This window comes from Perna viridis, chromosome 9 (genome assembly GCF_037379345.1).
Source record: "Perna viridis isolate PV_CMFRI_1.1 ecotype Kerala chromosome 9, ASM3737934v1, whole genome shotgun sequence".
Classification (NCBI taxonomy): domain Eukaryota; kingdom Metazoa; phylum Mollusca; class Bivalvia; order Mytilida; family Mytilidae; genus Perna; species Perna viridis.
The window spans coordinates 34,056,457-34,177,994 of record NC_142453.1 but is presented as its reverse complement, the minus strand read 5'-3'; the positions used below and the strand labels follow the sequence as shown (position 1 = coordinate 34,177,994).

At 31.8% G+C, this 121,538-nt stretch overlaps 3 protein-coding genes and 1 long non-coding RNA gene across 11 annotated transcripts; 3 read left to right on the top strand and 1 right to left on the bottom strand.

Annotated features, from left to right (window-relative positions):
* The first annotated feature begins 2,241 nt into the window (after positions 1–2,241).
* LOC148607931 (protein rolling stone-like) lies at positions 2,242–16,266 on the top strand. 2 transcript variants are annotated; one of them, XM_088546404.1, is made up of 4 exons: positions 2,242–2,532; positions 12,828–13,059; positions 13,595–13,723; positions 15,710–16,266. In XM_088546404.1, the coding sequence occupies exons 1-4, from the start codon at positions 2,476–2,478 to the stop codon at positions 16,063–16,065; spliced, it is 774 nt and encodes a 257-aa protein (XP_088402530.1). In that variant the 5' UTR covers positions 2,242–2,475; the 3' UTR covers positions 16,066–16,266. The 2 variants fall into 2 exon arrangements, with proteins under 2 accessions (XP_088402530.1, XP_088402529.1); XM_088546403.1 differs by lacking the exon at positions 2,242–2,532 and adding an exon at positions 7,568–7,785.
* A 19,550-nt stretch (positions 16,267–35,816) lies between these two features.
* Positions 35,817–48,546, top strand: LOC148607930 (uncharacterized). 3 transcript variants are annotated; one of them, XR_015915340.1, is made up of 4 exons: positions 35,817–36,092; positions 36,682–36,772; positions 41,979–42,009; positions 45,993–48,546. It is a non-coding gene; the product is annotated as an uncharacterized LOC148607930 (long non-coding RNA). The 3 variants fall into 3 exon arrangements; XR_015915341.1 differs by lacking the exons at positions 41,979–42,009; positions 45,993–48,546 and adding an exon at positions 37,905–39,935 and having other exon boundaries at positions 35,818–36,092; XR_015915339.1 differs by lacking the exon at positions 41,979–42,009 and having other exon boundaries at positions 35,825–36,092.
* A 9,503-nt stretch (positions 48,547–58,049) lies between these two features.
* On the bottom strand, positions 58,050–82,639 carry LOC148607929 (prolyl 4-hydroxylase subunit alpha-1-like). 2 transcript variants are annotated; one of them, XM_088545310.1, is made up of 13 exons: positions 82,184–82,639; positions 77,452–77,606; positions 76,511–76,681; positions 74,355–74,515; positions 73,729–73,780; positions 72,833–73,038; positions 72,046–72,219; positions 71,155–71,225; positions 70,148–70,247; positions 69,822–69,875; positions 69,263–69,331; positions 67,642–67,710; positions 58,050–58,322 (listed from the first exon to the last, which is right to left on the bottom strand). In XM_088545310.1, exons 1-13 carry the CDS (start codon positions 82,351–82,353, stop codon positions 58,155–58,157), a joined length of 1,620 nt encoding a protein of 539 aa, XP_088401436.1. In that variant the 5' UTR covers positions 82,354–82,639; the 3' UTR covers positions 58,050–58,154. The 2 variants fall into 2 exon arrangements, with proteins under 2 accessions (XP_088401436.1, XP_088401435.1); XM_088545309.1 differs by lacking the exon at positions 58,050–58,322 and adding an exon at positions 64,716–66,571.
* A 1,893-nt stretch (positions 82,640–84,532) lies between these two features.
* Positions 84,533–116,719, top strand: LOC148607928 (rab GTPase-binding effector protein 1-like). Of its 4 annotated transcripts, XM_088544268.1 has the most exons (23): positions 84,533–84,688; positions 86,157–86,294; positions 88,338–88,541; positions 89,512–89,638; positions 90,680–90,800; positions 92,061–92,150; positions 93,699–93,797; positions 95,934–96,069; positions 96,666–96,824; positions 98,773–98,868; positions 101,581–101,612; positions 103,540–103,834; positions 104,243–104,367; positions 105,626–105,847; positions 106,948–107,046; positions 107,983–108,021; positions 108,314–108,415; positions 110,382–110,571; positions 111,243–111,409; positions 112,173–112,289; positions 113,916–114,026; positions 114,417–114,431; positions 115,005–115,322. In XM_088544268.1, the coding sequence occupies exons 1-23, from the start codon at positions 84,637–84,639 to the stop codon at positions 115,170–115,172; spliced, it is 2,904 nt and encodes a 967-aa protein (XP_088400394.1). In that variant the 5' UTR covers positions 84,533–84,636; the 3' UTR covers positions 115,173–115,322. The 4 variants fall into 4 exon arrangements, with proteins under 4 accessions (XP_088400394.1, XP_088400396.1, XP_088400395.1 ...); XM_088544270.1 differs by lacking the exon at positions 98,773–98,868; XM_088544269.1 differs by lacking the exon at positions 114,417–114,431.
* The last annotated feature ends 4,819 nt before the right edge of the window (positions 116,720–121,538 follow it).

Here is a 121,538-nt window from a genome sequence, read left to right as displayed (position 1 = left end):
CTCAATTATATCACATTTTCTAAAACACAAGTTTTCCATGCGTTGTATGATTAAGCAGAAAAACAAAAAGGAAAAAGAGAAAGAAATACACTTATGACGATTGTTTATTTTCATCATTAAAGATCAATATCATACTACTTTCGTTTATTGATCGATAACAGTCAATTTTCTTGTTTTCTGGTCGCAGCACTGAAAAAATTATTGTAACATGATTTCAAACTTTGACAGAAAAGAGCACTATCTGGATAAAGTATCAACATCGAGAGAATTTTAAAACCTTATGATTCATCACGTGATTTCTTCTTCAGTAAATCGTTAAGAGACAAATACTTGTCTTACTGTTTGTTTATTTATTTTTGTTTTTTTTAATTTACTGTATTTCTATTTTTTTCACTTTATTGTGAGAAAAAAATATTGAGTGAAATGATGAAAGAGGTATAATTTGTTTCTGTCGTTCAATGATAATTGAAATGGTGCATATATGGTAGATCGTCAAATGTATCAGTCACAACTATGAATATTCATTGACCACTTCAGTTTTAAATCGAAACTATCCATAAATCAGTTTTAAATCGAAACTATTCATAAATCATTAATCCCTCTGACAAAGTAAATTTGTTTGTAGTTTACAAGGAAGCCCTTCTGATAAAGTGAAATGATAAATGAATTATAGCTCAATACCCAGGTCAATGAAGAGATGTTAGGAAATAATGTTGTCTCCGACCAATAGTTCTGAGGTTCAAAAATATTTCCACTACAATTGTAGTATTTTTTCTGGATATCGAAATTATGGGTTTACTGTTAAAATGGCTAACGTGTAAGATTCAATTATCAATGAGTTTTTGCTTTTGAATAAAGGTATAGTTAATTGCAGCATTTATTCACGTTCTCATACAATGTACTTGATACAGCAAAAAGCCAATGGTTTTTTATGATCTATTATTTTGTAATTGGTCAATGCATAAATCAATTCATAAAAGCAATTAATGATTTTCTTTCAGTAATTTATCCATAGAACAAAGCAATTCTTATACAAAAATACATGACCATAATTGAACAAATTACAGACCTTCCAAATTACATAATTTATTTTTAAAAAAGGACATTTTCTACTTCTGTCATGTTCTGTTGTCACTCTGTTTGTCTTTTTTTATTTTTTTTTATTTTTTGCTGGGAGTTTATATTGGTACTGCGTTAGCTTTTTTTTATTACGTCTTGTATTCTGAACTTCAGTTTGTATATGTAATCTACTTTACACGGTTCGTTAAATGTGTAAGCAGATCGTCTTTGTTTCCTGTTTTCATGTTCTGGCCATGTTTTGGGATTTGGACGTATTTGATTTATCCAATTTGTGCACGCTTCGGTATTTTAGTCGATATTCGCTACATTGAATATTCCATTCATTATAAGTACAATGTAAGATATTTGCATGTGACGTTGCAGCTGCACATAGTGAAAATACAAATTGATTTTGGACGAAAACCTGTACATTTGAAATCGGGAAAAAATCATACTTCCGCAACACCACATGCTTTATGAATATGCATTTTTGTTTATTTATTGATACTTTTTGGTCGTATGTTTATTCAATTTACACCAGCGATTTTAAATAGTTACTATTATTTGTTAGTTGACCCATATTCCTTGTATACATCATATATATATGCAGTTACTCCATTAAGGGTGATGAAATTAATGATGTTGCGGACAGGGCAAACTACACTTCTTGTAATACATACGATTACCCTACCAGTGCTCCTGGTCCATGCTCCCAGGTTTTGGTGGAGCCCGTATTCCTCATTTACCTTAGTATCTTTGAATATTTATTATGGATGTTCTTTGTTGTGTGTGTCTATATCTCTGGTAAGTCGTTATCTTCCGGTCATATTCTTATGATTACCACTCGATCCTTGCTCCTTTGATTTCCAATTAGAGCAGTATAGACCTCGTTTGTACGCGTTAAACTTACATCAAGTCATTTCAAATGCCACAAAGTTCTCAAGTCCTTTTTCGTGAAAAAATAATGAATTATTTCATTTCATGTTTTTTGGATGAGCACACTTATTAGATGCAGATTTACCTCTGATGGGGTTAACCGCAATTGTTAAATATGCTTTCTTAAATACTTACGATTATATTCTCGATTTGTATTTTTACACATGAATTATTCATAAATCTAAAGTAATTATGAAATATCCAATGTGGCATTGATGTTTAAAACCTTCGTCTGCAATCGAATCTATTTAAAGGTTTCACATAAAACATTGACGATTGAATAAAAATCGATTTCTGTCAAGCAATTCTAAAGGTTGCGATTTAGTAGGTAAAAATATGAAGTGGGACGTCCAAGGAATTTCAGTTATAGACGGCCATCTAAAAAAAATAAACGAGTAGTGGTTAAGATGATAATGTGATTGAGAAATCACTTTTGGATTAAACATTTGTTTGTTGTCTTCAATACGTAAATCCAAAGATATGAAGGAAGGATATTGTTTGAACTATTATTCGGCCAGAAACTTCGTGGTTGGAAAGGTAAATACATCTATCTCTCAGAATATTAACACTGACAATTTTTATTGGCAAAAAGAAAAAGTGGTTAGTCACAATGTCACAAAAAATGCTTCTTTTCATTTTGCAAATTAGGTTACTTTTGTATCCTATTTTGTATTATGGGGAAATAGTCTTCTTTTTTTTTTGTTTAGTTTTTTTTTATATTTAGTTTTGTTTTCCTATTCTATTTCGGATACAAGTACGCATACGTTTAATAAGGATTGTGAAATCTTGAGGAGGTTTTCAATTTGCCAAAGATGTAAGTGTAAATCTACAACTTAAGATAATACGTTGTGAATTCAACCTCATATCTTGACTTACACTTAGAGAGAAGAACAACGATTGACCAAATTCTTCGAGAAACGTGATGACTTTTCATACGGATCGTCAATTTCCTTCATTTGTGGCAACAGCCCTTCAGCACCTGCGTATGGACTTTTCATATCACAACCCATACGCTATGCCAGAGCTTGGCGTAACTATGCAGACTTTTTTGTGTCGCGCTAGTCTTCCTACAATTAGGCTTCTGGAACAATGTTATGTTGCTACAAGATTGAAGTCATCACTACAGATGTTTTAAGGTCGTCATCATGAACTTGTGGATCGTTTCGGTGTATCAATCTGCACCAATAAAACTGATTTATTCAACGTGTGATAGTTGTCCTTTCCTACTTCGTCTACCCCGGACTTGCTTTTTTATGAGCAACTCGGCGAGTGTTTCTAGAAAAGCAGATGACGCTTACCCTACCGTCACACCTGGTCCATGTTCCCAGTATTCAGTGGAGTCCGAGTTGCTCAAAAATGTTTTTGTTACTTTGTACGTATTATTTTTGTTACTTTATGTTTATGTTGTGTTTGTCTGAATTCCATGTCTGGACTTTTTTACCTGGATTACATTCTTTTGATTTCTGCTAGAATCTTTGTTCCCTTGATTACTCTTACAAAAATATATTGTTTCTTGTTGAAAACGTATACAAGTACAAAATATATATTAAACTTGATTACAGGCACAGGAACATAATTACATGACCCGATTTGAATATCCCGGTATTTTATTGTAACCAATGCAATCTCTGGTTGTAATGTCTCAGTTGCTTTTCCTAAAGCTATACCAAGATTGTGTGATTTGTTGCCATAATTAAAAGTCGAACAAAATATGAAAAATATGTTTTTTTACAAATATAATTTTCAGACTTTTGATAACGATGTTCTGTATTTTACAATATTTGTTTTTTTTTTTTTTTTTCAAAAAAATATATATTATATATTATAAAAGACTTATTTATTGTGTATGTTGCCTAGTGCAATCAGACGACTCATTTAAAATATGATATGCATGATGGTTTTTAATGATGGATAAGCATACATCTTTTTAAATAAAAAGTGAAATGAAATGAGAAAGTGAAAACTGGGTTTCTGTAACAAACTATTTCTTTTATTTACAAAAATGGTGATTGGGAAAAAAGAAGGGAGATGTCTCAATTATTATTCTGCTAGAGACTTTGTTATTGGGAAGGTAAAGAAATGTTTTTATTGTTATTTTTATTCATTATATTCGATACTGGAATCAACACATATTTGAAGTATTGTATGTTCGTCTCGTATAAATGAATGTCTTAAAAAACATAATAAAATGTTTTTTATTTATCATTTTTGATCAGATATATTCAGACTTAAACTTAAGCTTAAAGAAAGGGATAACAATGTTCTGAATATATTGGTTATACTAAACGGCATCGAATGAATTTGAAAAGGCAGTAAAATGAGACATGTGTTGCTGTTATTAATTTCCAAAGACCTATTAGATAATATTGATTGGTGATGGTGGAATTAACACCACTCAATCTGAAAAAGTAAGGAAAATAAGAAGGTACTTCATTTTGAATTATGAACATCCAATATATATTAAGAAGTTGAAGTGTTCATTTATGTTCTGATCAAAATCATTTTAGCCGCGTTTCATTAACATTGATCCTCATTATGATGATTTTGTTCTGTCATTTTACCGTCATCCTAAACGTAACTCTGTAAACAATTTTGATTTTATTTTTTAAATCACTACGATGACACAAACACAAGCTGGTTATAAATACAATTATCAACACAATATTTCTCTGTTTACGAATCAGGAACAACTTTGATAATTTTTTCTCAGCTCTGATTTGATATTTTATACTTATAACCTTCAAATATGGTAAATTTTGTAATGATATACATTTGCCCTAAAGCATTATTCTAATTTTCTATATGTACTGAATGTATTTAGGCAAAAATTACTAAATTGAAGAAAAAAATTTGTTCCACCCACTACCTCATTTTTAGACAGAATGTTTTTTTTAAATGTATATCATCAACTTTGAAAGTACTTTCTTACTTAACGTATGATGTAATAATCTTGTTATTATGTTGAAAAATGGCACAGTTAAACTTGCTTTAGATTATTTGAATATCTTAATCGTAATATTTAGTGCATCCTTGTATGGATACATAGTTTGGTGACGAAAATAAACAAAATGAAACGTCATTTAAAATAATTGCAAACCCTCTTCTGTGAATATATATTTCATCTCGAATGGTTTTATACATGAGCCATGTGAAACATTAAATTTAACCTCTAGGGAGGATACTTGTTCTTTTGATGCATGTCGGTCGACGGTGCTCAATTTCGATAATTATAAGTTAAATCATCTAAAAATCTCCGGCAATACACGAAATTGTCTATATGTATGCAACGAGATAACCTAAGACTTTCAATTACTTCGTACATATTTCAAGTTTAGGTCTCTTTTATGGGTGATTTAAATGAAATGTCTTTGTTCATATAATGGAAGTGTTGTATTTAAATACTTTAGTCGACAGGCGCGTAGATGCCTTTAGGCAAAAAAGCTTTTGCCTGCACTTAATTTTGCCAATTTTTTTTTTTTTTTTTTTTGGATAAAATACATCCTGGAGAGGCATAAATGATGCTCTAAAACGCTATCTCAGCGGAGCTTCGGGGAGATACTCTAAAACGCTATCTCCGCAGAGCTCCGCCCTGGACCTGCTTTGGGCCTTAAGCAGCCCCAACACCCCCTGCCGTAATTTTGCCTACACTTCATTTTGGCCTCAGCTACGCGCCTGGTCGACGTCACATTAATAGTGACGCAATGAACATGATTTGAAAATATCTCTACACATGCTGCAGTATGTTTAAGGGCCCTTTCTATAAAGTTCACGTAATGATTTCGCTCTGCTTTGAAAATTGTCAATTTTGATCATAATTTATTCTAAAATTACAACATTTACATATCAAAGTGGCAATTGTTTTTGTAACCAAGACAACCTCTGTTTTCATTGTCTTATTTGCATTTGTCTAAAGCCATACCAAGATTGTGTGATAAGTTACCAATTGTTAAGTCAAACAAAGCATTCGGAAAACAAACCATAAACTATAATTATTATCCTTTGAATAACAATGTTCTGTATTATACACAAACAACCTGTAGTGGAGGGTGTTACGCTATAGTATCACAAGAGGTAAATATATCACAAGAGACGGAAAACGAGGGTGATTTTACACAGTGCGATTCGATGGGTAACACTCTCTACTACAGGCAGTATGTGTTATGTAATACTAAATACGAGAGTGTAATTTATCGTGACGTCGAGGGTGGTATATCCTAGAGGAGGGTGATATATCGCTTTCGTCGGGGTGATATATCGATCCACCAATCACTGTTTGGTGGGGGCGGGGCAACTAAGGATGTGCAGGGAATAGACTAAATAAAGCATCACCCATTACCCAATCATAATTCAAGATGTTTTGTATGAAGTATAGTATTTTACAATATTTCATTTTTGTATAACAAACACGTGTAATGCTTAATTCATCTTATATTTCTAAAATATTTCCTATCATTTCGGTCTGGTTTGCTACAAACATTTAAACACACCAGGATATGTATGCGCATATTATATCATATTAGTAACCTATTGAAGCGCATACGACTATTATTACAAAGGAAAAGATGAAAACTAAAACGTTTATGAAATTCAAAACTCCAGACAACAAATCGATGAGTATTACACCGGCTGACCTTTACAAATCTGACCTCAACAACGCAAGTGTATGCAGTCAAATATTCATTACCTTTAAAACGTTTGATAAATCATCGGCGCACTTGGGGTATCATAAATTTTAACAAATGAAATTAAAATAATTTAATAATAAAGAGCAAGTGAACACCTAGTGTACTGTCAATTAAATCTGTCCTTTTATTGACGTGCTTTTTTATAAAGGGGTATATTTGTTTTAACCAGTTTCCGGCCCTGTTTTAGTGAAACTATTAGCTTGCTGATAGAATATTACCATTTCTTGTACTTTGAATTTTACAGAAAATTACGACCTGTTACAAAATTCACGTATGCAAATGACGTCGACAGTGTTTGATTTCGATAATTATAAATTTAGTCATCTGCGACCTCGGCCAACTTTGTCATTATACGAAATTAATTATATGTATGCAATTGTTAACGTAAAAAGTTCAATGCCTTCGCACATAATTCAAGTTTAGTTCTTCTTAATGGGTGATTTATATGAAATGTCTTTGTTTATATGATTTAGGTGTTGTGCATAGGTACTATAGTCGACGTCCCATTAATAGTGAAGCAATGAAAATGATTTAAAAATACATCAAAAAGTAAATGCTACCTACTCTTTTAAAGTATGTTTAAGTGCCCAGTATATAAAGTTCATAGAATTATTTCGCTTTGAAGTTACCAATAAAATCAAATTTTGGTCGTAATGTATTCTACAAATACAGCACTTACATGTCTAAGTGGCAATTGTTTCTGTAACCAATGCAATTTCTGGTTTTAATGTCTCAGTTGCATTTCCTAAAGCCATATCAAGATTGTGTGATTTGTTGCCATAATTAAAAGTCGATGCCAGTACATGCTTAGTCGTTGATTTTATAGAACATACATTATACTATAAAATTTACAATATATATTATAAAAGACTTATTTATTGTGTATGTTGCCTAGTGCAATCAGACGAATCATTTAAAAATGATATGCATGATGGTTTTTAACGATAGATAAGCATACATCTTTTTAAAATAAAAACTTGAAATGAGAAAGTGAAAACTGGGTTTCCATAACAAACTATTTCTTTTATATACAAAAATGGTGATTGGGAAAAAAGAAGGGAGATGTCTCAATTATTATTCTGCTAGAGACTTTGTTATTGGGAAGGTAAAGAAATATTTTTATTGTTATTCTTATTCATTATGTTTGATACAGGAATCAACACCTGTTATTGTTATATTTGAAGTATTGTATGTTCGTCTTATATGAATGAATGTCTTAAAAAACATAATAAAATGTTTTTTATTTATCAATTTTGTTCAGATATATTCAGGTTTAAACTTAAACTTAAACAAATGATGACAATGTTCTGATTACATTGGTTATACTAAATTTAAATCAAATGAATTTCTGTTGTATGAAAACTGATTTAATCAACGGGTCATAGTTTTCCTTTCATCGTTTGTCTACCCCTGGACTTGACTTTTTTATGAGCAACTCGGCGGGTGTTTCTGGAAAAGCAGAGGACGCTTACCCTACCTATGCACCTAGTCGATGCTCCCAGGTTTTAGTGGAGTCCGAGTTGCTCATTTGCCTTTGTTACTTTGTATGTTTGATTTTAGTTACTTTATGTTTTTTTGTTGTGTATGTCTGTTTTCCATGTCTGGTCTTTGTCCCTTGATTACGTTCTTTTGAATACCGCTATAACCTTGGTTTCCTTGATTACTCTTTGAGAAGGTAGTAACATGAGACATGCGTTGCTGCTATCAATTTCCACAGACCTATTAGACAATATTGGTTGGTGATGGTGGAATTAACACCACTCAATCTGAAAAAGTAAGGAAAATACAAAGGTACTTCATTTTGAATTATAAACATATATATATATATATATATATATTAAGAAGTTGAAGTGTTCATTTATGTTCAGTGTAAGGGGTGCATGTATATTATATATGTCCATTTCGAAATCATTTTAGCCGCGTTTCATTAACATTGATCCTCATTATGATGATTTTGTTCTTTCATTTTACTGTCATCCTAAACATTACTCTGTAAACTATTTTCATTTTATTTTTTACATCACTGCGACGACACAAACACACGCTGGTTATTAATACAATTTAAGTACTTCTCTGTTGAAGACTCAGGAAAGATATGTATAAGATGGGGCACATAAATAAAATAAACCCAGAGATTTTATTGCATTATCCTAGTATTTTTACCTCATAACCCCAAGAAATGACAATAAAAGTCTTTGTAACGTTTGCCTAATTAAGATATTGATTCAATAAGTTTAGTTGAAATGCACTGCGAACAAATTGCGGGAATTTTTTCCCGCACTTTTTCCCTATATATTCAGTCAAATAATTTCTCCGTTGAAGACGCTTTAGTAAAAATTTAAATAGCTGTACGTTCGGTTGTTTAATTTTCTATATGTACCGAATGTATTTTGGGCAAAAATGACTAAATTGAAAAAAGGTGTGCCACCCACTGCCTGATTTTAAGATGTTTTTTTTAATGTATATCATCAACTTTGAAAGTACTTTCTTATTAACGTATGATGTAATAATCTTGTTCTTATGTTGAAAAATGGCACAGTTAAACTCACTTAGGATGATTTGAATATCATAATCGTAATATCTAGTGCATCCTTGTATGGATACATAGTTTGGTGACAAAAAAAATGAAACGCCATTTAAAATAATTGCCAACCCGCTTCTGTGAATATATATATTTCATCTCGATTGGTTTTATACATGGGCCATGCGAAACCTTAAAGTTAGCCTCTAGGGAAGATACTTTTTTTATGCATGTCGGTTTGTATATTATTTCTTGAAACGCAATACATTCACATCATTGACAATTACATCTTAAGAGAAAATTTGTTTCATAGCCATCGTAAGAGTTTTCCCTTTCAAGGAGAAAGGGGTATGACATTGCTTACTCAAGAATGTAATTCAGACAGTGATCCTGGTGTACTTCACCTGTTTTCCAAATGATCGTTGTCGAGTTCAGATTGTTTATTTTCTTATGGATTTTACAAGAAACCGTAGTTATAAAATATATTTTTTTTATACCTCTTTTACTGCTGAATATTGAAAACTTACTAAAACGTTTAAGTAATACAAGAACATTTATTATTGAAATACTGGGTGAACTTAACATTTCTTTATATGTATGGTATTATTGTATTCACTCCATGGAGATCGACTTTTAATCAGCTGAACGTTAATGATATAAGGTCGTATTCTTTGTTCTGAAAGTTACAATTTCATCCTGATTTTTGTATATTTTTTAATACCAACTCAAGTACTTTTTCATTTCCATTTTTCAAATATAATCAAATAACTAAATATCCTACAAAAACAGCCATTGTGTGACATGCAGTCGGTACAATAGTTCGCATTCTGAACCGGATCTAGAATAATAATTTCAGTAACCGAAAGTGATATCTGGCATACAACGAGATACTATTAATAGTTCAATAACACTTTAAGCATTATGATTTCACGCCTAGTTACATTTAAGATGATGATTTGATTATGTAAATACTGTGAAACCTTTCTAAATGATAGAGGGATATTTAGAGCGATGTAAAACCTAGACTTAACCCACCATTTCGTTTGAAATGCCTGTACCAAATCAGGACCATTGCGGTTCATGTTGCTCCGGTGGTGTAATATCTATTTTGCCAGATTTATTTTGGACTTGACTTGATTATGTATCAGATCAATGTTCGGTTATTTTATTGTTACCCTTATTTAGGAGCTTATTTTACTAATTACTTAGAAGCATGCCTACACCATAAACGTGTCAATTTGTGTATTAATCATAAAACTGTATTGACGAAAGACATAAAAACACAAAACAAATGTGTCAATCCCTATATATAGCTGACAGATATCTTGTTAAGCGGAGTAGTAGTGTTTTTTTTTTTTTTTTTGTTCCTTTCATTAGACATGGAAGGTGAAAGAGTAATCAAGGGAACCAAGGTTATAGCGGTAATCAAAAGAATGTAATCCAGGTACAAAGACCTGACATGGAAAACAGACATACACAACAAAGAACATAAAGTAACTAAAATCATACATACAAAGTAACAAAAGAAAATGAGCAACTCGGACTCCACTAAAAACTAGGAGCATGGACCAGGTGTACCGGTGGGGTAAGCGTTCTCTGCTTTTCTAGAAGCACCCGCCGAGTTGCTCATAAATAGTCAAGTCCGGGGTAGACAAACGAGGAAAAAATGATAAAATCATGTTGGTAGTGAATCCTATTTTTATGTCAGCATTAAGTTGAAAAGAGTAAAAGGTGAATGAGGGCAAAATGACAACAAATCAATATAATACTATCATGCTTCGATGGATTTTGGAAACACATTTTGAGTTTGATAAGAATACATGCATTCGATTAATTTATCATATGCTATTTAATCAATCAGTAGAATGACTTATTGATTGATTAGTAAAGATGACGTCATGCCGTGAATTAAATGAATAAACACTTTGTCAGTCTGAAATGCTAATCTTTCCTGTTCTATTTTTAGGTCATGCGTACATATGCGCTTTTGATAGAACATTTATTTGCAAATTCATTTTCAGAATACCTTGATTGGAATATGAACTTTAAGATAAAATGGTTATTTAATTATTTCAAGGTCTGCCTTTCTTTCAAACTTATTTATACTTTCACAAAATATATCTCCGTATTATCTAATTGTAGGAAAAACTAATTTAATTCACAAAGACCAGCTGCTTCAATTCAATTCATTAACACTGAAAGTTATATTGTAAAACTATAATAAAACTTAGAATAAGAATCCTTACATTAGAGGAAGGTGTGGCCTACGATAAATACAACACATAAAAAACATCAATCTTACTCTTTATCTCCGATTCTAACCTATGCGAATATGAAGTCAATATGTCACATTTAACAAGCAAACCCTAATACATACCCTGTCCTGAAATTGGAACATTTCAATGTTAATACGAAAAATTCAATATTCAGTATTCAATAAACCGTTCGGTCATTTCAAATTCTTCATTGAATATCTAAAATGTCGTTGATGCAGAAACAGGTAAAAATGTTGTTAAACAACTTTTTAAATACTCATGTAAAGCGATTAAAAAAAGATTCACTTTATATTATTAAACATTTGCGTTTTTTATTTAATTTGCAGTTTTTTTATAACTTAGATAAGAAATATTCAGTGTATACCACATGATATGACACGCATATCTTTATCACCGCTCAATATTTTCTCCAAACTTAACATTTACATTGTGTGAGATACATCATAAACATAGGTGTCACCCCTTTAGGTTGAAAAGTTTATAAAGAGTCAAAATTTATCATACGCATTGTAATATCTGTACCCTTCCATAGCATGAAAAACAGACACCTACCATATGGAACATGACATCGCCTTAATGATATGCACACGGAAATATTCAGATCATTTAGATTTGCCTAAATTCAATACAACAAAAATTTGTCGTTGATCAAGTTTAAGAATTAGAACAATGTTGCTCCCTGTGTAATTTATGCATGTTTGTATAATATAATTTGTGTTGATCAGGTCCTTGACAACATGAAGTACTAATATACTAAAGTGCCAAAATATTTGTTTAATTTGTTCATACATTATATTGATTTTTTGCTTTATTTATTTTTTTTAATTTTTTTTTTTGTTTATTTTTTTTTTGTCGAATAAAGTTATTTAAAACTAAAAGATGACTGATAGAGCTATTTTTAGTAGATGTAATTGGCCACATTTGTTTTCAAAATCATACATTTATATTGCACATTTTTTGTATGATTTGTTTTGTTTTGTCTTTTTTTGTTTTTGTTTTGTTGTTGTTGTTGTTGTTTTTTTGTTTTGTTTTGTTTGTTTTTGTTTTTGTTTTTGTGTGTTTTTTGGGGGGTTATACTCCTTTCTATTGTACGGTTTATTTTGTTATGTGTTCACCTGTTGCGGTTCACACGTCCAGGTATTAAACCTCGATTGTACTTTTTGTTTTGCTAATTCTTCTATCCAAACAATGGGTATTAATGATAATAGTGCATGCTTGTTGACTGCTTTAATTATTAAAAAAATGGGTAAACACCATCACACCATTTGTTTCATTGTTTTCATTTCAGAGATAAACAAGAATTTATCTGGTAATTACGTTAAGCCTTGTTTTAATTGGGCCTTTTTTCAGTGTGGTGGTCCTGGAGGATTTTTGTTGTGGACTGCATTTTGGGCTTTGTGGCATATCACATGGTTCGTTATAGATTTATCTGTACTAACGGAAAAGTCAACAGCTTCATACTTCCGTTACCTGACTAATTGGGGATATATTTTACTGCTTATTACGTCATGGGTTGATTTTATTACTTCATTGTTAACCTACTGCTGCTGTAAAAATGAATATGAATTAGACAAGCCTACAGGTAACCATATGACTATAAATGAATAAAGTTAAGATATTTATTTATGTACAACTCCATATAAAATTCGGACACTGCGTAAATTAGAGGAGATTCATTGTGTAGAAAAAGCAACCAAACAAATGATTTTTTTTTGTCCACAATTATACAAATGGCGTGATAACACGTTTTAAAAGTAAACATCGTGGATGATTACAATGTTAATTCCTTTTACTCAGTATCTATGGGCGTACAAATCTTTTTGATTTATGGTTCGTAAATATTATTGATATTCAATCAACAGTTACACTCGTGCCCTCTTTCTGCTTTTGATACATCATATTTAAATGCCCACATCCTTTAATTTTACATTTTTAAAGTATGTAACTTTTATCATCGGATGATTTCCTTTCTCAACAGTACAATATTTACAATATTATTTAATTTTATGCTGATACTTCGGCGGGGTATGATATTTATCTGTACCTTTTTTTAAACTTTTTCCATTTCTATGAAATGCTGGGTATACATGTTACTTTTTTGTTTTTGTTTCCATTAGATGAAAAAACTTCGAAATACATTATACCCACATGGATCCTATTTGACACAGCGAAATGTACGGCCTTAGAAATTACCATAGGGTACTATGTATACCTTATATGGGATGGCAACGTAGAGGAAGAAAGTCGTGAGTACTTAAGTATCGTACATCAACTATACTCATTTTCAATTTGATCAACATTAGACCTATCAATTGGTTTACATGTATCACTGCACGTAAGATCTCCGTTCTCCTTTTTGTTCAGATGACATTTTCAAAATAAGCCGGCGTTTCCCTTGGAATAAAGTTTTTAAAATCATGACAGAAGAAATGGTTGGCTGGTGAGGAAAATAGAATGAGGTGTTGTTAGATCCTACATGTAGTGAGTAAATGAACAATAGTTAGGTCTGATTTTACTTAGATTGACTCATTTTCGAATAAGTATATACAATATTGAGAGTTCTTTTAACAAACAAATACACATACCCAACGACAGAATTTAGGGACATAATGATAATACAATAAACTGAATGGAAGAATAAAAAGACAATTCAAAACAAAAGGTTGGGGGTAGATCAAAATTAATTTCAACGAAAGAGAAATTAAGGAAATAAGGATTCGCAAATTATGATATACAGATCATGAATAAAACGTACATGAAAACAAAAATAAATGATATATTATTTATAATGTAAGCTTAAAGATAATTGATAAAAAAAAAATAAAAGCATTTGACATTTTCTATTTTGGTAGTGACTTTTATACTCTTAATTTATAACAATTTAATCTTTACGAGGAGTTAATACCAAGACAGCGAAACAAAATATGCTTAATTGTAAGCAATGTTTCTCATTTTTTTTAAATCAAAACACATATAAAAGGACTTTTATGGAATGTTTCGTTTTTAATTTTTGACCAGATTATGCGAAATAGCCAACTTTGGGGCTATTACTTCGTAATCCGTGATCCGCAAAGGGGTTTATGAACAAACGTAAACTGCCCCAAATATGATTTTGCGAGCATAACAAAATTAAGAACAATCATTGTGATTTAATTTTTAATCGATTTCAGTAAAAATTAAGCGTTGTTCCTTCATGACGGCTCTATTAAGATTCCACAATAAAAGATAGGTCACATCAGATAACTTAATGGCAATTCGTGGAAATAAAGCTATATTGAGACACTTAAACAAGCAAATCCAACAATTTTTCCCGTAAAATGTTTATATTTTTTTCAAAATCTTACATTATGGAGATCCATGAAAAAAGATATTATTTTCTATTTTTTTTTCATGAAAATCTGTAGCCATTTCAACATAATAAAACATATATATCAGTTCTCATAATAATTTTTGGGTGCCTCCCCAAATCAATTGTCAAAAAAGTGTTTTTTATGAAATATAAGGCACTTTAAAACAGAAAAAGTAGGCAGGCATGATATTATTGTAAAAATAAAAACCAATCAAAAGTGTACCTTTTTCTGCTCATTCGTTCATGATTTTAATTCTTAAAGTTCGTGCGAAATTACGCATTTTATTTTAAAAACAGCCAGTTGATGCAGGGAAGAAAATCCAATCCGGCGAGGACCTGAATCTTCGCGGATATATTAAAGCATGCGTTTTACACCCCTTTACCTTCACAAGTATTGTATCAATTAATGTACGAATGATCTGCTATTCACAAGTAATATTTCCACCAAGTTTCACCTTTTATTTTTAAGTTTTATAAAATTAGACTGGGTGCGTTTTGTGTATGAAACAGTGCACCTCAACCTTAGTCCAACCTAAGTTTGGAATTATTTGAATTGCGGATTGCAGACCAATCGACGCTAATGACGTCACAGTACCAAGTTACTGTGAAAGTACTTTTATTTGTGGGTACCAATTTTCTTAGTGTAAGGAAAAATGATAAGTTCGTGGATTCCTAAATTTGTGGATTTAAACTCTATCAGACAAACGAATGGAAAATTTCCTTTTCATTGGGAACCAAATTTTGTGTTTACCAAACCTACGAAAACCATGAAATTTGGTACCCTACGAACAATGATACGTTCACAGTAGTTTATAGAAAATGACTTGTCTTGCCTAGATGAGAAACAAATAATCAAGATTAAATTGTTTTATTTTATTTTCAGCTGCTGATTTGTCAAGTATTATATTCCATGCATTTAACACCATCTACATAATCTTGAATCTGTTTGTGACCTCGAAACCTGTAGGACTGTGTCATTGGGTCTTTTCTGTGGCTTTGGCTTTGGTGTACGTCATTGTATCAATCATACTGCAGTTTGCCTTTGACATCATTCCAGTGTATCCGGGACTGAATTGGAGAGAACCTTGGCCAAATGCAATCATTTTTGCATTTTTTGTAGTGTTAGCACCCATTGCCGTCCATTTTGCTATTTATTTCATAAAAAAATATCTTTGCCAGACAAGGGGTCGTGTAGAAGATGTAGAGCAAAATGAACCGACGAAAGAAGATTTGAATTGATTTTCTGTAACACAAAAATAGAATCGACAACAATCTTTTGAAATTACTGCATTTTCTTGTAAAATAAAAGGTGATGTTTGTGTTTTCCGTGTTCAAACAAAGTCATATTGTACAGCATGAATATTGTCATATTTTGTAAATTGTATTACTGGTAATACTATTATGAAAAGCAGACTGTGATAACTGTTGATATTTGAATAAAACTCATTAAAGAAATGCACATTTATTATTTATAAGTGGTTGGCTAATCTGCTACAGAAGAAAATATCATAAGATTTCTTCATTTAGTTATATGTGAAAGAGCGTTAATGGTTGTGTTATCACATTGGCTATATTAAAATGTCTAGAAAAGTCTCCGTTTTGCACCTCCATTCTTTAAAAAGATAACATAATTACAACTTTTTTTGTATACTGTCAGGGACAGTTAATTTTTATACCAGTAACGGAACATTCGTCAGCTATGATGATTAAATACAAATCGAATCGAATCATGGCCTTTCCAAGATGGGAATGGCAAAAGCATTCAACAAAATTATTGCATCTAAATATTAACGAAAATGATATTATCAGTCTTACCCATATTAGGATGATTTAAACCGAAATGAACGGAGATATGATTTTGTGTTTTAGGGAGCTTTTAATGTTTAACCTTCCTCGTGTCATAGTGAAAAAATGAAAGTATCAAGAGAGTTGATTGCAGTAAAATATCTACAGACATTTACAAGGTGCATACATTACTCACACATTTTTTGCAGCAAATATTTAACCTATCAAATGATGAAACAAAATGGTATAGTTATCAGTGATTAAAAAAAACTAAAATTCTAAAACATATGAAAAATGTCTGTTCTCTTTTTATCTTTACATTAATATAATACATGTATTTAAGTCCATAGCTAAGTAATGCATAATAATGCATAAGTAAAACACAAGGTTAAATACACTAAATGTATCAAGTTAAAATCAAAGACCACCACAACGGACGCATAAAGAAACTGTTTAGATTGTTATTGTGTTATAGTGTTATTGGTTCTTAACGTGCGGAACCTGAAATTTCAAAAATGCACTATACAAAGCCTATAACAGTTTGAACTCATGTGTTCTCGAAGATAATACGAAATAATAATAATAAAAATCTGAAAGGTAAAATGGAGATACGGGTAAATATAAACACAGAACAATGCACTTAGAAATATTTTCAGGCAATATACCAGTGTACATCTTGCAAATATAAGTATAAATAAAATGGAGTTAGTTATATCCATTTGAAATATATTTGTACTTTATCAAATCATACTATATCAATCTCAAGAAACTCTCGTAACAAAAAAAAATATAATTCACCAAAACCCTTTCAGTGAGTTTAAGACAGATATACAATGTGCTCAAACAAAAGACTTTCTAATAATAAGTATGATGCTACATATGCAAAATACAGTTGATTGAAAAAACTATCGCTTTGACAACGGATATAATTAAAATTTTGAAAACAAATGTTGCTTAAAAATAGGTAATCATTTAAGGTAGTTTTCTAATACGTCCACGTTCAATAGAATTATAAAATTTATCATCTTTTTGCTGGGTATATAAAAAAAATATGGAACGGCTTTTTTGGAATCATACAATCATAACGATTATTCAATTAGTTGTTAGCTTTCTTTTATTCTGATGACATTATGGAGCTCGCCTGTACACTTATTCTATTTTAGCAAGATTATTATGAAATGGTAGTTTTGTCTGCAAAACGTTTTACATCCAATGTTTATTATCAGAGGTAGACGTAGAAAATAATAGCAGTGATAAGACCTATACTGCAACCACCACTAGTAGGCCATATATTTACTGAAACGGCCAAAATGCACTGAACATACACTGAATTTACTGAACATAAAATCGTTCAGTATAATTCAGTTATTCAGTGCAAATTCAGTGCGTTTTGCCTGTGTCGTGTTCAGTGTGTTAAGTATACCGTTCAGTGCGTTCAGTGTATTAAGTATACCGTTCAGTGTGATCAGTACTCCGCTTCAAAGTAAATTCAGTATGTTCAGTAGCTGTTCAGTAACGTTCAGTGATTGAGTTCAGTACAAAACAAGAGCCTGTTCAGTGTGATTCAGTATAGGCTAAAAACCACTAATTCCACTCTCCATAGGCTTCTATGCTAATTTCACAATATTCAATGGCTTCTCTGGACTTTACCTTAACTTGAACCTGCAGAGGACTATATATCAGCATGATTCTACATATGTCAGCTCACAATCCTCAGAATGGCATGTGGGGTTAGCAGACTTGCAGTGTTTGTTTTTGTTTTTATTTTTGTATTATTATTATTATTATTATTATTATTATTATTAGTATTATTATTAATATTTTGTATTTTTAATTCTATCTAATTTTGTTTTTGTTTCAATTGTAATTTAATTGTAATGCCGAATAGTCTTTAAAATATTCCGCGTGCAGTCATTTAAGATATAAGTAATTTATGTTAATTACAATATCATGGTTTCGATTTTGAAAGAAAAAAAGCCGATTTATTTCAAACGTTAACTAGCCGTATTAAATCGCAACTGTACATGTACATGTACTGTTTTCGAAATGTCCGAATTGAATTATTTAATGTCAATTTAATTTGCGTACTGAATTTATGGCGTCACGTCGATTTTGTTTTTAACATGTGACTGTTGAACCGTGCAAAGATAAAAGAAGCCGCCAACTCCACCAATAATAAAGCCTTACAGGTCTTTTTAAAAAATATCACCACATTTGTAAAACAAAGGTTACAATATTATTAAGATTAATTAGTCATAATCTTGTGTTGGGCCCACTTTAATTTAAAATGATTGTTAATAACTTCTTTTTAATTTGAGTTTCTGTTTGCGGTTCTCCGAGGAACCTGCCATCTTGTACATTTATCAAATAGGAGAGTTCGCCAATCTCATTAGTGATGTCATATTCACTAATTTGCATGTCATTAAATGTCAAATTGGTTAGCAAATAAACAAATGAATAAACAATTGAAAAGTTCATAATTAGAATCCCAATTTTCAAAACTTTTTTATTTCATATCCAATTTTGGTTCTGTGAAATGTTTCATTTAAATAAAATAATTCATATTTTGTATGTGAATTTATATATCTTTTACCTGAAAAATAAATTTGTAAGATATTTATTTGATAACCTCTATTTTCATATAAGAGTAATCAAGGGAACCAAGGTTATAGCGGTAATCAAAAGAATATAATCCAGGGGAAAAGACCAGACATGGAAGACACACACTACAAAGAACATAAAGTAAACAAAACCATACATACAAAGCAACAAAAGCAAACGAGCAACCCGGACTCCACTAAAAACTGGGTGCATGGACCAGGTGCACCGGTAGGGTAAGCGTCCTCTGCTTTTCTAGAATTACCTGCCTTATAAATTTATAATTAAAACATCATGCACATAAAGTCTAATTACTGAATATTTATTCAAAAATTCCACGTATAAACAGAATTGTATTTGCCATTTTGGGAACCAAAAGAATTTTTCAATTATCTTACAGAATGAAAAAAGTTTTGATGATTTAAAGTTGATGCCCCATGCCACTCGATGGATTTTTTGCCAACCAAAACCAAACAGATAAGTGATGACATCACTCTGGTTCTATCAAGTATCTACTTAAGATAATAATTGTGATTATTGAATTCTGTTCAAATATGTACAAATTAATTAGAATGCACGATAGTAATAAATTTACCCCAACGCAATTAGCTATGCAAAATGATTAAATCCTTGGTGGGTGTATTGCACTATTCAATATCCCAAGATAATCGTCTATTAAGGACATATTTTCAAATACTACACATACATTTAAAATAACCTTTGTTATAGGTATCTTCATTTCAAGCATAAGGTCACATTATATAGACAGAGACATAAATATACAGGCGCGGATCCAAGGACGGGCGTGCCGGACGTACCCCCCTTTTAGAATTGAAAAAAAAACCCATTTTTTTCAATAAAATCTTGATTTTTCACAAATGTTAGCCACTAAATTTTCTTTAATTCTATTTAACCCCCTCAATAAACCTTACATCCCGTATCCGCCCCTGATATACATGTATATTTTAAGACTATATGGTATATTGTGAAATTTCCTATACTTAGGGACTTTACATTTCTTCGTCACCTAAAATTTGCTTCCCGGAGGTACATCACATGTATCGTTCACATGCATAATGAATTAACGCGCTGGGGTTTATATATAGTGCATGTTTTTATATGTACCGGAGTATGATTGCCGTAACATTACCGTTGACCTAATCCCAGACCCCACGTGTCGTACACTTCATCGGTCTGAGAGTAGGTCGACCGTTGATCGTGATTAGGATATACTTTCCCTACGTTTACATATAGCTAATCAACTTAGTCATGTAGCTAGTTTAGAAAGATGTGTATCTAAAGGCATGCTTTATTTCTATAATTGTGGCTGAAGTTTGAATGATTTGACAAATAGTTTCGATCCCGAGATCTTCATGTTGAATTTCGACTCTAAAATTCATAAATACGGAAAGGGCACCTAGTAGTTTGTAGTTCAATTGTGTAGTATGTTGAATGTGTTATGTGAATTCATATAGATGTTCCATGTAAACCATCATCAAACCTAAATATTTCGCGAACTGACGCACTGCTGCGATGCATCACGAATTTTCTTGTGTGTTCATTAAATGTCCTTCGTACATGTAATCAGAATTGTGAATTGTAAAATAACTCATAGAGTTCAGTATTAACCATTTACAACATAGGCTTGTGTTTAGTTAAACGTTTGGATTCGATTCCTGTACTTTCCTTTTTTTTCCCTGCTTTTATCCAATATTTTTACAATTGACGATTATTTGAGGCGTAAAAGTTCAAACGATCGATATAAATTGACACAGTACCTGAGTACTTTGATTATAATATGTTGACAAAATCTTTAAATGATCGCCTTAAATTTAGAAACAAAACATGCATGTAATATGATAAAGAATAATATATATATATAGAAACACAGTTTAATAAAAAATGTGCATCAGCTTTACGTTGACAATTCATTACACAGATACATGTATATACATGAAGTCCCTTTTAATTTATTAAAGGTCAATAACTATACTATGTAAGAAAAGATATCTTTAACCTCTATACTCCCGTGTTACTAACTCCTTAATGACACCAATAAACACAAAAGGCATGTTCACTTAAAATCTTAAAAATGAAAAGCTTATAAACCATAGAAGCAATCCGCTTACATTTCAGAGGATGATCGATTTTGCTGTTAACAAGTTCCAACATCGATTCAACATTTTCTTATTAGACAAAAGTGAGATATTTCACAAACCTTTAGTGTAGGCAGATGTCAAACATGTAACCACGGAGGCGTATTAGCGTCAACTACACAGTTCATTATTTTAAGTTTTACGTTATCATGTAAAGTTTTGCATCTAAAATCATCACACGTGAAATATCCGCTACAGATTTTGAATACGCGTCTCGTAAAACTTGTATGTTACATATCTTTACAAATATCTGGCCAGGCACATTGCTTTCGGTGCAAGCGAGAGCGTCAACTTCCTTGATTTTGACGTACGACTAGTTCAGAGCACGATCTGTTCGATTGGTAAAGTCGTTCTCCTTCTTTCTGCCAACCTAGCCAGGCACAGTATAGTTTTCGGTGCAAGCGAGATTGTCAACTTCCTTTATTTTGACTATACGACTAGTTCTGAGCAGGGTCTGTTCGATTGGTAAAGTCGTTTTCGTTCTTTCTGCTAAGGGAAGTTAAACCATATCAGTAAATGGTCAGATGTTTATAGATCATTTTTATACCCCAACTTGCAAAGTGGGGAAACACAGTGATGGGGTGTCCGTCCTTCCGTCTGTCCGTACTCCCTTTCTTCTGCTACGTTGGGGACTCATCTCTCATCCCTCATATTTTTTTTAAGGCCTGAATTATATTTTTGTTGCTCTACCGGAGTTGATAGTATTTATTAACTATAAACATATGATTATTCTGTATTGTAACCTACTCATTTTTTTTTTATACTTTATTATTATTTTAAAATGAATAAATAAAACACACACAACATAAAAAAAAACACAAAAATAAAAGAAAAGAAGAAAACTATCATTTTTTTAAAATTTATCTTTCATAGGAACACAATGTATCATCATAGATCTGTAACAAAGTTGAAGGTCAATGGTATAACATTGTCATTTTACATGTCACCATGTTAATCTCTTATTAATTAGAGTAATAGGTGTATTGTGATTTCGCGGATCGTAAGAACTCTGCCACGTACCGCAGCGGCTGTACGGTATATTGTCTAAATAACGTTAATACTCGTATATATTTTTCAAGTATAATGATGAACGTCACATACAGGTATCTAGTCAATTGATTGTTTTCATCTGGTTCTGTTTGTACCTCAGCGGTGTTTATATTCAGATTCTTTTTTAAAAATACCTTCCGGGCCGAAACGGGGGTATTTGAAAAAAAAAAAGGGTCTCAGAGGTTTCCATGGAAAGGAATTGATGCTATAATCAGCACATTTTGTCCGCAAATTATCACGAAATTAGAAGAGTCAAAGACAGCGCCCCACAACATAAATGTATTTAAATCTCCAATTATGATAAAATAATAATTGATTTAGTTCTATTTAATGGAAATATTTACATTTTGAGAACTTATTTTTGTTTAAAAAATGAAACACAACTTCTCACTCAGACTTGACTTGGGGAAAATGTATTAGGTTACTAAATGGATGCCTTCACACCTTTATTTTAAACCGATATTTAAGTAGACGAAAAACATGCGCAAGTAAACTAAACTTTATTACATTGTATATGTACTTAAAAAAATGTCTAGACATTTTTTTTTCTTCTTCATTTAGATAAAGGAAGGTGCTTCGATATATTTAATATCATCGTCAGACTAATTAACAGGGTTGTGATTTAATTAATGAAAACTTGACACGTTTGTTTATTTTACCGCCTGTCCCCTATACACGCAAATGTATCCCCAGGGCGTGTTAACTGAAATGATTAACACGGGGTGAATCGCGTTTCGTAATTAAGAACATCTAAATAAGACATTTCCCCTTACGTTACTATATATGACAAAGATGATGGTCTACGTTTGGCTGAGTTTCTCACACATTTTGTTTCACATTCATATAAGACCGAAGCAGATTTTTTAAGGACATATGGACATTTATTTTTCCTTAAATTTATATTTATGCTAGGAGGTCGAAAACAACCAATTAAATGTAACCTTATTATTCTATAATTTTTTATTATAACAATCCATTTCATACATATTTACATAATTAAAAAAAATGTCTGTTGTCTTTTTCAGCTCTCTCGTAAAAAACCAACTACTGAATTATTTATATAGATTTTATTATCATAGGCTTCCACAAGTCTATGGAGCTGTTGGCATTTTCAAATTGTTAATTTAGCTCAATTGGTTTTTTTTCCTCATTAATATTCTATATTTAACCTTGAATTACAATTTTTATTATTTTATTACTGATAAATAGTAATAAGTTTTTTCCCTCATTTATTAATTAATTTGCTAGTTTATTTATTTATTCATATTTATCTTACTGTGATAAAGAAAATAAGAAAAATAATTATGATTTAGAGCCCATCAAATTTAGCCGTCCTTACGAGACCCTTAGTAACTACACTTTAAATTTGCACTTTAGAATAAATGTAATTTAAGGGAGGTAACTCAATCTGATTAAATGTATAATTCTAGTATAAATATATTGTTAGCCTGTTGAAATTGTGTGCACTTAACAATACTAGACATATACTTGTTTCCCCCTGGACAGAAAATACTGAACATTCTTAACACACTCTTAACACTACTGAATCGATGTTGAGTGAAGCTACTGAATTTACTGAAATTGCTCTTGACAACTCTTAACGACAGATACTGAATTTGCACTGAATTTCCACTGAAATGGCACTGAAACTTTTAAAACTACTGAAATTAAATTTGTCAAGAGTTTTCAGTAGATGTTAAGTAGGAAATGGCCGATTCAGTAAAAATATCGGCTACTAGTGCACACTCTCCAAAGAAGAGATTGTAGAAAACCATAAATCTGTGCTATCCTCTTTTGGTCTTTCTACCAAGGACGGTCATTGTGATTTACCGTCTATATACTGGATTCCTAAACTCCACAAGAATCCAACGTTTCATAGCTGGATCTGCAAAAGGTACCACCAAATCTCTTTCAAAACCTTTAACTTCAATACTCACAACTGTCAAAGAGGGTCTGCGGTCCTACCACAACACTTGTTACTCCCGTAGTGGTATTAATTTAATGTGGAACCTGAAAAATTCGAAAGATCTTTTGGAGACAATCAGTTCAAGACAATTATTTGAATATAATAGCATTAAAACCTATGATTTTTTTTCAACACTGTATACTTCTATTCCACATACTAGTTAAAATCCCGACTTATAAACATTATACATCGTTGTTTTTCCAAAAAAGATGGTACACTTATATACAAATATATAGTTCTTGGTAGAGATTCCTCATACTTTGTAAGAAATAATTCCAAAATCATCTTCCAAATATACAGAGGAAGATGTCTACAAAATGCTGGAATTTTTAATCGACGTCATATTTGTCCAGTGTGGTGGGCGTGTTTTCAACAAACGGTTGGCATTCCAATGGGAACAAATTGTGTTCCTTCACGTGCTGACCTATTCCTTCACTCTCACGAGGCTGACTTTATAGCTGATCTGATCCGAAAGAAAGAATATCGTTTGGCTAGATCCTTTAATCTCAGTTTCCGCTATATAGATGACGTATTATCTTTAAACAATCCTAATTTCGGGGATTTGATACATCGCATCTACCTAAAAGAACTTGAGATAGAGGATACTAAAGACACTGTGAAGTCAGCCTCATATCTTGACCTACACTTAGAAATCGATGGTAAAGGAAAACTATTGACCACGCTTTACGACAAAATTGTCAACTTTCCTTTCATCTGGGCAACATCCCTTCAGCACCTGCGTATGGAGTGTTCACATCACAACTCATACGTTATGCCAGAGCTTGCCCGAAACTACGCCGACTTTTTGTGTCGCGCTAGAACTCTAACAAAAAAGCTTCTTGAACAGGGTTACGTTGCTACAAAAATTGAAGTCATCACTACAGAAGTTTTATGGTGGTCATCATGAACTCTTGGATCGTTATGGTGTATCCATCTGCACCATGAAAACTGATTTATTCAACGGGTCATAGTTTTCCTTCCCTCGTTTATCTACCCCGGACTTGACTTTTTATGAGCAACTCAACGGGTGTTTTTAGAAAGGCAGTGGATGCTTACCATACCGGTGCACATGGTCCACGCTCCCAGTTTTTAGTGGAGTCCGAGTTGCTCATTTGCCTTTGTTACTTTGTATGTATGATTTTAGTTACTTTATGTTCTTTTGTTGTGTATGTCTGTTTTCCATTTCAGGTTTGTGTCCCTGAATTACATTCTTTTTATTACCGCTATAACCTTGGTTCCCTTGATTACAATGTACTCTTTCACACAATATTTCCTGACAAAATGACAAGGTCAAATCAAATTCACTGTATACAACATTAAGCAATCATATGACAATGTCCATTACAAGTAGATAAAAATTATGTTGATCTATATTGAAAGGGGAGTAAATCAAAGGCTAACATGTTTAGGCTGTATCTCAGTATTTTGAGTGCGATATTGACGACGGCTATGAAAAATAAAACGGTCTTAAGTGAATGTGGAAAAAACATGATATCAAGTTAAAGTGATCATTAGTCGAACTGTCCAGTGGTACTAAATTGTGAAATTACTATGTGAAAAGATAGTACTGTGATTATATGTTTGCTTTGTTCGCAAAAATACTTTATTTTGTGAGTAGAAGTTTTCTTACAACACTGATGGCTTTGAATTAACGAATTTTTCTAAAGTCGTATACTGTTTCAAAACAACATATCATCGATGAAATCAATGAAAAAATAGATACGATCATTCGGACTGAGAATGCTTGAAGATTTACTTTATTCTGCACAATTGTTTAATATTTGCTTTCATTTACTTTTATCCTTATATTAAAAAATCAGTACCCTGTCATCCATTCAATAATATATGATATAATATTATATAGCTAATATAATAACAACATATTGCATCCGATATGAAATTGTATTTGTCAATTGTACATAGCAGTACAAACATTCAGTTGATTTATGTCCCCTACTGTAGTAGCAACCCAAAGAAACTGGAAGTTAATATCAGATTGTCACCAAAATGGTTTACAACATATGTCACATTTATTCAAAGTAACATGCTCTCCCTTGAAATCAATCCGTAACGTGAAAACTGAACCTGTTTTCACGATTCATAAAGTAAAATAATTGCAAAAAAAAATTAATAAAGCAGAAAATTCATATTAGACATTTACTTAAATCTACTACAACATATGCATTATCTATATTTAGCAAATATATTTATATTGCATCAAATGTGAAAGTCGCCTTTTGGTCTATGATTTATCAGCAATTGCTTAATATTTAAGTTTTTTTAAAAAAAGGGAGAGTTGAAAAAACATAACCACTGTGAAAGAATAATGATTTCTGAAAGGCTGCACAATAATAGGGTATAAGGGTAACAACAACATCATCGAACACTAGTCCGATCCATCATCAAGTCAAATCCAAACTAAATCTGAAAATGAATCGCTTGGATTTGAACAAAATTTAGATATTCTGTTCATATTACACATTTTTTTGTCATTTTCCAGTCATATATCTGACAATGAAATGATGTCAACCACCAATAAAATACTTCATGATCATATGTAGTGACATAGGTTATTATATATAAAAATACAAAAATGTTTTGTGAACGTGGACATTATTCCTAAGAAGAAAGAAAATTAACAATTCTTTTCGCAGCAAACGTAAAATTGTGACATAAATAAGTTTGAACAATACTTATATTATTAACAAAAAATTTATACTTTTGGGCTATAGTCGTGGTCTATTGCCCATTTACTTTTAAGTCGATGCACTTTAAGGTGATTGCAAAACTATTTGGAAACCTTACGGACAGTCAGTCACAATGTGATTTCAATATCCAATTTATTCTCTGTGTCGGGATATAAAATAGGGTTGTACAGTAAACTGCCATTAATTATAAAAAAAACCTCCAAAAGAAAGATTTGAACTGATATGTATGATAATTTATTGACTGATGACGAAACGTGTTTTTAAGAGGAAAAGGGAACAACTTGAGCCCTGCGTTTTTAAATCACTGAGAAATGGATGAATGAAAGCAGATTTTTGCTTTGATATCTAATATATTGTTTTGTAAATTATGGTGATTTGGATAAAAAGAAGGGAGTTTAAGCTATTGTTCAGCTAGAAACTTCGTTGTTGGGAAGGTAATAAACTACCTACCATTATTATCTACATACCATTTGAATTTCATTTTATTGTGCTTTATATAGTTTTACATTCTGAGTGTTTTATATTGAAGATCAGAATATTTTTTTGTTTTGATATGCATGCGATTGTTTTTTTTTTGTTTGTTTTATTTGTTTGATTCTTTGTTTGTACTATGTTTTAATTGGTTTTGATTTTGTTATGATTTTTCACAGCTTTTTTATTTGAAAATCTTGATTCGGTAGTTGATTATGACCTAACTAACATAACTATTGACGAAACTGTACGACAAACGTGATGACTTTTTATTCAAAATTGTCAACTTTCCCCTCCAGCACCTGCGTATAGAGTTTTCATATCAGAACTCATACATTATGCCAGAAATTTTGGTAACTTCTGGAACAGGATAATCTTGCTACAAGATTGAAGTCATCACAACAAAAGTTGTAGGGTTGTCATCATGAACACGTCAATCGTTACGGTGTATCCATCTGCACCAACAAAACTGATTCATTCAGCGTGTCATTGTTTTCCTTTGCTCTTTCGTCTACCCTGGACTTGCTTTTTTATGAGATAAAAAGGTGTTTCTTTAAAGGCAGATGACGCTTTCCTACCGGTGCACATAGTTCATGCCCCGAGTTTTTAGTGGAGTTGGTCATTTACTTTTGTTACTTTGTATGTATTACTTTGGTTATTGTATGTTCTTTGTTGTGTGTGTCTGTTTTTCATGTCTGGTATTTGTTCCTCGATTACATTGTTTTAATTTCTTGGTAATCTTGGTTCCCTTGATTATATTTCAATAGTAACCGATCGCATTTATTGTTTAATGATAAAATAACACCAAAAACCTTGGTTCAAAAGTATTTGTAGTGGTTGACCCCTTTTTATAAAACAGTAAAAGATTTGAAAATGTAAAGAATCTTATACTGAATAATTTTGATCTTATGAAATATTGTTCTTTGTTGTTAGGAATGATTTACGATTTTGTCATTATCTGTTTTGTGTCTCCCAATCAGGGTTGATAATGGCCACAAGGGATATTTCTAAGTCTACCATATAGTTCTATCAACCGTAAGTAATTTGCAACAAAAACACACACATGACTAAACTCTATGACAAACATGACGCTTTTTTCATCTTGTGTTGTTTATTTTCCTTTTATGTGTGAAAACGTTTCAAATATTAATCAAGGAAACCAAGGTTATAGCGGTAATCAAAAGAATGTAATCCAGTGACAAAGACCAGACATGGAAAACAGATATACACAACAAAGAACATAAAGTAACTAAAATCATACATACAAAGCAACAAAAGCAAATGAGCAATTCGGACTTCACTAAAAACTGGGAGCATAGACCAGGTGTATCGGTAGGGTAAGCGTCCTCTGTTTTTCTAGAAACACCCGCCGAGTTGCTCATAAAAAGTCAAGTCCGGGGTAGACAAACGAAGAAAGGAAAACTATGGCACGTTGAACAAATCAGTTTTCATTGCGCATGTGGATACACCATAACGATCCACGAGTTCATGGTGACGACCATAAAACTTTTGTAGTGATTATTTTAATCTTGTAGTAAGATAACCTTGTTCCAGAAGCCTATTTGTTAGAATTCTTGCGCGATAAAAAAAGTCTGCGTAGTTTTGGCAAGCTCTGGCATAACGTATGAGTTGTTATATGATCACTCCATACGTAGATGCTGATGGGATGTTGCCACAGATGGAAGGAAAGTTGACAATTCTGAATGAAAAGTCATCACGTTTGTCGTTAAGTTTGATCAATAGTTTTCCTTTACCATCGATTTCTAAGTGTAGGTCAAGATATGAGGCTGACTTCACAATGCCTGTAGTACCCTTTATCTCAAGTGATGTGGGGTAGGTGCGATGTATAATGTAATAGAGACATTTCCCAGACAACTACCAAATGTAATTCTCCTGTGTAATACCGGTATAGCGAAAATGGTTATGGTGTAAATGGCAAAGAGTCAACAACCCCATCGGGATGAAATATCGCCTAAGGCTAACTATCGATAAATGAATGACGAAGAAACCCTCCCACCACAGGGCAGGCCGCGACTGGCCTAAAAATAACATAACACACAGGTACCACGAAATAGTTGTCCCATGTTCTGTGAAACTAATTTATTTGTGAGAACCAAGTTTTGTGGTTTAAACAAAAAATGTCAGATCGTAGATCCTTGAATTCGTAGGTTTGAAAGTTTTATCATGCAAAGAAAAGGAAAATTTCCTTAGTATATCTGGAACAATAACACTTTTACAGTACTCCAGCAACATGAAAGTAGACTGAAAGTTAAAACGAAACTTTATGAACAGAGGCCTGAAATTCCTGACTTAGGACGGGCGCAAAATGCGGCGGGGTTAAAGTCCTTTGGCGTGATCACATATGTATATTTTATATCATGATTCGGGTTTGAATGAGAGCTTTCCAAGGTAATACTTACTTTATTGCCTCGCAACTATTATTGAAAAATACACCTGGATCAGGTATATATCTGAGTTTGCGGCTACCTTAATGAACTAATTCATCTTCACTTTAAACAAAAACCTATTTACATCTAGTTTATCATATTATCAATTAAGCAGAAAAAAGGTACGACTCTTTAAATGCAGCTGACGCATGCTTTCGATTTGCCATTAGAACCAATTAAAAAATATTGTATTTATTGTTTTATAAAAAATTTAAGGAAGTCATGTAAAGCGACTTAGTTTTTAAATCATTAGGTTAGATATACGATTAATAAAAATTCAAATAAATGTAGTTGATGATTAAGTTGTGGATGTAAATTTTAGAGGTTTAAACTTCCGTGTACGCTTGTTAAAATTGGAAATACTCCAATTTATAAATTAATAATATGTGAATATGAAACAAATATACAAAGTAACTTACAAGTCGAAAAAAAATGAATAAATAATTTGGATTCTACTAGAATGATGTGTACTTAGTTTTTTTTTCGCAAGGTATTGAAACATTGTTTTATTGTTGGCGCTACTAATTTGTCTGTTACCAAGTGAACAAGAATTAAAGTACTTACTTACCTCAACTCATCATAACACAAATAGTCTGTTATCTATATTCATTCATCCATGCTTTTAATGGGTTGCCATTTTCATGCTTGTATGTAGTGCTGACAAGGAAACTCCTTTTTTGAAACAGGGGAAAAAACGCTTGAATATTGACAACAAAATTAAGGACTGCAATTTATTAGAGAAATTTTCAAGACAACTACCAAATGTAAAAACTTTCATCTATATTTGTGGACAATAATTATTATTGTGTTCATCATTCATGTAATTAAATTTTATTGTAAAGCGTGGCATTTGTTTATTTATTTGTTTGTTTGTTTGATTTGTTGTTTTTTTATTTGTTTTTCTATAATTTTTGCTGGAGTAAACTACACAGATTATGCTATTTAGCATGTTTGTGTTCTTGGATACAGAAAAACACTATTTCAGACTATTGCACATTATTTGTGTCAAGGAAAATGATGCAAAAAATATTTCGCCATACTATGCTTAAGGGTCTGATGAAAGATGTTTTTTTTTTAACTTAAATGCAATTTTCTTTTTTAAAAAGTGCAAATTTTTCTTTTATTTCAGCTTGGGTTTTGTCAAGTATTGTGTGCCATGCTTTAAACTCCATCTACATTATCTTAAATCTACTTGTGACCTAGAAGCCAGTAGGACTGTGTCATTGGGTATTTCCGTAGCTTTAGCATAGGTGTATGTCGTTGTAACAATCACACTGCAGTTTGCTTTTGACATCATTCCAGTGTACCCGGGACTTAATTGGAGAGAACCGTAGCCTAACGCGCGAATTGCCATTCACTTTGTTTTCTACCTTATCATAAAATATCTGTGCAAGAGAAGTTGTCGTACAGAAGATGTAGAGCAGCATAAACGGACGAACGATCGGGTTTGATTTCCACTGAATATTTTGCTTTACTGTGGTAAAGCATTAATATTTTGGTGTTGAAATTAATTGTATTTCCAGACAAAACTGTAATTTAGAATCATTATTGGTCATTAAAACAAGGACAAATCATAGAACAACAGAATCTTAACGTGGTTAAGTATTAAAAACGAAAAACAAATCTACTTTTATTCAATAAATAACAAATGGGTTCTCGGTTGAAGACATTTACAATTTATTGCAAAATTCAAAGGAAATGTTCTTCAAATGTATCTGTATCCTGTGTAACTAAACATTGTATTGAACATTTAAATCAGTATTTATCAAAACTATTTAAAGCAGAAAAGAACGATTTTTAAACGTTATGAATCCTTAGAATTAGGAAATGGATGTGAAGGGAACCAGAATTCTAAAGTATAACGACATGACGGGGTAAATAGACAAGCACAACAAACAACATAAAAAACAAATTAACACGTGTAGAGAAATAAAAGTAATCGAGTAAGTGAAACTCTATTAAAACTGGGAACACAAACCAGGTAAGCGCCCTCTGCTTTTCTAGAAACACCTACCGAATTACTCTGAAAATGTCATGTTTTGGGAAGACAGAAGGGGACATGAAAACTATGACACGGTAATCATTCGGTTCCCATTGTGCAGATGAATACACCATAACGATGCTCTAGTTCATGATGACGAAAATGAAACTTAAATAGTGATGACTTTTATTTTGTAACAACATTACCCTGTTCCAGCCTGAATGTAAAACGTCTGGTGAAGTACAAAAGTCGGTGTAGTTTTTGCAAGTTCTAGCACGTATGAGATGTAAAATGAAAATCCCGTACTTAGGTGATGAAGGAATGTTTCCACAGATGAAAGGAAAGAAGTTTGTCAAAATGATGTTTCTCTTTCAATCGATCTCTAAGAATTAGTCAAGGTTTGAGACTGATTTGAATGTCTTTCGTGTCATTTACGTCAAATTATTTGGGATAGATGCGAAGTATAAAATTCCCGAATCAAGTATTGTTTAAAGATAACACTTAATCTATAAAGTGAAATCTGCTATTAAAGGATCTGGCTAAATGATGTTCCTTCTTTGGATAAGATCCGCTTTAAACTCAGCCTAATAAGTGTGAAAGAATAGTTCAGCAGAATATAATAGCGGAGTATAGTTTTTTCACCTTGGTACGCAGACCGTCTGTTCTTTAACACATCCACTAAACTGAACAAAAAAGCCAGCATTTTTATGATATCTTTTGTATATGTAGAAGTTGGTTTGAATAGTTTTTACAAAGTATGAGGAATCTCTAACGAGTATAACGATTTTTTTCTAGGTGTTCCATTTTGTTTAGAATAATAACGATGTATAATGTTTCAAAGTCATGAGCTTAAATAGTACTGAGCATTGCATGTTTATAGCCTGTATTCAATCACGGTAATTGGTATGTGGAAATAACAACAAGAAAACATGTACGGATATATTTATTGCGGTTTACTTTCCATTGAAATAGTGCACTGATGATTGCATTATTATGTCAATTGTTAGCATTAATTTCCATTAACCGCCTTACATATATGTTTTCAAAAATATCTCAAATATGTCGTTGAGGAACACGTAATGACAACATTTTACTGGTTCTTCATCAAGATTCGAACAGCGTCTAACTCGACATTTACTCTAGACGCTGCAACCAGGCCTCTCAGAAAATGCAAGAATGTGACGAAGTCGGGAAAACTGAATGCACCTGGTCTATGCTCCCAGTTTTTAGTTTTAGTGGAGTCCGAGTTGGTCATTTGCTTTTGTTACTTTGTAAGTATGATTTTAGTTACTTCATGTTCTTTGTTGTGTACGTCTGTTTTCCATGTCTGGTCTTTGTCCCTGGATTACATTTTTTTTTATGATCGCTGTGACCTTGGTTCTCTTGATTATTCATTTAAGCAACGTATCCGGTTGTCAAACGACGTATGATTTAAATTACGCCCGACAAATTCGAAAAGCCTGTCTGCAGCGATAAGTAAGAGAGGAAACGGACGTCGTCTGCGGCTTGGGTTTTCATATTAGCAAAATCAGAACAAAAACAAAGAATTGAAGTTCATGGTCTTACAAGTAGGAATTTCACGTGTTCTTGATTATTTAAAAAAATATATATCATTCAAACTTACGTGTCATTTGAGAGTGAAATTGTTATCTAATACTGTGTTGGCTATCATATAAAGTGTTTATTGTAAACATGATACATCCACAACACATGAAGAATGATATTAATGTCACTTATTCTTCAATATTTATATAGACTTGAAATAACCATCACAAATTAAAACACATCACGTTTGATAACAGATTTTAACAAGTTTTTTTTTTCTGACAGTGTAAAGAAATACTGAACCATCAACTACATTTTTGTATATAATTCATTATCTTTCATTTAACGAGGCTGTATATTTAGTAAAACAAGACTCGGCTGTCATTCATCCTCTGATGAATGTGTAGTTAGCAACAGTAGTTCGCTGTTCTGATTTAAGACAGTAAAGATGGAAGCACAAAGCACATTGTATGAAAATCTGTGGAACTGTAGTTACATAGACTTTTTATCCGGTTGGAATCGAAAAATATGTCTGAATTTATAGTACAATTTTCTCATCACACCATTCTATGAACATTACCTTTTAAAAAAATAAAGGTTGTTTCTTACTTGAATCCTACAAAAAAATCTATAATCTACTGAGTGCATTATCTTAATATTGAAAAACTGACAATTTTGTTTCCTTAAACATTCACGGATATATTGTTGGTATATCGAACAGATAAAAGACATATTGTCTTAAATCTAACCGCGATTCAGGGATTTCATTCACCGCATCTACCCTTAATAAACTGAGAAAAAGGATACTACAGAGATAATGGAGCCAGTCTCAAATTTAACTGCTCTTACAGATTAATAGAAAGGGAAAACTTGTGACTAAACTATACGACAAACAAAATAATTCTCGTGCCGTATTGACAACTTTCTTTCTGTCTATGGCAACAACGTATCTGGAACATGGGAATGCAGTTACAACATTCCAGTCATCTGTACAAAAGTTGCATGATCGTTCCATCCGCGGGACTCAAATTCGTACCGCGGTCTAGCACTGGACTTTGTGCAGGCGGTGTTGCCAAAGATGTCACAGCGGTACGAGGACGAGTTTCGAGTAACATCGTTGGGAATAATTATACCCGCCCAGCGAAAGCTATATTTTTATATAGCCTAGCTGGCCGAGTGGTCTAGGGCGCTGTATTTCGTGCAAGCGGTGTTGCCATAGATGTCACAACGGTACGAGTTCGAGTCCCGCGGAGAGAACGACCAATAATTTGCATCGCAAATTTGACAGGTCTAGCATCATTGGGAATTTTTCACCTTCATTATCTTCCCTGTATCACTTTGATCCGATGGAGCAGTGTAGCGAATAGAGTTGTCACACATATTGGTTTATGTATCATAGTATACTATATTTTGTCTTAAATAGATTATCTAGTGTGATACCTCAGATATGCAGTACATCAGTACTTTGAATTTTGGATTGTTATCTGAAGTATTGATTTTATTATGATTTGTGTACAGGTGATTAAATGTCAATAATAAGCCATGTGTATGCATTCCTTTCTTTTTTACAATTCTCTTATTGGTCTAGCTGGTCATATGCCGTCAGTTCTACCTGAAAGAGGGAAATTCGTTTGTCATGGGCATTCTTGAGCCAAAACTTGAACTGGACAGAGCTCCAAATATCCGCCATCTTGAATTTAAAAATAATTCTTTACATTCTTACAAACTTCAACACATTCTTACCATGAAGTCAACTGTATTTATTCAGAACACACGTTTTCTATATTTTTGTACTAACCATAGATTTAACATTGAATCCTGATAATAATGAGTAGGAATGATATGGAGTTTTGTATCAGAGATAAAACACCATTAACCATATTAAACCGTTTAATACAATATATAAAACACTGAATGTATCATGGAGTGAATGACACATCTATTTCAACAGTTTCAACTAAATGAAACATAAAAATATTTAAACTTATTCATATGTATGTAGATTAGTAAATTTGCATGTAGATCAGATATGGGAAATGCCAAATATGTATTTTCATAACTTTCAAATTATATTTTTAAGCAAAGTCTGTATTTTACCACAGGAGCACCACCGATGAGATTATATTTCAAAATTATGAACATTTGAAATTACTAGTATCATTGTCCGTATTGTTATAGTTTAAGTGCAATTTTAATGTAAATGCAAACTGAGTTATCTATCTTTGCACCGTGTTTATACCGTTTATTTTATTTTGAAGGGTTTTGTTATTCATATGCAAATGAATCCATGAAACTGAGATGAGATCGGTTATTATCTACCGGCCGTGATGCAAACTACCCGGCTATAATGGCGCCAAACGATGGACTTCGTTTGGAATTCCAATGTTCTGAACTTTTGCCGACACGCGCGGGACCAGACAGATTTATTGTGTGCGCACCTTCAGATCTGATGTTTACTTCCGGTTGTTTCCGTTGACGGAAAATTTGAGTACAGACGGCAGAACGTTGCTTATTATTCAGTTGTTATTATTATTATTTGGTGTTGTAACATAAATACTGGTATGATATGTATTTAATTATATCACTTAATGAATGTTCTAAACGACTGTTGAGTATTTATAAAGACTCTGGAGTATTTTTTTGTGTGAAAATTTTGTGATAGGACAGTGGTTAGACATTATTGATTAAAACTATTAGTTTTGAGAAAGGGAGGAATGTGTTAGGACACTATATGACTTTAGAGTTATTATTTCTCATGTTTATTACTAATTAAATTATATGTACTTAATGATATAAAACAACCAAAGAAGGAATCAAAAGAACATATTATTAAAATTCAGTTATCGATACAAAACAAAAATGTCCAGTCAAATGCACATGTATGTAAACAATTCCTTGGAGAAAGACAAATTATAAACAAGTCAAAGGAAGGAAATGTATTTATACCCGTAGGTCAAATGAATGTCAAATACTTGGGAATTGAATGGGTCAATTAATCGTGCCGCAATGCGGGTAAACTGGACACACTCATGTATATACTATGTTGTGATGTAATATTGTTTTGCATAATAGGTTAGTATATATATGAACATTTTGTGTATTTCTCAGATTCTCGCTTATTCTCTTTTCTCTTTTAACATCGTAAAAGAAGTTGCAGTCAACTTTGTACTTCTTTTGAAATATACTCCGTCCCGGATTCTACTACACATGGTTGGTGCCGTGGCAGTTCGTTCCTGAAAGTAAGTCGCTTTAATGTTGTGTTAGATTTTGTTTTCTGTCAAAATGATTGACTTTCAAAACATTGGCTCTGGTTGTATTATGATTTGCATTCTTTAGAAATAAATAGTTCATAATTACATTAGAGGACGACACGCGTATAGCTTCCGGTGCACCTGGTCCATGCTCCCAGTTTTTAGTGGAGTCCGAGTTGCTCATTTACTTTTGTTGCTTTGTATGTATGATTTTAGTTACTTTATGTTCTTTGTTGTGTATGTCTGTTTTCCATGTCTGGTCTTTGTCCCTGGATTACATTCTTTTGATTACCGCTATAACCTTGGTTCCCTTGATTACTCTTCCATGGTGCGATTGTCGGCCAGCACAGTTTTAAAACTTCAACAAGTTTATGTTTGTCAAGCTAGATTTAAAGCATAATCCAAGATTTAAAAATGCCAGTTTATTCAAATTGGAACCGCAGATGCGGGTTTTCTTGCTTCTCATCCGGGTATTATGCTAGAGAATAGTTTAGTACAAATGCGTCAGAGTTGACGTTTTCCATTTATGATTGCGAGCAATACAAATCAAACGGTACATCTGGGCGTGAGTGTGTTTTGGGTTATGCTCACCCATTCTCCGATGAAACTATCGGAAATGGGCATGCCAAATTGTGTATCACGAAGCAAGCCGGATACACGTATTGAACTCAATGCGGTTAGCAAATCTGAATTAGAGAATCATGTGAAGGTACCAGACGAATTTAGGGATGGGTCAATTAATCATGCCGCAATGCGGGTAAACTGAACTCTCACACATATACTATGTTGTGATCTAACATTGTTTGACATAATAGGTTAGTATATAAATGAAATTTTGTGTATTTCTCAGATCCTCGCTTATACTCTCTTTAATTAAAATTGCAGTCGATTTTTTTTCTTCTTTGGAAATACATTCGTCCCGGGTTCTACTACAATTCGTAACTGAAGATTTGTACAAACAGTGTTTTTGAGCATCCTATGCATAAGTTCAAGAGTTTTTTTAAAAACCGATTGTTGATAAAAGGTTTATGAATACCTGAAATAGTGTACAAGTAACACCGAGTTAATATTTTGATTACAAGTTATATTTATATTACTTTGTTTATATTTGACTTTGAAGTTCACACAACATTAAAAAAAGATGCCCCAACCCTCTTGGCCTCAAGATCAAAGGCGAACCGGACGTAAAGCCACACCCATTCCAAGATTAAATACACTAGAGTGACATAACGATTTTTCAATGGATATAAATGTAACCTAGTGGTTGTAGCACCATTTAGGGATATATAAAGTTCAAGGCGTTGATTCAAGATGTATATTGTTTTTCCAACCAATCATATCAACGGTAAAGTATAAATATATACAAGTAACCCTGCAAGTAAAATACATATAATCAGTACTAAGAAAGATAACTCTAGCACTCAAATAAGCAATTCTGCCAAAATCACATGTATGTCTCATAGTCAATAGAAAATAGTACTAGTTCTCTACTTTTTTCAATATTATCGAATATAAACTGCATAAAGTATTTGGTTTGCAAAAATAAACACATCTGTTAAAAAATAATGCACATCTTTTGAAAATACAAGTTATTAATAAAACGTATGTATAGACAAGACAAATAAGCTGTTAAAATGCACATAACAGCAAATCATGCTGAAAACACTACACTTAGCACAAAAATACATATAAATAACAACATGCAACACAACATACCATGTATATGGTACAAAGGTCTTCTCGTCAGAAAAAGTAGTTACAAATGTGGGATCTACATCATCAGCTCATCAATAAGTACAAGCTGTAACAAAAATAGCTATCATAAGTACTGGGTCTATTTGGAGTACTCTCTGATCATTTCAATTTTCAACATAAAACCATATACATTTACCTATTAGAACATATTATAGTCAAAAGTTAACGGGTTTATAATGAAAAATATTATTTATCTGTTATTTTAATCTTTTGATCTCTAAATTTAGCCTTTTTATGATTTTAAGTATTTTAAACAATATTTAAATGTTTTTATCAATAAAATTAATGATTTTTTATACTCTTATGTGGTTTATTATTTTATACAGCACTTTCACCCAGAAATCACACACTCTGGCCATTTATACAAATCTTACATAAAACTGTGGAATATGGAACTATAGTAACTAACCTTAAATACAGAAAAGATGACCACTAGAAATAAATGCAGAAAACCAAAGTAAATTAATAAAGTTGACTAGAAATTAATATGTCTGCCAATCAATCACAAATCTGGCTGTCAAGAGAAAGAAACAATAGAATTTCCCTCCAAATGTGACACATGACCAAAATGAACCAACAAAAGACAAACAATCAGAGTTTTCCCAAAGTAGAATGATAAAACCTACGAGTATAGGAATAGAGAGCACCTGCTATAAAGATGCACTCAACCATGAAATCAACATATAGTAAACTAGTAGTGCAATCACTGAGGCATAGAATGATCTCCGACCATTCATGACAATGAATGCAATACACATTATAGTACATGTATAGCAAGAATGAACACAATTTATATAATTAAGTAAATTCATTTATTTATCAGAAATACAAGGATAAAAATAATAACTGTAATATACAAAATATCCACTCCACTACATACTCCCCTCTGTTGGAAAAATGGACGTCCACGTCATTTATCTGTATGTGATGGCGTCTTTAAAATCTCCGAGATGGTACGTGCTGCTTCTGTCTTCATGTTGGTAATTAGGTCGGACTGGGCTAAGTTGGCAACACAGTTGACTTTCTCCTTCCACTCACTGGTAACGCTGACCGCTGACTTGGTGGTATCATACTCTCTAAAAGTATACCATGCTGGATGTTTCCTCGTGCAAGTTGAGCGTCGGACAGGAATATCATCAATCGTACTGGTTTCATCTAGCGAATCCTCTGTCTCAGGTGTATCTTCCTAGTGACTTTAACTACCATCATGACTGTGAGAGCTCTCATTTACAACAGGATCCTCCTCTTCAGCATCTGTAGCAGTATGGGCGTCCCCATGTTAGTCTGTTGTATCATCCACAGCTTCACTGATGTTTTCCTCTGGCTGTGCTTCATCAACATCAGGACCAGATGTCTCATCAATGACGGTTCTGTCACTGTACAGATGTCCTTAGTCGACGGCGTAGAATTCAGGTTCTGACTCCTCTTCAGTGTCACTATCTGAGATAGAATCTTCTTTCTGTCTTTCCTGTCTCTTCGGTGAGTGTCTTTGTTTAGCAGCTGGTTTGGTGGACACATCTCTGTCATACATAAATCCAATTGGCAGAAGTAAATTCCGATGGCGTGTTCTTTTCTTTCCGGCACCATCTTCACGTTGTACGGTGAATACTGGAATGTCGGAATTCGGTTGAGCAATGACAGTATATGGCTCCTCTTCCCATTTGTCGGAGAGTTTGTGCCTGCCGTCAAATACAACATTCCTGACTAGGACTTTGTCACCATCTGTAATTGCAGCTCCTCTAACCTTGGTGTCATAGGTTTTCTTCTGCTTTTCTCTGGCTTTCTTGGCTGTTTCATCTGCAAGTTGGTATGCATTGCTAAGACGGTCCCTTAGTTCTTGGATGTATTTCGTGCTGGGTTGAAGATTCTCATCTCTCATTCCGAAAACTACATCAACCGGCAATCTAGGGTTGTGTCCGAACATAAGCAGGTAAGGAGACTGGCCTGTTGATTAATGCCGCGTACAGTTGTAAGCATGGATTAGAGGTGCTATGTACTTCTTCCAGTTGGTCTTTTGGTGGTTCTCTAGTGATCCTAACATATCCAGGATGGTACGGTTAAATCGCTCTGTCATACCGTTGCCTTGTTGGTGATAACTGGTGGTCCTGGACTTTTTCATGCCAGTAAGCCTGCACAGCTCCTTAATAACCTAGAAACATAGAACAGGAAATAAACCAGTATAAAAAGTTCACACAATATGAATTTATTCATTTATAAGCAAGTATGATCGAATAAGCCTTAAATGTCTGAATAAACGCAAAACACGTTTAATCAGTCCAAAAATTTTTGATTAAACGCACAATGAGTTTAGCCAGTCCAATAACGTCTGATTAAACGCAAATCGGGTTTAGTCAGTCCAAAAAAGGTCTGATTAAACGCAAAATACGTTTAATCAGTCAAGATGTTTCTGAATAAACGCAAAATAAGTTTATACAGTTGAAAATGGACTTTTAACTAAAACAGTTACTACAAAAAACTGTACCAATATTATCAGTCTATCTCAGTCCTTTTGACAGTCATTATCAGTTATATATGGACTGAATCAGTTAAAATATGACGGACAGTCGGTTTTGTTTGTACAGCAGTGTTAGTACCTAATCTGAACTTTAATTATTATAGGTAAGTCTTAATTAACTTTTAAATATTTGCACGATTTTGTGTCATAAAATAAAATAAAGAATTCTGAAACACTAAAGTGTTACACTAAACCCGTATATTCAGTTATATGATCTTTATTTCACAGATGTGTCAGCTACTTCCTCTATATTGCCACCGTGCTATTACAAAGGTGGACAATCCCGTCAGTCACATCCTGTATATAAGTACCCAACGGATGGATATGCCTAATTACATAAACAAATTGATGACCAATCTAATATACAATTTTTTATATATTTAATCAAGAAGAACTTTAATTTTGAATTCCTATCATCATGGAAACTATGAAAAATAGTTATTATGATTTAAAAATAATGCCTAATGCCACATAATTTAAGAGGATTATTTGCCAAACAAATCACAGGTAAGTGATGACATCAGGAAGAACCGTGCATGCAAGGAAAACTTACGTAAGGTGCAGGCAATAATTACATACAGCTATCATTTTATTGTTAATCATTTTGGTTTTTTTTTAAACTGCTTTGTCAACGAATGTTTTATTCTGAGCAAGCCACGGCAGTATGCGCATTTTTAAAATGATACTAATCCAAAAATATAGTCGTAAATCACAGTTTCTGAAAGACAAAGAAAAGACTTTTCTGCTCTCACGTCTTGCTATTTGCAGAAAATATATTTGTAACTGTGACAAATTGCATTGTCTTAAAACATAGTTTCATTACTACGATCCCAAAGGGAGTGTTTATGGTTGTATTTTCAACTTGGTTCTGTATACTTATGGCAAGAAAAAGCATCAATATCCGGTTTGTACCTTGATTTTCAGGAGCTGAAAAACAGCATAATGGCAGTTTCAGGTGCGTATACTTGTATATATGCGATTGAGAGCCAAACCAGTCTCGGAAAATATTCGCTAATTTCGATAACTAAATACAAATCGAATCACAGCTTTTCCAAGAATGGATTGGCAATAATAATCTGCAGTATGGCGCCCAGATATTTACGAAAATTACGTAATCAATATAACCTATAATTCTCGGGTCATTGAAGTTATGAAAGGAAAACGAAACAAAACGAAACGAAAATAATTGATAAAAGAAATAATCAATACGAATCAATTTTTAAAAAAATGAATCAAATCGTAATAAAAACATAATTAAACGATACAAATCAAAACAGAATGAAGCGAAAATTAAAATTAAATCAAGGAAATCTTTTAAGACGTTTCACAAATTATGACAACCATAATGTTTACCAGTTCCGGACAATTCGACCTAAAGACATTTCGGATCATAACAACCAATCATTCCTTATGAATGCCGGATATTTCGGCCAATAGAAATATCAGACCTTGGCATATAGTATAATGCTTTATGATATATATCATTACACAATTTACTACATTTGAAGGTTCTTTGTCAAATCAGAGCCGACAAAAATATCTTTAATTAATGTTTCTTTGGGATCGTTTAAAGGTTTCACCTTCACCATATTACATATTTTCATAGACCTGCAATGTTGTCAATATTAAATGGTGCTTTCAATAAGTTGACTAATAGCATCATATTCGTTTTAGACATAAGTAAAAAGGAACTGTGTGTCACAGTGAATACATTTACCGACCGCATTGGTCTCACATTGTAAAATTTATATATCGGTCATTAGATATCAATACTTCCGGTTTGTGCTTGTGATGTCATCTTGTGAAGACAGAATCTTGAGAATGAAAACATTCAATCAATCCACTATGGTTTCTTGCATTGTAAAATAAATTTGCACGATTGTTATTGGTGTATTAATGAGTCGATATAGCTTAAACTTTAAGTATTGAAATTTGTTTACAATGAGTTCAAAAAATAAGTTGTGTTCTCTGCAAAAAGAAGTTTTTATTTAATTTGTGTTACTTGCAATACATACAGCAAATATAAAGTCAGTTTTGTTGTGTATGTCTGCTTCTTTTCCTCTTATCGTGGTTTTCCATTTTCCTTCGCAAAAGCATAAAAAATGTATCTACTGCATCAACAGCACAGCTCATACGTTATGCTAGAGCCTACCGAAACTAAGTGGATTTTTTGTACCGCGATAAAACTTTTACAAAAGTGCTTAAAGATTAAAGTCATCACTACAAACATTATCTGGTCTATATAATATTCCTCGTCTGGCGTAGACAGTTGGGGTTCTCCTCTTTTTTCACCTAGTGTCATTTGCCCATTTCGAAGGTCGTGAGGCTCAAAGATTGGGCTTCCTTTTGTTTTGTTTTTGTTCTTTTTTTTTTTACATGTTTTATCTGTATTTTAAGTGTATACACTTCTTGCTTCTTTTCAATTAATAATATGCCTTGAAAAGGACAGTGTTATTATACTTTAGTATATTTTGAGTATTTTCATGTCCTCATAAAATAAATAGTGTCATTTAAACTAATTTACTTTCAAAATACCTTGTTTGTTTTCTTTAAGTGGTCATCGCTTTTTCTACTGATAACAGTGCCAATGAGATATTGGCGATTGTTTTCGTTGCTAATTCACGATGTCATATTAATGCTCAATACAGTTAGATTTGATTAAGCGTAAATAAAAGATAATCAACAACCGGATGGTTCGATTCTTTCCAAATAAAGGTCTTATAATTGGAATTATAAAACAAATCCTACAAAAGGAATATCATCCTTTTAGTACATATTTTGTCAGTATTAATATTGAGACAACCAGTTATCACACTTTTCGAGAAATGGGGAAATCCAACATCTAAAATAGGACCTCGTGTAAGATCTTCTACTTATCATATAAGAACTAGGGCTATACCAAGGCAAATATGGAGAAACTGTAATAGCAAAGGCACATTGCTTTTGTTGCTTTGTATGTTTTATTTTGGTCCTTTTAGGTTCTTTTTTTTTTGTGTTTGTTATTCATGTCTGCCTTTGTCCCTTGTTACATTCTTTTGATTTCCGGTCCAATGCTTTTTACTATTACTGTCCCCAAATGTTGCCAAAGTTTCGTTATAGGTGTAATTTATAAAGACAGTCGCCTTTTTCACTGCTTTGACTTCAATGACTTCAAACGAAGAATTTTTTAGTGTTGTAATACTGCTTTTCTTTCATTCCCATATAATATTCTTCCTCGCTGGCTGTTCAATAGTGGTTCGGAACATGAAAATTGACCATGGAAACAACAGACGATTTCTTATTTGAATACTGGTACTAGATGAATGAATCAATTCATTATTTGCAATGATTTCAATGGTTCTTTATCTACTAAAGATTTCACCTTGGCGATGTGATATTCTTTCACCGTTCAAATGATCATGGTGCACGGATGCAAATTTAATATTAAATATTTTCGAGTCCAAAATTTTTCCAGGCTAAGATTTTGTACTCAGAAATAAACAGAAAGAATGATTTACCCACTTGTTGATTATACGTTATGACAAATTGTTGCACGGTCCGATTCAGTTTCCCTTCTTAATGTAAAAAATTGGAAATAACAGTCCCACGTACATCAATGGCTCCCTCTTCTCCTATTCCCTATTTCGGACGTATTAAATGACACATAACGTACCATTAGGGATTCAATAATGGTAATCGTACATGCCTGCAATAAGCCGTTATTTTATTTCTATATGAATTACCATATAATTTTTTTTCTCGGTTTTTTATTTTTTTCACAATCCGTCATGGCTTCTGGAACAGGGTTATGTTGCTACAAGATTGTACAGAAGTATTATGGTCGTCATCATGAACTCGTGGATCGTTATGGTGTATCGTATCCATCAGCACCATGAAAACTGATTTATTCAACAGGCCATAGTTTTCCTTTCCTGGTTTGTCTACCCCGGACATGACTTTTTATGAGCAACTCGGCGGGTGTTTCTAGAAAAGCAGAGGACGCTTACCCTACCGGTGCACCTGATCCATGCTCCTAGTTTTTAGTGGAGTCCGAGTTGCTCATTTACTTTTGTTACTTTGTATGTATAATTTTAGTTACTTTATGTTCTTTGTTGTGAATGTCTGTTTTCCATGTCTGGTCTGTGTCCCTGGATTACATTCTTTTGATTGCCGCTATAACCCCTTAAAGTACTTGTTTTCCTCTCAGTGTATTATATAAACATAAATTTTATCTTTCATGGTTTATTGATTGTGGGAAAAGAGAATAGAAATACTTAAAATGTTTACTTTTTTAATACACTACATTAGATTCGTGCAAAGTAAATCCAATGTGATAAAACACATATCACAACTTCTTCAAAAGGTTTTAAAAACCAATCTTATATGACATATGACAGTATATGGCAACTCATGTAAGGGATGTATGGGGTTCATAATAGGTATGAAGATGTTGAAAATACATATCAATCTGAAACCATGATAATTACCGAAGAGTAATCACTTTTAAGTGAAAAAAAATACACATAAAATATAAACATTATATGTTTATATACGAGTGAAGCCATTGTGAAGGAATAAAAAACGTCTATGTTAAAAGTCAAGCAGAGAATAACTAGGTTTTACAAGATTTAACACGCTATGTCGTGTTTAGAATACGCCTACTCAACCATATACGATAAAAACCAAGTATGTAAGCAATAAATCAGGGAATGGGAAAGACATGGTACAAGTACTTAATAGTATGCAATAGCAATTAACCAAATATCTAAGAATTCCTTCCAAAAAAAGTTAAAAAATATGTTCCGAAAATTTCCATTACCCATCACCTAAAAAATCACTAAATCGTGAGATACACAGGATATAAACCTAACTTGGGGAGGCATGGCACAAGCCATCATGCAAAAACAATTATCAAATATTTAAGCTTTAGCTCAAATAATAGCTGAAAATCTATTACAGAAACATCTATAATGCATCACCTAAATATTTACTAAGTCGTGCGGCAAGCGACAAACCTGGAAAGGGGACATGGTACAAGTCATCAAGCAATAGCAATATATAAGATATCTTAGCTTTCCCTAAGACAGAAACTGAGAAATCTGTTCCAGAAATGTATAACGATCGGATGGACAAGGCCATTCCAATATAGCCACACTGTAAAGAGCAGAGTAGTAGAGTAATGAGGATGAAGATGTAAAAAATATTATGAACCTGACACCATACGGATTGTCGAAAATAAGTGACTTATAAGAGAGAAAACAAGAGACATAAAATAAGAAAAACTATATTAGAAACAATAGATGACTAGATTATGGCTTTCAAACAGGGAAGAAGGAGAATGTGAACAAAGACATACAAGATTACTAGATATGTTAAAAGTTAATCAAAATATGTAACAAGTGGAGGCTATCTATTTTAGCGATTAATTATAATTGATACAAATTTGACTTAAGCAGAGGTGACAAAAATATACTATACAGAAAATAAATTGTAATACACATGAGTGGGACCACAGAAGATTTATTAATTTACATTACTTCACAATAAGGAGTTCTTTTTTGTTTCATTGCGTTTTTATTTTTAGATTTTCATGTATATAGAAAGAAATCCAATTTAATTTTTGTTCCTGTTTTTGGTATAACCTAGATTTTCTTTTTCAAGGAATTGTAATTCGGTGAATAAAACCTGAATTACAGTGCAGTCAATACACCCCATTAATAGGGTTTACCACCCTGTGATGACTAATGTTAAAAGGAAATTTATTACTGTGAAAATTTGAATTTTGATAATAAGAATGTACTTTACATTGAAATATGATGATGCAACAAAAATGTTAAGCTCTATTTTTGGTTGAAACCATTTACGGTGAAAACGGAATAAGGAAAAAATATACGTTTTAGCTAGAATTTGTTAACGTGACAAACATACATTTTTAGAAATATACTTCTCACACAATAAATTAACGAAGTCGTTAAATATGCTCATTCGTATGTGATATTAATCCGATATTGTTTTCAAATTGTTAAGATAGCATTTTTGGGTTATGTTTTTGTGTTAATTGTATGATTTTTGATGTACCTGGTTCTCAACCCCGCATAGGAAGAATGGGGATTGAATTTACATACGATGGGGGCATACATTTTTGTAGGTTTAAACTGTTCTGGAGTTTGCATGTCAGTTAACTGCTAATAGTTCATAGTTTATAGGTTTGTGAATTAAGAGGGAGGGTTGTGATCACGTCAAAGTACATTAACCCAGCCACATTTTGTTGCACCTTTCCCAATTCAGGAATGTATTGCCTATGTCCATCTTGTTTCGTTTTCGCCTTTGGTTTATTTTTATTTTACTTGAGTATAAAATGGCAACCCTGTACCTGTGAATAATGATGTTCACGGGCCAGTCGCAGCCTGCCTTGTGATATGAGGGTTCCTTCGAAGACCGATTGGGGACATGGGCTGACATGTTCATCCCAGTGGCGTCGTTGTCTCTTTGACATATACACCATACCTATTTTCGTTATATTTGTATTAGTAAAATGGTACAAGAAGGTAATTCAGTGAAGCAAAAATTAAAAACAATAATGTGAGTTCATTCTGGTTGTCCAGGTTTGTCTATGTGCATCTGAAATAAACATAACTGTGGTTATGTTCACGTTACTTGTATATTATTCATTGTTCCCCCACCGAATTATTATAACTTGTAAATAAGTATTTTATGTACTCCAAGAAACAGTAAATGCAATCAAAGTGCTTTAATTAATAAAATGAATTCAACATTGCCTTAATCATATATTTAGAAACACAGTATGTCACTGCACAATTGGCCCTCTTTTTCTTTTTTTCCTATACTTCTCTTCCTTATCAGATAAAATATTTTTCAGATCTATTTGTAGTAAGGACTTAGTTGAAGAGAGCCGTAACACTGCTTTCTTTGCAATTATAAAAGCACAGAGTTATCCTTATATTCTTATCCCATTAGTTCATTGCGTTTTTATTATGAGTTCGATCTTGGAAATCAGCGCAACGCTTCCAATTTCTACTTATTGTCAATATGCACGATACAAAAAGTATAGGTATTAATTTTGGCATAACGTACGACATTTGATATGAAAACTCCAAATCTGATATTAAATTGGATATGTGCTTATATTAGAACTCCACTCTAACGGAGTAAGAAAAAAAGGTAATGTTTCCAGACTGTAAATAACTTAGTACTTTTTGTAATTGTAAAATATTACTTTTTAAGTTAATTGTCATTAAAATTATTTAAATCGTATCTTTTTTCTTGTTTGTAGAAGCGTTTGTTTGAATTATTAACCAAGGATTTGCGCTTCATAACTGCTTCCTATCATTATAAGGTTTTACACTCATGTATTTGTCATATGTTATAAATATAATATGCAGAAAAAAAACTAATAGAAACAACATACGAACTGCTGGTTGCCAACAAGTGTTGATTTGATGGTGTATATGATATGCGTTCATTTAGTTTAATATTGACACACACTGAGTAAATCTAAGAACAAGGTTAAATGCATCGACCTTTTCAGTATATGCATGTTTTAAAGTCAGCAACTTTGGTACGTGTTTGTACAGAATTGGAATTGTTATATCTATTCATTGGTTCATATAAAGAAAATTAAAGTTATGATTTACTATAAACTAAAGCCTTGTATCCTTTTATGCATGTGGATTATAGTACTGCGTTCATTTCAAGTGTTTAGAATATTGATTTTCGACGGATCGACGGATTTTTTTTTTAAGTTTTGATGAAATTATGTTTCTATTAGAGAACCAAGTATAATCAACTTATTTCCATTAAAAATAGTTTAGTACTACTTAACATTTAAATATATTCTTGTGTAGTACATCAGTTTATGTGTATGCAAGAGGGATAGTGTTTTCTCAAGATTTTAACTCTTTTTAGCTGAGTAGGCGTACCATTTTTTTTTTCACCTAAATGGCCTTGCAAATTTTCAATTATTCATCACTTAGGCTTATTAGAAAGCTAAGATATTATATAAATATTTTACGGATGTTTAAAAGCACAGTTTGCAAAAAATAATGTCAATTACAGGTGAAACGAAAGATAATCTAAAATTAATAAAATTTCCCATTTTTAGATAAGGTCATAATTGTCATCTTTTAGCTGAGCTTTCAGCTTCTTGAATGAGCTGATATATTGGATATATCGATATGTAAAACATAAGTGCCCGCAAAGTGTTTTTACAGTGTCAATACGCTTACAGTTATCATTTTAGTTCATAAAAAGGTCTTTTCTTTCAGGGGTCGGGGTGGCAATTTTTCAACTAAATGGAAGTGAAATGGTTCATTTAATTTTACTTGTGCTCATTCAGACACTGCGAAGTGAGTCTAATATCCTGACATACACTTGTTGAAACCTGTTGACCAAAGTATACGATATGACCTTTCATTCTGCATTGTCAACTTTCCTTTCATCTGTGGCAACATCCCTTCAACACCTGCGTATGGAGATCATATAACAACTTTTACGTTATGCAAAAGTTTGCCGTTACTAGGCAGACCTTTTGTATCGCGCTGACTTCATACAATTAGGCTTCTGGAACAGGGTTACAAGATTGAAGTCATCAATTCAGAACTTGTATGGTCATCATCATGAACTCGTGGATCGTCACGGTGTATCTATCTACACCATGAAAACTTATCTGTTCAACTTGTCATTTTGCTTTCCTCTTTTGTCTTCCCTGGACTATACTTTTTATGAGCAACTCGGTGGATGTTCCAAGCAAAGCAGAGGGCGTTTATCCTACCGGTACATGTGGTCCATGCTCCCAGTTTTAGTGGAGTCCGAGTTTCTCATTTACTTGTGTTACTTTGTATGTGCTACTTTGGTAATTTGTTGTTTATTGTGTGTGTCTGTTTTCATAGTCTGGTCTTTGTCCCGGGGCTACTTTTGACTATCATTAGAGTATTGTATGCTTTTGTTACTTTAACATATATACAATGTGCTAATACAATTTTTTTCAGAGGAATCTGCGATTTCCAAGTAGATTATTCTCGTACCACGTTCAATAGATTTATGAGATGATGCAGTTCTATACAAATTACAAAACTGATTCTTTCGAACACGTTTATTGATCAATAATTCCATAGTGGTAATCATACATACTTGTAATAAGCCAATATTTTATTTCTATATGAATTTCAATATATTTTTTTTCTCTTTTTCTTTTCATAATTCAGCATTACCACTTAAAATACTTGTTTTTCTTTCTGTATCATATAAACATATTTTTAATGAATGGTTTTATGTTGGAAAAGAGATTAAATGTACTTAAAATTCGTTTATTATTTAAATACACCACATTAGATTCGTGCAAAATTAACACAATGTAATAAAAACACATATCACCAATTCTTCTAATAATGGATAAAACAATCATTCCGATCATTCACTTATTGCTAATTTTTGTATGCATAGTATAATTGTTCGTCTTTCTTACTCTTAGCGTTTCCTGAAATACCAAATGAGGAAGCAGGAGTCGACAAAATGCATGACAAAATGAGCACATGAAAATTCTTGTAAGAAATGTATGAGTTTCTAAACAAGTATGAAAATGTGAGAATAAATATGAACATGATTTTAGAAGAGAAATCACTTTTAAATGTAAAAACATCTTAGCTTTCCCTCCCACAGAAACTAAGAACTACGTTACAGAAATGTGTAACGTTCGGTGAAAGATATGAACCTGACACCACAAGGGTTGTCAAGATAAGCAACGTATAAAAGAGAAAATAATAGATATAATACATAAAAGACTATACAAGAAGCCCTTGATAAATAAAACGAAAAATAAAACGAGAAGACAAAAGAAAGTTTAATCAAAGCCAGAAGGAAAATGTTAATAAAGAAAAATATGCAAGATTACTTAAGATATTAAAAGTTGGTAAAGTGTTAAAAACATAACTCGGATATTCTTTTCGGTAAAAGTGAATCAACATCTATAAAAAGTGGAGACTGTTTGTTATACTGATTAACTAAATTTGATACAGCCTTGATTTAAGCAGAGGTAAAAAAAGCATACAGAACAGAAATGGTAATACCCATAAGTGGGATCACAAATGGCTTATTTATCTATATCATGTCCTTATTAGGAGTTATTTTCTGTTTCATTGCTATTGATAAAAATAAATTAAATGTACGTGACATTGATTTAAATATGATTTGAATAGCATGATATATTACTTAGAAAATTTGCATTTCGATCAAAAGAATGTACTTTACACTGAAATATGATTATGTAACAGACATGTATTTTGATAAAGCCATATACGGTAAAACAAAATAACGAAGAAACACAGTAAATTTGTTTACGTGACCAACATGCATTATTTTGAAATATATTTAGTATTAGTAAAATTTTACAAGAAGATATTTCGGTGAAGTAAAAATTAAACAACAATACAGTGAATACACTTAACTAGTCAGAGTTTATCTATTTGAATCTAAGATAAACATAACTGTGGTAATTTTTACATTACTTGTATATTGTTCGATATTCCTCCGATAATTATAATCTCTAAATAAGTATTGTATGTACTATAAGAAATTATAAATGAAGTTAAAGTGTTTTAATTGATAAAATGAATTAAACATTGTTTAAAACATATTTAGAAACACAACATACCATTGCACAATCGGCTTCCTTCCCTTTTTTATATTTTTTTTCCGTTTTAGAGAAAATATTTTACAAGCATATATATCAAGGACTAAGTTTCCAATAATAAAAGCCCAAAAAATTAGATAAGGTCATAATTGTCATCTTTTAGCTGAGCTTTCAGCTTCTTGAATGAGCTGATATATTGGATATATCGATATGTAAAACATAAGTGCCCGCAAAGTGTTTTTACAGTGTCAATACGCTTACAGTTATCATTTTAGTTCATAAAAAGGTCTTTTCTTTCAGGGGTCGGGGTGGCAATTTTTCAACTAAATGGAAGTGAAATGGTTCATTTAATTTTACTTGTGCTCATTCAGACACTGCGAAGTGAGTCTAATATCCTGACATACACTTGTTGAAACCTGTTGACCAAAGTATACGATATGACCTTTCATTCTGCATTGTCAACTTTCCTTTCATCTGTGGCAACATCCCTTCAACACCTGCGTATGGAGATCATATAACAACTTTTACGTTATGCAAAAGTTTGCCGTTACTAGGCAGACCTTTTGTATCGCGCTGACTTCATACAATTAGGCTTCTGGAACAGGGTTACAAGATTGAAGTCATCAATTCAGAACTTGTATGGTCATCATCATGAACTCGTGGATCGTCACGGTGTATCTATCTACACCATGAAAACTTATCTGTTCAACTTGTCATTTTGCTTTCCTCTTTTGTCTTCCCTGGACTATACTTTTTATGAGCAACTCGGTGGATGTTCCAAGCAAAGCAGAGGGCGTTTATCCTACCGGTACATGTGGTCCATGCTCCCAGTTTTAGTGGAGTCCGAGTTTCTCATTTACTTGTGTTACTTTGTATGTGCTACTTTGGTAATTTGTTGTTTATTGTGTGTGTCTGTTTTCATAGTCTGGTCTTTGTCCCGGGGCTACTTTTGACTATCATTAGAGTATTGTATGCTTTTGTTACTTTAACATATATACAATGTGCTAATACAATTTTTTTCAGAGGAATCTGCGATTTCCAAGTAGATTATTCTCGTACCACGTTCAATAGATTTATGAGATGATGCAGTTCTATACAAATTACAAAACTGATTCTTTCGAACACGTTTATTGATCAATAATTCCATAGTGGTAATCATACATACTTGTAATAAGCCAATATTTTATTTCTATATGAATTTCAATATATTTTTTTTCTCTTTTTCTTTTCATAATTCAGCATTACCACTTAAAATACTTGTTTTTCTTTCTGTATCATATAAACATATTTTTAATGAATGGTTTTATGTTGGAAAAGAGATTAAATGTACTTAAAATTCGTTTATTATTTAAATACACCACATTAGATTCGTGCAAAATTAACACAATGTAATAAAAACACATATCACCAATTCTTCTAATAATGGATAAAACAATCATTCCGATCATTCACTTATTGCTAATTTTTGTATGCATAGTATAATTGTTCGTCTTTCTTACTCTTAGCGTTTCCTGAAATACCAAATGAGGAAGCAGGAGTCGACAAAATGCATGACAAAATGAGCACATGAAAATTCTTGTAAGAAATGTATGAGTTTCTAAACAAGTATGAAAATGTGAGAATAAATATGAACATGATTTTAGAAGAGAAATCACTTTTAAATGTAAAAACATCTTAGCTTTCCCTCCCACAGAAACTAAGAACTACGTTACAGAAATGTGTAACGTTCGGTGAAAGATATGAACCTGACACCACAAGGGTTGTCAAGATAAGCAACGTATAAAAGAGAAAATAATAGATATAATACATAAAAGACTATACAAGAAGCCCTTGATAAATAAAACGAAAAATAAAACGAGAAGACAAAAGAAAGTTTAATCAAAGCCAGAAGGAAAATGTTAATAAAGAAAAATATGCAAGATTACTTAAGATATTAAAAGTTGGTAAAGTGTTAAAAACATAACTCGGATATTCTTTTCGGTAAAAGTGAATCAACATCTATAAAAAGTGGAGACTGTTTGTTATACTGATTAACTAAATTTGATACAGCCTTGATTTAAGCAGAGGTAAAAAAAGCATACAGAACAGAAATGGTAATACCCATAAGTGGGATCACAAATGGCTTATTTATCTATATCATGTCCTTATTAGGAGTTATTTTCTGTTTCATTGCTATTGATAAAAATAAATTAAATGTACGTGACATTGATTTAAATATGATTTGAATAGCATGATATATTACTTAGAAAATTTGCATTTCGATCAAAAGAATGTACTTTACACTGAAATATGATTATGTAACAGACATGTATTTTGATAAAGCCATATACGGTAAAACAAAATAACGAAGAAACACAGTAAATTTGTTTACGTGACCAACATGCATTATTTTGAAATATATTTAGTATTAGTAAAATTTTACAAGAAGATATTTCGGTGAAGTAAAAATTAAACAACAATACAGTGAATACACTTAACTAGTCAGAGTTTATCTATTTGAATCTAAGATAAACATAACTGTGGTAATTTTTACATTACTTGTATATTGTTCGATATTCCTCCGATAATTATAATCTCTAAATAAGTATTGTATGTACTATAAGAAATTATAAATGAAGTTAAAGTGTTTTAATTGATAAAATGAATTAAACATTGTTTAAAACATATTTAGAAACACAACATACCATTGCACAATCGGCTTCCTTCCCTTTTTTATATTTTTTTTTCCGTTTTAGAGAAAATATTTTACAAGCATATATATCAAGGACTAAGTTTCCAATAATAAAAGCCCAAAGTTGATATTTAATTGTCCCATAGCCTCACCCCATCGAACCTTTATAGTACTTTTTTTCAACAGGAATGTCTGTTTATTTAATAAATTGCATGGTTTACCAGAGAGAAAAAAGAATAATAGAAATATTGGTTTCAAAATTTGAGTTACTCCCCTTTACAGCCTGTTGTTAATGTAGTATACGAAGAAAAGCTAATTATGAAAACAATGTCATATCTATTTTTTTTTCTATTCTAATTTACTTTGTGTATGAATCATTTTATAAATAAAGCAGTATTTAGACACCAATCTATGACACAAAGGACACCAATTGTAAACTGATACCCGATTACATTCACTCAATTTACAACATATCCTTATCACAGTAGTTTATTGCGTGTTGTTGTTGAGCTCGATCTTAGAAATCAGCAAATCGGACACCAGAAATACTGGGAGCATGGACACGTTGTACCGGTTGGGTAAGCGTCCTCTGCTTTGCTTGAAACACCTGCCGAGCCGCTAATATAAAGTCAGGTCCATGGTAGACGAAAGAGAAAAGGAAAACTATGACCCTTTGAACAAAGTGGTTCTCATAGTGCAGATGGATACAACGTAATGATCCGAAAGTTCGTGATGACGACCATAAAACTTTTGTAGTGATGAATTCAATCTTGAAACATAACCATTTTGCCCAACTGTAATACGTATAGAGCGGTGCAAAACAGTCTGCATAGTAACGGCAAGCTCTGGCATGACGTATGAGGTGTGATATGAAAACTCCATGCGCAGATGCTGAAGGGATGTTACCACAGATGAAAGGAAAATTGACAATAAGGAATGAAAATTCATCGCGTTTAACGTATAGCTTGGTCACTATTACTCTCAATCATCCGTCGAAAATCTTATATTTCCACAGGTTCCAGTTTTGATGAATTTGATTTAAAATTAGTCAATCCGATATTACATTGAATATGTGCTATACTTGAACTCTACTCTAAACTTGACGTCGGAATGAGACAAATTTGCAACGTTTCCGGACTGTAATGACCTTAGTACATGTTTTAATTGTAAAATATTACATTCGTTGATTACTTGTCATAAACATTATTTAAATCGAACTTTGTTTCTCTTAACTTGTTTGTAGAATCATTTGTTTGAATTAGTAACAAGGGTTTGGTGCTTCATTACTGCTTCTTATCATTGTAACGTTTTACACACAAGTAATCGTTCTACATTTTGAAAATATAATGTATAAAAAAACTAAATTACAGAACATTCAAACTTCTGGTTGCCACCAAGTGTTGTTTTGATGATGTATATGATATGCCATCATTTAGTGAAATCTAAGAACAAAGGTTAAATATGCATTGCCCTTTTCAGTAAATGTACAAGTTTCAAAATTAAAGTGAGCAACATTAGTACGTTTATGTACAGAACAAATGTTTTTACATCCATTCATTTTTTTTTCATATACAGAAAAATAGTCATAATTCACTATACGCTAAAGCCTTATATCTTTTTATTCAAGTAGATTAAAACATGTTGATATATACATAACTAGTGTTTAGGCTATTGATTAGCAAAACTCATCGACGGATATATTCTTTAAGGTTTGATGAAATTATGTCTCTACCACATAATCAATCATATAACTGTTGTTGGCAATTATAATCTGAAAATTAAATGTACGAAGCCTGTTTGAAGCAGTTTTTGAAAGGAAAATCCCAATTACAGGTGAAATGAAAGATAATCTGAACGTCCAATTATCCCCCTTTTTAGATAAGGTCATTATTGTCTCCATAAAACTGATCTTTAAGCGCCTAGACAGAACTGATTTACTGAATAAAGCGATATATAAAACATAAGTGCCCAGAATGTTTTTACAGTATTATTTTGTAAGGGTAGAGGTAGTAATTATTCACTTTTGTGAAATTGAATTGTTCAAATATTCATTAATTGTGCTCAACTGGAAGCTGAGGCACTGAATAAAGTTACTGTATCAAAAAGCTTGTTTGAACTACTGTATATTTTTATATGAAAATAAGGTGAAATAAAAGAAAATCTGGAATTATGAAAAATCCCCCCTTAACAATTAGATAATTGTTGTAACCCATAAAAGAAAAGCAAGAGGCTGCCAGGAGCCGAATCGCTCACCAGGTTGAGGTTTGCCTTTCAAAAGCAACAACTATAACAAGAAGTTTCCCAACAAGTCTGACTCAAGAAGACTGGTAGGACTTATGATAAGGTATTGTCAGCAATCGGAAGTTTTTTTTCTAACGATTACAGTTTTCAAGACACCGACTGAAAACAGTAAAAAAAAACCTCCGTTCTAAAACGTCATTTTAGCCCTTTCCAGGTCAGTAACTCGAACAGAGAGTCATCTACTAACTTTTATCCCTGAAGTATTTTGTATTTCTAATGATAAGGATCATTTCAGCTACTGAGAGAAATTGGCTAAACCGAACGATTTTGGAGACATGTGTGAAAAACTACTGACTGACCCCTATGTTCTGTTTTTAGTAACGACCGCCATGTTTTTCGATGAATGGAGGGATCACCTAAGGAACATTCGTACCAAGTCTGGTTTCAATTGGTCAAATAGTGTCAAAGGAGAAGATTTTTTGAAGAAATATCATTAAAAATAGCAAAAATCGTCAAAATGGGCAAAAATTATAACATGGCTTAATGGAATAAAATGACAATTTGACCGTAGGTAGATCTCAATATGTTGAACAGCTTTATTTTTATGTCAAAATTTAGCTAATCCTAACGGTTTTGGAGATATGTTGCGAAAAACCACTGACTGACCCCTTATGTTTTATTTTAGTAACGACGGCCATATTTATCGATGGATCAAAATCCCAACATCAGTTCTATGCAGGATTACCTAAGGAACATCCATACCAAAGTTTGGTTTCAACTGGTCAAATAGTGTCAGAGGAGAAGAGTTTTGAAATTTTGTTAACGACTACGGACTATTGGAGTTGATCAGTGAGTTATCTCAGCCCACATAATTAATGGTTCGTTGTTAATAATGTCATGCAATAATCTTAACAAGGATTGTAGACGCGAATTTAAAATGATGGGAAAAATTACAATTGTGACTACTTAACCTTTCTAATACAGAGTTGTACCGGTATAATATATCTTAAGCTAGATCTGTTGGTTATTTATTTTCGACAAAATCTACCTCCATACAACTCAATAAAAACAAACCCTTTCCTATTTTGAAATCTCTCATTTTCTTTGATCAGATTGTCGATTACCCCTAAAAGACATTATCATTAAGATTATTAAAGACATTTATACATGAAGGAATCTTTAAATTTTGAGTTCTACAAAATTCGAGAAAAAATGCTTTAAGCTGTTCGTTACTGTGCGAACGTTTTATTTCCCTGTTGTTGTTTTCCGTTTGCTGTCTTTTTGTTTTCCTGGTTCTGTTTTGTTGATGGAGTAGTTCATCAATACTTGTACATGTTATGTGTACATTCTTTATTTTTTGGGATTTCCGACCCTAGCAAGAAAAAATGTACGTATTACTAACTTGAATCATAGAAATCAGTAAATTCAGAAACATCTGAAAAAAAGTACCCGAAAACGTATTTTAGCCTTTTATTCTCTTTGCCGTTGCTTGTTTTGTTGTCTCGAGTTTCAACGCAATCTTGATTATCCCAATCCTTCCCATACCATCCTTTGCATGTATTTACTCGTGCACTGAAAGTCCACACGGACGTCTAAACTCCTGTCCTCTGGTTCTAATCCACTTGTTTGATACCCACTTAACTCCTTTCAGAACTGGACATGCTGCGTGTTTAGTTGTCATTATTCCTTTCCCACTTCGTCGAAGGTTATACCAGAATACTGCAGTACCCTACAAAATATGAAAATGAGATTTACACCATTGTTTTGCAACCTATTCGACTATTAGATAGGGTTAATAACAATATTACCAAACACTATCCAATCCATAATCAAGTCAAGTCCAAAACAAATCTAGCAAAATAGATACCGGTATTACATCATCTTGTATCGCAATGGTCCTGACTTGGTACAAGCAAAAATTCTAAATAAGATTCTAAACTCATATCTGCAAGATGTTATTGCTGTCTTTTATTTGTCAATTTACATATTCAGGAGAATTCACTGACATGCATTTGTTTTGAAAAGTTCAATTATTATCATTTGTCAACAATGCAAAAAAACATAAAATAAAGATAAAAGTGGCGGCATTTAAATATGGCTGATTAGTTTGACAACTGAACCTCAGAAATGAACTAAAATAAATAATATTAAGTGTCATTAAACTGATAAACACAAAAGATAAATACAAAACAAATGACAACAAAAATAAGTTTGACATTAGGATAGAACTCTTCAGAGAATTGCAGTTATAGTTAATAACAAGATGATCCCACGCTGACTTGAGTAAACATCGGATACGCAGTTCTCAGTTCACATATAAAAGTGAGTAACACAACAGGATACACTTTAATTAAAACACTAAAATATTCCAATGATATTAAAGTTCCAAACATTACTAAATAGTATAAGTCTTTTTACTTTTATCTGTCGGACTTGGTTTGTCAATATTATCAGGACAATATTTGATACTCCAATGCATGGCATCAAGCTTAAACAGCTATTATTTGATGGTTTCAGGATCATCAACATCAATTCACGTATTATAAGGCACATCTATCGGATCTTGGTTTAGGAATGCAAGCATCCAGTTCTTAATCTTTTCACAACATCTAAATGGAATAAAATTTTACGGAAGTTGATACATTTACATGTCCAACACATTTGCGTTACGCCCATCGGGTGTTTTACAACAATTTCCATATCACTGATTTTACTGCCAATTTCATATGTCCTGCAATATATGGCTTGTATTTAAATTTTGTCTAAACCTTTACGTTACAAACATATCTTGGGTATATGAAGTCCTTGTGTTCCGAAGAGTTTTTTTCTGCTTACAGATTTCTGCATTATTTTCTGACTGATAAAAATGTCAATAAATATACCACATATGCACTATCTGATCGAGTCTTGTCCTATTCATTTGACCAAAGCATTAGTGTTGTGATATGTCTAATGCTTACTAGTTTGTGACAAAGAAACCATCACTCGATATTTCTTTTGAAACGCCTAATTCTTAAATATAACGATGTCTTAACACAATATGGGCAAAGAAAAACTTACGTGTCAATAATGGGACAAGTAAGACTCATCAGAATCCAAGTACTTAGTATATAGCCTAATTGAAAAGAAAAAATACGATCCACATACACTGCAACGAACGGAGCAAATGGACTACACATAAAAATCGAAGACAAGATGTAGCACAAAGCACTAACAATATGAACTCCCACGAATATCGGGGCTGGATTGTGGTGTAGTATGTCCTGATCTTCCAGCGGCATCCGAAATATTGCAATTGAGTATAATCCGAAAATAGTCTAGCAATAATAATTTCACAATGGGCCAGCATAACCCCTCCCCTTATAGGGATTATGACTATCTATATAGGACTGATTATTGATGTATTTGAATCGCATTTCTGCATCTCCTCAGCAAAGGGTTCTATCAACGAAGCTACTCACGTTTGGGTGAAATCATTCAATTCAGTAAAGTATCATAATGTAAATACAGTAAATAATGTGGAAACTGGACAAATTGACGGAAATATAAAAATAAAATTAGGATTTTCCATAAGACAACACCAACTATGAATATAAAAACGCATTAAGATTTGATCTTAAACTGAATAATACATACCAATAAATCATGCAAAAAAACATACAGCGTGTCAAGAATTCACTAAAGATTTATAAAGAAATGACATACATCTCTTTGACATTTCAATGGCCTCCCATAAAAGTACTGTGATAAAAAAAAAATACTGTAGTTCATTTGACTTAGGTACTTTGACCTGATCTTATATATAATATATTAAAGGAGTTTCACAATTGCAGCTAGTGTCACGATCGGTAGGTTGTCAATTCAGTAAGACCAGGAATCTAACAGAAGATATCTTGTCTCATTTGTTAAAAATAATCTTCATATCGGACAATCCAATATAAATGGCGACCTTACAACTTCTATAGAAGTAGTATGTCCAAAGACTGAACGTTTCCCTGTTTCAGATGTTTATTTAACAGTATCGATACCTTACAAAAAGCATACATATGACAGCTTCCACAATAACGGGTTAATTGTAAAATGATTACTCCATAGGCTAGATATGTTGGCATATTGTCAATAAGAAAGGGAAGTTTACAATTTAAAAGTGAAAATCATCACGTTCGTCATATCATAGTGCAAGTTAAAGCTTAGTATGGGATAGAAGGTTTATAAGTTGTCTCTTTAAAATCAAGTTCCTAAACTCAGTCTATATAGTGTCCCTATGTTGATAAGAGCTTAATCTGATGGAACAAATGTGTCATAATATAAAGAGCCGACAAACTCCTCTTTGCCTGTTGCCCTGAAAAAAGATCAGTCATTTTTTTTTAAATTTTGCTTAAATCTTTCGGTTTTTTTACCTTTTTGATCAAAGCTTTTACAAAATAAAAGAACTTAGTATGGGTCCTTAAAACAAAATCGAGAAGCAAACCTTTTTAGAATAGCAGACCGACCCTTGTACATTTCTATAAAATTTGACGGTGTACATAGCGTAATTATCGGACAATGTAATAAAATGTTAGGTTTAAATTTCTATGACAGGAGTTTCACGGAAAAGAATCAAATTGTTCTTTGTTATACACATATCTGGAAGTAGTATCGTCTTTTGTTTATCTACGTCGTATCTTTTAAGCAAATATTATTTTCACAACACCATTGTTTTCGCGCGCACAATATCTTTGCCCTTGACGGGAATTTTTTTCCAAAATTGCCTGTGATAATTTAGTTACTGTCGTCTTATCAACATCTACTACAGGTGTTGACTGTCCAATATTTAAACCGGTAGATTAAGTAATTAATTTCTCTTTAATGTTTTCATATTTCCTCTAATATTATTGCATGGTTTGTATATTCTAATCATGTCTTTATAAATGAAAAGAGCTTACACAATTTTAAGGAAAACAATTAACGAAAATTTCCAGCCGGTCATTTAGATCATTTAACTAAACAAATAGTTAACGGAAGAAAAATCATCTTAAAAGCAAATCAAAGCGAGGCATTTCTATGTCTAGGAGAGACAATATGGATTAGTTATTCTTAAGTAGTAATCCATATAAGATTCAGTCAGTTCCTATGGTAAAGTGACTCATGGTGTAGAAAAACCCATGGATCAGACGATGCTTTTTTGGTGGACATATGCTAAATTTTATGTGACCCTAGTCCTTTTTGTATTTAGATCTGTACTTTTGAGAAAATTACACTTTAACATCCAACTTAAGTTAACCAAAATCAAACCAAATCAAGAACGATAATTCTTGCAAAGTGCTTATTTCGTGTACAATTCATATAAATTTTATCTCAAAAGCTCCACCCCAAAATGAAAAACTAAGACTGTTTATGTGATCAATACAAATACATGTACATTGTACATACATGTATAGAACAAAAACAATGAAACACAAAACATTGATAATGTAATATTGGTAAAAACAAAAATATGATATTAATGTTTTATAGTAGTACAATGAGGTATTGGGTTTTTTTGCCCCATCAAATGTCTTGAGAGAATACCAGATTACTTAATGACCTGATGCATTATTCAGAATACAATAAGGAGGAAAATCTATTGTTACTCATCGATTTTGAGAAGGCTTGATTCAACTGAATGGGATTTCATTAAAAAAGCACATCAAAATTGTAATTCTAGTTAATTTCTTTGCAACTGGGTCAATATTATATCAAGGGCCAAAACGTTGTGCGACAAATAATGGACACTTATCAAATTTCTTTGAATTAGAAAGAGTGACCCTCTCTCACCTTACTTGTTTATAATTTATTTCTAGATGGTAGAGTTTCATCTGTAAGAGAATCACTAAAATTATTTTAATTTGATATCAGTGCTAAGAATGAACACCTCGAAGACTAAAGTGCTATGGGTAGGTAGTAAAAAGTTTTCAAATTTGATCTTATGCCATGACATAAAACTTGATAGGTCATTTTCAAACTTTAGGTATCTTAGCATTGATTGTTCATTATATTTAAGCCCTATATTATTATTATATATGTAAGCTGACACTTCAGGTTAAAATCACTGTTGTGAGCCTTTTCTTTACAAAAGGTGAAGTTATTAGAAGTATCAAAGAATATTAACAATCTATTTTGGAAAGATGTGTTTTAATTTTGTTTTTTAAACATATTTTATTCAGAAATAGTTTGATGACAATAATTTACAAAATATAATAGTAATAAGACAAGGATTCGGAAACAAGCATAGCTTAAACAAAGTCCGTCTCCTTATAAAAATGACAATTTGGTAAGCACATAATTTATTGCACACTCACATGTTGAAGAACATAATACATGTATGTGGCGAGGAAAAAATAAAGCATTTAGGAAAAAAAGGGTGAAATGCATTAATAACTTGTTTTATGCTTTATTATTATCTAAACCAATAAAATAAAAAAATATGCAGTAGTACTTTAATATTTTGCATACAAGAGTGACTAATGGTTTTAGATCCTGACTTAGACTAGAGCTTAAAACCTTCTTTATACATGTACAAGCATCAAGAATGAATCTTGGATACATGTATGTCATGAATGAAGAGGTTACTTTGATGAATTTACACAGATAATTCATTACTCGACTTAATACTGACATATTTTAAAAATTAGAAAAAAAAACATTTTATGGCAACCATTTTGGCTTTAATTTCTGAAAATTGGCGACTAAAACTGGCAGCTGGTGATTTTTCTGGAGGCAGAATTTTGAAAGCCAGAGAAGCCCCTGATTGGTGGTCACCTCGTCTTCCTTACCACCATTTTTGTATATGAAACAAATGCCTGTGCTTAAAATTGCTCCCCCTGTCCTTGACTTGTATACTAAACATTTTTAACCTTCGTTCAGCGTGAACAAGATCCAACATAACTGTATTAGGTCGATCAGCTTTGAAACTCTCTGCCATACTTTGATTTGATTGTAATCTTCTACTTCTGACCAACATTGTAAACAATAACAACTGGAAACATCGCGCTTTAAACTTAATCTACCGTGCGCTTGTTTACCTTGTAAATGATAATCAGAATTACAAACACATTTCTGATCACGATTAAAGAGCGTATGTGGCACCCTCTTTATCAACACGTTATTAATTCAGCTATTTATTGATATCAATAAATGATTTAATAACATGTTAATAAATATTTATTAACATGTTAATAAATTGAACAATTTATTGATATCAATAATTAATTACCAACATGTTGATAAATATGTATTAACATGTTGATAAATCCTTTATTGATATTAGTATATACTTATTAACAGTTAATAAATATGTAAGATTTATTGATATCAATAATTCATTTATTTATATCAATAAATGAATTATTGATATCATTAAATAATTTACTGATATCAATAAATGGGGAATAAATTCCACAACGGCTTGCCATAGATCTATAACGGTTTCTGAACAAGTAATTGAACTGAATTCGGTGGGTTTTTGATATGCAAGAATCACCTCCTGTCTGATATCAAAAAGATTGCTACTTAAAGTGAAATAATTCTATCTGTATTTCGCTTTTTTTTTAGTTCATCCTTATTAAATTTTCAGGCATCAAGAATTTTAAAAATATTCAGCTTATGTAATTTAAAACACTGTAATATATTTCTATTAAAAACAGAGATTTTTTTCTCATTGTATACTCTGAATGATTAATATAGATGTAAAACGTCAAAATCCTTAAGAACATAATAAATAGTTGTCGCCTTTTTTATATTTTTTAATATTTTCTATGACATTTTTTAAGATGTTCATTAACATTTTAGATGCAATTAAGATATTTATTTTATTTTTTTTTTTATCTATTTTTTTTTTTGGGGGGGGGACGTTTGCAGTTTCTCTCTTTGAAGCTTTTTACCAAGATGTAGGATAACACAAAAGCTTTCAATTAGAGGTTTGGCTGACTCTGTCACTTAAGCATTTTAGATATATAATCAAGCACGGTCTTACCTCTTATATTGTTTTCACTGCTCCTTTATCATTATGACAACAATATTACATTTCATGTGAGAAAATTTCGTGTTACCATTTTTGCTTGAATTGATGTTATATAATTTCATCTATATACGGCTTCGTTCATATTGATAGGGCGATCAAGCTGTTGTCTAATACAACAATTAAATATTTTATATATGGTGCTAAGTCTCAATATCTGGCAAAAATAAAGGTGTTAAATCTTTAATGTGCTACTTAATGGTTTTAATATACGACTAAAAAAACATTAAACGCATTCCTTTTATTCATAGATATAATTTTTATTCACAATATGCATAAAAGTATTAAAACATACTAATATATATCAATGAGCAATTGTTTAACTAGTGATAATTTGGACCGAAAATACTTTGATTGAACACCATTTTGACAAATGAGAAATTCCAATATTGTCTTTAATCGAAAATGATAATAAGATTATTAATAACAGATTTTTCCAGGAAAAGTAAGTTTTTGATCTTTCAAAAAAAATATTTCCTTCCATATTACATCAAATATTTATATTTCGTAAGGTAATACCCATCTGCATTAAATGTGATGTTAGATTTAATCGCTTTTTTTTTCATTTGATCAACTAAGTAACAGAACCATTAAGTACTTAATGTGTATTCAAGAATAAAACAAATAACTTTAATAAAATACTTTTTTATAAATAAAATACATAACATATATAATTATATACACCCAATAAACATTGCAGGTACTTATCAAACCCCAATTAAATTGCAGTGATTGTGCGAAACCTAAAATATAGTGTTAGTATTATTTTTTTCGCATTTTGACGCGGAAAACCACTCAACTAACTTATTGTTTTCTCGAACAAATAAGTATTCGTTATACTTTAAAAAAAATAATAACAGTCAAAACAATACTCTTAAGTGAATATACAGACGAGATATAGATACTGGGGCAACAATGAATATCATGTTGAACCTTAAGAACCTGAAGATATTTGTGGTTTGGGCAATAGTCTATAAACAATGCGCTTTCAAAACAATATTGCCTTACATTTTGCATTAATTATTAAAATATTTTATCTTTGCAGTTAAAGGTATTACAATAACTTGTTCATATATAAATTATTTATAATCATAAACAATATTAATTAAACGATGTCGAATTTACCATGTTTGTCTTGCGTGGAGAATTCAGAAATAATTTAAGCTTTGAAATCAGATGATACTTATCGTTGTGTCAAGACAAGCATAAAGAACTGTCAGCAATTGGATTTCTTTAGTAAGATCTCCGTTAACGTATTTGTCGAAGAAGGAGATTGTTAATAAGCTAAGTATATGGAAACTTATTGCTCATATTGTATAATAGAATAATGAAAAACATGTTATCTTTAGATATACATCTAATTCTAACTTTTTCGTCTTTCATTAAGAGGGCAAATTATGAAACGTGCAAAAGTACAGTGTTTTTTGTTAACCATTGGGTTGTAATTAAAAATAATCTGGTCTGTTCTTCGCCTGAACTTTATTTTAAATACAAACGTTGGGTTATGATATCTGGCATATGTTGTTTGAAAGGAATGCTTAACCGTACGTTTAACAAGGATTATGCACATAATGATATGATGAATTGGTACAGTTCTTTTAACCGGGATGATAATGATTATTAACATTTCAATATACAATTTTAAAATTCCGGAAAAATTGCATTATTCGGAAATGTCAAAACAAATCTTAAGATTTTTTAAAACATCAATATTTCAGAAAAATCGTTAAACAGAACATTAAACAAAGATTGTCAATTATTGCATCTCCTGATTATTCATCAACTGTTAGTCCACAAGGTCGTCTGAACTCTTGTCCCCGAGTTCTAATCCATTTATTGGACACCCATTTTACTCCAGCCATAACAGGGCAAGCAGCGTGAACGGTTTCCATAATGCCTTTTCCACTACGTCTAAGATTGTACCAAAACACTGCAGTCCCCTTTAAATAGTTTCATTTCATTTCATGAGGTTAAGTATCAAACGCGCGCAAAATGTCGATCCAACGCCGCTACATTGACACTAGCAGGTGTTTTGTTGTGATTTATGAATATAATATCAAGTATTTATTCAAAGCATATGGTTAAACTGATATCGTCCCTTAGTGGAGCAAGATGTCAGCGCATACTTCGTAACCGTGAGATCATGAGTAGGGGAAATCCAATTTCGGCTGTAGTAACCTATCTTAAACTTCTATCAAATAAGGGATATCCATACATAGTCTTCTTTGACACGTGTGTGAGCAGTAAGATGACAATACCAAACCCTTTATGCAATGTTGGTATTGTGGCTTGCATAGGAAAGTAGCATGTACTTCCCTGCTGTGTTTGACGTGCTTGCTCAATGGATCTCCTATAGGTCACCTTTTCCAAACAAAACCCAAAGGGTTAAATATATATTTTTCCCTCAGGATAGTAGTGTGCTTACGAATGAAAGTCTTGTCTTCTCTCTTAAATGCGTAATGATATAATGTACTTCTACAAGAACCACGCTTTATTGCATAATCTAGGTATTCTGCGTGTTGCGCTTCGACAACAGTTAAGCTTTATTGCATAATCGAAATATTCTTTGTGTTGTGCTGCGACAAGAATAAAGCTATTGCATAATCGAAGTAAAATATCTGTTGCGCTGCGACAACAATCATAATCAAAATTGCTCGAATAATCAATATGTTTATGGCATGTGTTTAAGGTGTATCATAAAAATCATTCTACCATTAGGAACATGTGTACCATATTTTGAAATTAAGTCTCCCAACCCAGATTTAACCATTCTATCATTAAGAACATTTGTATCATTTTGGGAAATTAAGTCTCCAAACCTAGATTCATCATAATTGCAAAACGTAATCCCCTGTAAGTTTATAGTAATGCGCAGGTCATCTTTGCTTTTACGAAGTGCCAATTACAAATATCTGTCACTGTGGAAATTACTCCTTTTTCCATTACATCGGTAAAAGACAGAAAAGCATTTTTGTCATATCCCTTGAAACAAAACTTTTATTTTAATTACCTTCTTTGGGGAAACTCGAACGTTTATTTTAGGAAACACAGTGGCACCACCTGCATCAACGTCTGTCATCTTAAAGAAAAAAAAACAGCGCTATCTTCGATTTAATTGTGTACAAATACTGATTATTAGTACTTTTCTTTTGTTTACACAATTTTCAGGGGCGTAGCTGCCTATACGCAAATACGCAGTTGTGTACTTTCGGAAATAGTAACAAAAATAAAAACACACATTTTAAAGATGAAATAAAGGTTATTTATCACATATGCATACCATGAACATAGTATAGGCTCTGAAAATCTGGCTCCAAAATCGTTAAAATTCAGGCGTTTCCTTCAGGGCTTTGCCTTGCCGGACTCACTGGGGGCCTTGAGCGACCCCCGCCCCCCAAGACCCCTCGTCGTAATTTTGTGTACAACTAAAACAGGCCTAGCTACGCCCCTGATTTTAGATGTATTCTAATATAACTTTCTATAAATTTGTTAAGAAACGAAAGTAGAAACGACAAATGTGCCTACATACCAATTAAAAAATACAATGGCTATCTATTAACATGCAGTTATCCGTGACAAAAATCATCATACTAGGAGACTGCTTTAGTCCCCCTGAGACGACAAATATACCGTTGAAGGGAAATTGGCATCACACTTCACCATCAACAAATAGAAAAAATGACATTAGATAGCAAATCTAGCAATAGATGTTGTAGAATTGAATACTTTTATGGGTCTTAACACTGCCAGTATTTTAGTTAGTTGTTTTATGATTTTAAATCGAAAAGATATTCAGTCACAGAACATACCCATTGCGGATTTATAAGAACAAAAAGAGAAAACGATACTTGAATGTCACCGTCCAAGACGAAAAAAATGAACTTAATTTCTAAGTCAAAGGGAGATAAATCAGTTAATTTAAAAATAAGCATTGAAACCTTGAAAAGTAACTTATCACTGAAATAATATTCAGACATGCACAGTATAAGAATTAGGTTACATAGAAGAATTATCATTTGATATTATTTTTCTTCAACAAAAAATAAAAACTTGTTTGTAATTTTGTAAATCAAGGGAGGATAAAAAAATGACTTTTGTTTCGTTTTGTTCAAAGATATATTTTTATCAAGTACTATTACTAACCAAAAATAGTTGGCATTTAACTATCCGAAATTAGCCTACAAAAACTTATGTTCATTTAGTAGTCATAGCTATGTCAAAAATACACAACAATGTCTTATTTTATTTCAAAAGGGATTTCATATCAAATAAATTCATTGCCAAAATATATTCAACGTTGAATTGTCAATTCATACCAAAATCTTACAGACTTCAAAAAATTTTGAAATACAAAAATAGCCGAATAATCATATCTTAATTTATTGAACAGATAATTGTATATGTTGTGTCTTAGTTTCCACGTCGATTCAGATTTGATAGCGATAATAGTGAATCAATCACTATGCATTTCTTTTTTGCTGTCAGAGATGTTTTATGAACTGTGATACATATGCAACATTTTTTTGGTAATATGACAACAAATAATCTTTTTTTTGTGTGTTGGGACATTGGCACATCATTTTCCCAATTTTATTATCTTAGGCGTAGGAATGAATTTCAGATCCTCTTACGTATAATAAAAATGTAGCTATACGGTTGCCATCTCTTTGTTCCAATTCTGATTTGTCTTCGTCGTCCCTCTAAAAAACATGAATCTACATATACTCCTTTGTAACTTAAATACACCCTATTTTCCATTTTTCAATCTACAACAAAGCTTCCTTGGCATTACTTATAACCACGTTAACCTTATCAATGCTGTGTGAATGTGAAATTTTATATCAGCTAGGTATAAGACAACTACTTGTAGATCAATTTGTTAAGCTCATGTTTAAACTGTTGTCTATTATCGTGTTTCCTTGGAAGAGGACTTAAAGCATCATATATGTCATTATGCTGATATAAACTTTCTACGAAAAAATACGATAACAGAGATGTTCAATTAAACGAAAGCAGCGTAAGAACAACCAAAACCAGTTGGAAAGACTTTGAAATACAAACAAAATGTGTATTTTATGCAAAATTTATATAGCTCCAAATTATTATGCTTCTTTATGTTCTACAGACAATCCATTTAAACAATAGGGTGAATTCATTTACAATAAGAGACTAATTGGTTAGTAAACATACCGTCGAGAAATCATAATGTGTATCGTAGTGACCACCAACTCCATAATTTGCTACCTGAAAAGTGAACACAATCGAATAAACATTTAATGTTCTGTACATTGAGAGGGGTTTACAGAGATTGAATCCTACTTTGGTTGAAATATTTTGTTAAGTTGTGGTTAAAATGCGTGAAGCATAGACTACAGTCGCACTATTATTAATTTCTGGAACGAAAGTCCCCTTTTATAAATTTTCAGATTTGCCATTATTATTAATACATTATCTGCAAACGAAAACAATCTAAATACTAGTTTTTTGTGATAAGAAACTGGATAATTGCATAAAACCTGTAAATCATCAGCTGAATCTAGATCTAGTCCTGTAACAGCATTAATTCTGTTCTGTAGCTTTTCTACCACCTTGTCCTCTGATGATTTCAGCCAAGCTCTATATATAAACAAAATGTTTTGATAGAGCGTTTAGATTATGTCAACAATTACCGATAAGATAAGGGTAGAATGCCAAAAAGGAATTTTTTTGTATTAAAACTAAATATTAGATTCCTTTTAATATATATTTTAATATATATGTTCAGGAAAATTCAAGAGTAATGTATTTAAACCCAGAAACATGCGATTCCCTGACCGAAAATAAAACAAAGAAGTTAATACTTTTATTACATTTTTCAATCCTTAAGTATGTTTTATCGGTACATTACTTGAACCATTGCAAATAAGGACACATAAATCATAAATAAAATACAGCACTCTATTTAGATTAACAAATGAATGACAGCGAACAGACAAATGTATTTTAAAGACATAAAATAAAAGTGCATTATACAAGATATACTGATAATTTTGTTTTGGGGTTACATTTTAGATATATATGTATTCAACGGGTCATAGTTTTCCTTTCCTCTTTCGTCTACCCCGACGACTATTTACGAGCAACTCGGTGGGTGTTTCTTGAAAGGCAGAGGACGCTTACTCTACCGGTGCACCTAGTCCATGCTCCTAGTTTTTAGTGGAGACCGAGTTGCTCATTTGCTTTTGTTACTTTGTATGTATGATTTTAGTTACTTTATATTCTTTGTTGTGTATGTCTGTTTTCCATGTCTGGTCTTTGCCCCTGGATTACATTCTTTTGATAACCGCTATAACCTTAGTTCCCTTGATTACGCTTTGTATCTTTTATCAGTTATGTATTATACATTTTATTTGATTATTGTCTTGTATCTTCACTTCTGTATATTTTAGATTAACATTTTTCTATTAAAGTTTTTTGTTATAATTCTATATATACTATATATTACGTAGTTTAAAGTGCAAACTGTATAAAGTCGTTTACTTACGTTTTTGTAATTCTATAAGTAGCGTACACCAATTTATGTGTTGCGGGGTCATGAACTGTAGCTCTGTTTAGCTAACAACATGAACATGAATAGTGATAAAATAGTACCATTTATTTTGTTTTTTTAACTTCAATACAGGTTTAAATCTTTTACCGTTTGATCTATCCTACAAGTACATGTAGTCATGCACTTCCGAGCGCATGAAATACAGTATTTATGTAAGTTGTTAGTGCGTTACATTGAAAACACATGTTCTCTTGTCAAATACGTCTATGTACTAAATGAACAAAGAAGAGCTCGTAAGTTTCACAATGGTTAATGATACAACACTACACTACAGAATACTCCTTAGAAGACGGATATACTTATATGTATTTGCAAATACAAATATCAGGTCATTATGAGAAAAAACAATATGGTTTGAGCTCCTTCCTCCCATTTGTCTTTGACATGGAGAAGTTTGTACCTTTGTACGACTAGACTACTTAAAAGTCTCATAGTTCTAGCTGGAAATGGAGTAATGGCCATAATTTATAGCAAACCTTTGTGAGGTGTATATTCCATATGGTGGAACACTTGAAAAACTAATACATATGAATATATATTGTGAAAATCAGTCACTACGCTTTTCATACAATTTACTTGAAAGGTTTACTCATCTGTCAAGTTGAAGATGATATTCAAGAATAGCGATAGATGTCTCCATGTCAATAGTGTCCTTAATTTCAAGCTCTTATGGGTGGAAAGGGATAGCTATCAAACATCATTTATTCAGGGGAAGATTGTACCAACCGTTCCGGTTGATGGAGTAAACATCTAATGTAGCCAGCCTCATAAGATTTTAAAAACATAAATATTGACTAGTATTAAAGTAAAACTGTTAGAACTTACTCTTGGTGTTGCTAAAGATTTGATAACCGCAATTTCTTCATCAGAGGCAATATCATGAAAAAGGACCATTGTTGCGTCTCTGTATACCTGCTCCTCTTTAATTGGTGATAGGATCAGAATAGGATGTTTGTTATCTCTGTACCTACAGACAAGCTGACTCACTTTTTCTTTTGGCTGCAAATTGGTGTGACGTTATATAACTTTTGTAAACATGAATGGTGTTTAAGAACTCGTATTACAAATAACATTAAATCTAATATATTTATTTAGATAAAACGTATTAATGTTTGCAGTGTGCAAATTTTCGCTATTTTCGCGGTGGATTGAAAAGCGCGAAAATAGTAAATGCAAAATTGATTTTTAAAATAATACAGCACAAGTCATTTTATTAAACCGCATATATTGATACCAGCAAACATGTTCACTTTTCAGATCCCCCCAAAAAATTGCAACCGCGAAAATTTATACGCTTACAGTAATCCACACATATATAAGTGCAGAGTCAAATTTAAGAATTTGATTGTTTTATTTGGTATACATTTTCTTATGCCACATGTTGGATTTATCGATTTTATTAAAAATCTACGATATATATTTACATCAGGAACAGTTCATATTTAAGTAGAAAATAAAAAACAAAAAACTCTTTCAAAGTATCGTCTACAAAACTTAAAAGTCGTACCAATTAGCAAATACGGTTCCTTTGCGTGAGTTTGTAGGTTCTATCTGGTGGGTATGTTTCATGATTTGATTGTTTGTTTACATACTATATATGACCTTTTCGTACCTTTATATTTATTCCTTTACACAATCGTTTATACGATCTGTATTCGGCGTTATCATTGCTTGGGCCCAAAGGTTTGGGTATGTAATGTTCAGTGTTGGTGAGGTCTCGTTTAAATCGAGTCGTCTCGTTTGATTTACCCTCCTTTTCTTCTTCTACCAATCTTATAAAATCTAATCTATTATTCCTGGCTCTGATGTGGTCTGGATCTGAAGTGCATTGTGCATGTGTATTCACTAGATTTGTTAAAATACATAACGTGGGTGTACAAATTAGGCGGTTGAGATGCATGTAGGGTACTAGTATAATGTTTGAACTAGATTTTAAAATAAATACAAACTCTGTACATGCATGCATATTGGCTAGATGGATATCTATCATTTTTGTATGTGCAAGTAATCAAATGCTAATTCAGTGAATAACAAAGAAAGTAGATATTATAACATCTCCGCGATGAATTTGGATTCCTATTCAAATTTTTTCGTTTTGGAGTACTTTCAGCATACAATTTACTTTTGGATTTAGATCTTCCTATGTATTTGGTTCTAATATAGATTTTTGAAACATGTGTGCAGCGTACCAGAATTTGCAATATTAATATTTGTATGTAGACAAAGATGAAGCAAAACTAACGCATACAGAAAAACAATCACATAAAATTTGATTTGACTTGTTTGCTTTACTAGAAACATTTTGATGTTTTCAAGCGATCTTGTTTCTCTGAACAAATGTTGCTTTTTAAAGGTTTTACTGAAGCCAGTAATTACTTTCATCAAGAATATAAGACTAAAAGATGTATCAATATCATTGATAAACGTGCTTATTTTGTGTTTTCTAATAATAATGTATTTTTGTGACTTTAACATATGAATAATCTATATTACTTACTTCTTCCTTACCTAATTTAAGTAATTCTTCAGTAGTGTCAAGTGCATATTGGTGGTTTCCAAGCTAAATATACCAGGAAAACAAATTTGAGATTGGTCACAGAAAATCACATTAAATCACAGAACTCAAAACATCATACATTGTAATGGTTACAACGATGCTTCGTTGGACATTACTGACTCAAGAGTTCAATTCAGAGCAAAAATGTTGAAAATGCATTTTCAACGATTTTTTTACTAGTTTTTGTACTTTTTCTCTTCCTAATTTTTCACAAATTAGCATTTTGGGAAAAGGATAATGGTTATTTCTACAGATTCAAATGAAAATTTCGGATATTTAAGCATTTTTATTTTCATTTGCCCTACTTCAGATCAGAAACCTAGAGGACTAAGTCCCCTATAGTCATTTTAAATCCGAGTTTAAAACGATAAGAAGTAAAACATGGTAAAATATTTGACTTCATCGAATGTTAGTACATAATTCTAATATGTAATATCGGACAGAAGAGTTTTCATTGCTAGCGGCTAAACCTTCAAAAAGTCTATAATACAAAAAATAACACATGAATATGAGGACATATACGTTACATTTTCTTACTTCATCGTTTGAACTCCTGGATTATATTTCATGCTATTACCTCGTGGGCATTCCAAGCAAGATAATCTAAAACTTCAGACATCTGCATAGTTTTCTCTTTTTCTTGTTCAAGTCGTTCCTTTGCCAGGAACATCCAATGAAATCCGTGGTAATAATCGCCATCTTCATATGCTATTCTACCTATCTCAAAACAGGCGTCAGCTGAAATGTTAGACTGATAATTCAGTTACCTTCCCCAAAATGTCGAAAAAGGTGTGACGCGTTGACAGAATTGAGAATACCAACGTCTTCGATACAACATATCCAGAGCTGGAGAGTAGCTTTTATCAAAAGCGTCGTTTTGGGATTGGTTATTTTAAGACGTTAAAACTTCAACCATAAGTCATATTTCCCTTTTTTTAAGCAATGTTAAATGATCGATGTAGATTAGATTTATAAATTCAGAACACGAAAAAGACAAACATAAACAAAAAACCGTAGGCAATCATAAAATATGTCGATGGACAACACGAGATATATATTTAGAAAAAAACATACATGACAAAAATGTTCATTAAGGAATAATCGTATTTGTCAATTATATATAGCTATTGAATTGAAAAACAAGTACTATCTTTAAAAATGATAGTCGACACAGTAAAATCTTTACTTATAATTTTATACGTTTCATTCAAGAAAGTAACAGATTGCACGTAATTACGATACAGTTTTTTTTTCCGAACGTCACTAAGTTATCAGTATTTTGACAATCGGGAAACAGAATTGCCATTATGTGACTTGCTTTTCTATTTAAGAGCGTCTTCAAGGTCAAACGGTGAAAATAGAAACTATACCGATTGCGTCGGAAAAAATGTGAGATAAAAATCGATTCAGTTAGATAAGAGAACTTTTTAACTATTATGATGTGATGATGTTAATTATCTAGTTATTATTATATTTACTGTGCAGATCTTTAAAATACGATAATACAATCGCATTGGATAATTGGTTTTACACGTGATATTTCACGAGTCGATGAATAAACCATGCGGTGTGTAAAAGCGTTGACCGGTCGCACATTCTAGACAAAACGAATACGAATACAAAAACTTTATTCAGATTCGGTACAAATAATAACAGACAACATAAGCTCTGTGAGCTTTTAATGGAATGAACATATATATCAGAAACACAAGACATGCAAAGCATACAGACTTCACATACAAGTAAGCATGCTTAAAAACAAAATAACAGCAAAAAACAAACACATACAAAACATATGTGCTATACAAAACAGAAAAAAAATTTCAATAGTATCTAGACATGAAGCGCTCTTCATTGAAAATGTTCTACGGGAAACGCTTTTATACGGCAAGCCAAAGTGGACAAAAATCAATATTTTGTAATATTAGAAAATGAATTTGTAATATTACAAAATCATTTTTTTAATATTAGAAAAGATTTTTTAATATTAGAAATTCATTTTGTAATATTAAAAATTAATTTTCTAATATTACAAATTGAATATGTAATATTAGAAAATGAATTTGTAATACGAATTTGTAATATTAGAAAATGAATTTGTAATATTAGAAAATCACTTTGGAATATTGCAAAATCAGTCACATTTTTTAATATCACAAAAAAATGATTTTCTAATATTAAAAAATCGTAATTGAATACGACAAAACAATTTTCTAATATTAGAAAATCAATTTCTAATATTAAAAAGTCGCTTTTTAATATTAGAAATTCAGTCGATTTTGTTAATATTAAAAAAGAGTTATGTGATATTAGAAATCTTATTTGTAATATTAAATAATAATTTTTTTTTAATATTAGAAGAAACTTATTTTGTAATATTAGAAAACATACTTTTTAATGTTACAAAACCATTTTATAATATTAGAAAAGATGTTTTAATATTAGAAAAGATTTTGTAATATTAAAAATTCATTTTCTAATATTACAAATTCCTGATTTAGTAATATCATAAAACATCACACATTTTGTAATATTACAAATTGAATTTGTAATATTAAAAAATGAATTTGTAATATCAAAAAATCATTTTTTAATATTAGAAAATACTTATTTTTTGTCCACCTTGGCTTGCCATACGCCTATGAAACATCAAAAATCTGAAACTGTCCTTTACCATTTAACAAATCAAGAACCATGGAAACAGTAATAGTCAGGTGGAATGATAATAGTTACCACTTAATTTCCGTGTAGTTATCCCACTTATATTGCCTTCCGCTATTTGTTTCGCTGGTATGTCATACACATCCTGCAGTCGTAGTATAGCTTGAATTGACCCTGTAAAGTCTTCTTCGTCAGGTAAATTCACCCGAAGTTGATCAATTTCTTTGTTAAATTTTTCTGTCACTTATGAAAGAAATAATATATTTGGTGAAATTATGTCTTCTTTCAATGTGAAACACATACGAAACAATGGTCTCATTAATGCATATTTTGGAAAACGGTTTACACATTCATCAGAACGTCAGATGTAAACATGAATGTATTAAAAGAATTCGTCACTGGCAATGTTCAAACCGTGAACAATACACCGCCGGATGCATGATGCATCAATGTCTTACAATTAACAAAAGTCAAACGTCCATACTCTAAGACGACAAAACAATGGACAGAAACAATATAAACAAGATATAAACAGAACCCACATGAGAAACAAATTTAAAACTAATACTGAATGGGTAACCCTGACTTCATTGATATACGAAGACGTCTAGTAAAGTACCGCGGCAATGTAATATGTGCTCCTCCAAATATCAGAGGAGTTACTAGTGTCATGATCAATTTGGAAGATGAAAACAATGGCGAATAACTAAATTTGCGATCGGTTGTTTTGTTATTACCGTTATTTACCATATCAAGTTTTAAGAGAATTAAAGTGTGCCTTGGTGACACTGTAAAGTGCCCTTACCGTATCGGTTCACCTGGTCTAAAATCCCTATCAATTGAGAGTCTGGAATCTTAATTTACTTCGTATTATGCGTGTTCTGTGGAACTGAGGATATTTTGTTTTTTTGGAATCATATATTGAAATATTTTTGTTTACCCTGCGCAACGACTAGCTCACTTTATGATAATGAAGTATAAAATCCTGATTTTCAAGATTATAACAATCTTACATTGAGTTTGTTTATGTTTCAAAGAATCTTCTATATGTCTCTCCCAATCTCTTGTAAACTTTTTAACAAATATATAAGCGTTGATAGGGTTTCCTAAGAAGGAACTAGGATCCTGTAAGCCTTCTCTGCTGTGTATTGCAAATGAATCTGCTATTCTAAAAAAAACAATGCAACTTTATATATTTGAATGTGAAATAAAAATGTACTTTGAAAAAACAAGTTATAAAATAGAGTGTGTCGAAAATGCCCATATGAGGCGGTGAAAGGGATGCGTTTCCTTAACTTGGAATATTTTTTTCGAAATCTTGCTATTTCCAATTTTATACCAATATTTTTTTTCTGGCTTATTACCCATTTTACCAACATTAAGGAAAATATTCGATAGCCAACTTGATATCGCGTAGTAATTATTCAAAACCACATATCTGAACTGAACATTGTAACATATAGGTTAAGACTAGCATTAAATCATCTGAACTAAACAAACTCGCTGTGTTCTAATGCATGTTAATTTAAATCATTTAAGAAATTCGGTGAACGCATTACATGAAAGGTGTGGATACAATCAATTCAGAAGTCCAAGACGCAAAAAAGAATACACTATGACCAGCTTTCGTTGCACATAAGCACCCAAAGGCATTAATAAACAAAATGTTACTTACTTGCTCATAATTAAAATTTTTTTTCAGTCGATACCAGTGACATAAATGTCAATAATTTTATGGATGGAAACCAGTATTATACGGTACTATGTCAACTATTTCTCAAAGCACCGGAACTTTTACTGCCATAAATATATTCAGAAGTATTTATTTTGGATTTCCCGTTTTTCATCATACAAAGATCTACATTTACTTTTTTTTAACTTTATAAGATTTTAAAAAATCGTACGTGTACGCACTATTAGTGGAAATTATGGCAGCACAATTGCTAAATGACGTTGTAATTTACGACTAATTTAGCAATATAACGAGAATAGGGGTGGTGTATATGTCAAGAGATATGTATATGTTGGCGTGATCACAACCCTCCCCCTTTAAAATCTGGCCACTATTGAAAAATATTACACAATTGAACACACCTAAAATCAGTTCAAAAACTTTGTTATGTTACACCGGAAATAAAGAAACTGAATATGAATTACACAAATATACAAACTAAGGATTACTAGCCAGCTCCAAAACCATTTTAAACCTATAAAAAGTTATGTCGATCCCCATGGTATGTAAAATCAATCCCAGGGTACAAAATCACAGTATATCATAAGTCATAGAATAAGGACACAACCCATGTCATGCCAAATACTTCTTTAAAAGATAGTGTTTTAATTTCAATGTAAAGATCCTAAGCGCGAATCAATGTTACCAAAGAATGCTATCTTTCACGACTTGACAACAATATCATAACTTTATCCCTTACGAATGCGTCTATTCATCGATTTAGTTAACTTATTCGGTGAGTACTGAGCCTCCCGTGCCATGTGTATAATATTACCTTAAAATAAAGGATGAGAGATAGCCGCACGCATTAATCCTTTACAAGTACATCTGTATTTGAGAGGGGGTTCCTTAGAATATCAGTTGAAACATTTTGTGAATGTTTTTACGAGCTTGTGGTATCGAAAACCTTGATGTAATAATTTCTCGGTTATAAAAGATTTCTTTCGTTAAAATCTGAAACATTGTTACAAATACATCTTAATGTGAAATTAACAACTGTACCAAATCGTAAACTAGAACAACATAACTGATATATGTAATTCTATTTAAAAAAACTTCTAGGAAAACAATCTGAGCGGAAGTTGGACCACAGTTTGGTTCCGAAATTATCTGACTGTAGATAGTGTTGCAAGAAGAAAGACTTACAAAATGCCATTACCATATCGGTAACAAATGTGAAATTATTAACCATACTTAAACTATTAGATAGATTACAAGATTATTTGGCAACAGGTGTCGAACGTATGCTGCGTGTTTAGTCACATCTTCAGTATAATAGACCTTCGGTGCATTTTTTCTTTGTTGTAAATAACTTACTCCTAATTGTTGGCACGTAGAACTGAGTTTGAAAAAAAAAATCATCTTGGATTGAGTAATACACGGAAAAGGTCAATTTATTAATCTGCCAAAACGGATGGAAAGCCAAAAAAAGTAACGTTTTAAGTATCAGTCTCTGTCAGAATCAGGCAGTGGGTGAAACATGGTATCAAATATATACCATTTTCAAAGTGTAATTTGACTACTTTGACCATCAGAATCAAGGGGAAAAGACAAGGTTTTTCTTATCTTGTTGGTAAATTGAGTAATAATTGCATTGAAATGCACTAAAAATGAACATTTCAAAGGCAGACATGCATGTTTCTGATTTTACCATCTTGCCTGATTCTTACAAAGACTTAAACTGAGATAAAATTTGATCGTGGGGCTACTTTCCAACTGTACCTATAACTACCATTTTTCTGGTACCATTTGTACAAAAGAAGTTACAAGAACAGTGTTTGAAGACGAAAAAAGCATGATTTTCATGTCATATCTGATACAAGGTTACATTCAACAAGGAAAGATGCATTTTGAACAAAATTACCCGAGACAAATAATTGTGGAAGCATTGAAAATTTGTGTTTTGAAACGTGATGTATGGACTTTTGAAAAGTATATTGAATATGTAGAAAAAAACACAAAATATTGGATTTCACCTAGTTTTGTGGAAGAAAGTTTAATACGGCTCAGTTGCTTATATTTGCATGGTTATCTATGTTACTTGTAAATAAACATAATATTTAAAAAGAACTAAAAAAAATCCTCCAAGTAACGAAGACAAGTACATGATTTTTGTCTTTGAGAAATTGCAATCACATACAAAACAATCACTTTTACACGGGAACCACTTTTAATCGTGGTGTTATCATCTTTTATGAATGTTATTTTGCTTTGAATCTAATGAAACAAGATTCATTTGGAGAACTGTGATGTAATATAATGACGGACGGACTATACGTTAATTTCTATTCCGCAACTATTGATAGGGGCAACACGGACAACCTACATGAACTTAACATTTTTATCGCAGTGGACAATATATCTACCTGAAGTATTAAAATTGTCTCTTAAAAAGATTACTATACAGGAAGTCCGAACCAATTGTAGTTAGTGATGATATAAATATTATATACATTTATCCTGCAATGATGTTATTTGTTAAATGAATAAAGGTGTACGGTTATTTTTTTTGCTGTATCCGTACATTAGCAGGTTATCGACTTTCTGGCTCCTCCCACTCGCGTGATCGGCGGAACTACTTTTTTCTGGTATGCGTAAATTAATCATGGCCGCCACCATAGATACTATATAAACAAATTGCGATTGCGTATCCGGTTAATCTTTTTTTTTCGCTGTTTTGTTTCGTTTTCACCTGAATGAAATAAAAGATTTTATGTAAACCAAAAAAAGATTTTTTTGTAATTTTTTCACCGTCATATATATGGCAAATCCCAAATCTCGTTCAGATTTGATTCATTATCAGTTTGCAGACGACTTCCCCTGTCATTTCAGTCATGTCGGACTCGGAGCCAGAGTGTCCGTCACAACTGAACATAAACTGGTCCCCACTTAAAGAAATTGAAACATTACAATATAATAAAACTCTTGAAGAGACAAATGACCAGGAAACTGTTATGGTCTTGGATTTATTATTGCCTAAACCCCAAGATAATGAATCAGAGGAACACTACATTATATATCTGCCCATACAACTGCGTCCTCTTCTTCAAAAATCTCAAACAAATATTTCAAATCCAAAAAAAACTAGTGCACAAATTTTACCCCTGAACTCTACTGCCACATTCCAAACAGAAACATGTCAGCTTCCAGCTTCCGCGCGAAATTCAAAACTTTAATGTTCTTAAAATGGACTTTACAACATTCAAAATATTTGTATTTATTGTTCATTTTACTTATTTGTCTCTTGGAATTAAATAAATTTTGATACATTGCTTATTTTCTTCAAACAGCTTTGACGGATTATATGGTGCGGATTGAATGTCAGTATTTACTGAGTCATGCGCCATGCGTATTAATTTTTTCCTTCTGGTTTAACGATCGGGGCTCCTCAGGGGATATGCATTTTAAAATTTTATTTTAAAAATGTACACACGCACAAAACTATTAATATAACAGAATAAAAACAATGTAGGTACATTGTCGAAAATTATTGAAGATATGTGTATTCGGCTTGGAACGCGGGAAATAGCTCGGCGGAGCCTCGCATTTTCTACCCGGTCCGTCGCCTCATCACACATCTTCAATAATTTTCGACAATGTACATATATTGTACATGAACTATTCATCTTTTATTAGATCTATACAATGTAGATCTCGTCAATGTGATGACGAAAATGGTCCATTTTAACTATATTTGTTAAGGCGCACGTTTAACTCTTGGCAAATCGGTTCCAAAAAAAATTCTAAAACGTTTAAAAGAGAGGAATCAAATTATAACGATTTAATACGGTAAAATGTGCTGTGACGTTTGTAAGCACTTAAATTGTCCATTATAATTATGTATCACCTTTTGTTATTTTGTATTCATGGCAGAAAATCTGTCACTTACCGTTCTAAAATTATCCCAGATGTCATTTAAGGTAACAAGAAATTGTAAAGTTAGCAAAATAAAGTGTTTCAACAGTAATATGCCTAATTACAGTTTATTTCAATCGTGTTTAAGCTATTCTTACCTTTCTAGAGAAAGTAAGCGTTGTTTTTCGTTTGTTATATATTCACGTATTTTATCTGCCATGGCCTGTTCAGCTATTAGCCCCTTTTCCATTGTGGCCAAAGAGGTGAAAAGTTCGCACCGGACATAAGAAAACAAGATGAATATGAACACACTCAGCATAGTTGACATTAAGTCGTTATTCCAGTGAATGAAAGAAAAATAAAGTACAAAATAATGAAAACTGCGAATAATTTCGCAAGTAAATATACAGCAAAAAGATATATTCTTGAGAATACTTTTTCGGTAGGATTTCGTTTTAGTATAGAGTCTCGTATGCAACGTCACAATAGTAAACGCTCGTGTTTGTCACGTAAAAAATGGCTGCTTTCGTTTCAATTTTCCACAAACTGGGCAAATCCTTGGCGATTAAATATAATGCTTGAAAATTTATAGCAATAACTTATATGCCATGTTCGTTTTCTATGTAAATGGTATTTTCTGATCAATATAAAGACACATGTTGCTGTAAACCTGTTGGTTTCTTTAAGTAATTCTAACATGCTTATGAGTCGTACTAATAGCCTGGGCGAAATTAATTGTTTTACCTGTTCAGTTTTTGACAGGTAGAAAGATGAAATTAGATATTAAAAGGCTTAAGAAAATAATTGAAAACACACATATATAATACATAAATAAGAGATAACTCTAAATCATAGCAGTTATTATACATCACGTACGTGTGCCTACATTGGAATGTATTTAATTTACATATGTTCTAACATATCTAAATATAGCAACCATAAATAGATTTGTCCGTATTTCTATGTTTGCGTCCGTCCGTTCGTTCGTCTGTGTGCTTTTCCTGTTTACTTTAGACAATCTCTTGTAATTAATGCACCGTTAGAAATCATGTTATTGCTTCATACATTGTACCTCAGTTTGTTTTTAATTATATCTGTCTGGAAAAAAATAGTACTGATTATGTTTGGTTCCATTATAAAATCTAAGATATTAGAAACTATCGATCGATTTTTTGTTGTTGTCAACAACAAAATTACTTTAATTTTGGTTGATTGGTTGATTGGTTGATTGATTGTTTAAGGATATATTTTATCTTAAGTGTTGTACAACCAGTTTATATAAAGCAATGCAGATATGATGTACCTGTTGTTATATATCTATCTAAATAATCTGAATAATGTAAACAAAATTTGACGCCTACTGAAAACAAGGATAAAAGAAAAACAGCGTGGTAAGCTTTAATTTGAAGCTATTATATATAACTGTTCTATACTGCTTGCTATATGTTTACTCAATTCGTCCAACCTATAACATGCCCAAATTTGATCTTACAGCTCTTACAGTCTACAGAAATAATTTCGGTTGTCGTTCACTGCCAACCCACAATTTTGTTGTATTAATTGTGTGAACGTGATCAAATCCATTGGGGTATATTAACCGCAAGCTTCCATGTATTTATGGAACAACATCGATGACCTCAACTTATAATACTTACAATTAATTGTTGATTTTAGATTCATATAATCAGTCTAATTAAAAGGCTCTTTAATACATGTTTATAAATATGCAAATGGATATATGTGGACTTGCAAGGTTTTGTCTGACGTCCACCCAACCTTCCGTCCGTCCTTCACTGCATGATCTGCGGATATCATGATAACATTTACGTTTTGGAAAAAGTCATATTTAACACCAATTCAAGGAAAATACCGAAAATAAACTTTCAAGATATATCTGTTCAGCAATACTGGAACTTTATTAAAACAAGTGGAGAATAATTTGCAAGAAAGTTTTATATAATTGATCAAAAGCAAAAGATCTTTTAGTTTGAACATCTAAAACCGAATTAAATTCAGTAGAAGCAAGACGGGTTAGTTAAATATTAAGTAAATGGTTACAGTCGGAGTGTTGCAAGCATTCCCTAAGTAATTGTTATTTTCATTTATGTTTTGGTTCAAGTTTTGACCACCACGACAAAATGAATTAGTAAACATTGTTTTACTGGCAGGGTGGATAAAGGCTGTGAGATCTTTAATTGCGAAACGTACGGTGTATTCATCTGCACCATGAGAACCGTCTTAGCTATCCTTTCCTTTTTCTTCTACCGCGTACTCGACTTTTTATGAGCAACTTGGTGGTCGTTTCTAGAAAAGGAGATGACGCTTACCCTACCGATGCACCTGGTCCATGCTCACAGTTTTTAGTGGAGTCCGAGCCGTATTTTTAGTGTGGCTGAAATGGCCGAGTAGTTCCGATTGATTATGATAGAAGCTTTTACTTTCCGAAAATAGCAAAGAATGTCCGCGCCCGATTCGAGTATTAGTTATTTGTTTATATGTAACTCCATTTTTGAAGAGTTCGGAAGTAGGTGGCGAGAGAATAATATTGAAAATCGATCAAGAATCTTCATATGCAACTTCTTTCTGAATGAAAATCTCCTGATGGTACATAATGGCAGATAGCGACATATTTGGACCTTTAGAATCTGCCACAGCCAACCCTGGTAATTTGAAATTGGTTCAAGTGCGTTATGAAATCAAATGATTATGACTGATTATTTGACACTTGACAGATGCAAAGTACTTTTGTTAAGTGCGAAGAAATTCCTCTTAAAAGTTTTGTTATTGACATCCAATTTTACCCATAAATGAAAGATCGCCAGTATCTAACATTTGTTAAGTTCTAAAATACACCAATTTTCAGTACAAATTCAAATTGTCAAATTATCAATGTTGTACTTTGCCAAACTTTTTGCGACTTTGGCACGAATTATGCACATGTGTTGTACATTGTACAGCATGTACATGTAGAAAGGAAATGATACGATGTTAAGTTCATTATAAGAAAAGTTTTAAAATTAAATACTTAATACACATTTGTAGTTTAATGGTCTGTTGTTAAATAAATGACAAACTTCAAAATATTCAGATGTATACATTCATGAATTAGGCTTTTTTTTCTGTTTTTGTTTTTGTTTTTTTCAAAACTCTGCATACAATGAATACGAAATATTTCTGGTTGTTGGAATGTGGTCCTTTTAAAAAAAATCATACCACTTTGGTTTTGAGATATCAGAGTGTTCTTTTTGCTTGTATTAACATGTACATGTAATATGAGACAGGTGAAACCTAAAACATCCCCAAAGAAAGAAGTTCATATCCCTAATTAGTCATGGAGCTACATATATCCTTGATCAAATCAAATCTTAGTTCGACACTTCACAATTCCAATGGGACCTTATGAAAAAGTGGGATCAGAAACCACTTTCCATCATCTTGCAGATTTTTTACCCATAGTACAAATGTACATGTACACTACCATCAACATAAATTTCAATTTCTCAGCTCTTCACAGTGGTGTCACAAGTTTCTTCCACTGTGCCTCCACCAAATTAGAAAGTGAGTTAAATTGCTGAATTTAAATACTTGACATTTATTTTTTTTTCAGTAAATGCTTGTAACTGAAATACTATTAAACTTTTGAAGTCATTGAGTACATGTACATTTTGTCATGAAAGTATGTGAATTGAACCTCAAGCATATTTTGAAATGGTGACTCAAACTGTGTTGGATGAAGACACTTTAGATTCCACTCACATTATTACCTGTAGAGTGGAGTAATTAAACTGTTGATAGTAGTGTATATCAGACCCTTCATTTTCATTTTTGAACTTCTCTGTCATTTTTTACCCTAATTATATGATATAATGGAAAAACAATTTCAAAAACCGTAAGTTATATGTTTATTAGGTTTCCTCCACTGTTTATGTGACAATCTTAGGGGTAAGTGCATTCTGAATATTGAAATGCCTTGGGTTGTCTGGGACATTGTACCCTCTTTTATTTTTACATACAATATACATTAGTTATGTGCATTTTTGTTTGTACAGTTTGTACAAATGTACAAGTACATTTTTTGTATCGTGTGTAAACTTGAAATGTTAAACACATGAATTTTATTATTTTCTACAGACATCATAGAAGATTTAAAGACGCAAATAAAGGATCTGCAAGAAAAGCAAATCCAATGTCAGGAAGAGAAGGAACGTCTGGAAATTGACTTTGGACAAAAACGTGCTAAGTTTAAAGAAATTTTTTTGCAGAAGGAAGGTAATAACTACTTGACAATCAATTTCAAAATATGCTGACAGTTCTCAGTTTTTACATGTATGTCCCTACTTCAGTGGCACAAATTTAGAGTTAAAATGGTCTGTGAGCAAGTTACAAGTATGCTTGTTCCAGAAAATTTTATCAACATATATGTAACTAAATAAACCTTTATGGGCATGTTATGAAACTTGTACATGTATTTTAACATTTTATTCGTTATAGTAAACTTCTCATTTCACATATGTTTTATATAGTAATTGTTAATCTGTTGTACATGTAGCTACATGTAACTTAACAGACATGCCATTATTTATTCAGCTCTGGGTAGGATTAAAGTTTAAATCTATAAATGATATGAGAAAGTTGTAATTTTTAATTCTGATATATACAATGTATCAATGTACTCCCAAGTGCATTGTAACATCATGGTATTTTGATGCTATCAGAGCTGTAGATAATGTTACAAATATGATGCTATGGTTTCAAAGGAAAAGATGCTAACCAAATTTTCTAGTTTACTAGGATGCTGTTTGAATTTTCTATGGAGAACACTGCATATACATTTGTAATTTAAGAAGTATTTCATGTGAAAAATTGTGTTGTACAGGCAGGGTTTTAACTTAACATTTTGGCTTCGTAGACCACATCAAATTTTGGGGTCATTGGGAAGTAGGCTCTGCTAATTTCAAACCCCAACAGGTGTTATTACTTACTGAGAGTTGGATGATTTTGAATTCAATTTTTTGTCAGTTTTTGATTCAGTTTTAATTGATATTTCTAAAATGATGCCAAATCATATTTAATATGTTACCTTCCAGTCATACTTTATATGAATTGAAAGTACTAAAATGTACATATATTGGCATAAAGGCTACAAGAAATGATTTTCTACAAATCATTTATGACTTCTGTTTTCTTTTAATTTTAGTGAAAAATGGCAATTTTTTAAATAGCATAGGCTTAACCAAAACAAATTTAAAAAATATATCATTCGTCATTTTCAGGCAATGAACTGTACATGAAAGAATCATGCAACAAATACTGCAATGGGTCATTGATCACTGATCACCTTCCGATCAGTCATTGATCCATTAAACAGGTGATCGCATCACGTGACCACAGAGTGGTCAATATATTTTACAGATTCCTTGTTTTATATGTAAATTTTACACATATAAACAGAATGCAGTAGATTAAAACACCAATTAATACTTTTATTTTACAATTGTTTTATTTTTAACAGATCATCCATCATTTTACATAACAAAACTGCAATCAGATCAGTCATCGGTTATCAATCCATCAACAATTAATCAGTCTTTGATCATTGGTTCATCAAATCGTTGCATGGATCTGTTCAGGGACTGTATCAGTAGATTTGCTGAAGCTTTGTCAAACTATGCTTACAAGTAGTTTCACTGAAAAAACACATTCTGACTTTTTTAAAGTGTAGCACGAAATTTGGATCAGTTGTGGTTTTCCTTGATAATATGGAGTAAAACTTTTGTTTCCTCAAAATGTTCCTCCGGAACTGCTTGACAAACATTTCTGAAACTTTCTAGGAATGATTAATACATAATTGGAATGGGCACCTGCTTTTTGTATTTTTGATATGAAATATTTTTGAGTTTTTATTAGCTTGTTTCCATTAGTGTAAAGTGAACTTTACTATTTACTCAAATGGATGGTAGAGTGTACCCATTTCTTTTCTGCAATTCCTCTTAAACTGCTTCAGGGCTGTTCTAGAAAAAAATTCTTTAAAGGGGGTGAAGGCACTTTATATTTGACTCCTTAATCTACAGATATTTAACATCAAATATTGGCAAAAAAGAACTCTTTTATCCAGGAGACTCAGACATTTGGACCAACACTGTAACACACTTCTGAGTAGTCTGAGATTTCAATGTCTACTGTCAAAAGGTAATTTTTTTTAAAATTAAAATGTTTCGATTTCAATATCAAAGGTCATAAGGTCAAATGTTTACATAGTGAGAGTATACCATGATTCATATTTACCTATATATTTTTTTGTTTCCTTTCTAGAGGAATTTAAAACAGAAAAGGATGCTCATTTAGATTGCCAGAAGAAGAATAAAGAGCTGGAGAAAGAACTGGTTAATGTGAAAACAGAGCTGGAGGATATTAAGGCAGCTGTGGCATTCTCTGAATCTAATAAGGAGGATGCCGTAGCTGATATCCGTAGGCAGTGTAACCAGGAAGTAGAATCATTACAACAACTTCTAAAAGGTCATTAATTAGCTTTAATTATAACTTTAATTTGTGGGGAGACTTTGGAACATTTTAAGTAAAATTTTCTATGACTTGCATTTTGGTTATTTATCTTTATTCTCAAACAGCCAGTTTTACACTGAAACAGAGAAATAAAATGAAAAAAGTTAATAGATGAAAAAATATACACCAAGAGCTGTATACATTATAGAGTTACAAGTTACCCAAGAGCTGTATACATTATAGAGTTACAAGTTACCCAAGAGCTGTATACATTATAGAGTTATATAAGTTACCCAAGAGTTAAAACAGTAATGTTTATTTGTTTTATAATTTTACATAACTTTTTTCAGAACAGATTTTTTTAATGAAAATAATTGATGAAATTTAAATGTAATGTGGGTTTTTTTTGTATAATAATTGTGGATATACCTTGAGAGTTGCTCTTTCAGATTGATAATTTTGTACATTCAAAAATAGAATGTTATTCATCACCCAGCTTATTTTGGTTACAGAGGTGACAGTATATACACTCTCTAGCTACATAAAAATAGGGGTATAAGAACCTACAATATATGATTACTGATTTCATTGAAATACAATAATGAGCCCTATTTTCTCTAAATTGTTCTCCTTTGTCTTGATTCAATGCACAAAGTAAATACAATATATGTTATCTATGCAAAGGTACAGTAGCATGTGCTTGTGTAACATGTATCCTTCACAATATTAAGTCTGTAATGATGTTAATGTTTACCTTTATACATTTTCTTGATTAATTTCCTGATTGAATAAGTACTGTTTAATTAATTGTTGATAATAATAGAGGTTCTCTCATTACCCAGTTGGATGAAATTAGGGCACAATGAGCCAAAACACTGTAAACATGTCCCTGGATATGTTTTGCCATCTCTCAGTCTCTATGTGAAGATTGTGATTTCAATGCCTAAATCATGGTAAAATATCCTGTATATTTTCTCATTGACAGAAGTGGCTGATGAAGCTTCCTCCTCTACTGCTGCCCAGTATGAACAAGAGAGATCAAAACTGAAGGAACTTAATGAGAAATACGAGGATGAAGTACGAGAGTTACGTAGTAAACTGAGTCAAGAAAGGTATGGTATGCTCCATATTAAAGTATTTTATCCTGGGATTTTCTAGCATGGCACGAAGCTACATCATTTTTCTGCAATACTAACTGAATCCTTTTTCTTTTCTAATGAAATAATAATTTTATGAACTCAGGCTCATAATCACATGTACATGCATCATTGTTTATTTATGCAATCTTTTTATATCTTTTCATCATGTAAAATAGACAGTAAGTAATCTGTTCTTAGTGTTTTCTACAGACCATTTTCGGAGGGCACATACCCCCTGCCCTTTTCTGTCAATTTTCCCTAAACATATATTAATTCTTGCATGGTGTGACTTCAGATTGCCTCTTACCTGCTGGACTTGTGTACCCTTTTTTTAACCTGGATTACCCTGTCCTTTTTAAAGGCTGCTGTGAACACAGCAATTATGTAAGATTTGATTTCTCTGAATGAAAGTTTCACTGTTTAGATGCCCATAATGGAATAACAGAGCTGACTTTTTTTTTAATCTGGGAAGAAAACTAATGTTTTAATGGATTAGATAATGTCTAGTGTTGATTACTTGATGAAACAAAATCATTCAAGAAATATAAACATTAAATATAATGAGAGTGGGTATGGTGAATATGTCAAAGAGAAACAACTCTGACAGGCAGAAAAATGTCAGCTCAAGGTCACCCATGGACCTTCAATGACATGTCTTCAATTAAAGACAGTTTATCAGTGTTCTTAACGACATTACTATCTATGTTTTATTTTAATCACAAGGACAATAGTAATGTGATTCTGATCAAGCACACTGATTATAAAACAGTATTTATACATGTACAATGTATGTACAGGAAAAGCAGTAAGAATTGAAACTAAGATCAAACAGATTAGACTTCATCATGTTCATATTATTTTATTTTGCTGATGCATGTCAACATTAATGTTCAAAGAATTTCATGTGATAAGGTTTTGAATACATTTTTGTAGCTGTCTCAAATTTGAATTAATTACTTGAATACATGTTATGAGCTGAATAATAAGTAAATAAAAAGTATACATATTTTGTAGGGAGGGATTTCTAACCTCAGTAGCCAAACAGTTAAAGCAGATAGCGCCAAGTTCTCTTGGGACACACACACCACCAAACCAACAGATGGAGGAGGAGAACCTAGAAGCCAGCATGAAAAAGGTATTCTATTAACTTATGTATTGTTTAATTAATCCCTGATAAAAAACAAACTATACTTTTATAAAAGTATGTAGTTGAATCATTTATTCCTATTTCTATTGGTAATTTAAACCCAGGCATAAATACATGTAGTACATGTTTAATTTATGAAAACTAATATGCTTAAGCATGAAAACGTTGATATACCCTTTTTTGAATGTGAGAACACATAGTGGTCATGGTGTCTGTCCATCTGTTCATCCATCCACACCTTTTTCATGACACTTGATTCTACAACTATATATCATAGCCACTGTATCAGTTTAACATGAAAATAATGTAATTTTTTCTTGGAACTCACTTTTTATTTATTTGCATGTGTAATTCACAAAAAGGCTGAGTGACAGCATTTAGTGAGTACAGGTTCATCTAAGAATCATGAATATAATGATAAGTTAAAATATTTGTCAAATTTCTTAATAGAGGACAAACTCTTCATGATAGTAATCAATACTACTGTAATATATTACCTTACAAGCAATGAGAGCCTGATTTCAGTCTGACAGGAAGTTATCATGTAACACATATGAAGGATTTTTACTAGCTTTGTAATAATAACAGATATTTAAGTAGCACTTCATCTAAGAATCATGCAAAATGTGATTCATGGTTGAAAAGCCTACATATTTTTATTTTTGATATTTTGTTTGAAATGTTGTAGTAAATAGAAACTTATATGTGGCTTTTCATATAACCCTTGTTCAGGTGAGATAAAAATTATATAGAATGTACTATGGAATTCAAACTTAAGGAAGATAACTCTTAAACTGTTGTCAAATTGTGAAGAAAATTGAGTCCTTGTTAATGTAAAATTGTAGAAGACATAAAATATCAATATATTCCACCTCAACCTCATTCTCTTACAGGTTACACCTGCATCATATCAACAAAAATGCAATTGATATGCCCCTTTAATGATTTTAGAACTGAATAAAATAAGGAAGAAGATTGGAAAGAAAAGAAAAAAAAGACTGACTAGTTATACATTGATCTGTACAAAATAAAATATGATGAAAAACAGGGGAACATTTGTTTTTCAGTATAATCCACCTTAACAGTTTTGATTTGTTTTATCACTTTAACAACTTAAGATTATGTGACTTGATGAAAATTTGTTAAGAAAGTTGGCAGTTTTTAAAAAGATTTTCTTTATTGCATGGTTTTTAGTTGAGCTTGTACTTAAAATAATCTAAGAATTTGAATGGTACTTTTGTTTTTAAGGCTCAAGCAGATGCAGAAATATTGAAGTCAGTTGTTTTACCCCTAGAAGAAGAAATCAAGGGCTTGAGGTCTAAACTAGCTGCTTTTGAGGTAATGATTATTGAAAAACAAATTTTGAATGACTGATGGTAAAAAAAAATTAAGGAAAATTTATTTGTAAAAATGCACTTGAAACAACACTTTTAAGTTAAAATTAATTTTTGGTCTAAAGCTTATTCCTTCTTGAAATTAATTGTCATTTGTTTGTTTGAAAGATCAACAGAGTAACGGCAGTCTTTCCACAAAACAGATACCCCATGCGTCAAATAGATCTCAGCAATAAATAATACAAATGAATTGTTTGTTCTCTCCACCCTTGTGCACCTGTTATTAAAAATGTATTCTACAAAGTTCATGTTTGAATTGAAGTCATATTTATATTAGAGACACAAAACAAACTTAAGACTTTCAGAATTTCTTATTTTACCAATTTCCAGAATTCAGTACTAGGTTTATATAACCAATAAAAGAACCAAATTTGGAAGCTTTAGGAGGTAGACCTAAGGTAAGGGACACAACTCTTACAAATCATTGGAACATTTGTATTCATCATTTTACATCAATTTCATGTAAGCATCAAAGTAACTTGGACTGATTTCATTCTGTTTCAAATGAAAGCTTGATATGCTTTGGTGAAATTGAATATGATACAAACAGATTGCTGATTTCAAGAGTTATGTCCCTTAACCTCGGTCTTCCTTCTTAACTGAATTCAGGAAAAAATTGTACAGTTAGACAAGTACAATTGGAATTTAAGATTTTTTTTGTATGGTGAGGAGAAGTATTCAAAAGGACAAGACATGTGTACATAAAAAATTGTCATTCTAAGTGCATGGCATGGAATACATTAAATTGGTGGACATGCAAGATAAGAGAACTTGCTTGTACATAATGATGTTTTTAAGAGTCTCCTTTTATTACAAATGCTAAAATAAAAAAAAACTTCCTCGTAAAATGTGTACATGTTATCTATGAACATGTACATTCACTACCTTTATAAGTTGAGATATATCTTGAGCTAACATCACTATTCTTAACAGGAAGTATACCGTAAGATGTCAAAACCAGGAAGAATTTTATTTCAGTTTACCTATATAAAAATAGAATTATTAATAATTTTTTTTTTTTACTTGAAGGCATACCTTAAAATTTGTAATAGTTATTAAACTTTGTTTCTGTTTAAAAAAAAAAATGATATAAATGATTTTGTTGGTTTCTTCAATAGATCAAAAAAGTAAATACCAAGTTAAAATGTGTCATAGCATCTGTCTATTCTTGTGATAATAGTGCTTAAAGTTTTTATTGTTTACAGTATTGTAGAATTTATAAAGTTTCTGTCATAAGGAAGTTTGAAACGAAAAATTGACTCTCCCACAGTAAAAATCAATCTTTTACTCACAGTACTTAAATTTTCCTGCTGTTGATTTCAGTTGCTATAGGTGACAGAAAACAGGAACTTTTTTGTGAGATCACATTCCCATAAACATTGTACCATATACATGTATGTCATAAAATAAAATTTATAATATTTTGACCATGTAATGTTTCTGGTTTAGACAATAGCAGGGCACCAGTTTCACCATATTTCTATTTTTCCAGCGACATCCAGATGATATAGGTACACCACCAATGAAGCATGCTACACCAGAAACCCAGTCACTGTCTGATATAGGAACTGACAAGGATCCAGAAGAAAGGGTATGCACTTCAAATGTACACTGATGTATTAAAAACTTCACTGTCTAAAAATTGGGCAAAATGTGTATAAGTTTTGGCACATGAAGAGAATACACGGAGATTTTATTGCATTATCCAAGTATTTCTACCTCATAGCTTCCATAAATAACCATCAAAATGGTGGTAAAGTGAATCTTTTTAAGATATTGATAGGTAATATTAGTTGAAATGCTCCATAGAAAAATGGGGATTCAATTTTTTGCAGTTAAAAATATCTTTGTCACAGACACTTCAGGATAAATTAAAAGAGCTGTCAGGTTGTTTTCTTGATGTTTTGAATATGCCTTAGGCAGCAAGACCTAATTGAGAATAATGATGTGCCACTCATGGCCTGATTTTTACACAGAATATTAAATGTGTAGTAAAATCTAGTCAGTGGAAGTAGTGCATTGGCTTGTCTCTATACAGACCAGATCATGTTAAGCTTTAAAATGAAATTCTACTAACAACTGGTTATATCTGGGTTAAATTATATTTACTGTGCATATTGTTAAAATAGACTAATCTGATTGGATAATCAACTTTATCAGTGATGTTTCATGAGTCAATGGAACACATTTTAGGCTATTTACAAAGTCCATGCCCACTTTTGACTGGACTACTTTTATTGATTGCTGTTAATCACATTTCTAAAAATAATATAAATCTTATGGAAAGTATGCTCAGATGAAATGAAATACATAGAAAAATTTCAATTGTACTTACATGTATCAGAATTGAATGTTTAATTTTTTATATTTTTTTATTGGGGTAAAATCACACAATTTGGACATCAAGCGGTAGACCCAATCTAGATAACCTAAATGCACATGTGATCTAATGGTGAATCATGGGAGAATTTTCACTTAATCTGAATGAAATAAACATAATAATCCTGGTTTGAAATGAATTTGTTTAAAATGTTTAACAAGTTTGACATCTGAATGTTATACTATAATGACACTCAACAAAATTTCCATGTTGACAGTATGTGTTGAAGGCTCAAGTAGATCAATTTTATTTTGAAATATTTGGTAATATTTGTTTAATTTAAGTAGCACTCCAGGTAAGAATTATGCAAAATGTGATTGGAAGGCCTACATATTTTTATTTTTGATATTTTGTTTAAAATGTTATAGTTAACAGAAATTAACATGTGGCTTTTTATATAACCCTGGATCTTAGGAGATAAAAATTATAAAGATTGCACTGTAGAACTCAAAATTAAGGGAGATAACTCTGTAAATGACACTAAAATACAGTAGTAACTATTGGATTTTCATTGTGGATTTTCTCCCAAGAGCAGACAGATTCAAATGAATGGTAATACATTTCATCATATAGACCCACAAAACAACTTAATAACAAAAATAAAAATGTGTAACCTTTTTTGGGGTGTATCACATATTACAGAAATGTGCATGATTCTTACAAAGACTGCTACTTAATAAAAAGAGATAAAGGTTTACAGGGTTTATAACATGGAACTGTCTTAATCCTATTCAGTTGCAGTACATCCTTTATAAAGCCTATCAGTGGATATTATGTAACAGCTACTGTAGTATTCACTATATCAGAAACCACCTACATGGTCTCAGGGTATCATGCTATCCTTAGGTGTAAGAGGTTTGATCTTTGGCAGAATCATACCAAAAACTTTTAAATGAATAATCACTGCTTTCTACCAAGCATGCAATATTTAAGGGGATAGATTGAGGACTGGTTGGCTCAAAGTCAGAATAATGCATCTGATTGGGTTGGCATGCCTACCTGCGGGCTGTTGCTTCTCTGGACTAGTACAGTAAGATCCAGCTAAGGATGTGGGACTAGTCCAATGTAGTGTCTGGTAGACTGGTCAATCATTCTCAGACTGAAATGCATGAAATATCTGCCAAAGGTCGATAAACCAAAATTGATTACTGTAAACATATTAATTTTCAGGGATTCTGTCAAGTGAAAATATTTGCCGGTGTCAATTTTTGCAATTTACGTTAAGTTATTTTTAAAATCAATTTCAGGGTTATAATTTTTCGCAATATTCTGTCCACCGAGAGAATAACAAAAATTAGTATGTTTGTAGTAATCAATCACTTTATCAGATATACATGTCTGTTGTAGATTCAGGAACTTCTGAGTTACCTGAGAGTAGAGAAATCCTCCAGGAAAGATTTAGAAATGTATGTAGCAGTCTTAACAACTCAGAAAAATGTTTTAGAAGAGGAGTGTGAGAAATACAAAAAAGATTTGGAAGAAGGTAGGACTGTAAATGTAGCATTAATCTGCTGTAAGCTTCTCACTGTAAAATAGCAGATTTATCAAAATTACCAGTGAGAAGATAATTTTAGATTCATTGATGCTTTTTAAGTCTATTTACCCCTTGAAGCTATCATTATATTTCTTTTTAATGTTTTGCCATAAATACACATGATTTTTTTTAAATGATTGATGAAGCCTTTTTCAATTGTTACCCTTCATGATATCCTGGAAAAATTTTAATCAACTCTGTGAAATGAAAGAAGACATTTCTTGTAAATGAACAGTTTCAAATTTAAGAGAAGATACATAATTGCACATAATAACTGTACTCATTGATAAATCTGATATAAAAAGTTTTGAAAAAAATCCAAAAAATTCCTAAGAGAATAGTGGCAGAAGGTAAATGCAAATTTGACCATTATGAAACCTGCTCTGTAATTTCTTGCTAACATCATTTTGAGGAAGATTTGATTTTGTAGCTCTTTAAATATTAATCAGGAATCTGAAGTGTAACTACTGGTCAGACAGCTTACAATATATCTTATGTTTTAATTGGGAAGATGAAAAAGCACAACATTATTTTTATATTTCCAGTTTGTCGTATTTTAAATGAAGAGAAGCGAGACCATGAACAATTACAGGAGACATGGCAGATGGCCAATGACCAGTTTCTAGAGTCACAGACACTAATGATGATGGACTTAAGGAGAATGGAAAGTGTATTGTCTGCAGAACAACAGAGACAGATAGCAGGTTTGTTAGCATTGTCCAGTTTGTATTGTTTGAAGAATTTTTGTTGGCCTTGTTGATTTTTGTATGTTCAGAAGATGAGGCCAAAATAAAAAAAAAAATATTCTAGATTCTCATCCTTTCCTGACCCAATTTTTTCAGCGTCCCCAAAATATTTTATATTGAATTTTTCCCCAATTGAGGTAAATTTTTTTCAGATTGACAGGATTTTCCACTAAAAAGTGATAAAAAAATAAAAGTAACATTCACCGGCTCACTCCTAATTTTGAAAAATGTAAGATGAGAATCTAGGAATTTTTTTTATAATGGCCTAATATTTAGTTTCTATGGTCTGAAAATTTTGTTGACATGGATGAAAGAATCATCTTGCATTTTGTACTAACTGCCTGCTTATGATAAATGAAATATTATTTTTAACTCGATTAACTTTAAGATGCTTGATATATTGATTACTTCAGTCCAATGAGTTAATAATTAATACAAAGAAACAGCTGACAGAATTGGTAGTTAGACTTCTTAGTTACATCATATTTTACTTTATTATTACTTCCTTTTGATTATTCAACATGAGTTTACTTTGTTTTGTTCCTATCAAAATCTACAGTTAAGCTTAGAAATCAGGAAAAAAATATCATTAAAAACAAGACTTCTGTAATATTGATTAAGAACAGTAAATAGTTTTTACTTATTGATTGTATATGGGGGGAAAATAAACTTACTATTCCCAAAATACTGTGAAAGTACTATTGTTCGTGGGGTAGCAATTATGGTTTTCGCGGGTAGGTGAAACCAAGAATTTTGGTTCCTATCAAAACAGCCAATACCATTGATGTGTATATTGAAAACAAAAAATCCATGAATTCAAGAATCCATACATTTGTGTTTCTTCCATCATCTGCAAAAAATTGGTGTCCACAAATTAAAGTACTTTCACAGTATACAGACAATAGATGTTTCATTATACCGAAAGAGACAATAGATACAAATTTATATCATAGACTTTAAGAGACAACATACTCTAGATCTCAGTAAATTAGGAACTTCATATACTTATTCCTCTAGTCACAAACACAGTCGTATTTTTTTATCTTGAGGAGACAACAGACACGCAAAATTTGACACTTGACTGAGTACTTTCCATGATGTTTCTGTTGTCTAACTGAAATTTGAAATCTCTGGACTCAACCATGAGTAACAATGAATGAAGTTTTTTTTTTTTAAAAAACCAAGCTAATCCTGTAACAGCAATGAAAATTTCACAATATATAAATACACTTGTGGTGAAATAGTTTCAGGAAGGGCAAATAGTAAGGAAACTATTGACCGATCAATAGTCTTTTGGCGCACAGCTTGTCAGAATAGTAAAATTATTCACATAAATTTTGTAAAGAAAAAGTATACTGAGGTATAATAATTTAAAATAAACAGTAGGTGCATTCAGAGTAGTAGTGTTGTAACCAAAGCAGAATACTGGTACCATCAATAACAATGACAGTTGTAAACCAGTTTTTGCTAATTTCACAAGCAAGAAAAAATTGGGGAAAATATAGCCATGCATAAGTTCCTTCGTCATTGAATATAAAAATGTATATGTTGAACAGAATGTCAATCACAAAAATAAGTTATAGCAAAATCATATTGATATCATCAAATGCAAAAAATAAATTCTTAAATTATTGGTATACTCTTTTATCGATACAACTTGCTACCAAGCATGTGACTTACTAACCTTTACTTCACTTTAGATAAAAAATGGGTTAGTTAACGAAGGAAAATCAAATTGGTTGGCAATGAGGCCTTTCGCATAACATTTGTAGATAATGATGCCAAAAAGGTTGATTTAACTTACTGCCTTAAGTATTCTGAACACACCTATGTTTTGCTTACTGCTTTGAAAGTCTCTAAACAGTTGCATGACTGCATGAATACATCCTTAACTTTGAATTTGTAGAGCTTCAGAGAAAAGATGAAGAGAGAATGGCACAGGAAAAGAAAGTGAAAAATCTTGAAGAAGCCAAAAAACAACAGGAAGAAGCCAGACTGTTAGGTAAAGCATTGTGGGGACAGTCGTTATAATGTGAACAGATACATGGGATATTTTGATTCAGGGAAACAAGTCTGATATTTTACAGTGCATACAATAATAATGTTCAGGAAATAGAGTTGGGTCTGAATGACAGTCACCTGATGAATCAGATGCATTAGCTAAACAATTTCAATTAAGAGAAGGAGATTTACACTTACTTTCATTTCATAGATATATAAAACTGTGTTTTATAGAGAGTTTAAATATACTTCTTATTTGTTCAATTAAATACCTGTAAAAGGAAACTCATCAGGTAATTGTCAATTAAGGTAGATCAAACCTATTACACAGAGCATTCTTTTCCATCATCTGGCAAAATCATACGGAAGTATGTGTTTTCGATGAGCCAGGAGGGTTTGAATATATGCAAAAAATTGTCTTTAATATAAACCGGGAGAAATGTGGGAAAATGTTCTATAGAAATGTAATGTTTTTTTTATGTTACAAGAAAAAAAATCTTGAGACCCACAAATTTGAATTAATATCCAAGAAGTGTATTTAAACAAATTTTAAAGAAATTTTATCTACCAGGGTTTTAACAGTAAGACTGAAAATTCCCTACAGAATCTATATAATATGTTGTAAGAAATCATATATATTTAGGCTCAGTTATCTTGAAATTAAGTTTGGTGACCTATATTTTTTATCTTAAAAGTTAACAGTATGTTTGTTCAAGGTTATCTTCAAGAAAAATGAGGAAGATCTATTTACTACAAGACCAACTCTATCCCGTGAACATAACCATTTCATGAGCTATAAATTCCAGACATATTTATTTCATATTTGCAATTCAGCCACAGAATAAATTAGCTCAGAAATGTTTCTGAATGACAATTTTAGGTCAAAAGTGCAAATATATATAATATGGTTACAATGTATCTTTTTCAAAGACTAACACAGGATAATACACCTATTAATATCATGCAGATATTGACAAGATTTTTATTGAAGATTTGAACTGATGTGATTTTTTTTCAGAGAAATGCATGATTGCCATTAAATACTTATATAATTTCTCAACTTCATTATTTACTGCACATTGGACATGTTAGTGCTAAACTTTTAGTGTGTTTCATTTTTAGCCTGCCATATTTTCTCTCTTGTATGCATATTTCAAAGAGGCCTGTTAGTTATGAATTTGTTGTAGTGTGTTTGGTTTAGCCTGTTTGAATTTTTGGGTTTTTTTGGTATTTTATTGATTGCCTATGACAATTCTGTAATACAACAAAGGTATCAGATCAGAACGTATAGTACATTGAAAATACATCTGTGAATTGACTGCATGTAATAAATGTTAGTTAAAGCCATTACTACTGTATGCTAGTAGTTTTCATGATGCAATAAATTTTTTAATCGTTTTTTAAAATTTTCACTTATTGAAAATAGTATGGTTCCTAGAAAAAAATCATTAAAAAGAAACAGCTGAACCTTCCTGAGACTTACAAAAAGTAAAGTGCACACCATATGGTGGGTTATTTTGGCGGCTGTAGAATTTTGTGACTGAGGCAAAAAGGTATATGAAAAATAGTATTGTTTCCAATTTTGGTGGATGCTAAGTGGTGCTACATTCCTAAGTCATTTTTGGGTTTTCAGCCAGACAGCTAAAATATACAAAAATTAGCACTACTCAAAAATAAACCACTATATGGTATGAAAAAATACAGGGAGATGAGCAACTTCCTAAATAAATGCAAAGTATTTGTACTTTCATGGATATCAATTAAAAAAGGAAACTGACATTTGTTTAGTTTGTTTCAGTTGAAATTTTTGCAGACAAATCATTTTTTGTACACTTTGGTGTATCAAGAAACTAGCAACAGCTCAATGGTAATACACCATGAAAAATTTAATGTTTATAGATGTAATGATGTAAGGAATGCTTTTGGTTCAAACTTTTGTTGTGTGTGTTTCGTGTAACTCATTGCATGCAATGATAATAATTTTGACTTTGATGGGACAAATACAGTATTTCTGTCTGCAAAAGTGAGATAAGATCATCAAACATTTTCAAGTTTTAAACCAATCATTGTTACAATTAAGAAATAATAAATATGTCATCTGAAGGGGAGTATACTTGATATTTGACGTTTTAACCCTGCTTTACAAAATATTTAGCTATACGGCTTGATTGCTGTACTCACTCAATGAAAAACATAAAATTCTGTCTTCTGGGTTGGTATATTCATGTATCAGTTAATATCCAGATATCCATCACAAATTTTGAAATAATGAAAAATACTGTGGAATTTGTTCTGAGAACCATTCATGTCAAGAATGACAGAAACACTATAACTCTCTGTTTAAGGCTTTTTTTATACGTGGGGAGAACCAATAATTATAATTTGGTTTTTTTATACTAATAATTTGATATGTATATTATTGATATGTTTCTAATACAAGGATAATGAAGGATCAAGACATTGAATATTATTTGACTGTGTCAGAAATAAAGGCTTAAATTTATGCCAAAAACTAACTAATGCCAAAAACTAACTAATGCCAAGCAAAATTATGCTGTATGAAAGTTTAGATAGAATAAGACAGAATAAACTTCTGAATTACTGGTGGTCAAAAGCTTTCAATTTTTTATTAACAAATAAGAATTACTGAATAATAGACTTATCATGGGAAATAGACTAACAAACTTAAATTAAATATATATTTTAATTGCAGATGCTTTAAAGAAAACAGAGGAAGCTTCAGAGGTGTGTACTTTTGGTGGTAGCATTTATGTCGTAAGGTTTTTAGCTACATCAGAATTAAAAAGCTTTATACTGATGCATTTTTAACTCACCTGGCCGAAGGCCATGTAAGCTATTGCCATCACTTGGCATCCATCGTCATCGTCATCGTCCGTCGTCGTTAACAATTTTAAAAAAATCTTCTCCTCTGAAACTACTTGACCAATTGGAACTGAACTTGGTATGATTGTTCCTTGGGGTATCTGGCATAGAACTGATGGGAATTGTGGGGATTTTTGATCCATCAAAAAACATGGTTGCCATTACTAAAAATAGAACATAGGATCAGACAGTAGTTTTTCGCATGTATCTCCAAAACCGTTAGGTTTAGCTAAATCCTGACAGGAGTAAAAGTGTTCAGCATGATGAAATCTATCTGTGGTCAAATTTACCTTTTATTCCATAAACATTGAGCCATTTTGGAGTTATTGCCCTTTTTGTTTTCTGCTATTTTTAGTTTTATATATTTCAAAAATCTTCTCCTCTGACACTACATGACCAACTGGAACTAAACTTGGTATGAATGTTTTTTAGGGTATCCTGCATAGGACTGGTGTGGGGATTTTTGATCCGTCGAAAAGCATGGCCACCATTACTAAAAATAGAACCTAGGGGTTAGACAATAGTTTTTCACATATCTCCAAAACCATTAGGTTTAGCCAAATTCTGACGTTGGGTAATAGTGTTCAGCATGATGAGATCTATCTGTTGTCAAATTTTTGTTCTAATCTGTTGAGCCATGTTGGAGTTATTGCCCTTTTCAATGTCTTTTGCCATTTTTAATGTTATTTCTTTCAAAAATCTTCTCCTCTGACACTACTTAACCAATTGAAACCAAACTTGGTATGAATGTTCCTTGGAATATCATGCATATTACTGAAATGGCGATTATCAATCCGTCAAAAAATATGGCTGCCATTACTAAAAATAGAACAAAAGGGTCAGACAATAGTTTTTTGCATATTTTATCTTCAAAACTGTTAGGTTTAGCCAAATTCTTTCAGTTGCTGAAATGATCCTTATTGGAAGGTCTAAAAAAGTCTTAAGGGATAAAAGTTGTCAGATGAATCCTTGCAAGAGTTATTGCCCTTGAATGGTGAAAAATTACCAGGTGAGCAATTCAGACACCTGTTTAGATTTTTTAGGATGCTATTTATGTGAATCTTCACAAAGTTCACTATGAATTTTGTATAAATACAAAGACAGTTGATGTGAGATCTGTTTGGTGCTGATGAGATAATCAAATTCTATGGTGTGTGGCATTTCAGTGGTAGTTAACAGCACATTATCATGATTACTGCAACTCCAGGGACCAAGATTTGAAATTAATCAAAAGAATATGTTCCAAAGATAAAGATTAGACAGGAAAAAAAGACATACACAACAAAGTTCTCGAAATAACCGAAATAACACATACATAGCAACAAAAGCATATGAGCAACCCAGACTCAACTAAAGACTGGGAACATGGTCTAGGTGCACCGGTAGGGTAAGTGGCCTCTGCTTTACTAGAAACACCTGTTAAGTTGCTTAGAAAATGTCATGTCCAGGGTATATGAAAGATGGAAAGAAAACTATGACATTGTGAACAAATCAGTTCTCATGGTGCAGATGAATACACCATCTATTCTGCTACCATTAAAAGTCATATATTACTAGTATGAGTGAACATGAGATCACCTTAATATGTGGTGAAGGAAACATTTCCAACAAATAACAACAGTCTTATAATTCAGGTTATAATATATCATTAGAGGGTACAGTCCAGCTTTTATCACCAAATTGTAGTCACTATTTCAAGAACCAAGAATTTATTTTTATTGTTTTATTTTTTATTTTTCAGATGCCAAGGACATGTAACTAGAACTAAATTTCAATTTTATATTTACAGAAATTCAAGACAGTGGAAGCAAAAATGCAGGAAAAATTAAAACAGAAATCTCAGAAAGATAGAGACACTGTGATTACAAATTCTTCAGAACATTCAATAGACTTAAGCAATGAGACGTTAACTGATGATGAGAAATCATTATTAGATGTTTCAAGTTTACCAGAGGGAGATTCATTCTTAGATAGTCGTGTATTAGGGCCTGAAGAGGAACTTGATGGATTACGTGTTCAAATTAGTCCTGAAAAAGTCCTTAATTTACCGTATCTTTCACAAGCACAGACCAAAGCTCTTACAGGTATTGTTAGATAGTACATGTTTTATTTAGAAAGATTTTGAGCAAGTGAGAACTTATGTAAAGTATATATATAATTAGATATTCATAATTTTCATTAAATTATAGTTTGTAGATTAGGAACATGAGTATCCTTCAGTGGTACTACTTTTGCAAATATTTATTGAAACAGAAAATCTTTGTGCGATGAATATTAGAGATGATTAAATCATGAAACAAGACATTGCCATACACATATGAAATCATTTGACATCAAATTTCAATAATAGCATGTTTTCTTTGAGAAGTTAATCTTGCATTATTGAATTTAGAAAAATCATCAAAATATTAATTTAGTAAAGTTGAAGACACTTCAGAATGAGATATTGCATTTCATTTTCTCATTTCCAAACATTTTTTTTTTTTTTTCAGATCCCACACCTGACCTACAGTTAAGACAGACATTACTAGCATCTGCCAAAAGTAAAGTAGATAGAATCTCAGTAGATGGTAAGAGGATGGTAGGACAGAAAGAATGGGATCTCTTACAACAACAGGTTTGTTCTTACTTCATTTGGGAGCTTGAAGTTGCAGTCTTATTACATATTGGTCAGGTTTTAAGCACTGTAATCTTGTAAAACAGAGGCAAGGCAAAATTGAAGAATAACGAATCTTTCTCAGAAATTTGACAATGAGGGCACATAGTTTATGGTTTATTGAATATGAATTGATTGTTCATTTGTCTTAGTAATGTCAGAGAATGCAGAAAAGAAACTTCAATTTTACAATTGAATGATGGGGAAAGTGAGTTATCTCCCTTCAATGGTGAAATTGCAGTGAATTTCAAATAATGTATGCCTCGAAGTACTGACACTTAATAATGAAATGAATGCCATTTCTGCATTTCAGATAACGTTTAGAATTAGATTTCATGGAAACACTTGTGTTCTCTTTTCCACTATACCCACTGCCGGATTCTCACAGAAAATATCACTTTAGTACTTTTGTCTCTAACCTTTTTCATACTGTTGATAGTTTTATTATTCAGTTATGGAACTGATTCTGTTATTTCTCTGTCAATTACCATAGTTTCAATACCTTCTTTTTGTTGTTTCTTATATGGAGCACCTTAATGTTTTAATCAACTTAAGGCCATTCAAATTTAATTTATTGATTTTTAGGCTTTTAATGTGAATGTATATATAAATTTTTTCAAATGATAAGGGTGGTGTTACAGCATGTACATTTAAGGGTAAGACCACCTTTGCATTAAGTTAGTCTCTTACCATAAATCATACCCACATAAACAAAAATAAATAACCTTTATTGCAAAATGAGCTTTTATAAAATGCTCAAGGCTATGCAGAATTCAAAATCTTTAGAATATTAGTTGGATAGCCGTCATGGAGAACTCTTCTATCTGAAGGAAGATCATAGTCAGACTTTATTGATTTTCACCAATAGCTTCCGATTAGCTCATGACGTCACTAAGTCGGTTTGGTACCGATACAAGTACTGCAAATAATATATAAACAACGAATATTCCGTAAATATTTCTTCAATCCTGTTTATCCAATCACACAAAACATGATTAGTTTCGATATTTATGACTTGCACAATAACATAGTCTTCTCCTTCAACACAGCTTTAAAAATATGAAAGGTGCTTCCCCAGTATTTTGCTTGTATTTTTGTATATGACAAGAAAATGGCTGAAGAAGTCCTTAAAAATCAATGAATGGTCTTGGAACCAAGAAATTATTTTTCATTTTCCAATACTGCATTTCTTTTTATCAATTTCAACTTGTTTTTGTAGTTGAAAGAAGCCAGAGAGAAGCTTGGCAAACCTTGTGATATGTGTAACAACTATGAAGCCCAGTTACAGAATATACAGGATGACCTTAAAAAGGAGCAAGTTAGAGCAAAAAACTTTGAGAGGAACCTTAATAGTGAGATACAAACCACAGAGAGCCAACAGAAATATATTACTGAGTTGGAGGATAGTCTAAAGAAAAATGTGTCTGAATCAGAAGAGCAGGTTTGTGGCTTACATGTATTTAGATATGGTTATAGTAGTACCAGTCTTAAAGGGAACCTGTATAAGCATTATAAGCTAACTGCTGTCTATAATTATGCCTCTATACAGCTAAGCTATGTGTATAATGATTCATTTATAAGCTATTCACTGTCTTTTATGACTCCTCTACACAGCCAATCACTGTCTATAAGGGATCCTGTGAAATATCTGATTAAGGAAGAAACCATCATGTGCAAAATATCTTTAAAATTGAATCCAGCTCATAAGTTGTATATTTTTTCTTCCCTTTAGTTGTCTCTGTTGACAAGTTTGACTGGGTCTATAGGATTAAAAAAAATCTTTGAATATGAATGTCCTTATATTGTAACCTAACATCACATTTTAAACCACTTTTATTAGACTATTCTATGAAAGCCTCTCTGTGCAGCAGGACTATTTTGAACCTTTCTGTGCAGTAGGACTATATTGAGCCTTTCTGTGCAGCAGGACTATGTTGAGCTTTTCTGTGCTGCAGGACTATGTTGAGCCTTTCTGTGGAGCAGGACTATATTGAGCCTTTCTATGCATTTCTGCGCTGCAGGACTATCTTGAGCCTTTCTGCCCAGCAGGACTATCTTGAGCCTTTCTGCCCAGCAGGAGTATGTTGAGCCTTTCTGCACAGCAGGACTATATTGAGCCTTTCTGCACAGCAGGACTATGTCGAGCTTTTCTGTGCAGCAGGACTATATTGAGCCTTTCTGTGCAGCAGGACTATGTTGAGCCCTTCTTTGCAGCAGGACTCTATTGAATTTTTCTGTGCAGCAGGACTATATTTAGTTTTTTTGTGTAGCAGGACTATATTAAGCTTTTCTGTGCAGCAGGACTATATTGAGCTTTTCTGAATTTTTCTGTGCAGCAGGACTATATTGAGCCTTACTGTGCAGCAGGACTATATTGAATTTCTGAAAGAACAGACTTCTATAAAATTTATCTTATTTTTGAAAAAAATATTATTTTAGGCACCAGTAAGAACTGTCTGCTATAGGGTAATTATCACAGCACAAAAAGAAAATCATGCAAAAATGATTATATATACATGTACTTGTACTTGTATTTTTTAGATTTCCAGTTTGTTGAACAAGCTGAAGGACTGTGAGAAATACATTGAGGAGCTTAAACAACAGTTTACACAGTCCCAAGTAGACCTTAGGGACCAACTGGTAGGTTTTAAACAGTCCCAAGTAGATCTCAGGGACCAATTAACTGGTAGGTTTTAAACAATCCCAAGTAGACCTTAAGGACCAACTGGTAGGTTTTAAACAGTCCCATGTAGACCTTAGGGACCAACTGGTAGGTTTTGAACAGTCCCAAGTAGACCTCAGGGACCAATTAACTGGTAGGTTTTAAACAATCCCAAGTAGACTTTTGGGTCCAAGGGTCCAGAAACAGGCAAAAATGCCAGTCACTGACCGACGACCATTTTGCAAAAGACCGACAACCATTTTCCAATATCCGACATAAAAAAATTGCCAACCCTATAAATTACAGTCTGCATGGCTTTATTAATTTATAAATATCCTGTCTACCAGCCTCCTAATTATACCCCACACAACGAAGTTGCGAAGGGTATAATGTTTTTGACCCGTCCGTCTGTCCATCTTCAGTTTTCCAGACTTTTTTACTGATTTCCCATTCTTTGTTGGTGTTGTAAGTTCATGGTTGTTTATGTGGAATGTTAGAAATGGCCGTTTTGAAATTTTGAAAATTGTTAGAAAAAGTTATTTCAAAATTTCCTTCCAAATAGCACTATCAGAACTTCTATTAATCATGTAAAGTTTCTCCTTACATATTACAATAGCCTACAAACATTTTAAAGCTTTGTTATTCCTCCAAAGTAAATATGCCCCATAAAACATTTCGTCTGCTCAAACTACAGAATTTAACTATATAGAAAATGATTTGAAATTAAGTATGCAGCATAAAATATGGATATGTGAATGTGACTTTATTCTGAGTCTTACATTTATATCATATGCTTATATTTAATTGTGAGAAACCAGATTAATTAATGTTCTTGTTAACTTTTCTTCTTATTTTCTCTTATTCAGTTGGTCTTCCAATATGCCTAGTGATATAGTCTTTGTCTATTTTTGCAGCAAGTACTGACTGGTTCTCGAGAGGAAGTACAAAAAGAGGTATGGATTATCTTGTTTCTAAATAATCTGATTTGATACAAATTTGGAATTTTTGGATTGTCTCAAATCGTTCTTTAATCAATCAGCTGGGTTGAAATTTTGAAATAAGAGAAAATTCTCAATTTGATTTTTTTTTTACTGATCCCTGAATTCTTTATTTGTATCTTTTCTGATACTCTGAATGTAGCATGACAAGTATTAAGCCAGCCATAGATAAATGTATAAAATAACAGATCAGTACATCTTCGTACTACGTTTTCTGGTTTCCACAGCTGTATTTTATATTTTCCAGTTGTCAAGGTTACAGAAAGAAAATGACTCTCTAGTAGGAAAACATTCAAAGTATGCCCAACAATTACAAAACGAAGATATTAATCTGCCGGATAAAATGGAGGTTAGTACTTGCTTTTACAATCTTAACTTTATTTTTAATCAAGTAAACAGTTTTAAATGAATTGGCTGAGATCATGTATAATAGCAGGAACCTTTGTCAGAATGTGAACATATTGTTTTTACTTCTCCTTCTTTTCATTTGATCACTATTTGCAGATGTGCATAAACTATATAAAATTTCAAACATTGCCCCCCTTTGAATTTGTATAAATTTTGTAATGGTTTAGGAAAAAATGTAGAAAGTGCATACTTGGTTTTAAAATAGATCACTATACCAGCTTTCAATTGTCCTAATTGAAAATTTTAATAAGCTGTAATTTCAAGATGGCCATTGCTTGAAAAAAAAATATAAAATTTTATGGTGGCATAGAAATTGATTTTAGAATAATCAAAGGAACCAAGACTCTCTAGTAGCTACGGGTGAGTTAGGGTTATATCTGTTGCATGGAAATTAAATCTAGTTTAATATGTGTTTCATTGACTGTTAAACGCTTCTTGATAATGAAGTCAGTATGATACTTATTTCTATGGGGATATTTTTTAAAACCTTCCCAATTATAACATTGTTGGTGTTCTATACGATGCCAGAGATTCTCCAGAAATAGTCTTTTTTCCATGTATTGTTTTGTTTCTATTATTTTACAGTGAGCTTTGTTTTTATAGCTTAAATGACCAGATGATTTCTGTTTTAAAACTGGTTGTTCAAGTCAGAGTTTTACAGTTAAAATAGTTTTACTGTTTATTTCAAATTTTAACAATATTTAAATTTCTATTTTGATTTTTTTTGTTTGGTTAGCTTTGTACAAACAGGTCTAGTTTAAGCATTAGAAACCTTGAATTCTTTATTTTTGAAACATTATAAATCATTAGAATTTGTTCTTATTGCTCCCTTGTATTTCATCTAGAATGATAAAGTAAGTATCCTTCCTATTGTGTATATCAACACTTCATATTCCTCTACATTATTCCTTTCAACAACCCCCATATTCTGGTATCATGAACCAGATTCATTTGAAAATTTCAAGTTGAAGATTTCCTCAAACCCTCGTCAGCTGAAATTTTGACCAATCAGATTGCTTGATTTTGAAGGTTTGAGGAAAATCTCCATTTGAGAATTTTTTTCATGAAACCAGGCCAAGAAACTTTTTAAAATATTCCATTATTACTGGTACATGTACTCAAATTGTAAAGCTGAACACTGCACTTACAATTTACCCAAGGGAAAGTACACAAGCAATGCACATTGCTTTATGCCTAAATACATCATATAAAAAATACAGAAGAATTCATCAAAAGGCTAACTTCAATTATCTTACTTTTTACAGCCGTTCTAAGGAGAAAATTAGTGGCAATAGACTATTGATTACAAGTCTGTCATTTAAAACATGTCAGAACCAAATCATGAATAAAATTGAGATGTGATTGTAGTGATGGCCTCTGTCAATAATAAAATTTAGATGTGATTGTAGTGATGGCCTCTGTCAATATCTACAAAACTGTTTATTGGGGATGTCAGTATTTTGTATGGCAAGCCAAAGTGGACAAAAATTAGTATTTTCTTATATTACAAAATATTGATTTTTCTCCACTTTGGCTTGCCATAATTTTGAATTACATCAAACAACACTATTTTCAAATTTTCTTTAACTAAGGCAATTGCCAATATTTTATATTTTCACTACATTATGATTTTTTAAAATTATTCTTTCTGACTTTTCTCTTCTTATTCTGCTAGAGTGAGATTGGACATAATTCTTAGAAACTTAAGCTTTACATTAATATTGATGTCTTGGACAAAATAGCAATAAACAGATTGAACCATCATTGATTGCTTTTCTTGCTTTTGCTATGCCAGCTCAAATGAGTTAATTGTCATTTTATCAATATTAATCAAATAGCATCACAGCCTGTAAGAAGTATCAGACAGGACAAATTTTTGAAAAAGCCATATCCTCTTTCTCTAACAGGAAATGCAGTTGTTACTTCTGAAATATCGTGAAGAGATAATAAAGGCCAAGGTTGCTAAGGAACATACAGAGGAAACACTGAGAAGTGAGATCTTATTCCTTAAGGACCAGATTCATGCTGAACAGCAGGAGAAAAATAACATAGAGGAGTCCCTGTCACAGGAGTTATCTACTGTACAGGAAAAACTGGGTATATAGAACATACACAGGCAAATGTGCCACATATGATAATATGGGCTTGAAAACATATGATAATCATATGTTGTGAAAAAACATGTGGTTGTCATATGATAACCATGCGATTAACATATGTTAACTGAAACATGATTATTATTTGGTGCTCGATTCATATGATAATCATATGATGCAAACCGTCTGATTCGTATGTGTGGCACATTTGCCTGTGTATTGTATTCTTTAACTCATTGGGCTAGAATCAAAGTATCTTTTTGTGAATGGGAAAATATCATGAAAATGTTATGATTTCTGTTGTTTCTTTCTTCAAATGATAAAATAAACTGAATTCATTTGAATGTATAATGGTATGTGCCTTGAAACAGAATTAGTATATTGTGTAATGTCTCAGTTTATTAAAAACTTATGACCAATCAAGTATGACATTTTATATTAATATCATCATTAAAAAGATACTCCTTTTTCAATTTTAAACAAAGTAATACAATAGACTACAAAATTTATTGTTGTACTAGGCTACTTTTCTTACTGATATGGAATTTTTAATGTGAACTCCCCGATAAAAGTACTCAAGTTTTTATTTTAGCGTTTTCTTAAATTTTTTCATTGCAGAAAGTCATGTGGTTCATGGAGGAGTATATTTATGTAATTAATTTCTCCTTGTAGTTGTGCAGGAGAGTTTGAAGTCTGAGTTGGAACGTGAATCATCAGTGAGAGCTGATTTGAGTAAGAAGTTAACAGATTCTGAACAGTCACTGAAGAGTATTCAAGCTAAATCAAAACAGTTAATCAATGCACTCCAACAGCAGGTAGCTGAACAGTCAGATATAAGGGTTAGTGTTCTAGAGGTTTAAAACATCTGTTATCAGGAATAATATTTCTAACACTAACTAAATGTAGAGTCACTTAAAATTTATTTGATTAATGATTGGCTGATACAAAAGTAAGAGTTTTGGTTGTACTGCATTCATCACTCGTGTACTGTCTATTTTCCAATTTCAAACATGCTTGTAATCAAATTTACATAAAGGATTTTAAATTTTATGATTGATCAAGCATGTATTATTTGCTGCATTAACTTAATCATGTAGATGAACAAAAACATGTAAACATGGTAGCTACTAGTATATCATTTTATTTTTTAACTTTATTTATGATATGAAATTGAGAACCAGTTAACGCTAATAGTGATGATGCCATAGGATGAACCTGTCTCAAACAGTGAAATCTGTGTAAACCTAGCCCAGAAAATTCTTAAAACCTGTCTAAATAGAACCAATTATTACCTGTCTAAACAGAACCAGTTATACCTGTCTAAACAGCACCAATTAAAACCTATCTAAACAAAACCAGTTATACCTGTCTAAACAGAAGCAATTATACCTGTCTAAACAGAACTAGTTATACCTGTCTAAACAGAACCAGTTATACCTGTCTAAACAGAACCGATTATAAGGTTCAAAATGGGTTCAATTTGAATAGGTTTCATTGTACAAACATTTGCAGTCTCAGATACTTGTCTTGAGAGCTAACACATGAATATGCAATATTGAAGCTATTACTTTATATTGCTCAATATTATGATGATTATTTCAGAGTAAATTAGAAAGTGAAGTACAGAAATACAAGAGTAAAGTACAGTCCTTACAGATAGATCTGGATAATAGTGAAGCTGTCCAGAGAGACTTTGTAAAACTATCTCAGTCACTTCAGGTAAAACATCAGTCACATGTCCATCATGTCACTACATAGATCTTGATAATAGTGAAACTGTCGAGAGAGACTTTGTGAAACTATCTCAGTCACTTCAGGTAATACATTAGTCTTACGTCTATCATGTGACTGAACATAGATCTTGGTGATAGTGAAGCTATCCAGAGAGACTTTGTAAAACTCTCAGTCACTTCAGGTAATACATTAGTCTTACGTCTATCATGTGACTGAACATAGATCTTGGTGATAGTGAAGCTATCCAGAGAGAATTTGTAAAACTCTCAGTCACTTCAGGTAATACATTAGTCTTACGTCTATCATGTGACTGAACATAGATCTTGGTGATAGTGAAGCTATCCAGAGAGAATTTGTAAAACTCTCAGTCACTTCAGGTAATACATTAGTCTTACGTCTATCATGTGACTGAACATAGATCTTGATAATAGTGAAGCTATCCAGAGAGACTTTGTAAAGCTGTTTCTGTCACTTCAAGCTATACATTAGTCACAAGTCTATCATATGACTGTACATAGATCTTGATAACATTCAAGCTGTCCAAACCAGAGAGACTTTGTAAAACTGTCTCAGTCACTTTAGGTAATACATTAGTCACATGTCTATCATGTGACTACATAGATCTTGATAACAGTGAAGCTGTCCAGAGAGACTTTGTAAAACTGCCTGAGTCACTTAAGGTAATACATTAGTCACATGTCACTGTCACTTCAAAACAGATAGCAGTCACATGTCTCCCATTTTATAGTTTGTTTTATTTAAAGAGCTCTGTCCATTACAGTGAAATTAAGAGTCAGTTGTTATTTTTTTATTATAAATGTTATATATGTATAATATTGAAGCTTACTTAATGCTCTTATTTGTATGACTAAACCATATCTAGCATTAACAATATTGTAGTGATGTAAGATCTTATCCTTATACATTGGCAGATTGTAGACTATTGTACCAAACTTCCATATTTTTCTTACAATTTCATGGTAAGAATTGAAAATTCTATGGTGCACTGCATTCTGGAAGATGAACTTTGTGTGGCCTCCTATTTGAATATTTTTGAGTCTGCCTGCATAAATCAAGTTTTATAATGAATGTTCACTTCTCCTCACTTTAAAGTGACAATTTCCACTTCATGGGTTGCAAATTGAGGATGTACGCAACCAATCAAAAGTTCATTTTCATACTGTTAAAAATTCCAAAATGTAAACGAACTTGATGTTTGAACATGGCTAACTCTTGAAGAATTTGTTTGCAACATTTGCCTAAGAAAAAAGAAAAAGTATATTTAGCCACACTATTTGGTAAAGGATCAATTAGCTGGGGTTTTGGGAGTTATCCCATACACAGACAACATTTTATGTGCATATCTTGGTTACCAGTGTTTTAATTAGATGAGCAAGCTTCCTAAACTTGACCACAATGTCAGGGTTTCGTGGGACACAAGTTGACACAATGGCACTGATGTTGCAATGATGATGTATGACATAATGTTTTGGTATATCAGGCTACATATGCATAACAATTTTAACAATTTCTGTAAGTAATTACAACTTGTACATGCAATTTAGGTTTAAAGGACTATTATTTATCTATACCATTCACTTGTCATCCTAGATTCAATTAGAGAAGATACGACAGGCCGAGACTGAGGTACGATGGCAGCATGAAGAAGATATTGATGATTGTAACAACTGTAAACAACAATTTTCTGTCACAAAGAGAAAGGTACAAGTGTCTGTTTGTTCTATTTCCATAATGGTGGTTTGTTTAGGAGTTATCGTACAATGTATTTCAATCAAAAAAATATGATGCCATTATTGTAAGGTATCGCTGTAAATTCAGAAATTTGTATAATTATTACCTTTAATTTTAACTAGCAAAGATGTTGAAAAATAATGTAACTGTTTTGAATATGTTTAGAAAATTTCAATTTAAAATGCTTTTCAAGTTGCACAATAATCGAAATTTTGATAAGAAATTGACTTGTACGTGTGTATATTTTTACGTGTGCATATATATTCATGTATATGCTATTTTTTTCTGTTGTTAATGTTCTTTTTTTCTTCATTTAAAACATTGAACATACCCTAATACAAATAAATATCCTATTTCTAGAATGCCAATAACAAAGTAAGTTAACCCTTCTATTCCGTGCCCTAAATTTTCTCCTCTCCTTTCGTCCCTTTGAACATTATATTCTAGATTTTTCTGTATTAAATGGTGGTTGATACTTAATGTTTTCTCTGGGAGGTTAATGGTGTTTCCTCACTTTTTAACCATCAAATACACCTCTAATATGCTGATTGTAAACGTAATAACATTTGATTGCACTAGTGAATTTGACTAGCTGTTTGATATAGTTTAATGTATTAATGTATTTGTATGAAACATTCAATTTGTAGTACATTTACAATAATTAATACGTGTATTTAAAAAAAAATTACATCAAGCTAACTTTTTTTCAGGATCATATTACCTTAATTCTTAGTTTAGATTAGATATATTTTTTTTATTTGCATCCAAAAAGGATGAGCATGCTTTTTGTATAAAAAGCTAATAAGAATTTTTTTTTATTAAAAAAAAAAAAAAAAATTGCAACATTTGTAAACTGTAATTCTTTCTTGGGTTTAGCAATTAAATACTGTGCAAATGATCAAGCATGTTTTGGTTGTAAATAATTCATTTTTTGGTATCTCATTTCAGCACCACTGCCGTCATTGTGGGAAAGTTTTCTGCAGTGATTGTATATCAAAGACTGTGAATAGTGGCCCAAACTCTCGGCCGTCAAAAGTGTGTGATATTTGTCATACTATATTAGTACGAGACGCTTTGCCATATTTTAGCTCGGAGCCACCGAGTACACCAAGCTGATTGCATTGTTGTTGAAAATTTATTTATTGTTAAGTTGTGTATATTTATTCGGCCATGAAAATCAAGTTCTCTTGTTTGCAGATAGAATTAAATTGAGATGTACCATATTGTTACTACTAATCTATTCTCCCTTTTTTCTCTTAGAGTATTAACAACACCATAAAATGTCTTTCATGACCTCTCTATCATGTTTGTGATCTGAGAACAGGAGAATTTGATTGGCCTGATTTGTTATTTTAGTACTAAATGATAGGACATATTAAATATTCTGTCATTTTCCTGGCCGAGATTATTTCATGTATTTCTTGTACTTGCCGTCTTCTGATTTCTTTTGGTGTTATTGTATTACATTTCTAAGGGGATTGTACCTATTGTTTTAGAGGCAGTTGTGTATGTTTTCTAACCATCTATAGTTTATATGCAGCTACTGTAAACATCGCTGATAATGACGGGTTTTGTCGAGCGAACATATTTGTGGGTGTCAATCATCAAGTTTTCTTTAAATGATTAGTTTATTGTGTTTATATCAATTTCATGGATACAATAGAAAAAATCTGTACACCGTGAAAACAAATACCTTTACAGTGTAAAACTTACTTTGTTGTGAAAAAATACAAGTGTACAATGTATGATCCCAAGTTCAAGTATTGTATTTATTCTGTTATTACAACCTAGTCCTAATATAAGAAATAGACTATGCTACAATTGACTTTCTGTCTGTCTGTCTAATTTTTCTGATGTTCATCTGTAAATAATTGTTTGTGGCATTTTTGTTAGCTTCAACCAGATAAAAGTATTCTTATTTATTAGGCAGGTTGTTCATCTGTTTTCAGTCTTGCCCAAAAATTGCTGCTTTTTTTTTGATACAGTTGATTAAATTTAAAATGTTATGAGGTATGTTTAGCATGACATCACAGGTAATCTCTTTTTTCAATGATCTAATTGATATAATTTGAGAAATGATTAAAAAAAGTTAGGTCAGAGAGGGTTGAAGAAAGTGGGCTATGAAATCCAAATGTTTAAGATTTTAAAAACAATAAGTGTTTAGTGTGGTATTTTGTACGAAGCAAAGACATTTTGTCTATGAATGGTTTTAGATAGTATCCACTTTAGGAAGGGCAGTACTATATTTTTTTTGTTTCTTGTCTGTCTGTCTGTTCAAATTTATAACTTGTACTATTATTTAAGAATTGCGTTATTATCACTAAAATGTACTGTCCTGATGTATTTTAAAATTTACTGACAACAATTAATTTCCTGATTGTTTATCAATCAACATTTGATATAAGAATAGTGCTACCAGAAACATCATAAAATAACTTTAAGTTTTAAAGATGTCAGTATTGTTTTTGTGCAGAGTTGTTCTGTTATGAACATGTGACCAACAAGACTTCCTAGATTTCTAGTCATGTGTTTATTGATGTTATAGGCATATTTTTTTTCACCAGCACGAGGTATAATAAATCTAACTTCTCAATCATATTTGCTAGGTTTGCTGGCATATAGTTTGATCTTACATTTGTTGTGATTAAAGACTACAAAATATGTACTAAACAATCCTTTTTGCAATTAACTTCAAATTATTTAACTTTCATATTCTGTTGTCAGCTTATTAATATTTATGGCTGTTCTTGGTAATCTTTGGAAAATCACCAGTCTCAAAGGCAACTATCATTCAAAGGTAACTATCATTCAAAGGTAACTATAACATTCCCAGAACTAAAACTTTGTTGTGCTAGGTATAACAGCATAGTCCCACTAAACAGCAATTTGTCATTGGACAGCAACCAAAATCGGTTATGCCAATCACGCCCTATTTATATAAAACCACATACCAAATTTGAAATCTGTTTTTCCATTGGGAGTATGGATAATCACATTGAATATTGAATGGATGGAAAGGTGTTTCCAATAAATAACCCAAATCATTTAGTCAGGTTTGACAGTGCTACAGATGAACAAAACACAAGCTTGCCAAAGTCTTCCCAGTACTTAACCTTCCTGTATTTATAAGTACCATCAATAGCAGCCTCTTTTAAATTAAGTGGGTAATACTTCATACATGTAATATGATAGGTGTTGCTTTTACTCTCCTTAATTTGGGCAACGGTTTTTTAATGGGTCGGCAAGTATTTTAGTTAAAATTGTAATTATTTCCTTATTATAAAAGGACCAAAAAACTACCGTATGTCAATGAAAAATTCCCTATTTCACAAATTTTTTGATAAAAATTAAGAAATGCATAATAAAGGATGTAAAGTGTGGAAACTCTCCAGAATGTTTCAGGGTTATAATGGATATACTGACATTTTTATGTGTGTGTGTGTGCATCCTAGATATTGACTTGGGAAGAACCATCAGGATGTCATTTCCCTTCTCCAACATAGTTCTGGGCACTGTTCTTGGGTGATGGTATCTTGTAAGCGCCTGACTGTCTTTCCATGTATCTGGTTGGGTTAACTGTTCTTAAAATTTTCAATGAAGATTTGATTAAAATTTGTATGAATGTAGGGCATCATATATATATATATATGTGTGTGTGCATTAATCAAAATTGCCAAATACGCGAAATTGATGGCTACTGAGTGTTTTTCATACAACTTTTGAAGTAATCCTCGAAGGGGGTAAACACACAGTGAAGGTCAATTCATGTTTAGTTCGTGTTATCCTATATCCCTTGTGTAAATTTGGTAAATTTTTCATTTTCTGTCTTATCATTATATTAGTGTACATGGTTTTGATAATGCAAGATCAATTTTCTGTTTGAAGAGTATATTTAACTTTTTGAAAGGTTTCTGTCAGGACCTCACTTCAAAATTGACTTCAAATAGCTTCATTGATTGATTAAATAATGAATGTTACTTCAGTTTTTATAAATACATGTAAGATTAAGCAGAGTATACACTGCTTTTATGCATTTTTTATTATCATGATTATGGAAGTTTAAGAATGCAGTGAGGTTTTTTTTCTTCATTTTTCAAAATTTAGAATTAACACTGAGTTGTAGTGACTATGCAGTGGGATTGATAACATAACAATACTGGTACTATCAGAACCACTTGGCTATTTTTATTGGTCACTGGACAACCTTGTATGCACTAGGTTGATAGTAAAGGAGTATTTTTTTATTTTGATTTTTCAAGTTCATTTGTTTACTTACACTTAGTTTCTTCATTTGCCTGAATTTCAGAGAATTGTAACTTGATTGAAGGTGACATCAGACATAGTTTTTAGTGCCACAAAGTGGAAAGAGAACTAATGAAAATTAGTGAAAAGTACTTCTTTCTGCATACAAGATTTTTTAGTGAAAGGGAAATGGCTGATAAGTTCTGATTAGAAACATTTTATTTATCATGAACACAGGAAAAATTGCAGCATTTGTTTTTTATATGTTTTGAAACCACCTGGAAAACATGTTTAGGACTAACAGATTAATTCATGAAAAAAGTTTAAAAAAATCAAATGGTAATTATATGTGTTCTGTTGGCCTAAATGTATGAAAAAGGTATGGTTTTCAGATGATTTAGAGAAAAAAAAATTATGTTTCCATGTGATTTTATATGCATAAAAATATCAATTTACATATTGGTCCTAAACATATGTTTCCATGTTTTAAAACATATGCAAACATATGTTGCATTTTTTCATGTATATAACATGTGTCTTTCTGTGTGTGCTGTCAAAGTAACAAGACTGTTTCATAAAGTATTTTTACCAGCAGGAAGTAAAAATGTACTAAGGTGATTTGAAAGCAGGCAAAAATTAAATTACCAATTATTTACATCACATTGAAAGAGTGCATTTACTGAAATTTTTAAGGGGTTTGGAAAAGTTTTATTTGATATTTAAATTTGATAGTTATAAGTTTCAAGTATATTCCATGTGTTAAAAATACTGGTTACACCAAAAGAAATATTGTTAGTAATAACTATAAAAAAAATTATTGTTGAAAATATATTTAGCACAAACACAACATAAAGTTTGCTCCATTTTCATTTTCTATTAATACATATATATTAGCAGTCATAATTTTTCAGACATTTTTATATGAATATATATACTCAGTTTATATTTTGTTCCAATTTTCTTAGACTATTTAAGATTTAGTTTTATTCTTCTTTTTTTTTTTTCAAAACTGCACTTACATTTTTCATGATTTGTACCAGAAGGGGGCTACGTACTGCTATTTGCAATACTCTGAGAATCTTTTTGTGTGTTTTCAATACCAAGGAAAGCATCTGTGTCAAAACTGTCGGGATACTTGCACTGAGATATGAATTGATAATCTCCCAATGCATGCTCCTTCTATTTGAATAAGACAAGTATAAAAGATAAAGATGGAAATCATATTTGCCTGAATGCCTTGTATAAGTCATCTCAGGATGTTACAGGAAATATGGCTAAAATGATACTTTTCTTATCTTTCTTTTTAAGATGCATGTGTTTTTTAGCAACTTTTTCTGCATTTATACATTGTATATATATTCAGAAATAGGAAAGTAAGATAGCATTGAATTTTCTTTAGTGTACTTACATTTAGGACTGAAATTGAAATATGAATCTATACATCTCAAATGTTCCTGGAAATATGTCTAAAAATTGGTTGTGTTTAAAGTGATTGTAAATGTAACATATTTTCTTTTCTTATTTAACATCGTATTGTACACACACACACACACAAAAAACAGGAATATTTTGACCCAACTAAAAAATCTGAATTGCTACAAAATTATATTATTCTTATCCTCTTTTTTGTCTGCATTTGTGCAATGTTTGTATATTCATACATATAAAAGTAAGATAGCCTTGAATTTCTTAAGTATGCCTACATTTATCTTTAGGAATCAAAGACAAAAATGTTGGTGCTATTTAAATTTTTATAATATTGTAAATTCAAGAACTGTTGCACTGTTTTTATTATTGCAAAAAATACTTAAGGAATGTTATAAAAATCTTTTTGGGTTTACCATTACTAAATGGATTTTTTCTCAATATTGCCAAAAAAAAATTAGCTGTGTTAGTGCCCAAAATTACATTTTTGTTATAATTATTGCACACAACAATTTATGAATTTGCAGTTTCTTGGAATGCTGAACTTTATAATCTAGTCTAAGATAGGCAAAGGAGCAACCATTTGATTTTACTTAGGTGAAAAAAACATATTTTGGAAGAGTAATCAATTCTATAACAAAAGGTTTGAAGAGAAAACAGCAAAAAAAATCATGGATATTGATTCTAGCACCCCTCCAAAACAAAAGAGAGAATAATCATATGGATGCTCCATAGGTGAAATATACATGTCTTGCAAATTAGATGAGATATTCTCTGTGAGAAAAAGATGTTACTATGGTTATATAGTCATGGCTTTGAATACATGTACTTTGTTATACACAGTCTCTTGGTCATTAAAACTTTAAAACAGCCTATAATTCTATTTGTTTCATTTTTGAATAGATGGTGTTTTTACAGTCTGTGTTTTATGCTATGAATGCTACATTAGGAAAAAAATACCAATCTTTCCTCAAGATATGCAATATCACTCAAATGATGAGTCTTGTAATAAAACCATTATTAGAAATGATTACAGTTTTATTTTTTTTAACACAAGCCAAAGATAGTTAATGGTAAATGGCAGCATCACTTGTATAAAGTATAATATGAATTCATAGCTACAGTTTTAGCTCACCTATCCCGATGGTCATTGGAGCTAATGTCATCACTTTTTCGACTGTCGTCTTCATCATTTTCATCTTTTAACAATTTTTCAAATATCTTCTTGTCTGAAATTACTCTACTTGTAAAGAAAAGTTGATACGAATGTTAAATTTTCCTGCACAAATATTGTTCTGGATTTTTATGCTGAAAAAACATGTCTTCTCTCCTAAAAATTGAACACAGGGGTTACACAGCAAGTTTTCACAAAACCATTCCATTTTCAAATATCTAGACAGGTAATATTGTTTATATGACAAAATTTCAAAAAGACATGTTGAGGTCTCACTAACCACTTCTACCGTTTCCATTACTTTACATGTTAAACAAGTGATTTTCAATGTTTCACTGTGAATTCCCAGGACAAATGACTCCTTAAAGTTGCATACCATTGCAAAACGTGGAAAATAAGGCTTTCAAAATCATTACTCTAGTGGTACGATGTCCGTAGAAATTGTTCACAGAATTTACCTGAATAAAAATACTGGAAATCAACATTGTTACTTTTCTGCTAACTGAGAGTATGGAGGCAAATTACTCACACATGTAAACAGTATTCATACACTTTTGTAGTAAATTACATATATGATTTTAAAGAACACATTCTCAGCTTTATTTTGACTACTTTTAATCAGAATACACACAAATATTGCA

Excerpts from the sequence above, each read along its gene's own strand:
- LOC148607931 (XM_088546403.1), top strand. The coding sequence starts at position 7,717 with ATGGTGATTGGGAAAAAAGAAGGGAGATGTCTCAATTATTATTCTGCT. Across the intron at positions 7,786-12,827 it reads GAGACTTTGTTATTGGGAAG|TGTGGTGGTCCTGGAGGATT; the intron begins GTAAAGAAATAT and ends GCCTTTTTTCAG. Across the intron at positions 13,724-15,709 it reads CAACGTAGAGGAAGAAAGTC|CTGCTGATTTGTCAAGTATT; the intron begins GTGAGTACTTAA and ends TTTTATTTTCAG.
- LOC148607929 (XM_088545310.1), bottom strand. The coding sequence starts at position 82,353 with ATGTCAACTATGCTGAGTGTGTTCATATTCATCTTGTTTTCTTATGTC. Across the intron at positions 77,607-82,183 it reads CGCTTACTTTCTCTAGAAAG|AATAGCAGATTCATTTGCAA; the intron begins GTAAGAATAGCT and ends TGTTTTTTTTAG. Across the intron at positions 69,876-70,147 it reads ATTCAGCTGATGATTTACAG|GTAGCAAATTATGGAGTTGG; the intron begins GTTTTATGCAAT and ends TTCACTTTTCAG.
- LOC148607928 (XM_088544268.1), top strand. The coding sequence starts at position 84,637 with ATGGCAGATAGCGACATATTTGGACCTTTAGAATCTGCCACAGCCAAC. Across the intron at positions 86,295-88,337 it reads AATTTTTTTGCAGAAGGAAG|AGGAATTTAAAACAGAAAAG; the intron begins GTAATAACTACT and ends TTTCCTTTCTAG. Across the intron at positions 110,572-111,242 it reads TACTGTACAGGAAAAACTGG|TTGTGCAGGAGAGTTTGAAG; the intron begins GTATATAGAACA and ends TTCTCCTTGTAG.